The sequence below is a fragment of the Prionailurus bengalensis genome, chromosome E4, assembly GCF_016509475.1.
Source record: "Prionailurus bengalensis isolate Pbe53 chromosome E4, Fcat_Pben_1.1_paternal_pri, whole genome shotgun sequence".
Taxonomy (NCBI): domain Eukaryota; kingdom Metazoa; phylum Chordata; class Mammalia; order Carnivora; family Felidae; genus Prionailurus; species Prionailurus bengalensis.
Window position 1 is genome coordinate 59,659,254 of NC_057360.1, and position 125,313 is coordinate 59,784,566.

General features: G+C 49.2%; 1 protein-coding gene across 1 annotated transcript; it reads right to left on the reverse strand.

Annotated features, from left to right (window-relative positions):
• Positions 1-35,203: 35,203 nt before the first annotated feature.
• UCK2 (uridine-cytidine kinase 2) lies at positions 35,204-115,291 on the reverse strand. The gene is made up of 7 exons (XM_043567823.1): positions 114,919-115,291; positions 53,243-53,402; positions 52,357-52,453; positions 48,625-48,767; positions 42,696-42,793; positions 40,559-40,607; positions 35,204-38,905 (listed from the first exon to the last, which is right to left on the reverse strand). The coding sequence occupies exons 1-7, from the start codon at positions 115,015-115,017 to the stop codon at positions 38,766-38,768; spliced, it is 786 nt and encodes a 261-aa protein (XP_043423758.1). The 5' UTR covers positions 115,018-115,291; the 3' UTR covers positions 35,204-38,765.
• Between the last annotated feature and the right edge of the window lie 10,022 nt (positions 115,292-125,313).

The following is a 125,313-nucleotide window of genomic DNA, read 5'->3' on the forward strand; positions in this document are numbered from 1 at the left end:
TTCCTGTTTCCTGTGGTCCCAGAGCTGTGGAAATTTCAGCTCACCTGCAGGATTAAGGTAGGAGCTAGAGCTTACCAACATCTCAGAAGTCTTAGTGCCAGAGGAAGTGATATGGCTGGCAGCTGCCTCCTTCCCTGCATCCCATGGGCCATTCCAACTGGGAAGAGGCCCCAGAACCTCAGCTGCTCAGTATAAATAATGCTGAGGAACTTTGGTTAGGTGTGAGTCTTGGCCCTTCCAGGGAATATTTTTTTTTCAAGATATGAAGTTTATTGTCAAATTGGCTTCTATACAACACCCAGTGCTCATCCCAAAAGGTGCCCTCCTCAATACCCATCACCCACCCTCCGGGAATATTTAAATTTTAAAAGAAGAACATTTTTTACCCAGATGACTCTATAGTTGGTTGAATTGTGTGAATAATATTTTAACATTGGGAGGGGTGTGTATTTGTAGTTTCTCTTTCATCCTCCATGCGGCTGCCAAAGTCACTTCCCCCTACAGTACAAGAGGGTATAACCTTGGCTCCCATCTCTGGAAGTGTGCCAACCCTGTCCAGAAGTCACACATTGCTGCACACAGTGACTTGAAGAAAGAGGCCAGGCCCTTGAGCTATGACTGCACAACCTGATTGTCCTCTTTAGACCCCAAGGAGGCTCAACCCAACACCCAGGGATGCTGAGTTGTCCTAAACCAAGGAACTCTGCTTCTCAAAGCTCCAAGTTCCTGCCAGGACTATAGAGCTTTCTCTTTCCATTTTGATGACAACATCGAAATAAAGTACATCTCTTCCCATTTTCAAATGAAAACCTCCATTCAAGGAATTGAAAACTAGTGCCTCTCTAAGATAGAATGGACTGGCATGTCTACATTTTCCACATTTCTCTTGAAATGCCAGTGTCAGGGGCAAAAGGCATTTCACCAGCTGCCTCATATCTGCCTGAATCCATAGTTGGCAAGCCCAAACTGGCCTCTTCCCAGTTGCCAGTCACTTTGAAGCTTTTCAGTTTCCTTGGAGTGTTTTCTTTCCTCCCACCCTAAAAAAACACAATAACCACCTGCAAGCGGCCTGCATTCTGGCCCTTCTCCCATTTCTCCCATGCCCTCCAGCATGTAGCAGGTGTGAAGCTTGGATATGGTAAAGAGGAGATGGGAGGGACAGATAGGGCATGGGAAAGGGGAGGGGGAAAGAGGAGAAAGGGAGAGGAGGAATATCTGAGGAAGGGTCAAGAGGGTGCCAGTAGAAGACTCTGAATCCACAGACTGGTGGCACACAGCACCAGCTATGTCTTAGAAGCACAGGGTCATGAGAGAAGTTTCTCGGTCGTGGCCTGAAGCACCTGTTGCTGTACCATGAGGGCCAAGCTGTCGCCGGTTGTCTAAACTAATATTCCAGCCAAACAGCTGAGCACAGAGGAATGTGGTATTTCACTGTCCTGGAACCTTAGGAAATCTGCCCGCCAGGAGGGCTCCCATTTCCTCCTGACAAAATCTTGCCGGACACCCTGGAAGGATGGCCAGCGGTGCCTAGCAACCCCAGCAGTCACCATTCAGTACCTTGGACAGCTCCCTGCCAGCCCAGCAGCCCATCCCTTTCAGATTTCCACAAAACTAGGCAGTTTGCTTCTCTTGGAGTCCAGTCACATAAACAATAAAGACAAACAGACTTTAAAAAATAAATTTGGGGCCACCTAATCCATAGTCAGGGTTGGTTATTCTGCAGAACAAGTCTCTTTAAACATGGCTCCCACGTCCCCCTCGAGTTGCCCCGTTTATCATTTATGACAGATATTTATTAGCAGCAGAGCAGTAAACGGTGAGTGAACATCTGAAAACAGGGCCATAAAATCCTGTAAATCACAACATTGCACAGGCAGCCAGCAGCACTGGGACGACCCCTCCCTTCCTGGCTGTGGAAACCATGGCAGAACTCCATCTGTACTGGAGTCATTTACCCTGCTCAGGTGCTGTGTGGTATGATATGGATGGCCTTTTCCTAAGTAGACTCACTCTGTCCCCTCCTCACTTTGTTTGCAGAGCTCAGACTGTGTGTCAGATGCTGCACTCGGGGTCAGGACCTGAAAATGGTCCCAGCCCTCCAGGAGCTCATAATCCATTAGCAAGAGGCAAAGAGCCAACACCACAGTTGCATCCTTGGCTCTCAGAGGGACCCGGTCCCTGCTTCTTTCTGTCTCCTTTCAATCATCATGCCCCCTTTGTCAGCACAGGCAGCTGGGCCTACCGCTGCTGCTGCTTCTGGTCCCTCACGTTGCTCCAGGCTCAGTCTCTCACATGTCATGCTCCATGCTTCATGCACCCCGCCTCCCACGCTGCAGAACCCACTGGATCCCACTGAGCCGCTTGGCATGCACACTGGCTGACCCACACGCATCTTCTACAGGCAGGCAGGGAGGGAGGGCGTGCCTCTGGTTCCCACCACCATCGCCAAGTCATGGGATGTGGCTTCCCCAGCAGCCGCCCACAGGGGCAGGTAACACAGCCTGAGAATACAAGGGAATTAAGGCCCCATGAGGGAAACTTTGGCTGATCAGAGCAAGAAGACAGGAAGGAGACAGTGGATCAATTCTTCTCCTTCCCTCCTCCCAATAGACTACTACCAGACTCAGTATCTCTGTACAACCCCTCCAGAGGCTTCCCATTTGATGGATCAATACTAATGCTTCTCGGTTAAACTGTAGCCTGTTTAGTAACACTCTTCCTCCCATTTGTTGTCCCTTCTTCTTTGCACCATTTCTCTTCCCCCTCACTCTCACTTCCCTGGGGCTGCATGCCTGCGCCCCTATAAGCATTAGCTCATAAGTTTTGCCTCAGGCTCTGTTTCCTAGGGAACTCAGGCCAAGATCCTTCTCAGTCATAAATGACCAAAAATAACTTCCTGCCAACCTCCTAGCTGCCCTGTTCAGCCCATCTCCACAAAGCCTGCTTCAGATTTTGCCTCAGAGCCAGCTCCCTGCTACAGGGTGGAGAGGAAACCAGGAACCTTCCAAAAGGAGTCACAGTGGAAGGTGAGGGAAGTTTACTCTTTGATAAATAGAATAAGAGCCTTCATCAGCCTGGTAGGCCAGGCCCCTCATTGACTGAAAGAACTAGGTCTCAAACTAGGAAAGCTAGCTTATGGCTTATACACACACTGCTATCCCAAATTCTCAGGGAAGGTGATGGGATATGTGGGGGGAGAGAAGGCAGGGCAGCTATAAGGTTTCCTTCAATTTTGAGCACCATGAGAAGCGACTTCCCAGCTGGCCTATGACAAGGCATTGCTAGCATTAGTGGGTCCTTGAGACATACTTGGCATTTTACTGAAGATACAACAGTAAGACTGTTCCTGACTTTTAGGAGCTTACATTTCAGTAGAGTGCATCAGGTTTCAAAATTAGATATCCTTTGCATACACCCCCCCCCAAACCTTATCAAAACTGATTCAGACCCATAGACTCATCAAGCTCTTCTTGTGATAAGTGGCATGCTCTTTCAATACAGCTGTCTGAGATAACCCACGAAATGGCCTGTTGACTGAGGTAAGGTAAAAAGCCACATTTGCAATATGAACCCATTTTTAAAACATGTAGTCTGTGCTTACTACGTACCAGCCATCTAGAGGCTAAAAGATACCAAGATAAAGAAGACTGAGATCCTGACTTCAAAAAGCTTGTCTGTTCCAGGACACCAATATATTCAGTTTTAATATGATGTGCTATCGGGGTGCCTGGGTGGCTCAGTCGGTTAAGCGTCTTTTGGTTTCGGCTCAGGTCACGATCTCACAATTCGTGAGTTTTGAGCCCCGCATCGGGGTCTGCACTGATGGTGCAGAGCCTGCTTGGGATTTCTCTCTCCCTATCTCTCTCTGCCCCTCCCCAGCTCTCTCTCTCAAATAAATAAATAGATAGATAAATAAACATTTAAAAATTTTTAATAAAAATATGATGTGCCATCCTAATAGAAATGCATATTGGGAGTAAAAAGGAGAATATCTGGTCTAATCAGGAATGCTGAGCTAAGTCTTGAGGAATAATTAAGAGGTAGTCTGATAAGAGGTGATACAGGAAAAAAGGAATGGTATATGAAAGGGCTTGAAAGATTTAAACCATTCCAGGGTCTCCAAACATTGCTTCCAATGTTTCCCATTCAGAAGCCCCCTGCTGCAGCTGACAGTGCTATCGCTATCCTCCCATCAGTCATACCCTACCGTGACATAATCTGCCAAATCTCTTCGGCACACTGCTTACTTCTGGCCATTTCCCCCAAAGCTTTCATGCATATTTACTCTACTTGTACAAGGAACCGTGGATGTGTCAGACAGACACGTAAGAGGCTTCCCACATTCCCATCTGCAACAGTGGCTCCTTCAAGCAGTGATTGCCAGTCTTGGGTGGAGGGGCAGGTACAAGGCAGAGGACAAGATAAGAGATTAGAGCATGTGCCGCCTGAAAAAATAAATCCAAGGGGTTTACTAGGAAGGCCATAAACGACTTTCTGGGAGGATAGAAAAGTTCTATATCATGATAAGGATTTGGGTTACAGGGACGTATTTATCTGTCAAAGCAAACTGGTAAAATGTATGCATTTTGTTGTATATAAATGTTACAACTATAAAAGGATAATAAAACTGAGTGTAAGTTGAGGAGCAGGTAGAGGGATGGATGAAGCAAGGACAGCAATGGCAAAGTGTTGATCACTGTTGACACTGGGTAATGGAAACGTAGCATCTTATTTGCTATGTAAATGCCAAGACTACATTCTTTGTAAAGTGTGGCCACTGAAGTCTGTTCTGTTGGCTTAGGGCTGAGCTCCTGATTTGACCGAGATGTCCTTAAACACCTGAAGGGGGAAAAAAATGTAAAAAAAGAAAAATTGCATACTGACAGTGTGCTATTCCTTCAGGACTCAGCTGGGCATTTACAACTCTGCCTTAGCCTTCACTTCCTGTAGGATGAAACCTAAAAGTTAGCTTTGCAGCAGTGAAAACTTAGGGACTTCCCAGGTCTTTTCTGAGCGTGTGTCCAGCCCTGGGCATGTGTGTGACCTTCTACATGCCCCCGTAGACAGAGGTTTTTCAAAGCCCTTATTCTGTATCTCCTTCCCCAGTCTTTTCCTTTCTGGGATTTCCTCTCCATCTCTGCCTGCCCTGAATGTTATCTCCTGCGGTGGGTGGCTGCGGCTAGTATATTTGCCTTTAAGTGCTTTCAACAACCACCACCCAGGGAAGCCGCTTCAGCCCTGAGAAGGCAGGAGAAACAAAAATCACTCAGCCTCTCTTCAGGAAGGCACTAGACAGGTCAAATCATACACCCCAACCTTTTGAAAATAAGGTCTGCTTGCACCCTCTCACACGGGCTGCCCAGCTGAGGAGCGGGGGTTGGGAAATGGGTAACTTAACACAACACAGTGCTCTCTTCCCGAAATTCAGCAGCTTCTTTCTTCACTAAGCACTCCCCTGGCCATTATAAGTATTTTATTAGGGTTCCAGAGGTCTGAAAAAGTTGATTCTTGCAGCTTTTGTCTGCTTACTCATTGCTTTAGTCAAGAAAGTTTCTGAGTTCACGATCCTGTCCTTTTTAGTGACATCACTCCTGTTTATTCTATATATGTTTCAAATTTTCTATCATAAAAAGTTTTTGTTAAACCTGCAGGTAAATCTGATGGGTTATAACCACTTCCACTCATCCAAACTTTCAAAACTCACTACTTTCTTCTTCTTTTTTTTTAATGTTTATTTATTTTTGAAAGACAGATGGGGCGCCTGGGTGGCGCAGTCGGTTAAGCGTCCGACTTCAGCCAGGTCACGATCTCACGGTCCGTGAGTTCGAGCCCCGCATCGGGCTCTGGGCTGATGGCTCAGAGCCTGGAGCCTGTTTCCAATTCTGTGTCTCCCTCTCTCTCTGCCCCACCCCCGTTCATGGTCTGTCTCTCTCTGTCCCAAAAATAAATAAACGTTGAAAGACAGAGAGAGCACAAGCAGGGGAGGGGCAGAGAGAGAGGGAGACACAGAATCCGAAGTAGGCTCCAGGCTCCAAGCTGTCAGCACAGAGCCCGATGCGGGGCTCGAACCCACGAACCATGAGATCATGACCTGAGCCGAAGCTGGATGCTTAACTGACTGAGCCACTCAGGCGCCCCAAAACTCACTAATTTAAATGAATCCTGGCTTTCTCTTTTTTTGCTTTGAGCAACTTTAACTCACTGCCCCCCTGTGGTTGTTTGGGGTTACGCTGGTCATCACTGTCCCCACCCCCACCCCCTCCTGAGTCTCCAGGGGACCAGACACCCTGTGTCAGCCAGCTCTGTTAGTTCATCTACAGGAGAATCAGAAGGGATGAGGGGTTACACAGAGCACACTGACCAGGACTGACTGGTTGGGGCCACTTTTCTTCCCTCTCAATGCTGAGCATCCCAGATCCAGTGTCCCTCTTTCTTGTGTCTTTCTTGTGTCTCTCTTGTGAGACGCGGTACATGAGAGAAAAATGAGGAAATTGCTCTCCAATAAGCACATCTGCAACCCCAGGGACTATTCATTGGCAAACAGTGTTTAGCTTGGTTGCAATGTGGTTTTGGTTTTAATTGGTGCGGATGTTACTCCCACTACCCAGAATCTCCACCAGGCCTTTAAGAGCTAGGCACCGAAAGGATTAGGCATTTCTCCTCTTTTATTTTTTCTAAAGTTTATTTATTTTTTGAGAGAGACTGAGACAGAGCACAGGCCGGGGAGGAGCAGAGAGAGAGGGAGACACAGAATCCGAAACAGGCTTCAGGCTCCGAGCTGTCAGCACAGAGCCCGACGCGGGGCTCGAACTCACAAACCGCGAGATCATGACCTGAGCCAAAGCCGGACATTCAACCGACTGAGCCACCCAGGCATTTCTCCTCTTGAACACTCTCAGAAGAAATCTTTTCGGACAGCCACAAACACTGCTAAGCAGCTGAGTACTTCTGAAATGCTCTTTCTTTCTTTCTTTCTTTCTTTCTTTCTTTCTTTCTTTCTTTTTTTCTTTTTCATTGCACCATCATCGGAGCTGTTTCTGGCCACCTAGAGGGAACTCGGGAACAAACAGCTCTCCATGTGCTTGTTTCTCCTGAACGAGATGCACGCGGCACCTGGCAGCTGAGTGATTTGGGGAAAACAGCTTCTTGTCACACCTCCCCTCGCTCCACAGCCCAGGGAACCCTGAGGGATTTCAGAAATGGGGACACGGAGCTGGGCCTGGCCAGTTCTTACTTTTCACAGAACTCAGAGGAATGTGAGACACCGTCATCCTTTGCCTTTTGTACAGTTTCTTGGTTTCATCTCAGAACAAGATGGGAGTACGCTCCTTCTCGCTCATTAACTGATGTAGAACTCTACACGTCATGCTGTTCTGTGCCCCAAAGAAACTTCAGTGTCGCCCCATTGTTGGCAAATTAAATCCAACATCTTTTTGGGTCTCAAACAAGCTGAAACTGACCCGTTTTTCTAATTCTGTTTCATGTTGTGTAGCGCGTTGTGTTCCAGACAAAATCAAACATCATCCGTTTTCTTTTTTTTTTTTTTTTTTAATGTTTATTTATTTTTGAGACAGAGAGAGACAGGGTGTGAGCAGGGGAGGGGCAGAGAGAGACGGAGACACAGAATCCAAAGCAGGCTCCAGGCTCTGAGCTGTCAGCATAGAGCCTGACACGGGGCTCAAACCTGCGAACTATGAGATCATGACCTGAGCCGAAGTTGGAAGCTTAACTGACTGAGCCACCAGGCGCCCCACTGTGTTCACAGTTTCTACCAGTTAGGGAAGACAGTGGGGCTGCTTCTGCTACTGACATTATCTTCTACATACGAGGCACTCAAACCTGTCCTCGTGCATGAATAAATGTTAAAAGGAGAGTGAAAGAACATGCCAGTTGTTCCTCTTGGGTGCCGAACAGCCCCCAGGGAAAACTCAACCAAGATCTGCCTCCTCGCAGTAATCTATTTAGTGCCTCCAAAGCTGCTGAGTTTAGCTCCCCACCGAAGTCCTGCCCAGCCAGTGTAGTGCTCCTGGAATTGACTGATCAATGCCTAAGGGATTAGAAAAACTCCTTTCCAGATGCACTGCCTCTTCTCTTGCTAATTATCCTCTGTGTCTCCTGAACAAATTGCTCCCTAATCAGTAACTTCATCCTCTGCAGAGAGAAAGCCTGGCTCTAACTTAAGATGTCTGAACCCAGCTCTGTCCTCTCCCACCTCCCCAGGGACAAGTGGGCCGTCAACAGACCTGAGAATGGGGCCTCGGCACTAAGTGGGCCGGGCACACAGGAAGGAAGGCTGCAAGCACCCAGAGGGGCCTCTGAGCCAACCCAGCGCAGTGTTCCCCTGATGTACAGAGGGAAGGGGAAGATGGAGGCCAGAGGTGGAGGGGCGCTGGCCCACGGTCACGTGACTCCGTGAGGGTGGAAAAGGGACCAGCCCCCCTGGAGTCCGGCTTCTCAGGACCGTCCTTGCCATTCGCTATGCCAGCATTTTCCCAAACCTGCCTGGGTGCCAAACTCACCCAGTATCTTTGTTAAGAAGAAAGAATCACCAACACTTTGTTACCACCGAGTTATGGAGGATAAAGGGGGCAGGATGACAAGGGATGGAGGTTTCATGCTTAGGGGGCTGGAAAGGAAGAGGGTTTTAAACACAGAACGGGAAACCACAGGCGGATGCTGAATTGCAGAGGGGAGTGGAGGGGAGCTCAGTGTGGGTCACTTTGACAGCTGCCAACCACGCCTCGAGCTGGACACCGAAGGTGACACAGAAGGCCCACAAAGTGTTTTATGATCTAGTTGTTCAAAACTAGACTAGGGCCTGCCACAGCAGTGGCTCGGAGCAAAGCATTGCTGGTGTTTGGAGGAGAAGAAAGGAGCCTGCTTACTGAATGATTAGCCAAGGCTTCTTGGAGGAGGCAATGCTTGAGCTGGACCTTGAAGGACGAGCAGGTTGCACTGGGGCTTCCAGGAGCGAGGCGCTAAGGCAGCAGGCATCTGAGATTAGCCATCGCCAACTAGCGGTCAGGGAGACTTGAGAAAAACGTTAGAGTCGAAGAGTTAAGCAAACGCCGATTCTCTTGCATGGTCTCATCCCTCCCCTCCTCACGGTGCGCCTCACACAGCCCTGCATATCCCGCTCTCCCCACCCACGTTACCCAGCGCCTGCTCTTGACAAAGCCCCGCGGAGATCTGTCCTACCCTAGACAACTCCCGCATTCCCAACCTTCGTGGCGCTTCTCCCCAGGTCCCCTGGTAAACCAGACCCACTCCGTTTGCGATCACCTCCTGGCCTTTCCACACAACTGGCCAATGGAACTACCACCAACATGGCAATGACAGAGAACTCTCTCAATTTCCAATACTCCATATCCCAATAATAGCGTACTCAATATTCCAATAATAACTCGTTAACAGTTACCAGGGCTTACCATGTTCCAGGGTCTGTGCCAAACAAAGGACATATAGGATCTAATTTAGAACTCACAATTTAGTGCCTATTATAGATACTGTTATTATTGCCATTAATCAGAAGAATAAATCGGGTGCGGCAGGCCAAACAACGCCCCCATCAGAGATGTCCAAATCCTAATCCCAGGAACATATGGATATGCTACCATCCATGGCAAAAAGGACTTTGCGGATGTGATTAAGTATCTTGGGATGGGGCAATTATCCTGGATTCACTGAGGGGGCCCAGTGGAATCGTAGGGTCCTTACAAGAACGAGGTAGAAACATCCAAGTCAGGGAAGAAATGTGATGCTTGCCAAGGAACGCAAGCAGTCTCTAGAAGCTGAAAAGGCAAGGGATTTGATTCTCCTCCGACCACCGGAAGGAACGAAGCCCCACCAACGCCTTGATTTTAGCCCATCAGGCCCATTTCAGACTTCCGACCTCCAGACTGCAGTGATAAAAGATTTGCAAAGTTTTAATCTACTAAGTTTGTGCTGATTTGTTACAGCAGCCACGGAAAACGAATACACTGACTTCACACAACATTTGCACCAGAACAGAAATCTTTACTATCTTAACTCAGTGGTGTTTCTTCAAGCAGAGGAAGTTTGGTCAAGTCTGTCCGGCCAGTAGGGGAGATGTTTTCATCTGATGCCTTCTCCGTAGGGCGTGAGAGGGAGGGTGTTGTAAGGAAGGGCTGTTGGAAATTCATCGAAAAGGCAACAAAGTGTTCTGCTGGAGAGAATTTCCCAGGGTGGTTAACGCTGCACCGGGGAGGAGATTCTGCCCCGGGCACCCGAGGAGACCAGGCCAGAATGTACCACGCGGGGACCTCACCCCTCACAGGGCTTTCGAACCCTCTTACCGCCTTTGTATGGAACCAGCCTTTGTTCTCCGGGAGCCTGCTGTCAACCTGCCTAATTAGTATGGTGCAGTGATCAGAAACGGGAACCATAAAAGGAAAATTGCTGAGCGGCTGGCTGCTCATTAGAGAAGGGCTGTGCCGATCACTCCCCATTAACGAAAGAAAGGTGGGACTTGGTGTCACCTCTCGGCTCTCACAGCGCCTGGCTGCGTTCATTGGCCCGTAGGGGACTCTGGGCAGAAGATGCTGGAACGCTGCAAAAGCACTTTATTATACAAGAGTTGCTTTGCAACCAGCAAGACAAGGTAAAGTTACTCTGCTGCTGGGGGGAGTGGGCACCTGAGCATTTTGGTTTTTGGAAAATATAATCAGTTACTGGGGAAAAGAAGTAAAAACTACCCTATGACACGACGCGAGGTAAGTGACCCTTTATCTCTGTGGTTTCCCCACCAAACCCAGACCCCAATCTGATCATGAGAAAAACATCAGACACTGCCATCCCCGTGGCAGGTGAAAGTCTGGCTCACCGTCAGGGGTCCCTCTGAGCCAGGGGCCCCCGAAAACTGTGGCCTCAGGATCCAGCAGGCAGTCTGTCAAACTTCAGAAATAACCAAAGCAAAGAAGCACCCGGACGTGACCTCGGAGACATGACCTTGAGGAGGTGCTCCCTCTAGGTCAGTGTTTGCCAACCTCCAACTGCAGACAGGTCACCTGAGGACCTTGGCAAAGGCAGGTTCTGATTCAGGATATTTGGGGTGGGGCCTACCAAGTTCCGAGATGTTCTACCAAGTTCCTAGGTGAGGTCGATGTTACTGGGCCACTGGCCACATTTTCCGAAGCAAGGGGCTGGACCCCTAGTTCTCAAAAGGATGCTTTTTGCCTCATCGGGGACATTTGGCAATGTCTGGAGACACTCTGGGTTGTCACAATGGGGAGGTGCTATTGGCACCCAGTGGGGAGAGGCCCTGGGATGCTCTAAACACCCTACAATGCACAGAACAGCCTCCACAACAAAGAATTACCTGGCCCCAAATGTCTGTGGTGCTGATGTCGAGAGACCCTGGTCCACAGCAGCATGGTCCAGGGCAAGCTTAGTGTGCCCGAGAACCACGTGGAGGACTTGTCCAAACACAAACAGCTGGGCCCTCCCCCGAGTTTCTCAGTCAGCAAGTCCAGAGTGGGACCCGAGACTCTGCAACTGGAAGAAGTTCCCCAGGTGGTGTTGACACTGCTGGTCTCGGGAAGCACTTGGAGAACCACTGGTCCAAGGTCCTTGCAGCCATGACATGCCTTGCTCCCCCCTCGCCTCTCACAGGAGGCAACGACTCCTTATCTTCAACCCCCAATACCATCAAAACTTGCTGGTTCCCAGGTAGGAATTGGCACGATGCCCCGTGACAGCGTCAGATCTAACAGAAGGCAGAAGTAAGAGGGCGGGGCGGGGGGGAAGGGCACGTGGGTGGTTCAGTTAAGCATCTGACTCTTGATCTCGGCTCAGGTCATGGTCTGATGGGTCATGAGTTCAAGCCCCACGTCAGGCCCTGCGCTGACAGGGCAGAGACTGCTTGGGATTCTGTCTCTCCCTCTCTCTGCCCCTCCCCTGCTTATACTTGCGCTCTCTCTCTCTCTCTCTCTCTCTCTCTCTCTCTCTTTCTCTGTCAAAATAAATAAACTTAAAAAAAAAAAAAAGGTGGAGGAAGTCAACTCCATCATGAAGAGTATCCCTGATACATCTGGCCTTAGGTTTAGGTAGATCCACTTTTGAAAGAAACTAAGGACAGTCCTCCTAAGGCTCAAAACAAAGTATTGGGGGGGGCGCCTGGGTGGCGCAGTCGGTTAAGCGTCCGACTTCAGCCAGGTCACGATCTCGTGGTCCGTGAGTTCGAGCCCCGCGTCGGGCTCTGGGCTGATGGCTCAGAGCCTGGAGCCTGTTTCTGATTCTGTGTCTCCCTCTCTCTCTGCCCCTCCCCTGTTCATGCTCTGTCTCTCTCTGTCCCAAAAATAAATAAACGTTGAAAAAAAAAAAAGTATTGGGAGGGCAATCTACCCCTAATTTTACTGCTCCCTCCATTTTGTTCCCCACAAGTGGACCATGAAATATCAGAAACATGTACAGGGATTCGGCCAATGGGCAAAGTGGGCTATCCATTTAGGATAACATCTTGGGGGGCCCCTACAGGGGCACGTGGTGACCTTGGCTTACACTATGTAAAAGAGAATAACACGGACCTGTCATAGGGCTACATCCGAGGCGACAGGTTATGGATCTCCTTCTACGGGCCAGCACATTTTAAGCATTGGTGCTACAGCCATGAACAAAACAGACAGAAATCCCTGGCTGGCTGGCCCAGCGTAGGCCCTCAAAATTTTTTGTTGAATTTACTCAAGGAAAATGAATGGAAGTGCTAAGAGATCTATCAAACACGGCCTCCAATCCACACACAAAGTAAAGCTCCAACAGGCAAGGCGGGTAAAGCAGAGAAAATGGAGCCCAGTGAGGCCTTCTCCAGGATGATTTATTTTTAGCTCAGCATGGTACAGGGCTGCGGCTCTCTGAGCTTTAAATATTCAGGGTTTCATTATGACTATTTCATTACCCCGAGCAGCACATTGCAGGAGACAAAGTGGCTCAGTGTGACCAAGGCAGGAGGTGAGGCTGGCTAGTGTCTGAAGCCTGGTCTTGCTGGGACCTGCCGAGAGCTCCCGGGGGGCAGGGCCAGGTGTTGATCACCGGCACAATCATGCCTGTGCCAGGCACTGGCTGGGCACTGGGGACACAGCGGCACTCGGGGTGAGGGCTGAATGGCTCTGCAGTAGATGCTCAGAGCTGCCCCAGGACTGCCGAGAGCCACAACACTTTCTGGATGAAGTCTTCCAGAAGATGGCTGTGAGCTTCTGGCCGGCCAACAGAGCAGATTGGTCCGGAGTCCCTGCAGGCTCAACATCACGGGTTCAGTTGCTGGGGCCAGCAGCCCTAAGCCAACCCCTGTGCGTGTCTGCCTCGTCTCCTCCATCATGAGTCCCCTTTCACAGCTTTGTCTGGCCACGAGGCTGCTTCTTCCTGTCACCTCTTTCTCCTAAGGTAAGACTTCTCCCATGTTCTGGGCCTTTCCACCCACATGTTTCGATGCTTACCGAGCCTGTCCCCTCCCTGCTGTCAATAGCTAACTAGGTGTGGGGCACCTGGGTGGCTCAGTCGGTTAAGTGTCCGACTTCAGCTCAGATCATGATCCCACGGTTCATGAGTTCAAGCCCCATGTTGGGCTCTGTGCTGACAGCTCAGAGCCTGCTTGGGATCTCTCTCTCCCTCTCTCTCTTTGCCCCTCCCCCTGTGTGCACTTGCTCTCTCTCTCACAAAATAAATAAATAAACATTAAAAAAAAAAAAAAAAAAAAAAAAAACCTTAGCTAACTACATGTCATCAACTATCCCCAGGGCTGGGATTCAGTGGATGCCTCTTACCAGTGTAGCCCCTCCCTGCAACACTCTGGTCTATGGATCTTCTGGAGGGGGCACCTGAGCGGCTCAGTTGGTTAAGTGGCCAGCTCTTGATTTCAGGTCCGGTCATGGTCTCACAGTTTGTGAGTTCAAGCCCTGCATCAGCTCTGCCCTGACAGTGGGGAGCCTGCTTGGGATTCTCTGTCTCCCTCTCTCTCTGCCCCTCCCTGCTTGCACTCTATCTCAAAAATAGAATATAGATCTTCTGGAGACTATTTCTTAACTCAAGGAAACAACAAATGTGAAAAATTGCCACACCATGTAAAAAATGCAGGGGGAGTAAAGGCAAGGTATGGGGTCGGGGGGATGAAAACATGCATTTACCGCTGTGATGGCCTGCTAGGGTCACAGTGACCCTAAGAGATGAATATTACTGAGGCACATTTTTACAAGGGAAGAATCTGTGAATGAGAGACCTTAAGGAACTTTCTCGAGCCAGCAGAAAGCCCACTGGCATTTTCTGACTCTAAAACCGCAAGCCCGTCACCTCCCACAGGAGGAGGGGGACTCGTGCAGTGGACCAGGTCGTCCACGAGAAAGAAGCCTGGCCGGCGAAGGAATCCTGGGGTGGGGTAGCCTGGAGATGCGAGGCTTCCCCAACACCTGCCCTGAGCCCGCTTTTGCTCCTAGACCCCGCAGCCGTATCCCTTGGGGGTGGAGCTAGAAGCCATCAGAGGAAGCAGTGAAGCTGGGAGACAGGCGTTCTCTGCTGGGAACCACAGCCTGGATCCAGGGCGCGAAACACAGGGTCCAAACCAGCTCCGACTGGGACAGCTGGCCCTCTGGAGCACCCTTCCGCTACTAAGTCCTGGGGGCCGATCGAAGAAGGGTCCAGCCTCACGGCTGGCCGTGGCTGGAAATGTCAGCCCTCCTGGATCACAGTAACATCTTGACCCCCATCCTCATGTTGCTGCACTGGAGAAATGGACACGTAAGTCTGTGAGAGGCAAGCGGGGCCTTTCCTAGACCCCACAAAGTCTTTGACTCCCCAGGTGCTGTGCTTCTGCTCCTTATGCAAGACTTCCCACTAAGGTTGGCTCTCAGTGCTTTCCTGCTGGCGGTGGGAAGGGCTGGCTTCAGGGCCCCCTGCCTGTCTCTTTCCAGCCAGGCAGCTTAGCCTCAGCTGGGGCTCCAGCTAATGGGCTCCCTCTGCTCTTCCCCAGCTGGGACTGAAAGTCCCTAGTGCCCTTTCTGCTCCCTCCCCCTGACTCCGGCACCCTCCTCCGCCCCAAACTGGATTTCTAGGTCTCCAGGCCAGTGCCTTTGACGATGACGCCCCCAGCAGCACCGGAGCGGACCTGCTGGTCCTATCCTCCACCATCCCCTCCCCTGACACGTGGGATGGACCACATCTTGCCCACACATGCCCGTGGCCAAACGGAAAGGACCTCGGGCTCTGAGCTAGGTGGCTCGGCGGGGACTCCCAGCTCTGCCACTTGTTAAGTGTGTGGTCTTACTCAGGACATGCCGTCCCCAAGCCTTAGTTTACTCAGCTGAGAAAGGGAGAGGAAACTAATACCTGCCCTGTCTCACAGAGTTGCCGCGAAGGTCAAATAAGATCATGCATGTAGGGGGCAAATAAATAATGCCCCTCCTGGGTTCAGAACTAATTGAAAAAAAAAGAGACAAAGATGAAATGGTTTTGGGGCGCTTGGGAGGCTCAGTCGGTTGAGCAACTGACTCTTGATTTCGGCTCAGGTCGTGATCTCACGGTTTGTGATATCGAGCATTAGGTTCCGTGCTGACAGTGTAGAACCTGCCTGGGATTCTCTGTCTCCCTTTCTCTCTGTCCCTGCCCAGCTCGCTCACTCTCTCTCTCTCTCTCTCTCTCTCTCTCTCAAAATATATAAACATGTTTAAAAAGTGATGAAATAGGGTTTTTTTAAATCAAATTTATTGGAAGAGCTGAGTTGGAGAATACTGACTGAATTTATGGCCAAGGTGGGGGACCTACTATATCCCTAATTATGTCCCTCCTGAATGCAGATGTGAAGGCAGAAGTCATGTGTGAGTGGCACTCTGGGCCAAGGGACATACTGCCTATATCTCTGAGCATCATCAATCAGCCCTGAGGCAGGCGTGATTGGCATTAGTTACTGAAGAGAAGATGAAGGCTGAAAGAGATTCAGTAGCTTATCTAAGACCACACAGTAAGCAAGTCGCAGAGCTGGGATCTGAACCAAGTTATTGGTTCCAAAGCCCAGGCTTTTACTGCTAGCCCGGGAGAAACCAGGGCTCAACTAGCAGGTGACTTTACCGCCACAGGAGGCAGAAGCAAGGGACAACAACCTCAACCTAGGGGTGATGCTTCCACTTTTCAGGGTGATTCCACACGCATTATCTCCTTTCGCTCATTCACCTGTTCAATAAATATATACTGAACATGTCCGTGTGCTAGACAATCTATCTAGAAACCATACAAAGTCCTTACTCACAAAACTTACATTCTAGTGAAGAAACAGACACAAAAGAATTATCCACATAGAAGGAAAGGGAGGCAGGGGCGCCTGGGTGGCTCAGTCGGTCAAGCGTCCGACTCTTGATTTCGGCTCAGGTCATGAACTCGCAGTTCTTGAGTCGGAGCCCTGCATCAAGCTCTGTGCTGACAGTGCAGAGCCTGCTTGGGATTCTCTTTCTCCCACTCTCTGCCCCTACCCTACTCTCTCTCTCTTTCAAAATAAATAAATAAACTTGAAGAAGAAGAAGAAGAAGAAGAAGAAGAAGAAGAAGAAGAAGGGGAGGAGGAGGAGGAGGGGGAGGGGGAGGGGGAGGGGGAGGGGGAGGAGGAGGAGGAAGGTAGATGGAGACAGACCTAAATGTAATCTCAGTTTTAAAATGGAGCACCCGAGGGGGCTCAGTTGGTTAAGCATCCAACTTCATTCAGCTCAGGTCAGGATCTCACATTTCGTGAGTTCAAGCCCCACATTGGGCTCTGTGTTGACAGTGAGGAGCCTGCTTGGGATTCTCTCTCTCTCTCTCTCTCTCTCTCTCTCTCCCTCCCTCCCTCCCTCTTAAAAATTAATAAATAGACAGCTTTCAAAAATGAAATTAGGGCCCACCTGGGTGGCCCAGTCAGTTAAGTGTCCAACTCTTGATTTCAGCTCAGGTCAGGATATCACAGTTCGTGGGATTAAGCCCTACATCAGGCTCTGCGCTGTCAGCTTGGGATTCTCTCTCTTCCTCTCTCTCTTCCCCTCCCCCCCTCCTCTCAAAATAAATCAATAAACACTGGAAAAATGAAAGCGGGGCTGAAGACAGGCTGAGTCGTCAAGGATGACTGCCCTCAGCATCACATCCGTCAGAGACCCAAGTGAAGTCAGAAAATGTGACTCTTGGGGGAAGAGCACTCCAGGCAGAGGGAAGGGCCAACGCAAAGTTCCCAAGAAGGGAGCCATGCAGGGACCTAGCACTAGGAAGTAAGACATCATGGCTGAGAACCAGCAAGAAGGAGGGTGGTTGGAGGTGGGGTCTTAGAGCTGGAGACAGGGGGTGAGTCTTGGGACAGTCAGCCTTGTTGGTCACAGGACAACAAGATTTGAGGTTTTCTTCATAAGCGTGTCAAGAACTGGAGAATTATGGAACAAGTGAGTGGCTTGATTTGATTTATAGTCTTAGAATATGGCAGTGAATTGCAAGCAGGGGGGCCCGTCCAGTGAGGAAGCTACTAGCTTGTTGCATCTGACAGACAAGGGTGGCTGGAACCAGAAGGTAAGCAGCAGGCATGGCGAGAAGCGGCTGGTTCGGGATCTGTTTGGAAGGGAGTTAATAGGACTGCGATCCTAACAACCTGCCTGTGAAGACGGGGGCCGGGCGGGGTGGGGGTGGGAGGGCGTGAGGTCATCCCCAGAAACAAAAAAGGGAGCCCAGAGCCCCAGAACAGAAAGAGGAGGGTAAGTGCGCAGTGTGCGGGGTGACCAATCAGGAGGCCTGAACGTGCGCTGGAAGCAGCGCCCCCCGCCCCGACCCCGGCCAGGGACCCCCTGCGTTGGAGACAGCGGAACCCCTCAGCGTGTCCGGCGGGAGGCCCAGCACCGGCCACGAAACGCCCTTGGCTCCTCAGCCGCCCCCGTCAAGACGGCAGGCCAGAGGCACCATCTAACATCCGCTGCGCGGTTTGCACAGGACGTTTCCCCGTCGTGAAAACACAGCATGCGCCACTTTCATGCAAGACGGTGGGACAAAGGCACAACTCCGGGGGGAGGCACGTCAGAGCCCTCCCATCCAGGCGGCCAGGCCTTCCGTCCCCTTTCCACATGGGACGCTCCATTTCCATACACGTTCCCGACCGCCTGCTCCCCAGGGGCTTGCGGAGGTGCCAAGTGGGACGTTACAGGGTGCTGTGCTCTCAGTCTGGTGGCGGGAGACGGGTCGCGAGGCCCCCGGAGAAGCAGCGAGGACGAATCTAGGGTTGAGGAAAAGGGACGAGGAAAAGGTGTTCGGGGTGCACCCTGAACGAGGTCTGGTGACCGTGGGTAGGTGGGGACAATCGTGGGTGGGCAGGACAACGTGCGAACGGAGGCACGGGGTGTGAAGAAACCTGGCAGGGTAGCCCCGGGCGTGGGGGTCCGGTGTGGCCCCCGCGACAGCAGCCACAGCAGAGACAAGACTATCTGCTGAGCCACGCGCCAGGGGGGCCCCGGCGAAGACCTTGGAGGCATTTGCTCACGGAGTCCTCACAGCGCCTGGAGGCAGGGTGAGCGGACCGAGGCTCAGAGAGTTTAATGTTTACGCATTTATTTTGAGACAGACAAAGAGAGTGTGAGTGGGGAAGGGGCAGAGAGGGGGGAGGGGGAGACAGAGAGAGAGAGGGAGGGAGAGAGAGAGAGAGAGAGGGAGACAGAGAGACAGAGAGAGGGAGGGAGAGAGAGAGAGGGAGAGAGAGAGAAGGAGGGGGGAGAGAGAGAAGAAGAGAGAGAAAGGGAGAGGGAGAGAGAGGGAAAGAGAGAGAGAGAGAGAGAGAGGGAGACAGAGAGAGAGAGGGAGGGAGAAAGAGAGAGGGAGAGAGAGAGAGAGAGGGGGAGACAGAGAGACAGAGAGAGGGAGGGAGAGAGAAGGAGGGGGGAGAGAGAGAAGAAGAGAGAGAAAGGGAGAGGGAGAGAGAGAGGGAAAGAGAGAGAGGGAGAGGGAGGGAGAGAGGGGGAGACAGAGAGAGGGAGGGAGAGAGAGAGAGGGAGAGAGAGAGAAGGAGGGGGGAGAGAGAGAAGAAGAGAGAGAAAGGGAGAGGGAGGGAGAGAGAGAGGGGGAAAGAGAGACAGAGGGAGAGAGAGACACAGAGAGAGAGAGGGAGAGAGAGAGAAAGGGAGACAGGGAGAGGGAGACAGAGAGACAGAGAGAGGGAGGGAGAGAGAGAGGGAGAGAGGGGGGAGAGAGGAAAGAGAGAGAGAGAGAGAGAGAAGGAGGGGGGAGAGAGAGAAGAAGAGAGAGAAAGGGAGAGGGAGAGAGAGGGAAAGAGAGAGACAGGGAGAGAGAGAGGGAGACAGAGAGAGAGAGGGAGGGAGAAAGAGAGAGGGAGAGAGAGAGGGAGACAGAGAGACAGAGAGAGGGAGGGAGAGAGAGGGGGAAAGACAGAGAGAGAGGCAGAGAGGGAGGGAGAGAGAGAGAGGGAAAGGGAGACAGAGGGAGAGGGAGAGAGAGGGAGACGGAGAGACAGGGAGAGGGAGGGAGAGAGGGGGAGACAGAGAGAGGGAGGGAGAGAGAGAGAGGGAGACAGAGAGAGGGGGGAGAGAGAGGGAAAGAGAGACACAGAGAGAGAGGGAGAGAGAGAGAAAGGGAGACAGGGAGAGGGAGACAGAGAGACAGAGAGAGGGAGGGAGAGAGAGAGGGAGAGAGGGGGGAGAGAGGGAAAGAGAGAGAGAGAGAAGGAGGGGGGAGAGAGAGAAGAAGAGAGAGAAAGGGAGAGGGAGAGAGAGGGAAAGAGAGAGACAGGGAGAGAGAGAGGGAGACAGAGAGACAGAGACAGAGAGAGGGAGACAGAGAGACAGAGAGAGGGAGGGAGAGAGAGGGAAAGACAGAGAGAGAGGCAGAGAGGGAGGGAGAGAGAGAGAGGGAAAGGGAGAAAGAGGGAGAGAGAGGGAGAGGGAGGGAGAGAGGGGGAGACAGAGAGAGAGAGAGAGGGAGGGAGAGAATCCCAAGCTTGTTCCATGCTCAGCAATGCCCGATGCAGGGTTCGGACCCACAACCGTGCAATCGTGACCTGAGCCGGAATTAAAAGTCAGACGCTTAACTGAAGAGGCTCAGAGAGGTTAAGTCACTTGACCAAGACCACACAGTTAGTAAGATGAGAAATATAGATTTAAAAAATTTTTTTTTTTTACTGAAGCACAACAGAAATGACTGGAGACCCTAACCTTGCAGCGGGCGATTCTTACAAAGAGGATACACGTACCCGATTCAAGAAACTGAATCTTACCATTCTGAAGCCCCTCTCCTGCCCTCTTCCAGCCCTTCCCTTCCCTCCTCCACAAAGGTAAGCACTTTGGTCTATCCTGACTTCTGACCCCATAGATTTCTTTTTGGAGTTGAGATTTGCCCGCAGGTCTGTGAGAACCTGAGGCCAGGATTTTGAGCGGGCACAATAATACGTGGACGGACTTCCCAGTCTGGTTAGGTCTGCATACCATTGCCAGCATTGTTTTCCCGACCACATCCCGATTTGTGCAGTGCTCCTTGCTGTCTCCCTTGTGCCTAGCGGCAGACAGATGACCACTCTAAAGAGAGTCCCGGAAACCAGCGCGGGAGCCGCCAGCGTCCTGTCTAGAATAGTCCCTTCCTGCGCTCGGCGACATGGACACGCGCTAGACTGCAAGTCAGCACCTGAGGTGTCCCACTTCCCATCTTCAGAAAAATGTGATTTAAAGACAAGTGCGTCCTTTTGGAGAGTGTAAATCAATAGCCCTGAGCGGTGTCCTTGAATAGATTTAACCATATTCTCAAAGCTAAGGGTTTTAATTTGTGAGATGTGAAGAAAATTCTATAGTCATTGCAAAATAAAATACAAAGATTCCAGTCCTTCAGCTGGACAGTAAAACTCATGCCCCCACCTTCACCTCACACATACACACACACACACACACACACACACACACACACCATCTGCATTCTGGTACAAAGCAAATTAAAAAAAAAAAAAGCACAGGGGCATCAGGGTGGTTCAGTCAGCTGAGCGTCCAGCTCCCGATTTCAGCTCGGGTCATGATCTCATGGTTTGTGAGATCGAGCCGCTGACAGTGCAGAGCCTGCTTAAGATTCTCTCTCTCTCTCTCTCGCTGCCCCCTCCCCCTCTCACGCGCATGAGCTCATGATCTCGCTTGCTCAAAATAAATAAATTAACTTAAAAAAAAAAAAGCATGAACTTCGCGGAGAACACGACTGGATGGCTAGCTTGGGCTCTTCTAGAGTTCCAAGTAACACAAGCCCTACCCCGCCTGCTGCTTCCTTCGCCCCCAGGCTCATGCCGGCCAAGTCCTCACCGCACAGTCCTCTCGGCAAGTCTTAGTCCCCCTGCGTCCTGGCACTCGGGACAAGATCAGCCCCTGACCTTCTCGCGCAGCAGCCCTCACGGTCCTGCTCCCCTCACCTGCCAGTCCTGTCTCAAGTGCCGCGTGTGGGGAACAGTCGGAGGAAGCAGCACCCCCTCCCCTGCAGACTACTGGGGTCCAAGGAGCGGCCCCCGAAGGGCCGACTCAAACGCAGGTGTGAGTGCCACGGTCCCACGTGGGGACGCCGCGTGGGGACCGGAGGCGCAGGCCGGGAGGCAGAGGGAACGATCACCTGCCGGTTGGGTGAGCAGGTCAGGGTCGGTGGGGAGCAGGGCGCTTGCGAGGACACCCAGGTGGGGAGGGGGGGAAGGCGGGACTCCGCCTGTGAGGTGCTGGGACACAGGAGGGGTGCCAGGGAGCCAGGGAGAGCTTGCGTCTCGCGATCGGAAAGACACAGGTCAACTTCCGGCTTCCCCACGCACTGCTGACTTGACGTAGCTTACTTGACCTTTCCTAAACCTCGGTGCCTTTTACGTAAAATGAGGTAATATGATCCACCTCACGGAAGTCAAGGGACATTGAAAACTAACGTATTTCGGTGCCGGACACACAGCACCGGCCGCCTGTGAGGGTTGACAGAGGACAGGATGGGGGGGATGTTCAGTTCCGCCTCCTGGTGGAGTTGTGAGGCCCGGCGCTTTGGAGAACGAAGAGCGTACGGGAGATGGTGTAATTTGCCGGGTGTGTTCTGGCCGACGCACACTCACGCGCGCGCACACACATTCACACGTGGACGCACACTCACACACGTGCACGCTCACATGCACACCCACCTACACTCCACACTCACATAGACATACACATACACGCACACAGACTCACACACACACACATATACACACATGCACACGCACCCCTACACACATGCACATGCACACTCACACATACAGTCCTACATACACACATACACTCACACGTAGACTCACGCACACTCACACATGTGCACACTCACATGCACACTCACCTACACTCACACACGCACACATACACATACACGGACACAGACTCACATGCACACTCACACATATACACACATGCACACGCACACTCACGCATACTCACACCCATGCATACACACACTCACGTGGACTCACATGCACACTCACACACGTGCACGCTCACATGCACACCCACCTACACTCACATGCACATAGACTCACATGCACTCACACATATACACACATGCACACTCGTACCTACACACATACATGCACACACACATATACATACATGCATACTCATACATACACACATGCACACACATTCACGCATACTCACACTCATACATACACACATACACTCACGTGTGGACTCACATGCACACTCACACATGTGCACGCTCACATGCACACCCACCTACACTCACGCGCACAGACTCACGTGCACACTCACACATATACACATGCACACTCATGCACTCACACATGCACACGCACACATCTATACACAGACACCCTCATAGACTCACACATGCATTCTCATACATATGCACACTCGCTTGCACACTCACACACACATATGCACACATACACACAATCACACATGTACGCATGTACACTCACACATGCACATATATATTCACACATACACACTTAAACAGATACACATGCACACTCACACATACAGCACGCATATTCACACACACACACTTGCACATATATATACACACTCACAAATATACATACATGCACACTCACACATACCCACTCATACCTACTCACACCTATACATATACACACACTCACACACACGCAGAAGCTACCTCTGCCAGTCCTCCTCAGTGCTACAGCAGCACACAGAGGCAAGCGTGTATTAACCCCTTCTCCCTGTGCTCACACGCACAAAATGCAGCCAAGAGAAAAGTCTCCAGATCCAAGTACATCCAGAAGCCATGCTCTAGAATATTGATTAGTAAACTGGAGGATGTTGTTGCTGACTGAGTGATCCTTGCAAGAGTAAATAAATCTCTAACATAAAACTGATTAGAACCATCTCAGAGGAGATGCTCTTGTAAACCAGCCTTTCCTGCGGTGCTCACTCCCACCCCGGCAGTCCCCACGCACACTCACACGCACGTGCATGCACACACTCACGCCAAAATGTCTGCATGGAAATCTCACTTTAAGCTGAAGTTTTTTGTTTGTTTGTTTTTTAATTTTTTTTAACTTTTTTTTTATTTTGGAGACAGGGAGAGACAGAGCATGAACAGGGGAGGGGCAGAGAGAGGGAAACACAGAATCCGAAACAGGCTCCAGGCTCTGAGCTGTCAGCACAGAGCCTGACGCAGGGCTCGAACTCACGGACCGCAAGATCATGACCGGAGCCAAAGTCGGCCACTTAACCGACTGAGCCACCCAGGCGCCCCTAAGCTGAAGTTTTAAAAACATTCGTTGTGATCGAATTGACAGATTGTTTTTAAGATCCACTCCGGTGGCAGAAGGACCAGCAGGCTCCCAGGTGTTCCCTGGTGGGGCAGGAAGTTAAGCATGGTGACCTCTCTCCAGGCTGTCCTCCTCTCCCTTCCTCCCAGGGGCCCCACCAGCTGGAGGAGTCTCCCTCCCTCAAGAGTGAGCAGGGATGGGAAAGTCCCCACTAGCCAGTTGGCTCTTGTCACACTGGTCCTGAAAAGTGACTGTGGCTTTCTTGTTGGCAGCCTGTTTCAGGGCTTAGGGCAGCATCACACTGTACCCATCCAGCCCAACTCCACCCCGTGTCCTCTTCCTCAAGGGCCCTGCCTGGGGCCCCCTCCCTGGGGCCTGAGACAGGAGCACCTGCTGTGGGAACCACACCCCCTGTCTAGTGCCAGGCTAGACCCGCCCGTCGAGCATCAGTGCCTGATGCTAATCCCAGCACATCAACGACACACCTCCCCTCTCGGCTCTGAGGTTGGTCAGAACCAGCCCGACATACATCAACTGGTTATGAGTCTCCTCTTCTGGAAGAGTCATTCCAACCAACTCAATAAATGGCCACGATGGACCCAGCCTGCCCTCGAGAAACTTTAGGGAGATTTATGTGAACAATTATTTTAGTGCCCCCACTAATGAATTTTCAAAGCATTAACCTTTATGACTTCACTTAAATATGAGACAACCCTGTGAAGCTGTCGGGACCAACACTGTCACCCAAAAATAAGGCAACTGGGCTGAAGAAGTAGTCACTCCAGGGTTGCACAAGCAGCCACTTACAGAGCCAGGCCTAGGAGACCTCTAGTAGGAAAAGCTAATGAGAATACTAAGACGTGTTCACATGAAACAACCACAGAGGGCGTTGGATGGGCCAGAGCGGGTGACACAGGGATTGTAGCTTTGCTTCTTACTGACCAATCTGAGTTCTGCTGGGAAGGGGCCAATGGTTCCTTCTTCTTGAGACCCCCTAGATCCAGGAACTGGAATCATCCCCCTCTGTGGCTGCTCCATTCTCCTTCACATAAGTGCTGTGTCTATACATGAGGGGGCACCGGCCACGTATGAGGTCCCAGAGGGCAGGGAGGGCTTGGCGCAGTACCTGGCACAGAATGAATGGTCAATATGTTTGAACCGACTGTTCTCCAGCTGTCCTGAAGGTTAAAGCAGGACTCGACTGTGCTGTGGCTCACTGCTGCCATCTAGTGACCAGTTCTAAGAAACCAGACAGAGCTGTTTCCCCAGCCAATCAGCCGATCGGCCAACAGCGCAGGGCCACGCCTAGACAGCGATCCACCCTTCTTCTTGGTCAGGAACGATTCACACACAGATTTCCACGACACTCTAAAAACATACGTGTATCTCATGCTAGCACAGGGCCTGGCTCCAAAAAAAAAAAAAAAATTAAATAAGGAAATCAGCCAACTGTTAGGCATTGATTACATGGACAAGTGTATGTTATAGCACATTAAAATACAGGAAAAGCATACTTCACAATCCCTGACCTTAAAGAGCCTACAGTTTGATTTGGAGTAACAACACTCCGCAGCAAAGCAAAAATTTCCTGAAGCAAAAAATTTGAGAAAACCAGTGGCATGCTTTTATATTTATTTTTTTACCATGATGGAAACATTTTTACCATGATTTTTACCAGAAATTCCAGATGAAACATTTAAAAATCCTGCTTAGGGGCACCTGGCTGGCTCAGTCAGTAGAGAGTGCGACTCTTGGTCTCGGGGTCACGAGTTCGAACCCCACACTGGGTGCAGAGATTACTTAAAAATAAAATCTTTCTTAAAAATAAAAAAAATAATAATAAAGGTCCTGCTTAATGCATAGGGGAGCACATGAGAAAATGAAGACATTTTATAGGAGTCAAGAATAGGAATTGAAATATAAGGATAAGACACTGTAGAAAAGCAACAAGCAGGTTTTGTAACACGATGAAGTACTTTTTCTGAAAGCTAAAAATGAAGTCAACAAAATTAAAAACTCGATGGAAGGGTTTTAGATGGCAGGCTAAACATGGCTGAAGAGACAATAAGGGAACTGGAAATAGACCTCAGAAATAGCGAAAATGTAGCCTTGAGAAGCTAAAGATGTGAAAAATTTAAAAAAAGAGACTCAGAGGAGAGAATAAGCGTTCCTACATACATGTAACTGCATATCTGGAGGGAGAGAACAGAGATAAAGATGAGTGGTGAAAGGTACAGCTAGCAACAACATTAGAACTTGGAATTTAGAAAAATATATACTATTTACTAGGGCGCCTGGGTGACTCAGTTGGTTAAGTGACCGACAGGCTCAGATCATGATCTCGCGGTTTGTGAGTTCGAGCCCCACGTCGGGCTCTGTGCTGACAGCTCAGAGCCTGGAGCCTGCTTCGGATTCTGTGTCTCCCTCTCTCTCTCTGCCCCTCCCCTGCTCATGTTCTGTGTCTCTCTCTCAAAAATAAATGAACATTAAAAATTTTTTTAAAAATACTATTTACAATAGCATCAAAAATATGAAGTACATAAAGACAAATCTGATAAAAGATGTACAAGATCTGTAAACTGAAAATGATAAAACATTGCTGAGAGAAGTGAAAGAACACCAAAAAAAAAAAAAAAAAGAAAGAAAAAAATGGAGAGGTAGACTTTGTTCAGAGGTCAAAAGACACAACGTTGTGAAATGTCAGTTGTCCCCAGATAATCTATGGATTCGACAACATCCCAATTATAGCTCAGCAGAACTTTTTGTAGAAATTAACAAAGTGATTCTAAAATTTATACAGAAATGCAAATGACCTATAATAGCCAAAACTATTTTGAAAAGAACAAATTTAGAGGGTTAACACTACCTGATTTCAAGACTTATTATAGAGCCTCAGTAATCAAGACAATGTGCTATTGACCCCAAAATAGACAAAAAGACCAGTGGAACAGAGTCCAGAAACAGAGCCACAAATATGAACAGCTAATTTTTTTTAAGTTTTTATTTATTTATTTTGAGAGAGAGAGAGAGTGCACAAGCAGGGGAGGGGCAGAGAGAGAAGGAGAGAGAGAATCCCAAGAAGGTTCTGCACTGTCAGTACAGAGCCCAACACAGGGGTTGAATTCACGAACTGTGAGATCATGACCTGAGCTGAAATCAAGAGTTGGATGCTCAACTGACTGAGCCACCCAGGCGCCCTTTGATATTTTTACAAAGGTGCAAGCACCATTCAAAGAGGGGTGTCTTTTCAACACTGGTGCTGGAACAAGAGGAGATCACATGCAAAATAATGACCTTCTGTCTACAGCTCGCGCCATAAATAAAAATTAACTCAAAATGGATCACAGACCCCTGTGACCAGAGGTAGAGAAAGGAACGCTGCCTTCGTGGCTCCTGATGGTTCGAGGATGCTGCCCCAAAGCCATGGTCTCTGAGTGGCTGAGACAGGCTTTGACTCCTGTTTTCATTTGCCCTAATCTTCTTTCTGGCTGTGGACAGACCTCTTATCTTCCTCACCGACACTCGGCCTGAGTCAAAGTTGATCTTTTTTTTAAATGTTGATTTATTTTTGAAGGAGAGAGAGACAGAGCATGAACAGGGGAGGGGCAGAGAGCGAAGAAGACCCAGAATCCAAAGCAGGCTCCAGGCTCTGAGCCGTCAGCACAGAGCCCGACGTGGGGCTCGAACTCACAAACTGTGAGATCATGACCTGAGCCAAAGCCGGACGCTCAACCGACTGAGCCCCCGGGGGCGCCCCAAAGTTGATCATTTTTAAACACCACTTGGGCCTAGTTACACTTTGCACTGAAAATAAATAGCACACTTGATGTTTATATTAAGTTTTTACTGTTTCTCGTTCAGGTTCCATGCGTTCTTTCCCATCATGTAGCAAAGCATTAGGTTGAGGATGGCAGAGGTTACACTCTGATTTCGCAGATGGAGAGCCCGGCAGGACAAGTGCCGTGACTTTGCCAACCTCACTGGCAAGCGGGGCAGTTGAGGCCAGAGTGAGGTTGCCTCACTGACTGCGCCCATCCCGCACAGCCTGCCCGGCGCCGTGGCTCAGGCCCAGCTCACCAGGACACGTCTTAAAAGGGAACACTTCCGTCTACCTTAGTCACCAGGCGACTTGAAGGATTTGGATCTCAGCCAGGGGTTCTTAGTCTGAGGATTCAGGGCAGCATTTCCTTATGTTATGAATGCAGGCGACAAAGCACAGGAATATTAGCTGTAAGTGGGGGCGCCTGGGTGGCTCAGTCGGTTGGGCGTCCCACTTCGGCTCAGGTCATGATCTCGCAGTCCGTGAGTTCGAGCCCCCGCGTCGGGCTCTGGGCTGATGGCTCGGAGCCTGGAGCCTGTTTCAGATTCTGTGTCTCCCTCTCTCTCTCTGACCCTCCCCCGTTCATGCTCTGTCTCTCTCTGTCTCAAAAATAAATAAATGTTAAAAAAAAAAATTTTTTTTAAAGGAATATTAGCTGTAAGTGAACCTGTTTGCTGGCAGAAGTCACAGTTATTTTCAGAACACGTGCTCACTGTTACAGAATGTCACAGGATCGCTTGGGTTCATTAATGCTACCTAACTGTGGTAGTTCTTAGACTTGACCCTGGCTCATGTTATTTGACGGGTTAATAAAGAAGCACATGTCTTCCCACAACACATGCTTGTTTTTATATTTGGGTAACTGTTTTACTACAATTTATTTCCTTTGATGTTTTGGGGTGTTATTTCATGTATGTAAAAACATTATCCTGAGAGGGCATCCTTAGAAGGCACACTTGCTACAGGGGGCTAGGGACAACAAGAGATTAAAAACCCTAATCGGGGGCACCTGGGTGGCTTATTCGGTTAAGTGTCCGACTCTAGCTCAGGTCATGATTTGGTGGTGCACAGGTTCGAGCCCCATGTTGGGCTCTGTGCTGACAGCTCGGAGCCTGGAGACTGCTTCGGATTCTGTGTCTCCCTCTCTCTCTCTCTCTGCCCCTTCCCCACTTGCACTCTCTCTCTCTTTCTTTCAAAAATGAATATTTAAAAAGTTTATAAATAAATAAATAGATAAAATAAAATAAAATAAAACAAAATAAAACAAAACAAAACAAAATCAAATAACAAAAAACAAAACAAAATAACAAAACAAAATAAAATAAAACAAAACAAAACAAAATAAAATAAAACAAAATAAAATAAAATAAAATAAAACAAAACAAAACAAAATAAAACAAAATAAAATAAAATAAAACAAAACAAAACAAAATAAAACAAAACAAAACAAAATAAAACAAAATAAAATAAAATAAAACAAAACAAAATAAAACAAAATAAAACAAAACAAAATAAAAAAACAAAATAAAATAAAATAAAACAAAACAAAACAAAATAAAATAAAACAAAGCAAAATAACATAAGACAAAAGAAAACAAAATAAAATAAAACAAAACAAAATAACGTAAAACAAAACAAAATAAAATAAAACAAAACAAAGCAAAATAAAATAAAACAAAACAAAATAAAACAAAACAAAGCAAAATAAAATAAAACAAAACAAAATAAAACAAACAAAACAAAATAAAATAAAACAAAATAAAACAAAACAAAATAAAACAAAACAAAATAAAACAAAACAAAACAAAATAAAATAAAATAAAACAAAATAAAACAAAACAAAACAAAACAAAATCCCTAATCGAAAAAAGAGAGGTGTTTCATCAGCCTGGTACATCCTGGATGAGGGGGACGTCATCCTTAAGCGAGTGCCAGGCACGACGCAGGCGGTCCCACTGAAGATGCCCTGTGCCCACCCCCGATCTGTCGCACAACAGACTCTTCAGATGCAGAACCCGAGGACACCGTATCTGACACCTTCATTTTGATGCCACGACTGTCTGACACTCATTATTTTCAGGCCTTAAGAAGCACACCATTAAGTTTTCAGTCCTTTGGGTTTTCAATTTTTTTAAGTTTATTCATTGATTTTGAGAGAGAGACGGTGGGGGAGGAGCAGAGAGAGAAGGAAAGACAGAGAATCCCAAGCAGGCTCCAAACCGAGAGCAGAGAGCCCAATACAGGGCTCAAACCCACCAACCATGAGATCACGACCTGAACCGAAACCAAGAGTCACTTAACTGACTGAGCCACCCAGGCGCCCATCAGATCCATTTTAAATGACTCAATAATACCTATGCAGGTGTCTTTCCTTACTCTGTCCCAGAATCCAACTCTCATCACAGAGCCTGACACCAGGGGAGGCAGCGGGGGTGAGGAGAGGCCCAGAAAGGGGTGAGTCTCAGCCTGGGAGGCTCATAGCCCTGGGGCGGCTAAGGCTCTGAACCCCTTGGGTATATCTCCACATCAAAAAAGCCCATTTGGGTTTTGCTAAACCCTCCTCCGCCAATAGATGAGGTGAGCTTGGGGGCAAGGCTCTAGAAGTGCCTGTAGAGAATTCTAGTTTAGGAACCTTCCCTGAAGCCAGCCAGCCTCTCCCAGATGCCCTGAGCTCCAGAGAAGAAAGGGCCTTTCCAGAATTCAGTGTCACCTGTGCAGCCCAATTACCAAGAACACCACAGCCACCACTCACTGGGCACCTTATACCGCCGTGCACAGTCCTGCCTCTCTGCCCACACGTTGTCATTCAGTACTCTAGGCCAAGGAGGGGATTTCGCCCCTAGGATACAGCTGCCCAAGACCACCTAGCTGTTATGTGAAGGAGCCAACGCATGAAGCTAGGTCTGCTGACTGCAGAGTTGTTTGTCCCAAGAGGCTGTCTCTCCTTTTAGCGGAAGCTAGACCACGCGGAAATCATTAAGCAGAGGTGGAACCCCTTCCGCAAAATTCAGCTGACACCAACCAACTAAACCTAATTTTTAAAAGGTGTTCAAGGGGTGCCTGGGGGGCTCAGTCAGTTAAGCGTCTGGTTTCGGCTCAGGTCATGATCTCGCGGTTCATGAGTTCGAGCCCCGTGTCAGGCTCTGTACTGACAACTCAGAGCCTGGAGCCTGCTTCACATTCTGTGTCTCCCTCTCTCTCTCTCTCCGCCCCTCACCTGTTTGTGCTCGCGCGCTCTCTCTCTCTCTCTCTCTCTCTCTCTCTCTCTCTCAAAAAGGAATAAACATTAAACTTTTTTTTAAGAATTTTAAAAAATGGTAATAATAAAATAATAAATAAAAGGCATTCTATTCTCTCTCCTTTTTCTTCTGCCTTCTGCAAACCAAGTGAGTATTACTTAGGTCATTCTTCCTGCCAAAAAGAATCAATCCAAGAGCAGAGACCCACCGCAACTTTTGCCAACAACGCCTGCCCCTGGAGAAGCTCCAAGATGAGACCCAGGAGGAGGGAATTCTCTTTTTAAAGCCCTGATCGAGTCCACTGCAGACCTGGAGCCCACGTTGCTAGGATCTTGACCCAGTCACTCGGCCTCTGGGCCCTGGTTTCCTCGTGTGTAACATGAGGGGCTTGGATTCCCGGTTTCAAAGAAAACTCAGAATCCTCAAGGAAGAGCCTGCATGATTCTCGAGATGCCCTCTTGCCAACTTTAACCACATTTTTCTTTTCTCTGTTGAGACTTCAGGTAAGATGTCACAAAGGGCGCTGTGACCAAAACCTGCTTGAAGGTGACTCCTAAAAAACGTGCCCACCTCTGAGGACATCCTAAGGCACTTTCCCGGGGCACCATAGTTTAGCATCTCCTGGGGCGGGGTCTTGCAACCTAAGAGGGCAGTGCTGGATTTGAATGGCCTTAAGAGCAGACTCGCGCCTTCTTTCCAGTCCCCACACAGGCACAGAAGAGACTTGAACAGCACAGACGACGTTCCTGGACGAAACGGGCACCCGAGTACGATGAACACCACGGATCTGAATGGTCCATATGATTCAATACACGAGCCCCTCGGTTTCCAGCCCTGCCTGTGTGCCTGATTCACCTGGCAGTGTGTTACAAAGGATTTTTCTCCCTAGACCTACAGAATCAAAATTCTCAGGAATGGACCGCCCTTTTCAACACCCCCCCCCCCACTTTGACTGTAACGAGCAGCTTGGAGAACCACTTGCAACAGATTGTAGCGGGAGAGAAAAGGGGGCAGCTCCGATCGGCCCTAACGACCGCTCCTTTAAAGACTTTCCAGGAAGACACAAAAGCGAGATCACTTCAGCAGTCAGACTTCTGGGGGCGCTCTGATAACCCTCTTAAAACCACAGGAGCCAAGCAAACGACCTTAGCCCAGCCACTCCACGCCGCCCTCCGTCGGGATCTGCGTCCCACCGCTAGATGGCAGGCGGCGGCAGCTTTGGCTCAAATCCGTCCCCTCCTGGAAAGCGGAGCAGGACCGCATTCCTTACATACCTTGCGGGACTGCTAAAGCGCAGTGAAGGTGTCCTGAAGGCTGGGCAAGTCCGAAGTGACGATTACCGCCATGAAAGCCGGAAAGTTCAGGAACTGAAAAGAAAGTACAGGGCGCTGATGGGGAGGAATCCTGAAACATCCACAGGTGTTACTACCTGACATGAGAGGATCCCGGACTTTTCCGCATGAAACCCACCCAGACGCGTGGGATTTGTAGGCAGAGGCCACGCTGGCGTTCCCTGGCCCCGGGGGGCAGCCAGGACTCAACACACACTCACTGAACCCCAAGCCATTGCCATTCTGCAACGCGTCAGAGGAACCACTGATGTCGCCCAGACAAATCTCGGAACATCAGCTGGCCTGCAGGGTAATGGGTTGTGCGAAGCAGCTTCGAGTTCTCCTGCCCCCTCACCGCCAGTCATTTAATGGAGAACATATGTCTAGGTTTACTCCTAACTCAAGCTGTTTCATCTGGCTCTGTTATTTTAGGTACGTAGTTCATTGAAAGAAAATATTAAGTATATACACAGGCATAGCCGAAGATTCAACAAGTGGGTTGACTTCATTATAGATGTTAAGAAGTGATCTCTTAAAATTCAGCTTCGAAAACAGAAATCTTAAAGGGGCGCCTGGGTGGTTAAGCTGCTGACTCTTGGTTTCGTCTCAGGTCATGATCTCCTTGTTCGTGGGTTCGAGCCCCGCGTTGGGCTGTGTGCTGACAGCCGGAGCCTGCTTGGGGTTCTTCTTTCCCTCTCTCTGCCCCTCCCCCACTTGCGCTCGCTCTGAAAATAAACTTTAAAAAAAGAACAAATCCTAAAAGAAAGAAAAAAAAAACCCATATTCTACCATCAGAAGTTGGTTGAAATCCATCTCAAAGAGAATTTTCCCACCTCCCAGGTCCCCTTCTCCACCCCTCCCCACTCCTTAGAACCTTCAAGCAGTCCTAATAGGTTTATTTTCAACTGAGCCCATGAAGGGTTTAACTAAAGCTGCACCAGCCAAAGCGGTGTCTCCGAGCTGTGTGGGAGGAGGTTGGCTCTGTTGGCTCAGAGGATGTTGTGACAGAGGGTGGAGAAACAAAGCCAGTTTGCTAAGGGCTTCGGTGTTATTTAAAAGCACAGCAGTCTTGGGGTACCTGGGTGGCTCAGTAGGCTGAGTGTCCGACTTCCACTCAGGTCACGGTTGGTGGGTTCGAGCCCTGCGTCAGGCTCTGCACTGCCAGCTCAGGACCTGGATGGAGCCTGCTTTGGGTTCTGTCTCCCTCTCTCTGCCCCTCCTTCATTCACACTCTCTCTTAAATATAAGTAAACATTAAAAAAAAATTATTTAATAAAAAATACAAGTGCCAGTTATTTTACCAGCAAAAGGTGGATTTGTTTGGAAATAGCAAAGAACGGCAAGCCAAGATAAGCTACCTGTAGCAAAACCACAGGCAAGTGCCAGAACAGAGAGGTATGGTCTCTTATAGAAGAAAGGGGAAGTTGGGAAGGCTGTTACGAGCAAGCCCATTGGAGCAAACTGGGGGGGTGGGAAGTATAGTGGCCTCCCATTGGCTGGGCTGTTGCCGGCGGGAAAGGAGGTAAGCCTTTTTCCCTCCAGGGGGAGAGTCCAGTAGGATCTCCCTGCAAGGTCCTGTCTTCCGGTTGGATTTGCAATTGACAAGTGGTAAGGCCGTAGGGTGCGTATATACACCCCACCCACCCCTGCCAGACCTCCTGACTCCATTGTAGCCCATGTTTCCCTTTATTAATTTCACAGCACGTTAATGAGGGTGATTCAGTGTCTGGGAGGCAGGGGTGAAGGGATGGAATCCTAGAGGGCGCAGAGGTGGGGGGGGGGGGGCAGGGAGCCAAGAAGAACGCAAAGGCCAATTATCTTACAATCTTTGGTGGTGGGTGACCTAGTCATTTAAAAACAGGGAGCTATCGGGGCGCCTGGGTGGGCCAGTCGGTTAAGCGTCTGACTTCAGCGCAGGTCAGGATCTCACGGTCCGTGAGTTCGAGCCCCGCGTCGGGCTCTGGGCTAATGGCTCAGAGCCTGGAGCCTGCTTCCGATTCTGTGTCTCCCTCTCTCTTTGACCCTCCCCCATTCATGCTCTGTCTCTCTCTGTCTCAAAAATAAATAAACTTAAGAAAAAAAAATTTAAAAACAGGGAGCTATATGGGGAGCCTGGGTGTCTCAGTCGGTTGAGCGTCCGACTTCGACTCAGGTCATGATCTCGCGGTCCGTGAGTTCGAGCCCCCCATCAGGCTCTGTGCTGACAGCTGGAAGCCTGGGGCCTCCTTCGAATTCCAGGTCTCCCTCTCTCTGCCCGTCTGCCACTCGTGCTGTCTCTCTCTCTCTCTCTCTCTCTCTCTCTCTCTGTCAAAAATAAGTAAACATTAAAAAAATTTTAAAAGAACAAGGAGATATATGTAAAACCTTGACGCGAGCAGAGTTCCTCCCGGAAACATGCTTGTCAGCCAAAGCACTCGTGTATCAAAGCGAATTTCAAGAACCCTTGCCTCAGTTGTAATCATGTCACCCCCCCGTACTACTCGTATGGCAAGACATCCCTTGTTTATCAAGTTAAAATGTATTGGAAACATTGGCTCGCTTGCAGAACACTCCCAGAACAAGTTACTGGCAACTCAAGCTTTTACTGTATCTGCACTGGTTAATATGTATCAATAGCTGTATCGCTTAGAGTGCTCACACTCACACACACACACACACACACACCCCGAGAAGTTTCCCACATTGTTATAACAAACCTCCTCCACCACCACCCCCATCAAGTTCTCTACATTTGGAAGGTTGTTTGGAGTTTCAATGTGGGCGTGGAGGAAGGGGTGGCGAATGACCCAGGGCAGACCGCCAGTCAGGAGCTGCACTGACTGGGATACTCAGAAGCAGAACATCCCAGAGATCAGAAGCCTCCCAGAAAGCTTGGCCCTGGCTTTCGGGGACAGGGACAGGGACCAGGAGAAATGCCCAAGTGTACGTCTGTCCAGGATCCCAGGCCAGCTGCGGTCTGGGGTCCGGCCCAGGACTGCCGGGGACTGAGCGGCTTAGTGACGGCAGGCCGCGTGCCCTCCGCCACTGGCCTCAGTCACCGCTCCTCCTGCCCAAACCTCACAAAGGAGACAAGAATTGGCTCTTTTTCCATTCAGACTTTATTTACAGCAAAGTACATAGTATGTGGTCATTTTTGTTAACTACTAACAATAAAGGCAGGGCGGTAGAAAGAGAGGGAGGAAGACCAAGTATCTGAAAGAAAAAAAAAAAACAAACCCAAAACAAAAAATGCCTACGTCTTTGTTTAGCTACTCACCCTGTTCCTGAGGCAGGACCAGCTAGGCACTCGTGACCTCTAACTGCAGCAAGGAAGCTGATCTGAAGGCCAGCCACCTGGAGGCCCAGGAGGGCAGCATGGGGCCCAGAGACCAAAGATCAAAGAGCACTCTGAGCCCCAGACCGACTCCAGGCCTTTTCCCAACCTGCTGTCTCCCTTGTTTCACTGACACCAAGCCTGTTGCCCCCACCCCACCCTGAGACAGGGGAAAGGCAGCGTGAGACCGAAGTCCAGCCGGTCCTTCCCAGAAGCACAGCCCTGCGATCCCAAACCTGCTCTAGGCTACTGACCCCAGCACGGTCCCTTGGTGCTGGAGTCGCTGACAGGCAGGTGGGAGACTCCAGGGCAGAAACATTTCCCTGCAAGAATCCACTAGTTCCCTCCGCGGGCCTTCGGTGCCAGCACAGCTCAGGGGTGCTAAATCGGGGAAGCTGTACCAGGTCAGCAAAGGAGGGGCTCCACAAACCAACCGGGCTCCAGTCCCTGCTGGTTCCCACCTGCTCGGGAGAATACGCAAGCCTTCAGCCTGACCTGGTGACCTCATGAGAGACTGGCAACCCGCCCTGGGCCTGGGGACAAGCGTCCAGTGCTGAGCCCAGCAGGGGCGGGTGGGCAGCATCCGCGGCTGAGACCGGAGCGGGCTGTTGCGGGAACGATTGGTTCTGAAGGGTAAACAGGAGACCCTTCCCTGCACCCGCCCCCTGGCCTGTTCAGGGGCCCACCTCGAGGGCCTACCTTAGGCACTCCAAAGGACACCTGAGGTCCAAACACTTGCGTGTTCCTTACACAGACTCCAACCTCTCTGTCCCCACTGGCCTCCGGCTGCCCAAGGAAAAGAAACCCGGGTCAGCACAAGTTCTATTAGCGTGAAAGAGCAGGAGGTCAGGCCTTCCCATGACACGAAGCTTGGATGTGTGTTCCCTAAACACTTGGTCTGTGGATAATACCTGGGCAGGGGTGGGGAAAAGAAGCAAGCACCATTGGGCAGCTCTGAAGCCACGGGACTCCCGTGCACACATGACCAACATCATCCCCACCCTGCTTGTCGGTCCCTTCTCCCTGGGCTGCAGACAAGACCCACAGGACTCAGGTCACGGTCTCTGGCCTCATGATCCTACCCCTGACTCACCAGTGGAATCAGAGATCCCAGGGCTCTCAACACACCAAGTCCAGGATTTGCCAGATAGAAGGCTCAAGCTCAGATACTCAATTGACTAAATGCTGGGGTGGCCACACAGGGGCAGACTCCTCCCTCCCTTGCCCCAGTGCCCCCAGCCAAGCCACCAAGACCTGGTGACAGTTTTACCTGGAGGCAAGGCAGGCCTAGCACTGTTTCCCAGCGGAGACACTGGAGGCTTGGTCCCAACACCACAGGTAGATGAGGAAGCAGCTAAGAAAGTCAAGGCTCAGAGATGAGAAGAATCCATCTTCCAAGGCAGTGGGACAGACAGCCAAGGCACTAAATGGTTTGGCACCTGGGAGCTTCAAGTAAAGTTGAATGTGCTACCCACCGGAAGGCCAAGGCTCCCCCAGACAGGAGTGGGCTGCCCCTGGGCACAGAGAGGCCCCATCAAGGCACGAGGCCTTGGGTCCTCAGGATCCTAACCCAGGCCTGCCACCCACGCTTCATGTCAGAACTGTCGAAGGCATGACGAGAAAGATAATACGGACTCTGAGACATCCAGAACTGGCCTTCAACGTGGGCACCTCGGAGAGCCTTCCCCTGCTCCCTCCAGAGCCTGCTGCGGTCTCCTGGATGACTCAGGGGTGGCAAAGCTCTGCCAGGGAGGAGGTTTGACTCTCTTGAAACAGCAAAACAGCGTTAGAGTCCAATGGAACCCAGAAAGGGGGAATCAAATTGGACGGCGGTTTAAGTCTCGGGGGCAGTGCGGTGGTGGCGGGAGAGTGGCTGTGTCAGGGTTACCTGAACGGCTCCAATGGGCTAGGACAGCAATGGAGGGAGAGGGTTCCCCAAAACGTTTCGGGCCGTGGCCTCCCAAGCACTGAGAAGGTCGAGGAAGAAATGCAGGCCTCTGACTCATCTGCAGTTAAAAGCTGAGGCTTTAGGACTCTACACTCCTCAGTCTCGGTCTCACTTAGTCCCCCCCCACTTCCTGCCCCCCATCCAGCAAGGATCATCAGGGATCTGTACTTCTCCCAGAGAGGGAGCCCTCGGGAAAGGTGGAACTCTCTACCCACTAACTATGGCGACTGTCATGCTGCGAGTGACAATTCCTGCTGGAAAGTGCGTGCTGTCCTCATCCGGCAGCCAAGCCCCGCATCTCGTGAACAACCCCTGCAGGGCTGTCGCCACCCTGTGAGGGGCCACCAGGTGTCTTGCTGCTGGCAGAAGCCCTCCTCTGAAGCCCGAACTCAAGAGGCCACCTGTGCTCTGCAATCTGGGAAAAGGCCCAGGGAATCTAACCGTAGACGTCCCCGGGAGGCGGGAGGAACCAGTGTTTCCTCGGACGCTACCGTAGGTGCCTTGCTACTCTCTCCTCCCCATATTTTACCAGGAAATGATCCCATCAAATCCGTGTCAGGGAAGGAGAGAGAGGCGGCGCTGGCTTTCGGAGAGCCTGGGTGGCTAAGGAAGGAGGCCCTGAACTACCAGGCGGCCAGAGGTGGGGCATCGGGCAAGAAGAAAACACAGAAGACTTGTTTCTCTTCAGTGGGCCTCTTCCCTGAGTTTGATTTTTGAGCTGAGGTCTTGCCTAATTTCCACTCAAAAAAAAAAAATAAAAAAAGAAGGAGGGAAGAAGGGGGTATCTCTTGTCGACGTGTCACAGAGCTCCTGCTCTGGGAAGGTGGCACTGTGGCAGGGAGACAACCCAAGGCTCCCAACTCCACTGTCACTGAGTGGCACAGGCACTCAGAGCCACTCGAGCCTCCCACACCGAGGCCTGAGCCTGCCCCGCCTGGATCCATCACAAGGGCATCACAAGGGCAATCCCCACTGGACCCAGACTCCAGCTCGAGCCCCCACTAAAGTACAGGCCCTCCTGCAGAATACTTACAGCAAACAGCTTTACAGTATTTGTACATTTACACAAAAATAGATCCTTTTATATATATATATATCTGTATTTATAACTGGTTACACGTTGGATTCATAATTAGGCATCACCAGTAGTAGTTGGCACAGTTTGTCATTTAAGCTCAGGGTCAAATTCGGTTTCATTGCGCCGCTCCAAAGCACAAAAAGAAACAAGAACAGAGAAAGAAAAACCAAAGGCATGTGACCTCCATGGTGTTTTCTTAAATACAGCAATGTCATAGGAAACCACGTGTACAGATGAACACCGCCTCCTGATCCCTCCTCCTGTCTCTTGAAGGTAGGGGCTGGGTCGGGGGGGAGACAGGGGTCAATGCGGCCGGCTGCTGGACTCCGAGGACTGCCGCTTGCGTGACGGGATGTAGCCGTTGAGATAGCCATTGGTCTGCCGTTTGGAGAGCCCTCCGTTCAGGATGTCCTGAATGTGCTGCACGATGAGGTTGATGGCCACTGTGGGGCAGAGGGTGGCAGCGTGAGGGACGCAGGGCAGAGAGGAGACAACCCTTCTAACAGGGAACCCACCAGCTCCCCATCCCGAAGAGGCTGAGCCCGCAGAAGGCGCTTTCCTCCAAAGGAAATGCAACATGGGACTCTCTTTTCTCCGCTTTAGAAATAAATTCTACGTCTCAAGCAAGTGATTAATGTGTCAGCGTCACCAAAACCGGAACAAGCATCAAGTGCTTTCTGAGACGATGCACAAGGAACAGGACAGCTCTTGTGCGGTCTTCTCCAGGTGGTAGAAAGCGAATGCAATCATGAGGAAACAAACCCAAACCAAGGGCCGTTCTACAAAACCACGGGGCCTTTCTCCTCAGAACTGCCGAAAGAGATTGCCCCCATGTTCACTTTCCAGAATGTGATGGGTGTTCTGCGGCTATGAATGAAAATGCCCTCCCGTTTAAGAAATACACAGTGACGGGTTGCCTGGGCGGCTCGGTCAGTTAAGCGTCCGACTTTGGCTCAGGTCATGATCTCACGGTTTGTGGGTTCAAGCCCCACCTCAGGCTCTGAGCCTCACAGCTCAGAGCCTGGAGTCTGCTTCAGATTCTGTGTTTCCTTCTCTCTCTACCCCTCCCCCACTTGCACTCTGTCGGTCTCTCTCAAAAATAAATGAACATTAAAAATACATTTTTTTTTTTAATTAAAATGTGGAACTTGAGAAACATAACAGAAGACCCTGGGGGAAGGGAAGAGGAAAAAACAGTCTGAAACAGAGAGGGAGGCAAACCATAAGAGACTCTTAAATTACAGTGAACAAACTGAAGGTTGATTGGGGGGGGGGGGGGAGGTAGTAAGGAAAATGGGTGATGGGCATTGAGGAGGGCACTTGTTGGGATGAGCACTGGGTGTTGTATGTAAGGGATGAATCACGGGAATCTACCCCCAAAACCAAGAGCACACTGTATACACTGTATGTTAGCTAACCTGACAATAAATATTACTAAAGAAAAAAAAAAACAAAAAAAAACAAAAAAAAAACCCACTGTGAAACAGTTATCGCTGTAATGGACTCCCAAATGGCTCAGCAAAAAAACAAAAACAAAAACAAAACTGTTTAAATGGGGGGAAAATTGAAATCAATGAAAAAGAGAATGAGAAGGCAGTCTTCTTACAGATCAACTGTGCCCCAGCCTGCCTCAGTCCAGAGCTACCCCTACTTCTTAGACCAATCCAAACCAACAGATAAACGATACCTGGATAGTCGGTCACTCTGAATTAAATTAAGGGACTGTGTTTTGGCTGAAGGGTGGCCTCCATGGGAGGCCTCTGTCATCGAGTGTCATCCCACTGTCATGGGAGTGACAGCAAGAGACAGTCTCCAGCCCTCTGGTTTCTACCAGAGAAGCACGAGTTGCCATTTGTCGCTGTGCACACACAGATACACACACACACACACACACACACACACACACGTATGCAAAGGGGCCTGTTCCCAAGGCCAGGCATGTAGGCAGAAATTTCTTTCTGGCTCCCAATAGCAGACCAGTGGTTCGGCCCTGTCCATGGAGCCTTGTCTGGTCACCACATCCTGTCCCAAAGTCTGATTGACAAAGGGTACAATAGAAGTGATGCCCTACGAGAGGACCCTCGACCAGCACTCACCTAGATTATCTGCACCTCTAGGAATGATCACATCAGCGTATTTCTTTGTCTGTGGAGAAAGATATTCACAATGCATTACAGGGGGGTTCCAGAGAAGCGGGCCCACGCCCCTGTCAATGTGAGGCTAAGGGGAAAGGGTCAGCCTTCCTACTACTGACCCCACACGGTGGCGTAATTATCTTCTAGTCCCTTTCTCTAAACTACATCAGCTTTCTCTTGATTTCTCATTACTAATATTTAATATAGTTTAAGCTTATGACCTACACAGAGAACGTGGTCTTTGAAACGAAACTCATAATTGCTTTCTCCCTACTAAGAAAAATATGAATTAGAAAAACCCAATTGAAAAGGGAAGCAGTTCACCTTGGACGTGTGGACACAGTCTGAGAGGTGACACCATTAACCCTAACACAAGGGTAAACCCCGGAAAAACAACCCCCACTGATGACCACTTTCACTGGCTCTGTTATCACACTTGGGGGCGGGGGGCGGGGGGAGTAAACCCACAATTCGAAGCATTCCCTTTTTTGTTTTTGTTTTTGCTTGTTTATTTTACTGAGATTTTGTGGACCAATTTACAAATAACTATGGCCTGGTGTATGACCCAAGTTTAGGTTAAGACCACATGACCATGACCTCAGACCATGGACATCTTTACTCCAGGCAGCTTCTACACAGATTCATGTGTGTCCAGCCCAAACCCAACCCGAAGGAGGCAATTTATCAGGTCCGAGCTCCTGGCTTACGTGGGAATGACCTGATCTTCTCTGAGCACAGAGTGGCCAGAAAAAGTAGAAACCACCCAGGAAACATGCAGAACTTTAAGCTCCATTACAACTAAGTTAAACAGCAGAAAATTGGCAGTCACCTCTAATTTATGTACAATCACAAGTTTACCATGGGTTATTTTTAAGTTGAAAAGAGCAGAAGTCCTCCGACAGATAGATGGATGGATAGAATTTCCTGGCTTCTCAGCCCCTTGTGCTCTCTACCCAGAAACCTGATCCTGTGACCCAATCCTCTCTGGGGGAACGAATAGGGCATCAGCGTTACTCAGGCTGACTCAGAAAGTCCACCTGTCCCCGATCTGAAACAAAAAGTCTTGTCTGCTTTGACGCAAAACCCCACTAACAGACTTAAAGGAACAGATAGTTGGAGATCCTATTTTTCCAGGAGAAAGAAAGAAGTTAATTACCAGGAGAAACAGAGAAATTCCCACACTCAGCCTCACTCTACACCTCTTCTCAATGCCCTCATATTCCACTCTCTCAAAAGAGATCACCCAAGATCAGACTAAGTCCCAACATCTCCCCACTCTGTCTTACAGCCTAATGATTAAATTGTTAGGGAGTTAGACCATGGGGAGGCCAACCCGGGGAAGACACATGACACAGGTGCAGGAGTCTCCTGAGTTAAACGTTTCTCCCTGTCAAACGACGTCATCTCTTGCGTTTTCCTCCACCACTAACCTCCCACCACTCCACACCTTTTGTCCCTGGTGGTCGCCTCTCAACATTCACCTGTCTGTCCTCAGGAAGCTGAGGGCTGATTCACTAATGCCTAAAAATTCCCCATATCTTCAACCTTCCTTCTCTGAAAGCCACCCCACCAGAGAGTTCCCAGCTGCCACAGGAGGAAAGATGAATCTATACTAGGGCAGAAGTATGGAAGCTTACATGGTGGGACACTTCCCATATGGGAACTTACACAGGGGCCAAAGACAAGCTCAAAGCGGGGGCTCGATGTCGTGGCAGAAGAGATTCAGAAGGAAGTATCTGGTAGCTGAGCCCTCCCTGCACCAACACGGCAACCATCATAGACCTTTTGAAGATCCAGATGGCCGAGTCTGTGCTGAGACATGACGCACCCTCACACCTTGAGGCCACCAAGCAACGAGAGCAGAGCTTGCTGGAATCAGACAGCGGGACCCTGAAGGACCACTCTGACAGCTCCTGGGGAACACAGTGGTAGCACACAGAGCCCCAAAGGCTGCCCTTTCGTGGGACTTCGGGATAGAGGATCACTCAGAGAGGAATGGGATTCAGGCTGGGGGCTCCGTCAACTTATGTAGCTTTACTGGTACAATCAGGTTTTACATTCTAAATTCAACAAAAAACAAACCAAGAACGCAACTCACTGGCAAGCAGAATTCCTCAAAGGCAGGCTTGACGAACGTAATGTACTGAGATAAAATCTGCTCAAGGTCCCTCCCTCTTTCGCTGATGTCCCTTAATACTATAAGAAAAGGAAAAACAAGAATCAAGAAAATGGTGCACGAGCCAACACATGTCTGCCCTTCAGGAGGCAGACCCAGCTCACACGGACTCCACGATTGATCTGGATGATTCACAGCCCGGATTCCCGAGAGACTTGACCAAGAGCAGGTCGGCAGCAGCTTCAAGAAAAACAAGTTACATTTTTATTGCTATCGTCACACGTGGCTATGACCAAAGGCCGTCCAGCCTAAGCCAACAGTCTTCGTGTTTCAAGCAGCGTTGGACCCGAATAAAATTTTAGTGTGAACGACATAAAAAGCAGGACAGTCCTACAGAGCTCGTAACAGGAAGTAGATGGGGCCCCAAGAGGTGGCAGGACTCCCCAGCAAAGGAGCCCCGTGCACACCTTGAGCCGTCCCCTCACACTTACTTACCTGTGCACAGGCCACTGACCTACTGATGTACCACCTTACACACCCGGCTCCCCCCACCTTCCAGCCCCCCAAGGGTGGAGGGCAGGCAGAGTGTCCAGCTGCTGGGTCGGCCATTCCTGCTAACCTCCAGCATAGAGGTTTGCCAAGAGAAAACCACTTAGTGAAAGATGAGAAAAGCATGGTTTTAGAGATGGTGTGGCCACCCAGAGGGACTCATCATCGCCTACCTTCTTCCTCTCGGGCAGTGTTAGCCAGGGGCTTTCGTCAAACACCTTTATTATTTTAACAGAGTCTGTTGTCAAAAAAACAGAAAAAGGTCTGGGGCGCCTGCGTGGCCCAGTGGGTTAAGCGTCCAACTTCGGCTCAGGTCATGATCTCACAGTTCATGGGTTCGAGCCCCACATCGGGCTCTGTGCTGACAGCTCAGCACCTGGACCCGGCTTCAGATTCTGTGTCTCCCTCTCTCTCTCTGCCCCTCCCCCAACTTGTGCTCTGTCTCTCTGTGTCTCAAAAATAAATAAACATTTTAAAAAGTGAAAACAAAACAAAGCAGAAAAAGGTCTGACCCCCTGAGGGACTGGAATCTTAGTTTTCCGCTCCATCGCTAACCACCCTGATCCTCAGTTTCCCCCAAAGTCAGCAGTGAGAGTTTGGAAGGAGAATCTCGCGGTGAAAACGGCCCCGCCCTACAGGTGCCATCTTAAATCTTAGCCCCCCCAGTTCCTCCATCTTCCACCCCCACCCCAAGGCGGGGTCCTACCATCAACAACCATCTGCAGAGGCCCCTCGACTCAACTATTTCTCAAGTTACAGACACAGCAAGGGATGAAACTCACTGCAAACAAACCAGGGAACACTTGTGAGTGACCTTCTGGAAAGCCACGTCTCCAGATAATTCTGTGCTTCCGCGCACCCCGCACACAGGCACGCACTGGGCAAGGGCGGTCGTGGTTAGGATTCGGGCTGGCATGACGTCCGTGAGATTAGATGGCTAGAACACGGTCTCGAAGACCACGCTCCAGAGAGTCACGTGATACCGCAACCACCACTTGACCTTTCCACCAGCTCCGCAACTTACAAGGACGTTTTCCCGCCTGAGCCCTGGTCACAAGATGGCTGGTTGGCCGCTAATGCGTCACCACTTGCCTCAGAGCCCCTCCTGGTCGCCCACTGCCCCCCCGGGACTCCCCAGCCAGGAAGTGGTGCTCCCGGGGAATTTTGACTCGGGGCCCGGCAGCTCGGCCACGAAGAAGGCCCAAGGGCGGCCACGTGGCTCACCCCCACAGGCCTCGAGAGCCCTGGCACGCCAGCTAACGATCTCCCCTCGGCCAAAACACACAGGCGGCGTGGCCTCCAATTCTTCACGTCTCCAGGTAAAGTACAAAGAATAAAGGAAGCCGGAGCAAAGGGTTATCAGAGCTGGGGAAAAAACAAACACACGCCCGCACTTGGGCAGCTTTTACTTGAAAGCCCTGCAAAAGCCCGATGTGGGTTTGTTTCCCATGCAAAGCGTCACACAAGTGCTGACGGCTTTAAGCAGCCTGGGAACCGCTGTCCTGCCCCACCTCCCCCCCAAACGTGCACACACGGGCACACGGGCTCTCCCGTAGCTGTGCCACGGCCCTGGGCCCCGGCCTGCAGCTCCCTTGTAACCGGCAGACCACAGAGCTTCACCCGCAGCGTCACCGAGTGAGGGCCAGGGAGAAAGCGGATGGAGCAGGAGAGTCACGGGGAGCCAGCTCTGCGGCCCAGAGCTGCCTCCCCGTCCACCATCTAGAGCAATGCAGGCAAAACTGCCCTACACTTGAATCCTGACCCCACTCTTACCTCTCTGTGACCTTAGACAAGTTATTCAACCTTTCTGCACCTCATTTTCCTGAACTGGAAAACAGAGACAGTGATACGCAGAGACTTTCTCAAAGTCATCACTTAGGAACACAGGGAGAGGTACACGTGGGAAGACACAGCGGAGAAGGGAGCAACAGGGAAGACGGAGAGGAGCCCTCCTACAGTTTCTGCCCTGGAAAAGGAAACAGGAAATGGGTGAGGATGTTGCCCAGACATGGGGAATGTGCAAATTCAAAAGGCATCACCCACCTCCGCTCTCGGAGAAGCTTCCACCGCGTTATCGCCTTCAACAGCCCGAGACCCCTCCCTGAGCCCAGACAACACTGCGCGGAACTGCCCTGCTCCTCGGGCGAAGTCAGGAAACGGGGCCAAGCCAAGCACTGAGTCACAACAAGGTCTTGGCACAGACCGGAAACTGCAGGGACTCCAAACCAGCTCCTTGATGATCGCTCTGACCTCGGCACATTCGCTTGGCCAGGAAAGACCCTTTCAGAGGAGGGGGGTAAAGAGCAGGAAACTCACTACACGTCCGCCCACCTTCCCCGCCTGGGGCTTCCACGGCAGCCTTTCCAAAGTGCTCCTTCTTGTCAGCCAAAGCCAAGAACGAAATTCAGAAGGCCCCAGGATAAATACAATTCCTTGGTGGTTAAGCCAATTCACTTTAAAAATTAGTCAAGGGGCACCTGGGTGGCTCATTTGGCTGAGCGTCCGACTTCGGCTCAGGTCATGATCTCACGGTTCATGGGTTCAGGCCCCACATTGGGCCCTGTGCCGACAGCTCAGAGCCCGGAGCCTGCTTCGCATTCTGTGACTTCCTCTCTCTCTGCCCCTCCCCTGCTTGTGCTCTGTCTCTCTCAAAAATAAACATTAAAAAAAAATTTTGTTTTAATTAGTTGAGGAGATGTGTTACTCTAGCAATAGAAGAGACTGACCGTCCACCAGAGCCCTGATGCTATGGGAACCGGACATAGAGAATTATGGCAGGAGAGAGAGTAGGTGTCAGGGGACCTTGGACCCCTGCCTCAGTTCTTCCCTGTCCCCGAGTTCAAGGGTGGGTGGGAGTCAATAACACACACAGAGGGAAGGTGAAGGCTGGAAGAAGCCAATTCCCCAAAGTACAAGGGGTTCCCATGGGATGGAGGGAGGTCTTTCCAAGGCTGCGTGGACCAAAGGCAAATCCCCCCTCCCACGGGAAGGTCAACTTTGATCATAAGGGTCACCGGCCCAGAAAGTATGACACACAGAAGGGTGAAACTGCGGCACCAACTCAAGTCTCCAGGAATGTTCTTATGCCCAGCAGCTGCTCCTGACTAACCCACCCTCTCCCTTACCCCACACCCTCCCATCCCCCAAAGCACATGCCAGGCATGGTTTTGGTCCTATGTGGACAGAGTTTGTAGAAACAGCATGTGGAAAGGCCCTGAAAGTCCACCAGGAGAATAACTCTCCAGCGGGTGACCTGAGAAGATGGAAGGCATAGGAGAGAAAGTGGAAGCCTCCCTGCAGGGGTCATTGAACCGACCCAGAGAAACCCCACAGGAGGCCACCATCCTCACTGTCACAGAAGGATCCCAGCACCAGAGACCAAGGGAGAATTTTCTGTGTCATCGGCGCCATGATGATCTGTTTGAATTAAAGGCCAAGGTCGTCTGATTTCCAAGGGCGCTGAATTCTCTATTCCCAAATCTTGGTCCTCATCCCCTGTGCCACACCTCACACATCCTGCTCCCTCAAGCATAACTTCAGCCCCCAAATGATGGTATCAGCCTCGCATCCCAGCTCGTGAGAATGTGACCGCTCACAGGTTCCGACTAGTCCCGCCGGGAAAACTCAGGAAAACAGAACACCTACCCCATCTATCAAAGCGGACTTCCGATCTAACCCAGCAATTGTTACCAACTAATGCGCCACCGGCATTCTACCCACGTTACCTCTGATCATCACAACCCAGGGGTCCTGATCTTGACATGATCGACCACTGGGGTGATTCCGATTTATGCGGGACAAAGAAGTTAATGCGTAACCTGCCCGAGGTCACACGTCTACGAAATGGTGAGATCAGGATTTAAGTCCAGTTCCTCTGATTCCAATTTCTTCCCCTGGAGCATCATACTGCTTCCCTGATTTGGCAGACTGATGGGGACATCCAGCAGGTCACCCAAGGCAAGGCCTGGCTTTGGGGACTGAGGTGATAAACCAGGCCCTGGGACAGCTGTGTGATGGACCGTCAGCCTCAGGCCTCGATTATCTACTAAAAAAGACCACGGAACTTCTTACCTGGCCAGAGTCCTGACCCAAAAAACAGGCTTGCCTCCCTCATAAAGAAACCCAAGCCTGGGAGGTTACAGGAGTCACAAGGGCCACCAAAGTCACAAAGGTAGCTGGAGGCTATGGGGCTAGAATACGGGCCTCCTAGTCTCCTTTTATCCATCATGGAGTTCTACCCCTCCCCCACCCCACCTGGGAGTGGAAGTGTAACAACAACTCACTTAGTAGAGTGTAGACACTACTACTTGGGAGGGCAAAACTCATTTCCCTGGATTCGGCTGGTTTCACTTATAGTTCTTGCCGTGAGAGGACCGATGGAGATAAACTCCAAGTTGGTTTTGTGAACCGAGAAGAGAAAATGTCACAGGCTCTGAGGTCAGAAGGCTCTGGGTTGGAGCTTACAAAACTCCAAAGTGCCCAGGATTTGCTCTGTGACTAGGAGCCAGCCACCTTGTCACTTCCTACGTCATGTTCCTCTTCCACACGATGCGGACTCGAAGCCTTCCTCGCCCCCACCCGCCGCCCCCATGGGGGGTGTCCTTTCCTAACTCTGCTGGTACCTTCTCACCCCTCCCAAAGCCCCCCCAGCCCCCCCCTCCCCACCCCTGCTCAAAACCCCTTGGTACCTCCCCCTCCTCTGCCGGGAAGCAAATCAGAAGCCACAGTCCCCACAATCCGCATCAAGCAATTTCTAGTGTCTCTAGAAATGAATGCACGAGCCCCGTGTGTCTATATTTGCACCATGTGACTTCTTGGGTTGTCTCGTGATCACTCTACCACACCCTGCATGAAGCTTCCCAATCCCTCTGGTGGAGGCAAGGGCTCTCCTCTCCACCGAAGGGCAGTTCTGTGTCCTTGGGACCCCCCGGCATGGGGACTCGCACAGGCACACTCCCAAATAGCCCTGCAGAGGAACTGACCGACCGACTTTGCTCCACAGCCGGCCAGACAGAATGACAAAACCTCCACAGAGCTTTCTGGAAAATCAAGGGCTAGAGAAGCAGCCTGGTGCCACAGGCACAGGGCACTCCTGCACCTACACCTCCTACAGTTAGCTCCGGTGTAGATTGCGATGCCTGTGGGAAAACCAGTAAGAACCGGGCATTTAACCAAACCTTTTTCCAGCGAAACCAGCCTCTCGTTTCACCTCCGTGACCTCACGAGCCTTCCGTTATCCGAAACAGTGACTAATCCCTTCTCAGAGGTCACCAAATGTTTGGGCAGCAGGATGCCCTGGAGCTGACCGGACTCGGCTGGGCTGGGCCACCCACGCGGCCACTGGGGGCTTTCTAGAACGCACCTCTGCGGGAGAGCCGCGTGTCGGCATCTGTGTCCACGAAAAGCTTCATCTGGAACAGGTCTCGTACCTCCTGGGAGTAGAAGGCCAGGATCCCTTCAAAGAGCACCACGTCTGCGGGGTAGACAGTGACCGTCTCCTCCTTCCTGCAAAACACAGAGCGCATGACGGGCCGAACCGGGCAGGGTGGGCGACGGGGCAGGAACAGCATCTGTCTGGGAGTCTGGGGTCCTACAGCAGGACCCCAGCAGGACCGAAAGGGGGTAGAGCTAACACAGCCTGGCAGAGCCCTCGGACCACCACTGAAGACCCACCAAAGGGCCAGCAGCACCGGGGCAAAGGTCCCCTTTGACCAGTTCTTCTGGGCTCCGGCCATAAAGCAGAAACCGAAGCCCGTCATCCCTCTCCTTGGAATAAACAGCCTGCTGTTTGTTGAACGCACAACAGAGACAGACAGAAGCAGATGCGAATTCTTCTTTTCTCCGGAGGCGTCTGGGGGAATGCTCTCGTGCACGGGCATTTATGGAACCTAACCCATTTATGGAACCTAACCCGGAGCTTTCACAAACAGAACCTCACAGTTTTCTCCCAACAACCCTACCCCTTCCCCACTGTCCTGAGGCAACTGGAGAGGAGAGGAAGGGCCGGCAGGGAGGGAGGCGAAAGGAAGTTGTAAAGAGAAGAGAGGGGAGGAAGCATCTCCAGGGAAGGAAAGACTCCCGAGCTCTGTGGAGTCGGCCCCTACAGCTAGCAGAAGCGCCGTGGCGTGGCGTGGCGTGGCATGGTGTGGCCGTGGCCGTGGCTGTGGCCGTGGCCGTGGGTCAGGGCCTGTGGGGTCCAGGGCTGCAGGGCGCTGCTCCCTCCCCCTCATCACTGATGCAGGGGTCCTGCATCACCACCTACCCCACAGGGCTGGGTAGCCCAAGGCAGATATTAGCAAATAGCGGGCTTTTCAAAAGCAAGGAGGGCGGGGCGGGTTCTGTTGCCAAATGCGCTAAAGGGAGGCTGTGGGCTGAGTTGCACCTTGCCTGCATTTTCAGAGCATTCTTACCATCTGACTCTGTCCTAACCACCCTTCGCTGCACTGTCACCTACTGCCTCTTGCTCCAAAGTCACTGAAAGGGAAGTCCTGATTACCACCGCAAGGTTTACTCCTCACGCGGGCATCGGTGAATAAAACCGAATAAAGCATTATTTTTTAAGTTCCTTAAGACAATACGTCCATCGGGGCGCCTGGGTGGCTCAGTCCGTTAAGCGTCTGGCTCTTGGTTTCGGCTCAGGTCATGACCTCACAGTTGGTGAGATCGAGCCCCGAGACGGGCTCCATGCTGACTGTGCGAAGCCTGCTGGGGATTCTCTCTCTCCCTCTCTCTCTGCCCCTCCTCCGCTCATGCTCACTGGCTCGCACGCTCTCTCTCAAAATAAATAAATAAATAAAACTAAAAACAAAACCAAAAAAAGCCAATAGGGGCGCCTGGGTGGCTCAGTCGGTTAAGCGTCCAGCTCTTGGTTTCAGCTCAGGTCATGACCTCACAGTTTCAAGGGTTCGAGCCCCGCATCGTGCTCTGCACTGGCGGTGTGGAGCCTGCTTGGGAATCTCCATCTTCCTCTGCCCCTCCCCCATTCACATCATCTCCGTCTCTCTCAAAATCAATAAACTTTATATAAAAGAGAAAGGACAAGAGGTTTATCTGTGCAAACACAGGGAAGCCAGCAGCTACCAACCCAAGAGGATGCACTGAACTTCCCTCCCATAAACACTCCTCGATTCCTTCTTAGCTTAGACCCTTGGGTTCCTGTCTAATTTCCAAGGCAGGCACTGTTAGAACAATGCCAAAGTGGCAGAATGTAGGGTGTAAATGACAGCAATAAAGGACCAGGTGAGTAAGGTCAGAAGATATTCTCTTAGAACAGTGATAGAACTCTAGATTTTTGTTTTGTTTTGGTTTTTTTGAGAGAGAGAGAGAGAGAGAAAGAGAGAAAACACAAGATGGGGGGAACGGGCAGAGAGAGAATCTTAAGCAGGCTCTGCGCTTAGTGTGGACCTAGGTGCCGGGCTTAATCCCACGACCCTAGGATCATGACCTGAGCCGAAATCAAGAGGCAGACACTCAACTGGGGACTAAGTCACCAGGCGCCTCAGGATGGGCTTTTAATTATAGAAACATTTGGCCATCAACAGATGAATGTACAGATGTGATTTATACATACAACGGAATATTACTCAGCCATCAAAAAGAATGAAATCTTGCCATTTGCAGCAACATGGATTGAACTAGAGTGTATTGTGTTGAGCGAAATTAGAGAAAGACAAAAAAAATGTTTTCACTCATATGTGGAATTTAAGATAAAAAACAGAGAACATAAGGGAAAGGAAGCAAAAATATAAAAACAGAGAGGGAGACAAACCATAACAGACTCTTAAATACACAGAACCAACTAAGGGTTGCTGGCGGGGTGCTGAGTGGGGGATGGGCTAAATGGGGAAGGGGCATTAAGAAGGGCACTTGTTGGGATGAGCACCAAGTGTTATCTGTAAGTGATGAATCACTGGGTTCTACTCCTGAAATCATTATTGCACTATATGGTAACGAACTTGGGCTTAAATTTTTAAAAATAAAATAAACTACATTAAACCAAACAAAATTATAGAAATATGTGGTAGTAAAAGATGAAATCTAATTTCCCATTTAAAAAAAAAAAAAAAAAAACTCCACCCAAGGGGCACTCAGTCAGTTAAGCACCTGACTTTGGCTCAGGTCATGATCTCGTGGTTCATGGGTTCAAGCCCCGCGTCAGGCTCTGTGCTGACAGCTCGGAGCCTAGAGCCTGCTTCAGATTCTGCGTCTCCGTCTCTCTCAGTCCCTCCCCTGCTCATGCTCTCTCTCTCTCTCTCTCTCTCTCTCAAAAATGAATAAATGTTAAAAAATAAATAAATAAATAAATAATTCCACTGGAGAGAACGAAGTCAAGGAATCAAGAAGAAGGCGGAATGATAACCGGGTGGGAGAAGCCTTCAAAACAGCAAAGGGCTGAAAACAACACTTACTGAGCGATTTGTAGCCCAGAATATGGAGCGACTACGTGCGGTTGATATACCAGTCAGAAGTTTAGCGTCTGCCTGGGAAGTCCTGAGTGAGCAGAGTCCCTGGAGGCTCGAAGGAATTTGGGGGGGTGGGGGGGGTCTGGCCAGGAGCCCCCTGCGACCACGCAGAGGGAAGGAAGACAGGACGGAGGTCAAGCCACACTCCTCCATTCCTAGTCAGGAGCACAAACACAGAGCCGCGGAAGGGACAGGACTGAGAAGCTCTCCCGAGAGTTCAGTGTCCCATCTCTGGTGACCTCAGCGCCCTCACACCTCTCTGCACGGTCCAACTCAAAGTAAACCAGGAGAGAAGAAAGAAGAGTTTCCTTTGTTCTTCTTCCTGTGTCCTCTGCCCAGCCCCTTTACATCTTATTCCAGGAACAACAGCTCAGGGATGTGAATCAGGACAAATACGTAGTCCCTCACCTGAGCCCAAATTCGTGAACTTGTCCCTTCAGAGTTAGCAAATCGTGATGAGCAGACGGTCCCAGGAAGCGCTGGGTAAAGTCCCCAAGCAGTGGCCACCCACGCACATGCTAACAGGCTGCAGTGGGTACCACACAGGGGAGGACCCTGGCTGCAACTCTGGACAAACGGGAATGCTCGGGGAACTACAAGGAACAACGCCCAGCCCAGAGCAGGTCACTTACCGGGAATGAGAGACAAAATCATACACGGGAATCTGTACTGTTTTCCCTTCAGTGATTTCTTTGAGTGTTTTGAAGATGAGTTCATTGTCAAAGGCATCTGAAGGAAACCAAACTGTTAAAATGTTTCTCGATTTTAAAACGATTTCTCCTATAATCTTACACATGTAGTTCATGTATGTATATCACACCCTAGAGGAGCATATGCACCCACCCCAAAAAGCCAGATCTCTACCCAAAGCAGAAGGCAAACTCTCCGTGACTCAAAACAGAACACATGAGTGAGTTCTGAGACCCTGCTTTTCTTCTACCTTTCTATCCCACCCTTGGCTTCAGACCTCACTCTCCTCCAAGTTCAGCTGCTGCCTTGGGCACTGGCATAAGTTAACCTGGAAAGCATACTTGCGACACGGGGAGGCAACAGGTTTTGATTCCATTGGTTACAAGGACCCAAACCAGTTAAAGGGCAATGTGCTGATCTGGGACCATCAGGGCAAAAATCACTCCGTCAGACATCCTGGACCCTCCTTAGTCCTTTCTGCCAGTGAGTTTCACACCATGCCACGCACACGTGTGTGCAGGTGGGGAGGAGGGTGTGACACAGGCTTCAGGTCAGAGGAGGCAGATGTGTTTGTGCTAGCCTGTGTCTGGCCAACCTCAAATAACAGACTCCTATGGAGTCACCCTCGTTCAGATGCAGATTCAATCAGTATTTACAAAGTCATGCAATATGTGATGTGTTTCAAAATGGCTTCTTTAATATGAGCCCCACCATAACCCCGCAAGGTATTTAGTAATCCTCCCTTTTACAGGTGGAAGCAGGTTCCAAGAGGTTAAACAACTCCCTCAGTGAACCAGCACACAAACACACCTTCAACTCCTGACTCACCCGGGTGATCAAAATTGAACTGGCCCTTCAAGGCTTTGGCCTTCTGCTCCGAAGTGAGGACACGGTAGAAGCTATCCTGGCTCAGGATAACCACCTGCTTCTGGCGACAGTCCACCTCATTCTGTCCCAGGAGCTGCACAATCTTAGCACAAACGGAAGACTGGAGGAGAGAACAGAACACCAAGGATTAAAGAGGAGTGCAGAGTCACTAACTCATGAACATGCCCTAAGCAAGGCCTTCTGGAAGGAAAACTCCAAAGGCTACCATCTTGTATGATGGATTAGAAGGTTAAAAGAGAGAGACAGCCTGCTGAGAGGGAAGTTTGGAGGTCCCAGAGTCTCTTCCTCCCTTTCCTAAATGTGAGCAGTAAGGGAGATGATTCATTTTCAGAAATACCAAAAAAAAAAGCTGTGCTGTGTAGTTAACGGTAGGTTTACAACCTATTGGAAATATGTACGAATCCCGCCAACAATGGGTATCCAACCCTTAGACACTTCACTTCCTGGTTCTTCTTTTTTTTTTTTTTTTTCCACGTTTTATTTATTTTTGGGACAGAGAGACAGAGCATGAACGGGGGAGGGGCAGAGAGAGAGGGAGACACAGAATCGGAAACAGGCTCCAGGCTCTGAGCCATCAGCCCAGAGCCCGACGCGGGGCTCGAACTCACGGACCGCGAGATCGTGACCTGGCTGAAGTCGGACGCTTAACCGACTGCGCCACCCAGGCGCCCCCCTGGTTCTTCTTTCCCTCTCTGTTTGCGGACTTATTTTCACAGGCCATACAATGAGCATGCGCCAAAGAACAAAGGGAGGAGGGGCTGAAAGTCTCTGGGTCACCACAGGGAATGTACATTGTTACAATCAGACAACTTCTTGCCTTACGTGGGCATAGGGGACTTCCGGGTCAGTTGTAACCTCTGTAGTACTCAGCCAATGAGGAACCAGGGGAGGGACTTGCCTCTGTAGTACTCAGCCAATGAGGAACCAAGGGAGGGACTTACACGCTAGGAGATAAACTGTCTGCTGTAACTGCTTGTCCATCATCAGACACCTGCTCTTGCAAAACAATGATTGAAGCCTCGCTTCACTGAGTCTCCACGTCCCTCCTTTGATTGGGTCGGTGGGCTCATTTCTCACGCTAAACACAGCTTACTACTCTCAGGTGTCTTCAGGGACAGCAGCAGAGAGGAGGGCAGTCATTTCTACCTCCTCTTCTGTAAAGTCTTTTCTAAAGCCACTAATAAAAACGAACGCAAATTTATTTATGCCTGCTCGTGCCCTGGCATAGATACACTAGCAGAAAGTGGAAAGAGAGCACACTGATGATGCGCAACGGGCCTCATGAAGTGATGGCACGTCCATGTAGAATCAAAACCGCAACCAGATAACGTGGCCAGTTAGCAGTAGGGCCAAGGTCACGGCTTTCAGCCCACTGCGTGGGTTACTCTTGCTCTAGTGCATTGCCGTGGACTTGTTCACACTCACGGTGGAGGCTTCTTCACAGATGTTTGCCACTACTTACGGACTGGAATGACATGGGACACAAAACATCACCAACACCTAAAACACTGGGGTATCCCAGCTCAGAATGGGGGAGCCAGAAGGAACTCAAACCTACATGCTTTGTGTTGTGTGGCTTGCAAGACACAAATCTACCTGTGACATTGTCACAGGTAATAAGAGACATGGATTTAGTCCTCCTATTTCTGGCCAAGAGTTCCTAAAACCCCTGCATTTCCTCAGGGAAGAGCAGCAGGCGACAAGTGTCTATGTTATGTTAATGAGGTAGCCTTTGGAAAGCACCAAAGGAGAGGGGCTGGTTGCCAGGGGGACCAAGCACGTGATTAGCAGGTTAGAACTTTCACTCCCACCACCCTGACCTCCAGGGAGAGGAGAGCAGAGAGGAGAGGGGCTGGAGGCTCAGTCAATGGCCAACACCAAGGACAGAATCAGTCATGCCTATGTAATGAAACTCCATACAAACCCGAGTGGATGGGGTTTGGTGAGCTTCCTGCTTGGTGAACACGTGCAAGTGCGGGGACAGTGGCACACTCAGAGAGCACTGAAGCTGCACTCTCGTTCCACACCTCGCCCTGTGCAAGCATCTCCGCCACCTGGCTGTTCCTGAGTGACATCCTTTTATAACAGACTGGTAACTCTGGAAGTAAAATGTCTGGGTTCTGTGAGCTGCTCTAGCAAATTAATCAAACCCAAGGAGGGGGCCGGTGGAACCTTCGATCCATGGCCAGTCAGCCAGGAGCACAGGGGACAACCTGGGCTGCCCACTGATGCCTGAAGTCAGGGCAGAGGGGGTGGAGGGCGGTCTTGCAGGGCTGAGCCCTTAACCTGCGGGACATGATGCTATCTCCAGGTAGACAGTGTCGGAATTACTGAGGTGAGGGGGCGCCTGGGGTGGGGGGGGCTCGGCTGATTAAAGATCCGACTCTCAATTTCAGGTCAGGTCCTGGTCTCACGGTTCGTGAGTTTGAGCCCCAAGTCAGGCTCTGCATTGACAGTGCTGAACCTGCTTGGGATTCTCTATGTCCCGCTCTCTGCCCCTCCCCTGCTCCCAAACTCTCTCTCTCTCTCTTAAAATAAACATTTTAAAAAATTTTAAAAAGACTTATTGAGGTGAATTCTCAGATACCCTGCTGGTGTCCCAGAATTGCTTATTGATGTGGGGAAGCCCCTCCCCCACACACAATGGGATTGGAATTGGGTATAGAACCTAATATCTACCTTTTCCCCTCCAATAATATACACACTTCATAAAGAGAAAAGCGTAAGAACAAGCACTTTCCAAAGAATGAGGCAGTAAAGGACAGTATTTACCAAAGAGCTCATTTCTTTTTTTCCCATTTTATACAGAGATTAATTTAAAGGTAAGAATGTCGGGGCGCCTGGGTGGCTCAGTCGGTTGAGCGTCCGACTTCGGTTCAGGTCCTGATCTCACGGCTGGTGGGTTCCAGCCCCACGTCGGGCTCTGTGCTGACAGCTCAGAGCCAGGAGCCTGCTCCGGATTCTGTGTCTCCCTCTCTCTCTGCCCCTCCTCTGTTCACACCCTGTCTCTCTCTTTCTCTCAAAAATAAACATTAAAAAATTAAAATAAAAATAAGAATGTCTACATTACCAAAAAAGCCTGCAAGCCATAGCCACGCCCCCTTCTGGAGTTGGCTGACCTAATTACAAGAGGTGGAAAATAGTGGCATAAAGATTTCTTGGGTTCGGTCTTGGGAGCTTCACTAATGAACCTGTTTTACCAACTGGCTTTAACAAGGTAAAACAGGAAACTATAAAAAGTTACATTTCTCACAAGCTGTGCATTTGATTCGTACAAGCATAAGGAGAACCGGCCATTCCTGTTGCCCTAGTCAATCCACGTGAAACTGTTTTGCACAATATTTCCTGTTGGACAAATTGTAACACACAACCAAATAAGGATCTTTAGGGGCGCCTGGGTGGCTCAGTCGGTTAAGCCTCTGACTTCAGCTCAGGTCATGATCTCGCAGTTTGTGGGTTCGAGCCCCGTGTCGGGCTCTGTGCTGACGGCTCAGACCCTGGAGCCTGCTTCACATTCAGTGTCTCCCTCTCTCTCCACCCCTCCCCTGCTTGTGCTCTGTCTCTCTCTCTCTCCAAAATAAATATTTTTTAAAAATTAAAAAAACATAAGGATCTTTGAGAGAACAATATTTTGATCATTCTTAATTATTTGAGAACTACTTTACTTTTCTGACAACTCTGCACATTAATGGAAAAGCATTTAAAATAGGATTTGTGGAACAGGAGCTATGTCGGCAAAAAGAAAAAATCATAGAAAGGTAAAACTTGCACATGACTTAAGCTAGATTCAAAAATGAAAACATCATGAGAATCAAAGGCTCTAAACAATTATAAACTATATGTTTTTACACAGGTATGAGCCCATAATTTCCTTTCCCTAACTTCCATCTGGTTCTTTTTTTATTTTTTTTTTTAATTTTTTTTTTCAACGTTTATTTATTTTTGGGACAGAGAGAGACAGAGCATGAACGGGGGAGGGGCAGAGACAGAGGGAGACACAGAATTGGAAACAGGCTCCAGGCTCTGAGCCATCAGCCCAGAGCCTGACGTGGGGCTCGAACTCCCGGACCGCGAGATCGTGACCTGGCTGAAGTCGGACGCTTAACGGACTGCGCCACCCAGGCGCCCCGTTCCATCTGGTTCTTACATCCTAAGGCTAAGGGGGGCCCGGGCAGGGGGGGGGGGGTGGTAAAACCTACACCTACACCTTTTATTAGTAGATAGAATTACTTTTGCAAGTCCAAAGGACAAAAATGAAAAGAGGGATTCATGGGACCAGCTATATTTAACATATCTGGTGATTCAAACCATGGTATTTTTTATTTATAGTTAAAACCCACTACATGTTTTTTAAAATACAGAGAGTAATCTCTCTTCTACCAAAAAAAGTATATATAAAGAAGTTACATTGCCTAATTTTACAGGTAAACAGTCATTTCCCTTCACCCAGGTACAACCTAGAACAAATGGATGTAACCCCAATCAAATCAGGTTAATGGGCACCTCTGGAAAGCCAGTGTTTACAACGACTTCTCAGCAAGGATAAAATATGGCTGTTTTGGTGCACAGCTACATGTCGTAGGCTCCATGCTCTTTCACGGACCTGTTTGGCGACCCTGCTTGCTACAAATATGCCACCACCACTGCCTATAACTGGTTTATTTAAGTCACATCCTAGGCCCAGTGCTCCATCACAATCACCTCTGTAAGTCACAAGTGCCATCCTTCACGGACATGGAAAGCTGGCGAGAAGACTTGCCCACAGTCCTGGTTCTTTTCTTCCCCTCAACCTAAAAGGTAGTCAGAAGTCCCAAGGCAGAAATCCTCAACACCACTGCATGCACCAGCACAGAAACACTTGCCTCTAGGTCAATCTAGATTTTCCTAGGACAGTAAAACCTTGGTTTGCGAGTGTAATTCATCTGGAAACATGCTTGTAATCCAAAGCACTGGTAATTATCAAAGCGAATTTCAAGAACCCTTGGCTCAGTGGGGATCACGTGGCATTCGGCATCGTGCACTACTCCTACCGCAAGACGTCGCTTGTTCATCAGATTAAAACTGATGAGAAATGTCGAGACGCCGGTGTGGCTCAGTCAGTGAAGCGTCGGACTCTTGATTTCGGCTCGTGTCACGATCTCACAGTCCCGGAGTTCGAGCCCTACATGGGGCTGTGCACGGACAATGTGGAGACTGCTTGGGATTCTCTCTCTGCCCCTCCCCTGTTTGCTCTCGCTCTCTCTCTCTCTCTCTCTCTCTCTCTCAATGAATGAAAAAACATTGTAAAAAGATTATTAGAAATGTTTGCTTGAGGGGCACCTGGGTGGCTCAGTCGGTTAAGCGTCCGACTTCAGCTCAGGTCACGATCTCACGGTCTGTGAGTTCGAGCCCCGCGTCGGGCTCTGGGCTGATGGCCCAGAGCCTGGAGCCTGGTTCCGATTCTGTGTCTCCCTCTCTCTCTGCTCCTCCCCCATTCATGCTCTGTCTCTGTCTCAAAAATAAATAAATGTTAAGAAAAAAAAATTTAGTAAAAAGAAATGTTTGCTTGACTTGCAGAACACTCACAGAACAAGTTACTCACAACCCTAGGTTTTACTGTATTTTCTTCCTTGTGGAACTTACTTAAAATGGCCCTTAGAGGGGCACCTGGGTGGCTCAGTCAGTTAAGGTCCGCCTTCGGCTCAGGTCATGATCTCACAGTTCATGAGTTTGAGCTCCGCGTCGGGCTCTGTGCTGACAGCTCAGAGCCTGGAGCCTGCTTCGGGTTCTGTGTCTCTTCTGTCTGTCCTGTGCCTCCCCTGCTCATGCTGTCTCTCTCTCAAAAATAAATAAACATTTTTTTTAAACGGCCCCTAAAAAACCTAGGCAGCTGTTGAATCAGGGGCAGCAGGTACACAGGAGTTCCTTCCAGTTTTCCTCTACTTGTGGATGGCTTTGAATTTGCGCACAGAGGCTCCACTTTGCCAGGAGTGAGTGGTCTTTGCCTTATCTAAGGTCCTCTTCTTATATCTCTTTCATTTTAACACCCCTTTCCCCTAACCCTGCCTTCTTCGACAGGACGAAATGAATTGCGAGGTGTCTCATTCCCTCAAGAAAAGAAATAGTTCATTAATGATGAGCGTTGGAGACGGTCGTGAGCTTACAGAAAGCTAAAGGTGGGCGAGGACGCAACGGCGGGCTAACATTTAAAAAAGCATTACAGTCACAGAAAGACAGATACTGCAGGATCCCATTTATAGGAGGTTTCTAGAGTAGTCAAATTCACAGAAACGAAGCAGAATAGAGGCCGCGGGAGGGGGGGGGGGGCTGGGGGGAGGGGGAACTGGGGAGTTAGTTGTTCAGTGGATATAGTTTCACTTTTACATGAGGAAAATTTCTGGAGATTCGTTGCCCAGAGATGGGACTACACCGGATACTAATATGGCTAAGGCGGTAAATTTTATGAAACAGGTGTATTACCACAATCATTATGCGCAATCATCATTATTAATTATAACAAGAGCAAAACGGGCTGTTTCTTCTTTACTGGTACTAGGCTCAGTATCTGGAAACCATCTCATTTACTTATTACAACCCTAGGTGATAGAAATTATTATCACATGCACTCCACCGACGTGAAGATGCGTGGGAAACAAAGAAGGAAGTGGCAGCCAAAATTAAATTTTCTTATAATCTGCAAGCCAGCCACTGACAAATACTTGAGACAGGCAGAGTGTAACATTCCTCCAGGATCTCTCAACTGTCTTAATGTTAATGCTTTGCTAGAGGAAGAAACCGCCTTAGCTTGACAACTGCTAGGCCCCCAGGATCCAGGGAATCTTCTTTAGCATATGAAAGTCCTTCTGGAAACTTCCCTCGCCTTTACCTCCCCCCGCAGATCCCAAGTATAGAATCAGTCACTGCTCACAATCCTGGGACAGCTCTTCCTGCCCACGGGTCCTGTCCCTGTGTTTTAATAAAACCACCTTTTTGCACCAAAGACATCTTCAAGAATTCTTTCTTGGACATTGGCTCCAAACCCCAACATTCTCTACATCAACAGGTTACATGACTTGCCCAGGGCATGGGTAGTGGAGTCAGGATGCAATCAGCCCAGCCGGTCTAACCCAGAGCTCACCCTCTTATTGGCTGGCACCCTCTCAGGCAAACAGACTTTGCCCACGGGAGCCAGAGCGGAGCTTAATTTTCCATGGTCTCTCCAGATTCAGTGCAATGTATCCAGAATATATTTGGTTCTTGCCACTTCTAGCATATTATTTTAAAGGTGAATAAGCTAGCCAGCTAGTGGGTTGCTGTCTGAATACAAAGTGAAGGTCAACATGAGGTTATCTTTAGAAAAGGGGGTGGGGGGGGAATATATATTTGTTTACATAATAATCGGTAAAGGGGATGTACAATTTCTTCACTTGAATGGCATTTTGAAGACCTCATTCCCTTTAATTCCATTACAACAAGATGTTGATATCTTATCTCTTTTTTTAATCTAATGAGGAACCTGAAGCTTACAGAATCCATCAAGCTAAATGCCTTGCTCAAGGTCACAGAGCTGCATCTCAAATCTCAGGTCTTCTAACTTCAAATGCCCAATTCTTTTCACTCTTCCAGAACAAAAGCCCCGACACTCTCCATAAACGTACGTACTTACCTTCGGAGAACAGTGATGGGGGCAGGGAACTCGTTAGAAATAGAGGACGGTTCTGTCCCGCTGCGTCATTAAAGTCCACATAATGGTAAATTTCATAGAATTTCAGATTAACTAAAGGCAGGCAAGTGATATATGTATTGAAAAGAAGCCGAAAGTACATACACACATGCACAGGTAGAGTGCATGATTTAGTGCGAGATTTAGAACCTAAACTTGGGAGTCTGTTCAAAACAATCTAGCTGTTTAGAAGCCAGAAACTAGGAGAGCCCCAAAGGCTGTGTAATTCTGAGAGCAGGCCAACGCTGGACCTGCTGATCCGGCCAGTTCACCAGATGTGAACAGTGTGCTCGACTCTTAGAGAGACAGACTTCCCATTCGGGAAGCCCCGGGAGCAAGCAGGCAACACGCCCTTCCAGCCGGCCGGTTCCAGCTGAGAGGCCACAGGTTCCTTGTACTTACTACCATAGGAAGGATTATTTCTCTAAAAAAGGATTCTTGCGGAGAGAGTGGCTCAGACAGCCCAGACACCAACTGCTATTTCTAGCGTGCGTGTGTGTTCAACACACATACACACATCTAATTCTTCAGGTCTTCTGTCCAGTTCCGACGCTGCCGAATAAGTAAAAGAAACAAACCAAACAGGACGGCTGAACGCTGGGTCGCTTCTTTGCCAAGAACTCTCCATCTCAGCCCTTAGCTGCTGGGAAGGTGGACAGAGACGAGCCAGAAAGCTCAGAGTAACGTTAACTCAGCACCGAGGAGTTCGTGAGTTTCTGATTTAGATCTTTGTGCGTGTGTGTGTGTGTGTGTGTGTGGTGATGATGGAGGGGGTGGTAGTAATTATATTATGGCTAGCAGAACCCATGTGTAATGCGTGGGTACTGGGGCCATCCAGGACACCAAGACTGGATGTGTCTTCATGCTGGGTGGGTCCCCGGAGGAATGGGCCAGTATTTCGCACGGGCAACTTTACGGAACACAAAGGGACAGGCTGCCTGCCCTGCATTTAGGAATCCCACCAAGGTGCCTGTCCCACTCTCGGTAAGCTGCTTCAGAATCGTACAGAGGGCTGCTGAGATGGAGAAAAGCCTAGTAACCACCCGAGCCAGGGCTTAAAAGAGCCAGCCAGCTCCAGGAGAAGCGAGTGGACTCCTCATGTCGCAGCCTTAAGAATGGGATGTGGACGTCAGTTAACAACCTGCTTCGAACCTGCCACCACTATTAGCTAATCGAGCAAGAAGGCCAGATGCTTATTAGCCTCTTCGAGCAGGGGGACCCCCTCTGGCTCCTTCCCTTGGGGACTGTTCGCAGGTCACCCCAGTTACTCTTGCTGGCAGCCTTCTGTCACTACCATGAACTCAGAAATACACTGCTAACTTACATGGTGTCCAGCACGGCCCTCAGACATGACCTCACTCCTTTGGGGGCAGGGGTTTCTCCCCCCACAGTGCTGAAGCTCTAATTTATGGGCATGAGGAAACCAAAACGCCAGTGGTTTGGCCTGGATAAGATAAAACACATCTCAGGGGCGCCTGGGTGGCTCAGTCGGTTGAGCGTCTGACTTTAGCTCAGGTCATGATCTCACAGCTCGTGAGTTCGAGCCCCACATCAGGCTCTGTGCTGACAGCTCAGAGCCTGGAGGCTGCTTCGGATTCTGTGTCTCCCTCTCTCTCTGCCCCTTCCCTGCTCACGCTCCGTCTCTCTCTCTGTCTCTCAAAAATGAATAAACGTTAAAAAAATTTTCTTTTAAAGGTAAAACACGGCTCATACATGCTGATTTGACTCCCAGCCCGACCGCATGGTATCAACAGGGAGGGGTTTCTCAACGCTCCCTGGTAATATCCGTAAGGCCATCCAGTCTTGGGGTCCTGGATGGCCCCAGTACCCATGCATTACAAGTGGGTTCTCCTAGCTAGAATACAGTGACTACCACCTCTCTATCACCCCCCAACACACACACACACACACACACACCAGAAACTCACTGAATTGCTATGTAATAAAAAGGTCTTAGATACAAAAAAGTAGCCACAGGTCAATCCAACGTACAACCCCTGGAGCACAGAGATCACCTGTGACTCAGCGTTTACTCCCTGAGTCTGGCAGGACTTTGGGGGGGGCAGGGGGAGGGGGTGCTCACTCAAATGTGTATCACGGTTACCACAGAAAATCTCTGAATTTATCGAGCAGACCTCTTCTTCCTTCAGAGCTGGAGTTTCTAAAAGCATAACATGCCCTGCTCATTCTTTGCACCAGCCTCAATTCTGTCCTAAAGGACATAACGCACTCTGGCACAGACCAGCTAGCTGCGCACCCAAATCTCAGTCCCTGAGTTTTAGCTGGACACGTGGCCCTGATTCCCAGCAGCTTCCCTCGCGGCTCTTGGGTGATTGTGCTAAGTTTGAACCAATTCAATGAGCAGAAGTGTGAAGCAGGAGCTTCCTGGAATCTCCTTTAAAGCATCAGGGTCCCTCTTGACTCTCCTTCCTGTTGGCTGGAATGAAGACTGGACAGCTGGAGCATAAGCAGCCACTTTGTAGCACTGAGGCCACACCGACTAAAGGTAGTGGATCAGCTAAATAAAGGAGTCCCAGACTCAAATGGCAGAACTGAGAGAGGATGGGAGATCAATCATCTTGTTTAAACCCTGTCGTTTATGGCTTTCTGTCATCTCCAACTGAAATGACCCTAATACTGACGTCCACCCCCACATACCCAGTATACCTCAGTGTAAATGTTCTCCAGAGAGCTGGGGTAATCCTCCCATCCTGGGCCACGAGGCTGCCTTATTCATCACAGGAGCCACAAACATCTCATCACCCAAGTCCATGTGAGTTTTAAAAGGTGGAGTGAGGACCACTTGCCTGACCAATGTGCCCAGACCACTGGGCACCTCTCTGCCACCTGCCAGCCTCTATGTGTCTGCCCTGACGTGTCAGGGCAGAACTCAACATCTCCCCACTTTTCAGTACTTGTTTGTGCTGCAGGCTGAGCTATCCACAGAGGAAGCAGTACCCAGGAGGCGGAAACCCAAATTATAAACAGTACCAGGTAAGAAATTCTCCACAATAGAAGCTCTCAGTTTTAATTCCCGACCCTTCCGCTGGGGCTGCAAAGGTCGTTTAGCCTAGAAAAAAACCCAGGTATTCGACTGCGTGAGAAAAATTCTGGTTGATCAACAGTCACCAAAATAAACATGTTCCCAAGACCTTTCGGTGCCCTGTCCATCTCATTAAGCCCCATTCCTAGGAAAGACTCGTTTTAAGGACTCACCTCTGGGTTCATAAAATTACATGTTTGGCCCTGCTCTCCTGAAGTCACGAGCTCTTACTGACAAAGCCCATCGATGAGCACTTACTAACCGCTTAAATGCTTTAGAATCAACTGGGGGAGGGAAGCCCTTCAGCTGACACTTAACAGCTGCACAAAACGCACCCAATGCAACTGTTCTAAGGACTTTATAGATACTCCCTTATTTAATCTTCAAACCAGCCTTAGAAGGCCGGTGTTCTCATTACCACCATTTACCTAGCAGCCGATGGGCACAGGGTAGGCAGGTTACACAACCAGCCTAAGATCAAACAGCTAGGAAGCAGCTGAGACGGTCCTCAGGCTTCAAACTCAGGCAGGCTGGCCTCAGGATACACGCTCTTAACCAGAACACATACTGCCTTGCCTTGCCTTGCCTTGCCTTGCCTTGCCTTGCCTTGCCTTGCCACACCAGAGGCGGAATCCTTCTCTGTTCCCAAGGGCCACAATGACCTTACCCACGCAGGTATAGCACCAACAAAAATCACAATAAACAAGAGCTGCCAGGAACACGATGCTCTCAGCAAGGCTCTGCAATTTAGTCCCTGCGGGCTCTGTAAAGCACAGGCTTCCTTAGAAGTTCGTTTTTCTAGGGCGTCTGGGTGGCTCAGTCGTTTGACTGTCCAACTTTGGGTCAGGTCATGATCTCACGGGTCAGGAGTTCGAGCCCTGCGTTGGGCTCTCTGCTGTAGGCGCAGAGCCTGCTTTGAACCCTCTGTCCCCCCTCCTTGCCCTTCCCCTGCTCATACACGCTCTCTCAATAAATAAATAAAACATTAAAAAAAAAAAGAGGTTAATTTTTCTGATAAATATTTTACTAGGAAGAGGGCAAGACAAATCACCTCTGATCCCCTACGATTCATTCTTTGGGAGAAAATGGTATTTAAGTACAAGCCAATGGAGGCCAGACTGGTGCTCTGCGAAAAAGGTGAGCCCATACAGATGTTTTCGGGCAGAAGTGAGCAAGGTCTTTAAACCCTCACCACATGACGGGGCGCCTGGGTGGCTCAGGTGGCTGAGCGTCCAACTTCGGCTCAGGTCACGATCTTGTTTTCACGAGTTCGGGCCCCGCGTCGGGCTCTGTGCTGACAGCTGGAGCCCAGAGCCTGCTTCGGGTTCTGTGTCTCCCTCTCTCTGTGCCCCTGCTCCTCCCCTGCTCGTGCTCTGTCTGTCTCTCTTTCAAAAACAGAATGGAAACGTTAAGGGAAAAAAAAAAAAAAGAGTTGTGAACTATGAAATTAATCCAAGTTAAAAAAAAAAAAAAAACCTTCTTAACAAATAAAACCTTGCCACATGAAAACAGGTGCATGCACGCTGGCGTGTTATGAGCTGGCAAACCCCTGATTCAGAATCAGTATAGAGAAAGGGTCATAAATTCCTACCCTCTTACCGGGTACCAAACTCACAGTGAGATCAGTGAGGGTTACAGGAATAGGAGTGTGTGCGTGGAAAAGAGAATCCAGACTGGAGCGCACACCAGGGCTACAACCATGTAAGAAGCACAGGTAAACGTGACGAGGGAAATCTGGAAGGCAAATTGGTCAAAACTGAAAATTCCCGTGGTTCTTGGACATCCTTTTAAAGGAAAAAAGCGAGGGGGAGGGGCGCCCATACTCCTCACATACAGCCAAGTGCTAGTTTTCTCCACAGCCTGCTTAACAGCTGCCTCCAAACAAAGGGCAAACAGCAGGCAAGATAGGACTGTGCTTGTAACTCAAGCGGCAACCAGGCCTCACAACTGGATTAAAATGATTCAGTACAAAACAATGACGGATTTCAGCCTCCTCTGGCTGATTCTGAGCCTGAATATGGAATTTGCGGATGTGTCTTTGCATCCCCCACAGGGTAAGTACAAAAGGCACCAACACACACACACACGCGCATGCGCGCACACACACACAGTCTCTTGAAAGTATCTAGGATTACTCTAGCTTTGATGACTGTTGCTTATGAAGCCCTCTTGGAAAGGTGGGAGCAAAGAGGAAGCGTGCTGGCCGCTCAATTCTTCCCGCCCCGTGCGTGCAAGATTGAATCTATTTCCTTCCCCTTTCACTTGCGGGTCAAGACCCAGCAAACCAAGCCCCTTGTCTTAGGAAAACGTCCAAACGACATCTTTGGACGAGGCAACCCCACAGCCACCCACCTGCTGCAGTCTGGCTTACTGAGCGAGAATAATACTGCCCATCACAGAAATTATGACCCAGGACTCAAATTCCTCCTGAGGGACAGACACAGAAAGTTGACTCTCCCCCCGTTTAAAAAAAAAAAAATGAATAGGATAAAGGAGAGCACAGTATGCCAGTTGGATCCTCTGCTGAATCTTTCCAAATGGAAGGCCACACGTGGGTAAACATTCAATGAGGACTTAACAGTCCAACTCGGCTCTGTTGTACCAACTATATTTGGGTTAACCCTTCCTTTCCAGCAGTCCTTATCCACGCTGTGGAAAACCAGAAGTCAAAGAATCGGGTTATCAAAAGTTTTGGGGTTTTGTTTTTAAATTCCTCTTTAGGTCTCCTCCGGCACCCATGCCTCACCAGGGAAAGGAAACCGAAAACATGTGCCAAGCACCCACTTCCCTTCCTTTTTGAAAGTCTCTTTTAGTGTCTTTGAAAACTCAGTATTTATTCTTCAAACCATTGAAGAAAGGGGTTCAAATCTCTGTTCGACTCAATTCCTTCAAGGTATCCCTTCTAGATTTTGATGGATTCATCCCCCCCCCTCCCCCCGGGGCTCTCAAAACTCCTCTGGACTCAAAAAATAGAAACTACACAGGCCATGTTACTCTACAAAGGACGATAAGTCTACCACGGTGAAAGTCACCATAAATTGTCAGGGCTAATCTGCTACGGGCAAGTAAGAGGAGTTAAAGAAAACATCCTTTGAAGACAATGATTTTCTTTTACTAATTTGTGGAACGAAAGCTACTATCAGTAAATACGGGCCAAGCTTCTTTTTTACAGCCACACAAATATGTCCAGTGGATCTGACAAGGGCACGAAATGCAATTCCATGGAGGAAGGGGAGCCTTTTCAAGAAATGGTGCTGGAACAAGGACATCCACAGACTGACATATCAACCTTGACCTAAACTTCACAGCTTGTATGAAAATGAACTCAAAATGGACCACGGGCTTATGTAAAGCAAAAATCTATACAATTTATTAAGAGCGAAACACAGGAAGAAGTCTTCAGGATCTAGTGCTTAACACAGTGTTCAAAGGCTTGACGCAAAAAGCATGATGCATATAAAGGGAAGTTGATAAACTGAATCTCATCAAAAATAAAATGTACTCGGGGCGCCTGGGTGGCACAGTCGGTGAAGCGTCCGACTTCAGCCAGGTCACGATCTCGCGGTCCGGGAGTTCGAGCCCCGCGTCGGGCTCTGGGCTGATGGCTCAGAGCCTGGAGCCTGTTTCCGATTCTGTGTCTCCCTCTCTCTCTGCCCCTCCCCCGTTCATGCTCTGTCTCTCTCTGTCCCAAAAATAAATAAACGTTGGAAAAAAAAAAATTAAAAATAAAATAAAATAAAATAAATAAAATATACTCTGTAGAAACATGCTCACTTAGAATGAAACAACAAGCTACAGATGGGGGAAAAAATAATTGTAACACACATGTCCAACAAGGGATTAGTATCTAGAATACATAAAGGATTCTCAAAACTCAACAGTAAGAAAACAATACAATCAGAACATGGGCAAAAGACATGAAGAGGCTTTTCACCCATGAAGAGGGTACACAGATGGCAAATAAACACATGAAAAGATGCTCGACATCATTAGCCATCAGGGAAATATAACTGAAAATCAGGACTACCTATCAGAATAGCTAAAAGAAAAAAAAAAAAAACGGCAACATCAAATACTGGTGACGATGGAGAGAAAATAGATCAGTCATACACTGCTGGTAGAAATGTAAATAGTTGATCTACTCGAGAAAACAATTTAGCACTTCCTTTTTATTTTTTAATTATTTTACATTTTTAAAGTCATCTCTACACCCAACGTTGGGGTTGAACCGATGATCCCAAGATCAAGAGTCATCTGTTCTACCGAATGAGCCACCTGGACACCCCCAACGATTTGGCACTTTCTTAAAAAACTAAACATACAACTACCGTAAGTTCCTGCAAATTGCACTCACGAGCATTTATCCCAAAGAAATGAAAACGTGCTCACCCTGGAACATGTACACAAATGTTCATAGAAGCTTTATTCGTAACAGCCAAAACAGGAAACCACTCAAATGTTCTTCAAGGGGTAAATGGCAAATTGTGGTACCTCCATGCCATGGACCACTACTTAGCAATGAAAAGGGACAAACTACTACCTGTATGAATTTCCAGATAATTCTGCTAAGGAAAAACAAAGCAAACCCAAAACATTACATCCTGTATGATTCCATTTATAGAACATTCTAGAAATGACGATTGTGGAAATGAAGAACAGGTAGGTGGTTGGCAGGGATGGGGGGGTGGAATGGTAACACAGAGAGGGCAGGGGTGGCAACCAATGCATGGCATGAGGCAGTGACCTCAAAGTGATGACAATGTTCTGTATCTTCTCTGTATCAGTATCCATATCCTGGCCCTATCCTGGCTGTGTTTTGCAAGACATTACCATTGGGGGAACTGAGTAAATGGTGCGTGGGATCCCTCTGTATCACTTACTACAACTGTACGTGAATTGACAATGACCTCAAAAACAAAAAGATGACCATGCATCTTCTGCAATGTCTTTTTTTTAACACCAGAAATTCAAGCTCTCACCTTTCAAAATTCTTTTTTCCTCACAAACCCCAAATAATTAATTGGTGTGGAGCAATTGTATTCTCTGTGTGGGACAGACATGAGTTTGAGGGGGATAGGGGGAGAACAGACTGTTGTGGGTTGAACCGTGGCTCCAAAAAAGATACAACTATGTCCCCACCTTCAGAACCTGAGAATGTGACCTTATGTGGAATAAAGGTCTTTGCAGATGTAACTAAGGTTAAGGGGCTCAAGATAAGATCATCCTGGATCAGGATGGGCACTGAACCCAAGGACAAGTGTCTTTACAAGAAACAGAAAAGGAGGGGCGCCTGGGTAGCTCAGTCAGCTAAGCGTTCAACTTCAGGTCATGATATCACAGCTCATGAGCTCTAGCCCTGCATGGGGCTCTCTGCTGAGCCCGTTTCCCTTTCTCTCTGCCCACCCCCCTCATGCTCTCTCTCTCAAAATAAATAGACATTGAAAGAAAGAAAGAAAGAAAGAAAGAAAGAAAGAAAGAAAGAAACAAACAAACAAACAAACAAACAAACAAACAAACAAACAGAAAAGGAGAAAACAGAGACACACGACAGAGTGCAATGTGAAGACAGGGGTAGAAATTGGAGGGAGGTATCTATAAGCCAATGAGGTCCACCAGCAGCCAGGAGGAAAGCAGAGAACAAACAGATCTGCCTTCAGACCCTCCAGAAGAAAGCAATACTGACAAACCCCTAGATCTGGGGCTTGTGGCCCCCAGAACTGTACGAGAGGAAGTTATGCCACCAAGTCTGTGGTTCTTTGTTACTGCAGCCCAAGGAAACTAATGCACCTGTCACTGTTTGGTGGGCTCAACTTCTCACTTCTTTTTTAAAGTACGTACCTATCAGTCAATACTTTATTTCGTGTTTTGTTTTGTTTTGTTTCAATAATTACTTTAAGTAATCTCTAGACCCAACATGGGGCTCTAACTCACAACCTCAAGATCAAGAGTCACATGCTCTTACCAACTGAGCCGGCCAGGTGCTCCTTCTCTCTCCTTTTTAAAAAAAAAAAATCTAACATTTATTTATTTTTGAGAGAGAGAGAGAGAGAGAGAGAATGAACACAAGCAGGGGAGGTGCAGAGAGAGAGGGAGACACAGAATCCGAAACAGGCTCCAGGCTCTGAGCTGTCAGCACAGAGCCTGATGCAGGGCCTGAACCCACAGACCGCGAGATCATGACCTGAGCTGAAGTCAGATGCTCAACCGACTGAGCCACCCAGGCGCCCCTCTCCTTTTTTAATCACAGAGGATCTGAGCCCCTTCAACTTTTTTTTTTAATATTTTAACATTATTTATTTATTTTGAGAGACACAGAGACAGTGTGAGTAGGGGAGGGGCAGAGAGAGACGGAGAATCCCAAGCAGGCTCTGCACTATCAGCGCAGAGCCAGATGTGGGACTCGAACTCACGCAACCATGAGATCATGACCTGAGCTGAAACCCAGAGTCAGACGCTAACTGACTGAGCCACTCAGGAGCCCCTCTCAACTCCTATTTTTATATATTCCTAGACCCAATTTTTTCTTCTTCCAGAGGATATATGCCATAAGGACGTTCATTTCACTTTATACTCTTTTCCTACGGAATTTTTCCTGGCGTCTGCTCTAACAGTAAACTATTGCTCGCTGGCATTTTCAGGTGTCTACTTCATCCAATAGCCTGGTTAATGATTACCCCGCATGCTGAAGCTCCTGGGTGTTTCAGTCGGTTGAGCGCCCAACTCCGGATTTCGGCTCAGGTCGCGATCTCACAGTTGTGGGGTCTGGGATCGAGTCCCGTGTCACTTAAGATTCTTTCTCTCCATCTCCTTCTGCCCCCCACCCCCAAGACACACGCTCTCTCCAAAAAAAAAAAAAAAAAAAATTAAAAAACAAGAAAGAAAGAAAAAAAACTAAAACTGCACAGCACTGGACTGAATCTGCAGTTGACCTGGTGACAAAGAAGTTGCTTCTAGGTCCAGCCATGTGCTTTAGGGGCTTTAAAATGAAAACAATTAGGGGCGCCTGGGTGGCTCAGTCCGTTAAGCGTCTGACTTCAGCTCAGGTAATGATCTCGTGGTTCGTGAGTTCAAGCCCCGTGTCGGGCCCTGTGCTGGCTCGGAGCCTGGAGCCTGTTTCCGATTCTGTGTCTCCTCCTCTCTCTGCCCCTCCCATGCTCATGCTCTGTCTCTCTGTCTCTCAATAATATATAAACGTTAAAAAAAAAATTTTTTTTAATAAATAATAAATAAAATTAAAACAATTATTAGGCTGCAGATATGTAAAAGTGTCATTCAAGAGAACTTTTGCATTTTGATAGAAATGCCCATAAGCTTCTGAGCAAGACAGATTTTTTTTTTTTTTTAACGTTTATTCATTATTGAAAGAGAGAGACACAGCATGAACAGGGGAGGGGCAGAGAGAAAGGGAGACACAGAATCGGAAGCAGGCTCCAGGCTCTGAGCCGTCAGCCCAGAGCCCGACGCGGGGCTCGAACTCACGGACCGCGAGATCGTGACCTGAGCTGAAGTCGGACGCTCAACCGACTGAGCCACCCAGGCGCCCCAAGACAGATTTTTTAAGAAGATAGACCAAAGCTACCCACTCACCACATAGTTCTAAAAGGCGAAAAAAGCTACCCACTTACCACATAGTTCTAAAAGGCGAAAAGTGGGTCCTCCGGAGACAGGTTGGGCAGGACCTGGCTTGATTCCTGATGTTACCACAGCCCCACCAGTCACCCCTCAAGCAACTCAACCTCTCCGTCTGTTAAAAGCCTTCGTAGCAGTGAAGACTGGTGTCCCCTCCACAAAAGGGTGCTGGGTGCTAACGGCCTGATACACACCAGTCAGTGGCTAACAGAATACGTGTTCTATAAAAATTATTCTGTTCCCTAAGACCCCTCAAATTTTCACTGCTATAGATATCTCTTGGAAACAGCCTATCAAGAAGCTTTCATTGTGTAATTCAGTTGAAGACTTTGTGTTTCATGCCCATATGCTTGATTTTCTTCATATCTATCAAAACGATATTCTCTAGCTCAGGATTCTATAATTCGTCCAATCTTGGTGATCTAAAACCTGAACTGAGGGGCTCCTGGGTGGCTCAGTCGGTTGACGTCCGACTTCAGCTCAGGTCATGATCTCGTGGTCCGTGAGTTCGAGGCCCGCGTCGGGCTCTGTGCTGGCAGCTCAGAGCCTGGGGCCTGCTTCGGATTCTGTGTCTCCCTCTCTCTCTGCTACTCCCCAGCTCATGCTCTGTCTCTCTCTCCTTCAAAAATAAATTTTAGGGGCGCCTGGGTGGCGCAGTCGGTTAAGCGTCCGACTTCAGCCAGGTCACGATCTCGCGGTCTGTGAGTTCGAGCCCCGCGTCAGGCTCTGGGCTGATGGCTCGGAGCCTGGAGCCTGTTTCCGATTCTGTGTCTCCCTCTCTCTCTGCCCCTCCCCCATTCATGCTCTGTCTCTCTCTGTACCAAAAATAAATAAACGTTGAAAAATTTAAAAAAAAAAATTTTTTTAATTTATAAATAAATAAATAAATAAATAAATAAATAAATAAATAAATATAAATAAAACCTGAACTGAAATTCTGGTTTGTTTTTTTTTTGTAAACATTTATTCAGTTTTGAAAGACCCAGTGTGAGTGGGGCAGGGGCAGAGAGAGAGAGAGAGAGAGAGAGAGACGGAATCCGAAGCAGGCTCCAGGCTCTGAGCTGTCAGCACAGAGCCCGACACAGGGCTCGAACTCACGGACCACAAGATCATGACCTGAGCCAAAGTCAGATGCTTAACCACCTTGTACCCCTTTTCTGTCTTTTTTTTGTTTTTAAAGTTCTCCCCCCTAGTTTTTCCATTTACTTTTCTTTTCAAGGTGGTCAGGTTTTTTCCTTCTTTTCGGGTTTTCAGAGATAGTATCTCCATCACGGTACAAAATTTAAAAGGCATAAAATAGCACAGAGCACAAAGTCGGCCTCCTTTCTACCCTGTGTCCCAACTGCCGAATTCCTGACTACCTCCTGGCAGCCACTGTTTTTCCCTTTTGTGCACATCCTTTCAGAGGTGGTCCCTGAATCTAAAATCCTGCACGTGGCAGCGTCTGGGTCGCTCAGTCAGTGAAGCGTCCGGCTCTCGGCTTCGGCTCAGGTCATGATCTCGTGGTTCGTGAGTTCAAGCCCCGCACTGGGCTCTGCGCTGACAGCAGGAGGCCTCCTGCTTGGGATTCACCCTTTCCCTCTCTCTCTGCCCCTCCTCTGCTTGCTTGCTCTCTCTCTCTCTCTTTCCAAATAAATTTTTAAAAACTTTTAAAAATGTTTTAATAAAATCCTACGGGTGTATGAACTGTTCAAACCCTAACACAATGCCGTCTGCCCCTTCATTCACTTGTGCATTTAAGAACACCTCCTTTTTAAGAGCCTCACAGCATTCATACAGCAGCTGGTATTCCACTGATGGACATTTAAATGGTGCTTAGCTTTTTCTAAAACAAGCTTTATGTGTGGGCACTGGTATGTGTCAGTAGGATAAATTTCCAGTAGTGCATTTGCGAGGGCAAAGAATCTGCATTTTCTGAATTTCCATACATAAGCCCAGATAGCCCCCGCCCACTCCCCCACCATCAATGATTTACATGTATCTATTTCCTCATTTTTTTTTTTTTTTTTTTTTTTTTGGGACAGAGAGAGACAGAGCATGAACGGGGAAGGGGCAGAGGGAGAGGGAGACACAGAATCGGAAACAGGCTCCAGGCTCCGAGCCATCAGCCCAGAGCCCGACGCGGGGCTCGAACTCACGGACCGCGAGATCGTGACCTGGCTGAAGTCGGACGCTTAACCGACTGCGCCACCCAGGCGCCCCTCCTCATATTTTTTTAATGTTTATTCATTTTTTAGAGAGACAGAGAGACGGAGGCAAGTGGGGGAGGGGCAGGGAGAAGGGGAGACCCAGAATCCCAAGCACGCTCCACACTGCCCGTGTGGAGCTCAACGTGGGGCTCGAACCCCCGAACCCACAGATCATGACGTGAGCCACCTGGGCGCCCCGATGTTTCCTGAAGAAAAATTTTGTTTGTGTAGACTGATAAATTTGTGTCTTTATCATGTTATAGCTAGAAAGGACTTCCTCACACAAAAATTTACAATAAAATTTCTGCTACGATTTCTCCTCCTCAGTGACCCTCACACGCTTTCTTTGCCTCCAACGGCCGAGATCCCTCCTGGACCAAAGCAGGGCCACAGGGGGCCACGGGGGCGCCAGGCCGGCAGTCTCCTGCCAGACACCCAGGGACACGGATGACAAGCAACTGGAAAGGAAATGAGGTCTAGCGCTGTGGGTTGTAAGGAACTTCCTGCGCGCACACAAACAGCTACAGAAAAGTCTGCGACGGTGTCCTCTGGAATTCCTCCGGAAGGGGACACTGGCTGCAGGCCCACAGCTGCATACACGGTGAGGGCCCCGGCCTGTGGCGCCCCTTTTAGAGCAGGAATCAGAAGCAAGTTTGGAGCTCGTTGCAGACGAAGGCCACTTGTGAAAGTTATCTCTCTTTAAAACCCAAGGTGTGTTTTTCCCACCCCATGCAGGATATTCTGTTAAGAGTATCAAATCCTGGGGTGCCTGAAGGGCTCAGTAGGTTGAGCGACCAACTTCACTCAGGTCATGATCTCCCTCCCGGTCTATGAGTTCAAGCCCTGAGTCAGGCTCTGTGCTGACAGCTCAGAGCCTGGAGCCTGCTTGGGATTCTGTGTCTCCCTCTCTCTCTCTGCCCCTCCCCTGTTCATGCTCTAACTCTGTCTCAAAAATAAATAAAAACATTAAAATAAAAAAAAAGTAACCTAAGGAATGGGAGAAAACATTGGCAAATCTCCTCTGATAAGGGATTGGTACCCAGAATATATAAAAGAACTCCTACAACTCAACGTCAACAAACCAATTTAAAAATTGACAAAAGACTTGAACACCTGTTTTGCCCAAGAAGATATACAAACAGCCAATGAGTACATGAAAAAGACATTCGACATCACTAATCATTAGGGAAACGCAAATCAAAACCACAATGAGATCCCTCCTCACACCCACTTAGGATGGTTATTATCAGAAGAAAAAAGCCCAGAAAATAATAAGGGTCAGTGAGGGTGTGGACAAACCGGAAGCCTGTGCACCAATGGAGGAAATGTAAAATGGTGCAGCCATTGCGGAAAACAGTATGGCGGCTTTGCAAAGCATTGAACTGAGCCAACAATTCCAGTTGAAGGTATACACCCCAAAGAAGCGAAGCAGGAATAGATACTTGTATACTTGTGTTCACAGCAGCATGTGTCCCAAGAGCCAAAAGATGGAAGCAACCCAAGTGTCTACTAACAGATGAATACATAAACAAAATGTGGTATATACATACAAAGGAATATCTATTCACCCTTCAAAAAGAACAAAGTTTGGAGCTCCTGGGTGGCTCAGTCGGTTAAGCATCCGACTTCAGTTCAGGTCATGATCTCACAGTTTGTGGGCTTAAACCCCGTGTCGCGCTCTGTGCTGACAGCTCAGAGCCTGGAGCCTGCTTCCGATTCTGTGTCTCCCTCTCTCTCTGCCCCTCCCCTACTCACACTGTCTGTCTGTCTGTCTGTCTCTCTTTCTCTGTCAACAATAAACATTTTTTAAAAAGGTTCCAATGGTAACTTTCTTATGCGTATTTACCACAATTAAAAACTATTTGTATTAATACTCTCTTCTCTGCCACTAAATCTAAGACAAGGATCTCACCTCATTACTCTTTGCACACCTATCCCAGTACCAATGATTCAATAAAAGTATTCTGAACCCAACTCACACTTTTCAGGCAGAGTCTCGAAAACCAAGATGTTCTCCAGGTTCAGGTTCAGATTCAGATTCAGAGGACAGAGACATAGCACCTAACCCCACAACAGGGGCGGGAGGTAGGGGAGGAGGGAAAGCCCTGATCATATAACCTTCTGGTCAGTTACAGAGATCAATTCCCTCATTAACAAACAATTTTAAAAAATCAACAGCCTGTATGACTAGTTACCAACTTCAAACCACACTCTTAAGGGGTGCTTACTTCCTAGTATGTGAAAAGTACCAGAACATACTTTAATCTCCCAGAGTTAACTTCCTTTTCCAGGGACACTTAAAAGATTGCTCCCTGCAGGTGCCTTCTGTTCCCAGACCTTCTTTTCTTCCTGTCCCCGCTGCCCACATTGGCCAGCCACTCCTTTTCCAGCCACACACCAAATAAGCGTTGAAGAAACAGGTTAGTGAAGGAGAGCTGGATCTTTCTGCTAAGTATGTGGAGGCAGGAAGCTTGGTCGCACCTTTACAGAACCACGACTTCTGTCCCTACTGAGGGCAGCAAAGTCTGATTGTGGGTATTCTGTAATTAGCTATTACGGCCGGGATTATGCTAGTTAACCACGCCCTTTCCTTCTCCCAGTGTTCTCATGGGGTCCTTGGCTACCATCAGAAGTGTGCTCATCAGATCACTTTTACTATGTTCTCACGGTAGGCACTGAAGAGATTCCTGCAGAAATGGCATGGAGAGCCAGTGGCTCTCTTTTTTCTGTGGGAGAGGTTTAAAAAGGCAATAGAATATAGGCCTATCTTTTTATATGAGAAACATAAAGAACATATAAATGAGGCTGAGAAAGAACTCCAAGCCCCCACCCCCACAAAACGGGAGAAAATGTAAACAGCAGTTCTAGTGTTTATGCCTGTGGGGCCAGGGTGGGGTGGGGGGTCTTCCTGTGCATGGCCACCCCCAACAGCCGGCTGCATCTGCGACCCAGCTGTCCTGGGAAGCCACTCGCAGTGCTACCAACAGTGAGCACGAAGAGATCTGCCCACCAGGCATGAGTATGAAAAATGTTCATCCTTCTAACCGATAATTCAACTTTTAGGAGTCTATCCTAAGGGAATAAATTAAAGCGGAACAAAACGTCCATCATCGCAAAACCCTTGATGTCAACAATGAGAGGGGTGGGATTTGTGAGATAAATCTTAGTACAGTGGGTTAAGCACCTGCCTCTTGGTTTCGGCTCAAGTCATGATCTCACAGTTCATGGGTTCGAGCCCCACATCGGGCTCTGCACTGACAGCTACAGAGCCTGCTTTAGATTCTCTGTCTCCCTCTCTCTCTCTCTGCCCTTCCCCTGCTATCTCTCTCTCTCAAAAATAAATAAATAAACATTTTTTAAATTTTTTTTTATAAGGTTTTTTTTTTTTCCAACTTTTATTTATTTTTGGGACAGAGAGAGACAGAGCATGAATGGGGGAGGGGCAGAGAGAGAGGGAGACACAGAATCCAAAGCGGGCTCCAGGCTCTGAGCCATCAGCCCAGAGCCTGACGCGGGGCTCGAACTCATGGACTGCGAGATCGTGACCTGGCTGAAGTTGGACGCTTAACCGACTGCGCCACCCAGGCGCCCCTAAACATTTAAAAAATAAAATAAAATAGGGGGGCCTGAGTGGCTCAGTCGGTTAAGCGTCCAACTTCGGCTCAGGTCATTATGTTGCGGTATGTGAGTTCGAGCCCCGTGTCGGGCTCTGGGTTGATGGCTCAGAGCCTGGAGCCTGCTTCGGATTCTGTGTCTCCCTCTCTCTCTCTGCCCCTCCCCCTCTCACACTCTGTCTCTCAAAAAATGTTAAATAAACATTTTTAAAAATTAAAAAGTAAAATAAAAAATAAAATAAATCTTGGCACACATAAAATGCTACCTAGTCCAATTTACACAGAATATTCATTAATATGTTAGGGAAAATGCTCAGGACCCAATAACTTTAAAAAATTATGATATAAAACTATTTTTTTTCTCAGTCTTGTCCAAAAACCAAATAAGTTTCATGGCTGTATGCATATTAAAGTTCAAAAAGAAACAGAACGGTTTCAACAAAGGATAGGTCTTTTTTCTTCTTTATGCTATTCTAATTATTTTTTTTTTATAAAGTGTATTTATTTTGAGGGAGACAGAAACAGCACAAGTGGGGGAGGGGCAGAGAGAGAAAGGAAGAGAGAGAATCCCAAGCAGGCTCCGAGCTGTCAGCACAGAACTCAACACAGGGTTCGACCCCACTGTGAGATCATGACCTGAGCTGAAACCAAGAGTCAGACACTTAACCAAATGAGCCACCCGGCGCCCCATTCTAATTATTTTTTAAATTTTTTTTCAACATTTATTTATTTTTGGGACAGAGAGAGACAGAGCATGAACGGGGGAGGGGCAGAGAGAGAGGGAGACACAGAATCGGAAACAGGCTCCAGGCTCTGAGCCATCAGCCCAGAGCCTGACGCGGGGCTCGAACCCACTGACCGCGAGATCGTGACCTGGCTGAAGTCGGACGCTTCACCGACTGCGCCACCCAGGCGCCCCCTAATTATTTTTTATACACCAAATGGCATGGCTCAAGCCAAAAGAGGTCCAACCCAAAACCCCATACACGAGATGCTGATACTCAAACAAATAATAAAATGACACTTGTGTCTGAAATGTCATCTAAAAAAAAAAAAAAAAAATCAGACTGTTTACAATCCTTAAACCGGACTTCTGAGAGGAAAAGCTGTGGTCTCAGGTGAGGTTTCCCCTCTATTATCACTAGGATACATAGTGCTTGGGTGGAGATGGGAAAAATTCTGTGGTTTCCTACTCTCATTTGGCACCCCAACTCTGACCTCTACGGATGCCAAAGAATGTACAAAAACAGGTGGATCCAGGACCAGGATATGAGAGGCCACTTACCTGGCTACTGGAAAAATCAAGGCAGGAAATGCTAAAACACAAATGACTTTGGAGTGCCTGGGAGCCTCAGTTGGTTAGTGTCTGACTCTAGGTTTCATGGTTCAGGAGTTCAAGTCCCACATTGGGCTCTACGTGGATAGTGTAAAGCCTGCTTGGGATCTCTCTCTCTCTCTCTCTCTCCCCCTCCCATGCTCGCTCTCTCCCTCTCTCAAAATAAATAAAACAAAAACAATTTAAAAAATAATGACTTTTCATTTTTTTTAATGTTTATTTATTTTTTAGAGAGAGAGACACAGCATGAGTGGGAGAGGGGCAGAGAGAGAAGGAAACACAGAATCCGAAGCAGGCTCCAGGCTTCGAGCTGTCAGCACAGAGCCCAGTGTGGGGATCGAACCCGCGAACCATAAGATCATGGCCTGAGCTGAAGTTGGACACTTAACCAACTGAGCCACCCAAGAGGCCCAATAGATGACTTTTTAGAACACAAGCAACGAACGTGACTGTCATATTTAACAAATGTGTAATGTAACTGACATATATCACATATACTTTCTATAGACATTTTGGAGAAACAAAACCTTTACCACAAACCAAAGCAGTCTGTAATCCAGCAGCCAGGAAAACTAGATGACCTCACGTCTCCGCGACTAATATTCTGCATTTCTAGAACACCCTGTTCGAGGTTATTCAGGTTCAGCCATATCAAGGTCAATTCCAAAACCAATTTCAAGCATGCTTTTTTAGCATCTGGTTCCAGGGACGACTCCCCTTTAACTCATGGAAGGCCCTGGCTTGAAAAGAAGGTTTCTTTCTTTACAAAATACCCTACGAGCAGTCCCTCACTTACAGACACACCGTCCTCGGAAAGTTCACTGGCTGTGCAAAAGCAGGAACACGTTTTTCCGTGCAAATGAGTAACAATTAGGATCCCAGGATGGCTTAAGTTTTTTAAGTTTTATTTTATTTTGAGAGACACAGAGACCGTGCAAGTGCGGGAGGGGCAGAGAGAGAATCCCAAGCAGGCTCCCAGCCATCAGTGCAGAGCCCAGTGTGGAGCTCGAACTCACGAACCGGGAGATCATGACCTGAGCCGAAACCAGGAGTCGGACGCTTCACCGGGCACCCAGGTGTCCCCCCCACAACATAGCTTCTGATGTCAATTTGACCCATGATGCTGACAAAATACAGATAATGTGTCTACAAAATAGAGAAAACAGTGCCACTGCAATTCTAAAACGAGCAAAAAAAGAAAACCAGTACAAGTGGGTACATGCTGGAGCTTGAGGGTACAGGAAGACTGAGGTTTCTGAAGCTTTCTTCTTCATGCTACTCACCAAAACTGGCCAACATGGCTTGTTCAACACACAACCAGCACACCTCCTCCATGCCTCTCTCCCCACCCCCCACCTATCTGCGTGTCCCCAGAGGTGAGCCCTCAAGCGCATCGCACCTCTCAGGGTCTTAGGGTCAATGTGCAAAGCAGACCTCTGCACACCCAGTGCCAGGCACAGGAAAAGGCAGTGCCCCCTGATGGACACCCTTGGAACCGTGCATTTTCCTATGCTGGAGCCCAGAGGCTCGCATAGAATTCCATGTTTCCTACGTTCCAGATGGGGCTGGGGCAGCTGAGAACCAGACAGTAAGAACCATCTCTCAAAGTAGCCAAATGCCTAACAAGGTCCCTAATTTAATTTTTTTAATGTTTGTTTATTTTTGAGAGAGAGACACAGACAGAGGACGAGCAGGGAGGTGCGGAGGGAGAGGCAGACACAGAATCTGAATCAGGCTCCAGGCTCCGAGCTGTCAGCACAGAGCCCGACGCGGGGCTCGAACCCACGAACTGTGAGGTCACGACCTGATCATGATGCTTAACCACTTGAGCCACCCAGGTGTCCCGCAAGGTCCCTAATTTAAATAAAGCTCTGTTTATTGCTGCCTGTGGAGACTGCTCAATTACGGTTACGTTTATTTTTACACACAGATCTAACAAACTTCTCTTCCAGGTTTCAAATGAAAGGGGCAGTAACAATCGTTAGTGCCTCTGGATGACACTATTTTATTCTCAATTAAAGTTTCAGTATCTGGGGGCGCCTGGGTGGCGCAGTCGGTTAAGCGTCCGACTTCAGCCAGGTCACGATCTCACGGTCCGTGAGTTTGAGCCCCGCGTCGGGCTCTGGGCTGATGGCTCAGAGCCTGGAGCCTGCTTCCGATTCTGTGTCTCCCTCTCTCTGCCCCTCCCCCGTTCATGCTCTGTCTCTCTCTGTCCCAAAAATAAATAAATGTTGAAAAAAAAAAAAAAAAAGTTTCAGTATCTGGTCGAGGCCACTCAGCAACATTAAGACCTGTGACCTGTGAGACCCCACCTGGGTGGCGCCTATCAGTGGAGGCAAAGTCCCAGCCAACAGCCAGCAACCACGTGACTGAACTATTAAGGCAGTAAAAAAAAAAAAAAAAAAAAAGCTGACCTAAGTCTCAGACTGTAGCTGTTCCATTCACAAACTGCTCCTCACGGACACCAAGGGTCCCTGGAATCCTTTTCAATCATCTGTCTCTAAAACGAGGCCTTCCAGGGGGTCAGGACGTAAAGGAGGCTTATCTGAAACATGTGGCTTGAGGTCCAGGGGGATGGGGGGGGGGGGGAGTGGTTTACTCTGGGGACCTCGTGGTCAGAAGACAGCCCCAGGGACATTTTCTGATATGGACGCTACCTTAGCAAGGGCAAGTTCACTCTTCCCGAGACGTAGCAGGACATTCCAGAGCAGGTGAAGGGCTTAGCTTCGTGGGATTTCTTCTCTGACACCACTCAGGAGGGAGCAGCAATGGACAGAAAGAGACTGCAGGAGGGCACAGGGCAGGGGACTCTAATGTCTCATTCAGGTATTACTTTACTAAAGGATGTCTGTCAAGGCTGACGGAGTAAGTAGGACTTTCCTTCCAATCAGCAACGACCTTCAAGGGGCAGTCACTAGAGAATAAAGAGTGATGAGGGCCTCAACCCCGCTCCTTCTGTTCCCCAAGGGCCACCCGGTAATTATCGGTTTACTGAAAACGTAACACAACTTACTGACATTATAAAAGCGGGATCATGAAATTCGTATTACGCCCCCGGAGGCAGGCTAGCATGATGAAGAGAAATTAGGCTCGAGTTACACACATGTGCGTTTGCATCCAGATGTGGCTAGGCGACCTTGAGCCAAGGAGTTAACCTCCTTTGGTCTAAGTTTCTTCATAAGATGGCCAGGTAGGGGACACCTAGCTTACAGGTACATAGGAAATGGTCAATAAACCATAGCTCATCCGCTTTTACTGCCTGTTGTTGACACAAATTCTATTTGGGAATTTCATTTTCACTTTTAATCCAGTTGATCCAGTCAACGGGGTGCTGTTTAGGTCTGAAGTGCAGGGGAGGGCTCAGAGATGGGACCTGACTCTCCCTGATGGGAGGAGAGACGACTGACTGACTGAGAGCTGGGACACATGTAACATGGATGGCAATAAGAGACCACAGCAGGGGCGCCTAGGTGGTTCAGTCAGTGAAGCGTCCGACTTCAGCTCAGGTCATGAGCTCACGGTTCGGGAGTTTGAGCCCCGTGTCAGGCTCTGTGCTGACAGCTCGGAGCCTGGAGCCAGCTTCAGATTCTGGGTCTCCCTCTCTCTCTGCCCCTCCCCTGCTCACACTCTGTCTCTCTCTTTTTTCTCAAAAATAAATAAACATTAAAAAAAATGTTTTAACAAAGCAGACCTTTTAATTGACTAATTAACATAAAACAGCACCAGGTCCCACAGTAACCTTTGTTGCTTTGAACACAGATGGAATGCCTAGGTCACCCTTACCTCATTGGTCGCTCATCTGTTCTTACAGAAGAGTCCCTGGCTTGGCCTCTGTGAACAACTTCTCTGGGAAGGGGAGGGGAGGGAGGGGAGGGAAGGGGGAGAGAAGGGGAGGGAAGGGGAGAGGAGGGAAGGGAGGGGAGAGGAGGGAAGGAAGGGGAGGGAGGGAAGGAAGGGGAGGGAGGGAAGGGGAGAGAAAGGATGGGAAGGAGAGGGGAGGGAAGGGAAGAGAACAGAAGGGAGGGAAGGGGAGAGAAGGGGAGAGAAGGGGAAGAAAGGGGAGGGGAGAGGAGGGAAGGGAAGGAGAGGGGAGGGGAGGGGAGGGGAAGAGAAGGGGAGGGGAGGGAGGAAAAAGAAGGGGAGAGAAGGGGAGAAGGGGAGGGGAGGAACATTCCTACAGCACAGGTGCAAAGTCTCTGTCCGGAAAGCTCCCTCCTGCATACAGGTGGTCCTCTCCTGGGCTGAGGGCCGAGCACCAGGCAGGGAGTCAGCCCGGGAACTGCTGACTCGGCAGGTCCTGTGACATGTCCAGACACTTCTGCTGCAAAGCCTCATATCACCTTCTCGGACTTGGCCAGTCTCCCCAGGGACAAGTCCCCAGACCTATCAGAGCAGCTGGCTGCTTGTCTGTTCATCCGTCCGCAAAATCGAGCTAATATAGGCAAGGCTGCCGGCCAAGGGGGCAGACAGGGAACCACAGTCACTTGCTGCGTGACACCCAAGGCAGTAGCAGACTGCAGGAAGAACTGGATGGACCCACGTGCAAATCCTGGCCTGCACCCGTCACTGGCTGAGCAACCTTGAGCAGGTTACTTAGCCTCTCTGAGCCTCCATTCCATCCCCTGAAACAGAAGGCCAAATGCCTAACACCTCGGGGCACAAGCGAATGGGCACGTGTTGATCTGTATGTGCATCTTGCAAAGTGGCTCAACGTTCCATAAATGCTGGTGGTGCCTCACACACAAACCCGGATAGATCTATCCCAACTCGAGAGTTTTTGTAACCATCTGGAAGAACCGACCACTTTTCTCCAGTCCTCCTATACCACGCTCACCTCCCTCGCTTCCTCACAGTGCTCATTCTAGACGCCAAGACCCTGGGAGTTCCTCTGGACCACCCTCTCAATCCCTCCAGCCGAGGCGGAGGGAAAGCGCTCCCGGGAGACAGGGCTGGCCTGGCGGTGGCCCCTAACCCTTTACTGCCGAGGCCAACAGGGACTGCCTAAGGCAGAAGCTAAGAGGTGGACTGGAGAAAGGAAGCTGGGGGCGGGTGGGGGGGACAGAATGACAGTCAGATGACGGCCAGGGCAGCAGGTGAGGGACACGTGGTGCCGCAGCAGGGCATCATTCAAACACCTCGGCTGGGCACACGGGCCTGTCGCGCTGACCCTGCCTCTCACCCCTGCTACCAACCGGCTGGGACCACGTGCTACTCTCCCCAGCTCTCCGGTTCCGCCCGGAACGTCCCCACCGCCTCCCCAGCCTGGCTACCTCCTGCTCATCCCTCCGACCCCCAGTTCAGGCATCACCGCAGTCACCTGCCTGCCTTCTCCAGCTACTCACCCCTGCAATTCTGTCTCCGGCCGGGCGTTCCCGACATGCACTGCACTACGAGTCACGCCAAGTTTACTCAACTGCCCAGCCACCGCTCCTATCCTTTATCTGTCCTCCCCTGTGGCCTTCCTCGTCTCAGTGCACCAAGTCCTAGGGATGTAACGGGCACTCTGGGTTTGCCAGATCACTTAGTGACGCGGGTGGTACCTCGGACCGCAGTTTGCCTACTGTTCCGAAGGAGCCTCATTAGCTCATCAGCTTCGTAGCCAGGGGGCTCCGAGAGAACAGGGGCCAAGTGCCAAGTGTGCTTAAGAAAGACACTGTCATTCCCGACCTTGGTTCTACGGTGTATTCAAGGACGGGAGACGAACAAGACCACCTACTTCCCATGACTGTGGTTGACCTCGGGATCCCTGAGAAAGCAGGTGTGACAGAGAGGTCTGGTAACCACTAGCTCTGAGTCCAAATGCTTTCCCAAGCCCCGAAAATGTCCCGTCTGCGGAGAATGAAGCCATGACACGTGTATGACTGGCTTCTGAGTCTCGTCTGCATCAACACAGGACCAAACGTTAAAAAGAAAGCCCCAGAGCCTCTGAGGGATGTATTCAGTATACATACATCCTTAATTCTCAGGCTCCGAATACTGGTCCCCGCTGACACCTGCGACTGCTGAAGGAGTGACATTTGACTCCGGGAGTTGTTTCCGATTGATTTATCTATTAAAGCCTTCCGGCTCCCACCAGAGGAGGCCAAAGCTGGAGTTTGGAAGGTTAACGGTTAAGTCGCCAGCGGGCCGACTGAAGACAAGCAAGCTGATACATGTCACAACTCCTCGTTTGCTCACTGAAGTCATTCCAAGTCTCTTTCCCTAAGAGACACCCCCTCTGGCCAGCTGCAAGATAAATAAATACACACAAGAATGTCAACTAAGAAATTAACGCTAAGACTTGTGGGTGGAGTGGTTGAAAAGAAGAAGATTTGTTTCCAAGTCTTTAAATCAGCTCATTACAAGTTATTTAAGGGGGGAAAAATACATAAAAACAACCAACAAAACTCACCTGATACCTAAACTGTCCAGTATTAGGGATACAACAGGCACTTAATATTTGCGGAATAGCTGAATGCATTAAACATAAGGTGCCTACTACGTCAGTGGACCCCAATCAGCTTAGGAGAAACCAGGTTTCAAACGGGAGATTGAGAAGTGGCTTTGTCACCTGCTAGCTGTGTGAGCATGCCTTAAAACGCTTCATTCTGAAGCCTTGGTTTTATCACCTACTGTAAGTGGAAATGGCTACACATGTTAGAGAATATGAAACACACTGTTTGGAACATGTCACATATTGTAACATATTGTTTAGAACACGAAAGGCACAATACCCTCCGTAGGTCACACAGACACCGCTTTCCGAGGGATCCTTCTTTCCCGGTCACCACATTCTCATACCAGGGCGCCCGGGTGGCTCAGTCTGTTAAGTGTCTGACTTGGGATCAGGTCATGGGTCATCTCAAGGTTTGCAAGTTCAAGCCCCACATCAGGCTTGCTGCCATCCCGCCTGTCAGCACAGAGCCCGTTCCAATCCTCTGTCCCCCTCTCTGTCTGCACTTCCCCTGTTGGTTCTTTCTCTCCCTCCCTTTCTCTCTCTCTCTCTCTCTCTCTCGCAAAATAAATAAATAAGCTTAAAAACTAAAATAAACTGAAAAGGCCATTTTCGTACCTATTTTCACATTTCACGCTCTCAACACCCAGGTGCCGCAGACACCTTCTTGCGCTTTCCAGAAAGGATCAGAGATCGTGGAGGTGAGACCACTTACACTAGGGCACACCCAGAGTCTGAGCGGGAACGGACGCACGGTGTGCCGACCCCTCTACCGTGACTCCTGCCGGTGCCCCGTGCCGGCCGGGACAAGGACACGGCGTCCCCCCTCCCCGGGCTAGCTCTGGGACGCCGCGCGGGCCCTCCACCCTCACCTCTGCACCCACCAGCTGTCCCGGAAGCCCCCATGTTCTACGTCACAGGTGGCTCCTGCTTCTGCACACGACGGGCTTTCAGCACGCGCCCCAAAGCAAGGTCCAAACAGCACGGGTCCTACTGCCCCGCGTGTTCCGACATCGACACGAAGTTCAGCTGACAGAGGCGACGTGGGCCCCAGTCAGGGCAGAGGCTTGCCATGGAAGATGCAGGGAGTGGGAAGGGTCTGAACGGGTAAGTGACAGCACCTAGGCACGGCGGGGTCTGGGTCTGTTGAACCGTGTTCTGAAACAAGACGCCAAGGATGTAGGTCTGCTGCTGTATATGAGAGCCTGATGTGGGGACATCTCGGCTGCAAAATACATGGAGATTTGGACAAGGACTAGAAATAGGCATTTGTGGAAGGAATTCAGGAAGCCTGACTCATGGCAACCAACCTTCACACGGTACGGTCTACTGCTTCCGGAAAGAAGTCCTAAGGAGCGCTAAGCTGGACCCTGCCAGTTACAATCTACGTCATTCCAGAGATAAAGAACGTCCTTTTCATGTGTCTTACAAACGCCCATCCAACCAAGGGAGAACAGTTCAAAACAGGCTCCACACATTCCGCACCGCTTCCTGGAAAAAATGGCAATCCCCATCATCCCCAGAGCGATACTCTACAGATTCTGTCCTCTTTTCAGTGTCCATGTGTTCAAGGTATTTCGCCAATTATTAGTAACACCTGTTAAAAAGAAAACCGCAGGCCCAGAACGGTGTCACTTGGGCCAGGCCAAGCCACCGAACCACGCTGAAGGCCTAACCTAACCACAGTTGCAGCCTTCTCCAGAAATGGAGTCTTAACCTGGCAGTCGGGAATTTTCTGGTAAGTGCCAACGAGGGAATGTGTCTCATGCGCCCTCTCCACCCCCCAAAGGAAGCTGAAGTCACCCACCTAATAAGACCCCCAGTCCTGCTCCTAAAAGAAGGTGACCTTGCCTGGAGCCATATTTTCTTTTGTCTTGCTAATAACTCCATTGCCTTCCCTCCTTCCTATGAAACCCTTCCATTTGGGGATGCCTGGGTGGCTCAGGCAGGTAAGCATCTGACTTTGGCTCAGGTCATGATCTCATGGTTTGTGGGTTCGAGCCCCGCATCAGGCTCTGTGCTGACCGCTCAGAGCCTGGAGCCTGCTTCAGATTCTGTGTCTCCCTCTCTCTCTGCCCCTCCCCCACCTGTGCACACATACCCTCTCTCTCAAAAATAAATATACATTAAAAAAAAAAAAAACCTCCCATTTTGTGTACTACTCCTTGGAACTCCCCTCGACTTGCTAGAAGGGAGGCAGCCTGATTCACGAATCACGTAATAAAGCCACGGAGATCTTCAGACTCACTCGGTTAAACTCTTGTTCTTTAACACACCTTCGGAAGAGAACTTATCTAACTTTTCACACCCAGTTAAAATCTTAATTATGTTCTCCCTTTTTCGTTTAGGTTTGTGTATTTTTTTTTCAACTTTTTTTTTTTTTTTTTTTTTTTTGGGACAGAGAGAGACAGAGCATGAACGGGGGAGGGGCAGAGAGAGAGGGAGACACAGAATCGGAAACAGGCTCCAGGCTCTGAGCCATCAGCCCAGAGCCCCGACGCGGGGCTCGAACTCACGGACCGCGAGATCGTGACCTGGCTGAAGTCGGACGCTTAACCGACTGCGCCACCCAGGCGCCCCTAGGTTTGTGTATTTTTGAGAGAGAGAGAGAGAGAGAGAGAGAGAGAGAGTGTGTATGAGCAGGGGAGGGGCAGAAAGAGAGAGAGGGAGACCCAGAATCTGAAGCAGGCTCCAGGCTCTGAGCCATTGGTACAGAACCTGACGTGGGGCTTGAACTCACAAACCTCAAGATCGTGACCTGAGCCAAAGTTGACACTTAACCGACCGAGCCACCCCGGCGCCCCTTTAATTATGTTCTCTTAAAGTAGGGTTTAGTACGCGTCGGGGACCTGCAGGAAAAACAGAAGCACAGAGGAAAGAGTTTGAGAACTGGAGTAAAGAAAATAAGGTATTATTTACAGGCTAGGAAAGATGTGGTGTAGTAAAAGCTAAATGGAGAGCTGCTTCAGCGTGAAAGGCAGAACCAAAATCAACATAAACATAGGGAAGGACAGATTTCTTTTTTAATCTAAAGAGATTCAAAAAATACACTAAATTAAAAACAAAAAAAAGACCGAGGCTCCTGGCTGACTGAGTGCGACTCTTGATCTTGGAGTTATGGGTTCAAGGCCCACATTGGATGTAGAGATTGCTTAAAAATAAAATCTTTAAGGGGCGCCTGGGTGGCTCAGTCAGTTAAGCATCCGACTCTTGATCTCGGCTCAGGTCTGATCTTGCGGTTCTGTGGGTTCGAGCCCCACATCGGGCTCTGCACTGGTGGTGTGGAGCCTGCTTGGGATTCTGCCCCCCACCCCGCAAGTACACAACTGCCCCAGTCAGGTTAGCAATGGGGACTCACACTACCTGTCGGTTCTCGTATTCTTCCAGTGACCAGGTCCTGGAGAGAAACCAGAGAAGCCAGAGCTTACCTTCCCCATAGCAAGCTGCATGGAATCACCTGAATACAGTTAATGAACATCCTGACCGGACCGCAGCTGTTCCCCAGCCCCTAGCTGGTGCGGAGGCCGAGCCCAGTCTTTTTGTGTGCGAGGGCACAGGTGCTCAAGCCTGCCATTGCCCGCCAAGGCAAAACCATTCCAGAATCCACTGCCTCCCAGCTCTCCCTGGGGGCCAAAATGAAGGCGGAAGGGAAAGGGGCCTTCGCTTTCTCACACTTCCCCAGAGACCACGGGACCCGGCTGGGCAGGCTCGTGGAGGTTCGGAACCCAAGATTCTGAGACTGTTGAGGAAGAAACTTTAAAAGATGAAACCTCTATGTTCAAGTTAACTAAGTACCACCACTCCCATAAACAGACATTCCCAAAGCCCCGTTTACACAGAGCCTTGGGCTCCTGTACTGATGAAGAAGAGCTCCCAGGAAGGTAACTCGCTCGTCCCCGGGTGTGAAATACTCCAGACGGAGACACAGGGCGTGGAGGGAAGGAGGAAAAGCTTCCATGACATCACTCGGACGTAAGCCTGGTAAACACCACGTAACTGTTCTGGGACGTGGAGAGATCTCAGGTTCCCTGCCCTTCCTAGCATTTCTGGGCCGCCCTCGTCACATCGCTTACCTGCTAATCCAGTCAATCTCTCTGAGTCATGGGTGCTTGTTAATCACGCTTACTTTATACAGAAGATGACCAAGCTGCAGACGCGGATGGCTCTAGTAACTATTCAACAAAACCTGGCAGAGGCTGGATGGATGTGTGGGGTTTAGACACCACGCCAAGAATAGAAAGGGAAGAAAAAGTACCTGGAGCAAGGAAACTCTCCGTGGGGCGCCCGGGTGGCTCAGTCGGTTAAGCGACCGACTCTCGGTTTCAGCTTAGGTCACGATCTCACGGGTTCGTGAGTTCGAGCCCCACATCGGCCTCTGCCCTGAGGGTGCAGAGCCTGCTTGGGATTCCCTCTGTCCCTCTCTCTCTGCCCCTCCTTCCCTCTCTCTCTCTCTCAAAATAAATAAACTCGAAAGAAAGAAGGAAAGAAAGAAAGGAAGGAAGGAGTCAACAAAAAAACTCTGCTACTAATCCCAAGGGACACTTCCTGTCTAAAACTAGCTTTTCCAGTTTTCGCAAAAGATTCCAGATTCCCTCACCACCACCGCCCTATATAAACTGGCCCCGAACACCCAACACAAAATTTTAGAGCCAAAGACGGGGAAAGGAACTATTTTTACGCCCAAAGTTAACCTCATTTTCCTCTTATCACTTTGTTTAAAACTATATACAATTAGTCCCCGGGCATTGGCTTTCTCCTCTCCCTTCTGCACCACCCACCCCGCCGCTCTGCCCGGCCCCTTTTCCTCGAAATCTCCGCGGCCAGAAAGTCCCAGACCACGTTCACTCCAGCACTAACTACCACGTGAGTGCCGGCAGTGTGGCTCCAGAGAGAAACTCTGCTTGGTTCCGGGTGCCCCCCACTTCCTCCCGGAGCCAAAACCCACCGGTTTGCCAGGCACTGCGTAGGCACAAGGCTTCGCCTCTCCTTGGGACTCTCAGGGCAGGCCACCCGACCTCCTCCACTGGGCTCATGGGTAAAGCACACAGAAGAGCCAAACCTTCATTCTCTTTTTCTTACCCTCTGCCCCTCCCCCACTCTGGCAAACCGCACCAAGTAAAAGTAAATCAATATTGACATTCCAACGGTGAGAATCTGCCCGGCCCTTCTGCTGAGGGCACTTTTAAGATTCTGTCCTTCCCTATTATTCTGACTGACTTGTCATAACTGCATTCACCTGCCTTTTCCCACACGGGGCTTATTTTGTTCCATATCGGACGAGACAGTCCCATCACTGCGCCTTCCTATGACCCACCGTGTGGCTAAGGCTTTCTAGCCTCAGCTGACATCAGCCTAAGGGTAAGGACGTGAGGGGCAGCTGGTATCGAGACCTAAGGCTCATGCGTTTCTTTTTTGCATTTTTTAAAATTTTTAGACAGAGAGAAAGAGGGCACACGAGTGGGGGGAGGGGTTTGGTGGGGGGGAGAGAAAGAGGGAGAAAGAATCTCAAGCAGGCTTTACACTCAGTGCGGAGCCTGATGTGGGGCTTGATCCTAACCACCCTGGGATCATGACCTGAGTGCAAATCCAGACTCAGGCACTCAACAGACTGAGCCACCAGGTGCCCCAAGGACCACCCATGTCTACTCCAAACTCCCCATCTATTTAAACTGCAATGTTTCTTCTAGAAGTTTAACTCCTACCAATTCTTCTTTCTTAAAAATTAAAAAGAGGGGCGCCTGGGTGGCGCAGTCGGTTAAGCGTCCGACTTCAGCCAGGTCACGATCTCGCGGTCCGTGAATTCGAGCCCCGCGTCGGGCTCTGGGCTGATGGCTCAGAGCCTGGAGCCTGTTTCCGATTCTGTGTCTCCCTCTCTCTCTGCCCCTCCCCCGTTCATGCTCTGTCTCTCTCTGTCCCAAAAATAAATAAACGTTGAAAAAAAAATTAAAAAAAAATTAAAAATAAATGAATAAATTAAAGATATATTTTTTAATGTTTATTTATTTATTTTAATGTTTATTTATTTTTGAGAGAGAGAGAGACAGAGTGTGCAGGGGAGGGGCAGAGAGAGAGGGAGACACAGAACCCGAAGCAGGCTCCAGGCTGAGCTGTCAGCACAGAGCCCAACTCGGGGCTTGAACCCACAAACCACAAGATCATGACCCGAGCTGAAGTCAACACCCAACCAAATGAGCCACCCGGGTTCTGCTAACTCCTACCAATTCTTTATAAGATTCTAGAATGGTTATCCAAATGAATGAGGTGAAACAAAACATCAAAGGAGAAAAATGGGCAGGTCACAAAATAAGCCTAAAAAGACAGCAGCCACATGGCAAACTTTAACTTCACTCATAAGTAAAGGCAAATCAACAATTTCCCATTCTATTTTTCTTCCATTCAGAACTGCAGTTCAAATGTTTGATAAGGCCCAGCAATCCCACACTCGATTCCATGACTCAACTGTGAACGACGTTTATATGATGATAATAATGTAAAACAGTAAATGCCACTCTAACTGAACTTGATACAATTATAATAGAAGAAGAGACATGTGGGGAAGGGGAAAGTGCCAGTTAAAACCTAATGACCTACAATAGGAAGTCAATAAGGAATGCCGACATTGAGAGGGGGAAATCAGAATAATACCGTATAAATGTGATTTTTTGAAATATGGAGACAAAAGTAGAAAAGAACAAAAGGGCTGAATGTGGCTGTCTCTGGGGCACCTGCGTGGCTCAGCGGGTTAAGCATCTGACTCTTGGTTTCAGCTCAGATCATAATCTCACAGTTCTGTGAGTTCAAGCCCCACATCGGGCTCTGCACTGACAGTGTAGAGCCTGCTTGAGATTTCTCTCTCCTTGTCTCTCTCGGCCCCTCCCCAGCTCTCCCTCTCTCTCAATCAATCAATCAATCAATCAAACACTTAAAAATTAGAAAAAAAGAGGGGCGCCTGGGTGGCGCAGTCGGTTAAGCGTCCGACTTCAGCCAGGTCACGATCTCGTGGTCCGTGAGTTCGAGCCCCGCGTCGGGCTCTGGGCTGATGGCTCAGAGCCTGGAGCCTGTTTCCGTTTCTGTGTCTCCCTCTCTCTCTGCCCCTCCCCCGTTCGTGCTCTGTCTCTCTCTGTCCCAAAAATAAATAAACGTTGAAAAAAAAAATTTTAATAAAAAAAGAAAAAAAAAAAGAAAAAAAGAAACAAAGTGGCTGTCTCTGAAAAAAATGGGCTGGGATGAAGGAGGGGGCCTGCAGGTTCTGGCTACAGACCTCACAGCAGGTGTAATAGTCCTAACTGTCCTCATCACCTTCATCTTCGTAAGAACTAACACTTATTGGCTGTTTCCCATTTACCGGACAGCATTTCAGTTGCCTTCTCTGTACTACTTCATGAAATCCTTACAACCTCTGAGAGGCAGGCACTATTTTGTACCCATCTTACAGATGAGGAAAATGAGGCACGGAGCAAATGACCTGCCCAAGGGTAGAGCTGAGGCAATATTCTCTTTTTATACTGTATACTTTGGTAAACTTCTCCCAAAGTAATAATACGCAGGTTAGGTTTTTAATCGCGTACTTGCACGTAAGCAGCAGCATTTGGAAATAAGAATGGCCAGGGGCGCCGGGGTAGCTCAGTTAAGAATCCGACTTCAGCTCAGGTCATGATCTCACGTTGAGTTCGAGCCCTGCCTCGGGCTCCTGCTGACAGTGTGAAGCCTGCCTGGGATTCTCTCTCTCCCTGTCTCTGCCCCACCCCTACCCCCCAAACAAATACATAAGCGACGACAAACAAAAGGAAATAAGTACGGCCAATTACCCATGAGGGTGAGAACAATTTCCAGTGTACATGACAGAAGGCTCAGATGGGGCCAAAAGCAAGCATAATGGTGTTGCTGCACCAGAAGGTGACTATTTAAATTGAATAGGTGCCCCCTGTAACAGGCTGAGCCCATAAGTCCACTATTAGCAAGAACCCCTGTGCCTTCATGAAGAAAAGTCCAAACTGCCCTCTCTGGGACAGGACAAAAAGAGATCTAATCTCTCAGTCAAACCAGCTTCCAGGACTCTTGCAGCCTGAGACTGAGAGTGTGTTAATATTTACCTCAAAGAGGGCTCTCTGCTCTTTGATGTCTCACGCTCACTTCCAGGATGGAATGCTGTCCCAGCAAAATGTGCACTCTTGACAAAATTCTGCACACATTTTTAAGAGATTGATGGCCCTTCTGAAGCCCATCCGTGGACCCCAGGCTTATCTAAGGAGCCCTGCCCTGCAGGAAAACCCTGCGAGCCCACTGGAGGGGAAGAGAAGGAAAGACAAGACTTCGCCACCTTCCAAATATTACTATAAAATATCGCCCCAAAATTTAATCAGTCTTTTTTCTCATCAGCCCAATTACGGGAACCAGGAAAAGACCAGTCCGTAACCAGGGTGCTCAAAACTCCAAATAAGGCATATGCTTAGAATTCAGTGACACGAACTTTCTTTACGGGGATGATGTCTAGCAGTAAAAAGCGACTGCAGAGACATGGCAGCAGCCGTCTGCAAGAGCATCCCTGTCCTCAGGATCCTGCTGATGCGGCTGCCATACTTCCCAGGGCTCAAGGACACCGACATTTAGCTCATATAAACCAGGACTTCAGATCCTGTTCATTGTTGCAAAGTTAAGATAATGTCACACCCTGGGGTGATGGGTGGCTCAGTCGGTTGAGTGTCGGATGCTTGATTTCAGCTCCGGTCAGGATCCTGGCCGTGTGGGATCAAGCCCCGTGTTGGGCTCCACAACGAGCTTGGCACTGAGCATGAAGCCTGCTTAAGATTCTCTCTCTCCTTCTGCCCCTCCCCTGCTAAGACAAAAAATAGGTAAGGTCCTACCTCAAGGGACATGGCCCCCAGGGAGTCGTGGAGAAAAGAAAAATATGTTTCCCAAAGGAGCAACATTTATGTAAGAGGCACTACATCTATGTATCAGTGCATGTCTGTAACTGAAAAGAAAGAGCTTTTGGTTGGGGAAAACAAGCAGGTTGTAGCAAGGATCAGTGACGCAAGTTTATGCACACGCTCAGTAGAGCAGCGCGGACTCCAGCGATGTGGCTGGAGTCTAAATTCCAGCCCCACGGCTTAGTACTGTCGGCATCTGGGACAGTTCCTTCGCTTCTCTAGGCTGCGATTTCCTCATCTGGACACTGGACAGATTTTGAAAGGAAATGGATAATAGACACACATACAGGGGCACCTGGGTGGCTCAGTCGGTTAAGCATCCAATTTATGCTCAGGTTATGATCTCGTGGTTCATGGGTTGAAGCCCCACGTCGGGCTCTGTGCTGACAGCTTGGAGCCTGGAGCCTGCTTCGGATTCTGTGTCTCCCTCTCTCTCTGCCCCTCCCCTGCTCACACTCTGTCTCGCTCTCTCAAAAATAGATAAACATTAAAACACACACACACACACGTATAAAGATGGCATTAAATGATAACAAGAAAATAAAATAAGGCAGTGGAATGCAGAGGGGCTCCACCAGTATTATGTCAGTGTTTTGCAAGAGCATGTATCCGTCTGGAAAACATGGTAAAGCATGATAAAAGTTATTTTTAATACATTAAAAATCTGTGCCACCCCTCAAAACACCTCAATTCAAACATTTGCCGAGAGCTCAATAGCAATGTGGTTGTTGATATAAACGCAGGGTCCATTTAAAGCTGGCTTTTCCACACTTAATTTACAAGAACCGTGCACATGACCTAACAGTTTTTAATCTCACAAGGTCAAAGTTTTCTGCCCTGGTCCTGTGTTCCAAAGCAACAGTGACCGTCTACCATCCCTCCGGCCATGCCTACCCCCTTCACCATCCACACACCTACACACTCCCCGGGCCCAACTCACAGGGCAGGAAGGACAGAGGGCAAACTGTTCCCGATGTAAACAAGTGTGCCTCCTGCACGAACACTTCTCACCAACACTAGCCTAACGTTCAGCTCTGTGCAGAGCAACCACCATGGAGATGGGGAGCATTATCAGCCCGGAACTATACATGTGAGGTTAACTTTTCAGATCTCAAATTCAGATGAAAGAAACCAAAGAAGCCAGATGACAGGGCGCCCGGGTGGCTCAGTCGGTTAAGCATCTGACTTCAGCTCAGGTCATCATCTCGCGGTTTGTGGGTTCGAGCCCCGCGTCGGGCTCTGTGCTGACGGCTCAGAGCCTGGAGGCTGCTTCAGGTTCTGTGTCTCCCTCTCTCTCTGCCCCTCCCCTGCTCACGCTGTGCCTCAGTCTCTCAAAAATAAATACATGTTAATAAATAAATAAATAAATAAATAAATAAATAAATAGGCCAGATGAACCCCACATGTAACCCAATCCCACACTCGTAGCAAGAAAAATACCTCCTTTACACTCCCTCCAGTATCTTTGAGCACCTATGATTTTCTTCTTTTTTTTTTAAAGTATTTTTATTTTGAGAGGGAAAGAATATGAATGGGAGAAGGGTGGGGGGGGGAGAGAAAGAGAGAAAGAGAGAGACAGAGAGAGACAGAGAGAGAGAGAAAGAGAATCCCAAGCAGGCTCTGCACTGTCGGCACAGAGCCTGGTTTGGGGCTTGAGCTCACAAACCGTGAGATCATGACCTGAGCCGAAGTCAAGAGCTGGAGGCTCAACCAGCTGAGCCACCCCGGTGCCCCGGCACCTGTGATCTTCTAAGCACCCTGGGTACAGAGAGAAATCACTGCTCTTAAAACCCACAGTCTACGGGAAAGACAGGCAGTGGACAGCAACACGGGGTGCTGGAGGGAGGAAGACATAGGACAGAAGCCTCAGTTCAGACTGCAGGGGACTGACAGACACTTCCTCGGGCTTTGAAGTGACCAGACAAAAGACGAGGTGACAACATGGGGAGCAGAAGCAGCAACACGTCCAGAGGAATGGAAGTGAGTGCTCTGAGATCTGGGAACAGGAAGGAGCAGACAATGAGTTTGGGAAGGGACAGGATGGCATATGGAGGGCGGCAGGAAGGAAGGCTGGAGGGACTACGCTGGCCGGCTCCGGGGGGAGGCAGTGCTGACGACAAGCCTGAAGGTGAAAGGAGAACCACCAAAGAATGTTAGGGGAGCGACAGACTTGATCACAGCCGCATTTTTCCCCCTAAAAGATTGCTCCAACAGCAATGTGGAGAATGTTTTGGAAAAGGTCCAGATGGGCAGCTGGGAAACCGGCCACTGGAGAGTTATCCAGGCAAGAAATGATGGATGCAGGGAGGAGAAGGTAACTTCAGGACAAAGTAAAACTGATCGGACCCTCCGGGGGGCCGGCTGGATGAGCGAGGACACGGGAGCGCTACCTGGACCGTGGCAGAGGTGACGCGGGGTTTCTGTCCCGTGCCTTCGTGTGCACAGAAAACACAGAAGTGCAGGTCTGTGGCTGGCACCAAGTGAGGTCGCCTCTTACTGCTGAATGAATGGGGAAGGAGCCCAGGAAAGGACTCAGGACAGGAAATAACCTGGGAGTCACTGCCAAACAGAGGATACAGAGACAGAGAGGGCGAGGACCACGGGTCCAAGCAGGGGGTCCTGAGGCAGGACGCATTCACGGGTAGAAAGGAACCCAGGCAGTTGGCTGAGAAAGAATAGCGAGAGAGGTGGGAAGCCAGCCAAGGGCAGTGAAACGAGGTTCCCCGGAAGAAATGGTCCTTGTCAAATGTTACAGAAAAGCAAGATAAAGGATCAGTAGCTTTAAGAGGACTTGGGGACTACGGGTGACTTTGGCAAGAAGAGCTTAACCCTAGCCCGTTAACACGTTCCAACTCCTTTTGACCTCTGACAGCATTTACTGACTCCCCCCACTTACATGCCACTTGTCACGCCTTCAATAATCGGCATGAAGTCCTTTCTCTGCACAAGGCTAAGGATGCAAAGGTGGACGGCCTGCGTTCCAGGGTCCTGGAATCCAGAAATCGGAGATCCGCCAGCCGACCACAATAGAGGAGCGTGAATGCTACAGGAAAGTAAAGGATGGGAAAGCAAACTGGTGCAGCCGCTCTGGTAAACAGTGTGGAGGTTCCTCAAAAAATTAAAAATAGATCTACCCTATATCCAGCAATAGCACTGCTAGGAATTTACCCAAGGGATGCAGGAGTGCTGATGCATAGGGGCACTTGTACCCCAATGTTTATAGCAGCACTTTCAACAGTAGCCAAATTATGGAAGGAGCCTAAATGTCCATCAACTGATGAATGGAAAAGAAATTGTGGTTTATATACACAATGGAATACTACCTGGCAATGAGAAAGAATGAAATATGGCCTTTTGTAGCAACGTGGATGGAACTGGAGAGTGTTATGCTAAGTGAAATAAGCCATACAGAGAAAGACAGATACCATATGTTTTCACTCTTATGTGGATCCTAAGAAACTTACCAGAAGACCATGGGGGAGGGGAAGGAAAAAAATAAATAAAGAGAGAGGGAGAGAGCCAAACCATAAGAGACTCTTAAAAACTGAGAACAAAATGGGGCGCCTGGGTGGCTCAGTCAGTTAAGCCGCTGACTTCGGCTCAGGTCATGATCTCACGGTCCGTGAGTTCGAGCCCCGCGCCGAGCTCTGTGCTGACAGCTCAGAGCCTGGAGCCTGTTTCGGATTCTGTGTCTCCCTCTCTCTGACCCTCCCCCATTCATGCTTTGTCTCTCTGTCTCAAAAATAAATAAACATTAAAAAAAAATTTTTTTTTAAAAACTGAGAACAAACTGAGGGTTGATGGGGGGTGGGAGGGAGAGGAGGGTGGGTGACGGGCATTGAGGAGGGCACCTGTTGGGATGAGCACTGGGTGTTGTATGGAAACCAATTTGACAATAAATTTCATATTAAAAAAAAAAAAAAGGAAAGAAAAGGAAAGGAAATTTCGTTTGGTCTGGCAGGCATTTATTAAAGGACTATGCGAGGCACTGGGTTAGCAGAGATGAGTCAGACCTAGACGTGTCAGCTCCGTGAGGTCAAGGGCTTTTCCTAACGCACTCCTACGTTCCCAGCACCTGCCGGAGTGCCTGGCACTTTGTAAGGAACCAGCGAGCATTTGCTGGATGAAGGAAATGAACGGAAGACGTGACCTGCTCTCTCGGGGGTAGACAAGGGTACATGCTTTGGGAGACGGTTGTGATCTGGATCTGAGGAGCGGTAGGATTTTGCTAGACACACGAGGGCTGAAATGTTTTTGACGACGTATCTTCTACGCAAGACCAAGTTCCCAGAGCCACACAAGTCTTGGTAACCCGCCAGCTATACAACATGCCTTGTCTCTACTAAAGTCATCAAATCGCTGACGGAAGAGGTAGGGAGGCTGACAATGTGCTGGTCGCATGCTGCTCCTTGACTCGGTGGGGATCTCCACGGGTGGGTCCACTGAGCCATACAAAACGTGTACACTTTCCCACGGGTTCTTCTCTTTTTTGTCGTTACTTTTTCTTAATGTTTACTTTTGAGAGGGAGACGGAGCGTGAGCAGGGGAGGGGCAGAGAGAGAGGGAGACACAGCATCCGAAGCAGGCTCCAGGCTCCGAGCTGTCAGCACAGAGCCCGATGGGGGGCTCGAACTCACGAACCGTGAGGTCATGACCTGAGCCCAAGTCGGATGCTTAACTGACTGAGCCACCCAGAGGCCCCCCACGGGTTCTATTTTTAAATAGAAGGGTTTTTTTTTTCTTAAGTTTATTAATTTATTTTGAGAGAGAGAGAGATCATGAGTGGGTGAGGGGCAGAGAGAGAGAGAGAATCCCAAGCAGGCTCCACACTGTCATTCCAGAACCCGACGCGGGGCTCAAACTCACAAACCGTGAGATCATGACCTGAGCGGAAACCAAGAGTCGGTCGCTTAAACCGACGGGGCCACCCAGGCGCCCCAATTAGAAGGGTTTTTAAAAGGAATGTCAGTAAGCTGCTTTTTCTTCCCCTGTAACCACCCATTGTGAGACAAGTCCGCCCAAATCTTTTCAAGAAGAGGTCGAACTTGACAACGGCAGGAAAGGACCACTGAGGCCTGCGGCAACGAAAGAACAGGATGACTGAAAGGTGGCCTGCGGGAGGGAGTGGCCAGCATCTGACCCTTTGGGGAACCTGATCCGCAGGGAAGCAAATCACATCACATCACATCAGTAAATGGAAATCAAACTGGCCCCATCGCCATCCGTGCCACCACACCTGGACACATCGGGCTCACACGTCCAGGAAGCTGGGCTGGTTGGAAGTGGGCAGACAGCAGCACAGGGCACGAGTCACGGGTTCCGGCCGCTGCAGAAACGCCACCACGGATAACCCCCCCTGCGTGCATTTTCTCCTCACATCCTACCAGCAATCCTCCAAAGCAGACATAACCTGCTCTTCCCAGATGTACAAACGGGTTCAGAAGACACAGATGAGGAGTGGTCGAGCTGGGATGTTAACACGAGCATGGCTGTGTCTGTTGCACCCCACGAAGCTGTCTGGCCTTGCAGCGGGAAAGCACTTTCCAGAAGAAACCAGGGAGCTGCGCTCCAATCCTTGCTTGAAGAAGAGACCTCATAAAGCCTCGAGTCTATCAACCATAAAGACTTTAATCCCCACTAAGACCTGTAAAAGGAGCCTCAGGGCAGGCCTGGGATTTAAGTCTTCTTAGAGGACACATCCAGAAATGTCCAGAAATGTCCAGAAATGTCTAGAAATGCAAGCTTTTCCACCTCAAGCATGACCTCTCCTGATCATAGCTTCTAGAGACCAAAGGGCCATCCCGCGTGCACTCAGCTCTGTGTCCTTCAAAGTCAGCCAAGGAAAGCACCCCCTGCTTGCCTTTTCTTCCAGAAGAGGCCTCTCTTGCTTAAAGAGAGTATTCACTGAGAGTATTCAAGAGTATTCACCGCCTCTCAGTGTTCAATACTATGTGTCAAATACTATTCTGTTCATTCTGTTTTCAAATATTTACCCTCTCTACCAAGGAAGCAGAGAAAAATAAAGCCAGTGACTAGTCAAAATAGTATGTTTTGCCTCAGTAGAAAAATCAACAGGTCCTCAGGAGATATGCCTCACCCTAAACAGCAGGGCCCTTGGCCAATCTCCTCACCAAATTCAACTCACGGAGAAAGTTTCTCAGACGACCAATATGCCACACAATAGAAACACGCCCTAGGGACACCTGGGTGGCTCAGTCAGTTAAGCCTCCAACTTCGGCTCAGGTCATCACCAAGGCTCATGAGTTCGGGCTCCACGTTGGGCTGTGTGCTGACAGCTCGGAGCCTGGAGCCTGCTTCGGATTCTGTGGTTCCCTCTCTCTCTGCCCCTCCCCTGTTTGCACTCTGTCTCTCTCTCTCTCTCAAAAATAAACCTTAAGAGGGGCGCCTGGGTGGCGCAGTCGGTTAAGCGTCCGACTTCAGCCAGGTCACGATCTCGCGGTCCGTGAGTTCGAGCCCCGCGTTGGGCTCTGGGCTGATGGCTCGGAGCCTGGAGCCTGTTTCTGATTCTGTGTCTCCCTCTCTCTCTGCCCCTCCCCCGTTCATGCTCTGTCTCTCTCTGTCTCAAAAATAAATAAACGTTGAAAAAAAAAAAAAAAAAAAACCTTAAGAAAAAAAAAGAAACACCTCAGAAACCCCCACAGAGACAAAGGACAGTCATTCCATAGCTGCTTCAATAAATGTCCACTGATTCCTAGGCACCTGTCATCAGAGATGCCAACCCACGAGCCACACAAATGAGGCAGGGCCACCCCTAGCCCCCTGGATATATGCCCTGGGTTCTGAGTTCTATTCCTGCTCAGAACTACTTCTCATGACCAATCCTATCATGAATTTACCTCAGCAGTAAAGACCATAACTAGTCCAGTCTACAGGGTTTGTGGTTCTTTTATCAAAAAAAGAAAACGTTTTAAATACAGGCATCTCATGGGGCACCTGGGTGGCTCAGCCAGTTAAACCTCTGACTTTAGCTCAGGTCACGATCTCACAGCTCTTAAGTTCGAGCCCCACGTCGGGCTCCCTGCTGTCAGCGCAGAGCCTGCTTTGGATCCTTGTCCCACTCTCTCTCTCTCTCTCTCTCTCTCTGCCCCTCCCCCACTGGTTCTGTCGTGCTCTCTCTCAAAGAAATAAGTAGACTTAAAACATTAAAAAAGTATCTATAAGCATCTCAGATCTTAACACTGCTGTTGTACAGCAGAAACTAAAGTTTATAATACATATAATTATATAGCATCTGTGTTGATGAAAGAACATCCATAATCCCAAAGGGACGACAGCTTTGGAAGGCGGCTGTGCCGTGTCAACTCTCTACGTCTCGACAAGGATGCATCGGGTTCCCTACAAGCCACACTAAACTCAGAAGCCAAAAGGCTGCCATGCTCTCACCCAAAGCTCTGCTCAGCACTTTCCTGGCTCCAATCCAAGCTACAAAAGGCCGGTTATTCAGACTAACGCAGGCTGCCCAAAGCCAAGACAGCTTTTCTCCGAAGACGATGGCTCGGTCTCCCCCTAAGATAGGGAAGATAACCACTTTGGCTTCAAAGAGCTACTCTTCCAGCATTTCTCGAGTTAAAGTAAAGACCCAGTTCACATCCACAAGCATCGACTCAAACAAAATAAGGTGTCATTCCTAATAAGAATCTGACAAGATGTGAAGGTTACCCTCCAGCTGATTTGGTATTTTTAAAAAATGCACCATTGAGGCCGCCTCGGTGGCTCAGTTGCTTAAGAGTCTTGACTGTTGGCTTCGGTTCAGGTCAGGATCTCACGGTTCGGGAGTTTGAGCCCCTTCGAGCCCCAGGTCTGCTCCACGTCGCTGGTGCAGAGCCAGCTTGAGAGTCTCTCTCTGCCCCTCCCCCACTCTATCTCAAAGCAAATAGACTTTAAATTTAAAAAAAAAAAAAAAATTCAAAATCAGGCCCCTGGGCGGCTCAGCCGATTTAGCGTCCAACCCTTGGTTTCGGCTCAGGTCACGATCTCACGGTTTGTGGGTTCGAGCCCCGCGTCCTGCTCTGCGCTGATAACGTGAAGCCAGCTTGGGATTCTCTCTCTCTCCCTCCGTCCCTCTCCCCCACTCTGTCTCTCAAAATAAAGTTTAAAACAATAAATAAAAATGCACCCGTAAACAGGCACCTAAGCCACCTAGCCTGTACCCCTACACTGAGCTCTGTGACGGACAAGGTACTAGTCATCATCCTACCCAGGTAAAGGGACCTCACAAGGAAGGACAAATGTGAACAGCCAAGGAACAACTATCCACATCTCCCAGCAAAAGCCAAAGCAACCAGGTTTAAATGCTGAAAACTAGTATTAGACGAGGCAACCTAGCAAACACGTAACGAATTCTTCAACCATTTATCCAAAAAGTACAGTAAAACCTTGGATTATAACTTGCTCTGGGAGTGTTCCCCAAGGCAAGCAATCATTTTTTTTAATTTTTTTTTTCAACGTTTATTTTATTATTTTTTGGGGGACAGAGAGAGACAGAGCATGAACGGGGGAGGGGCAGAGAGAGAGGGAGACACAGAATCGGAAACAGGCTCCAGGCTCTGAGCCGTCAGCCCAGAGCCCGACGCGGGGCTCGAACTCACGGACTGTGAGATCGTGACCTGGCTGAAGTCGGATGCTTAACCGACTGCGCCACCCAGGCGCCCCGACAAGCAATCATTTCTACCAAAGTTTAACTTGAGAAACAAGCGGGGTCTTGTCATTTGTGACGCCGAACATCACATGATCACCGCTGAGCCAGTGGTTCTTGAAATTCGCCTTGATAGATGAGTGCTTTGGATGCCAAGCATGCTTCTGGAACGAACTATGCTCGCCAACCAAGGTTTTTCTGTAACTGAGTGCCTACAGGGTGCAGTTTTAAACAACGGGACCATGAGGAGGTGAGAGAGCTAACCACGCTGATATCTGAGAGAAGTGCTACCCTGGCAGAAAGAACAGCCAATGCAGAGCCCATCTTGGGGACTTGCGGGTCTCTGCAAGGACTGTGGCTTCTACTGCGAGTAAAATGGGAAGCTACTTCGGGGTTCTAAGCAGAGCAGGGAAATTATCATCCAGCCTTCTACTTGGACGGGATCACTGGCCGCCACGAGAACGGAATGCACAAGGACAGAGGCCGGACAGGGAGAGGGGCTAGGATACTACTGCAATGGCCCAACCCCAAGATGTTGGTGGCTTGGACCCGGAGGGAAGCGGTGGAGGTGCACAGGGGCAGACTGAGGACACGCTTTAATGGTAGGGCCAACAAGATTTCTTAACGGACTGGGTGCAAATGAAAGATGGTAGTCCAGAATGACTCCACGGTTTAGGTCAGAGCAACCACAAGGAGGAAGGCTGTCATCAGCTGAGATGCAGAAGAGCTGCAGGCTGAACCCATGTGAGGGGAAGATCGGGAGTTAAACGTTGGCCATACTGAGGTTCCTGTTGAGATCCCAAGCGAAAATGTCAAGGATTGTGAAAAAGAGGCCCTTAATATTTGCCTATTCAACAAATATGTATGGAGAACCTACCTAGACTGGTTTTAGTTTTAGCCCGTGTGTGAGCCTCAGGCGACAGTGAGGAGAAACAGTCTCTGAGACAGCAGTGGAGAGAGGAAGACAGACTTAAATGAGCAAGGGCAACACAGAATGGGGGACATCCTATGACTGATGCTTTAGCAACACAGAGGAGGGACACTCAATCATGCCTGAGAGGACTTCCCAAGAAAGACCATGACAGGACGCCTACAGAAAGATGAGCAGGGGTTAGCCAGGTAAGGAAGAGGAACGTACCGGGAGGGAGGGATGCTAGGAAAAGCAACAACATCTATGAGAGCAAGATACAGGGTCACAGGATCTACGGGAAACCCAGTTAATACCCAGTTGAAGTGAATGTTGGCAAGTGGCAGGGAATACCAGTTTCTCAGGACTCCCCCCCACCCCAGAAGGTCACAAATGCCAACCACATTATGCAGGTGTGGGTGGGAGAAGTACTTGGTAAGTGTGACCAGTTGTGAGAGAACAATTCAAGAACACTCGAGGCTAGCTACAGAATTGAAAGATGTTAAGGGATGAAAGGAGAGCCTTTCCTGTAGATGAAAATCCAGATACCCAGTAAGCAACTGGCAAAGCTGGGCTGGAACCCACAATCCCTAAATTAGTGGCCAAACAAAGGGGCAACATGAAATACGAGTGCCGATACCGAAAAATGAATGGTCTGATGATTGGGTAATAAGTCCTTTTACAAGTCTGAAGGTCTCCAGTTTTCTGTCTTTGACAAAATTAAAGGAGGGGAGTGGCAAGCTGGTTGACTCATAAAACTACACTGGATTCTGGGGCGCCTGGGTGGCGCAGTCGGCTGAGCGTGCGACTTCAGCTCAGGTCATGATCTCACCGTCTGTGAGTTCGAGCCCCGCATCGGGCTCTGTGCTGACGGCTCAGAGCCTGGAGCCTGTTTCAGATTCTGGGTCTCTCTCTCTCTCTCTCTCTCTCTCTCTCTGTCAAAAATGCATAAACATAAAAAAAATTTTTTTAACTACATTGGATTCTGACACATACTTTGGAATGTAAAAACTGAGCGACCTTGATAGAACAAAAGCCTTTCCATTCCCATCTAGTTATGTCAACAGCACTTCTCAAAGTTTCTATCGATACAGGAGAAAAAATCTTATTGTAGCCTTAAACAGTAATAACCCACCCCGATACAGGCTATAACCATCGAGTTGCTTTCCAACAAAATTCTACCTTTTTCGCTTAAGTATGTATCAAAGTGGGTATCTACTTGTTCTGATTAACTTATGACAATAACCACAGTAACATAATCTGAAAGAAATTAATGCTGAGGCTTCTAAGAATAGAAAAAACCTTCCAGTGTGCACATACATTTTGTCGCATAAGAATGACAGAATAATCGGGGCGCCTGGGTGGCTCAGTGGGTTGAGTGTCCAACTTCGGCTCAAGTCATGATCTCACCGCTTGTGAGTTCGAACCCCGCGTCGGGCTCTGTGCCGATGGCTCAGAGCCCGGAGCCTGCTTCCGATTCTGTGTTTCCGTCTGTCTCTGCCCCTCCCCCATGTGTGCATACGCACACACGTGCACTCTCTCTCAAAAATAAACGTTAAAAAAGATGATAGAATGATCAATAAAAGATTTAAGAATAAAAATAGATGAAATTAAGTTAACATTTTGTGGGAAAAGTGGAACTGAAATAATTTCAAGGAGAAAAAAGAAAAAAATGAAGCTTTCTGACTCGAATATGAGCTTATTCATCTATATTTTTAATGGATGACAATAGGCCAAATTACTCCAGTATTTAGAAGCCCACTAGATACACTTTAAAGAACGAAACAATTATTATTTCAGAATGTCAATATTTATAACATCAGAAATTTTAGAATGTCACTATTTACAATACATCAGAAATACATCCTTTGCTACTCTTTACTCATGATGAAAGAAAACTGGTGTCAAAAAATAAGCACTGGGAGGAGAGCCTGGGTGGTTCAGTCGGTGAAGGAGCCGACTCCTGATTTTGGCTTACGTCAGAATCTCGAGGTTCATGAGATCGAGCTCCACATCGGGCTCTGTGCTGACAGTATGGAGCCTGCTTGGGATTCTCTCTCTGCCCCTCCCCTGCTCACGCTCTCTCGCTCTCTCTCTCTATTTCTCAAAAGAAATAAATAAATTTAAAAATATATAGATGCAATGGGATAAAGAATTCTCCAAAGCTTCTCATAGCAGTTAAGGATGCAAACATGTTTGAAGACCAGAGTCCCAATCACAAGTCAGGGCTCTTAGCATTGCATGCTACAAGCTCTCTCTCTATAGCCTGAGACCCACCAACCCGCACAAGGCAGACAGGGCTCACCCTCCACTGTGGGGGAAGGAGGCATTCCTGACGACACCTGCAGAACCCGCGGCTTCCTAGAGGACAGGCAGGGGGTGTGTGTTGAGACAGGACAGAATGGCCCTTCAGCTAAGGTGGGGAAAGGCCAACATTTCAGACAAGATGGCATACTCACACGCTGATTAAAGCACTAAAGCAGCACAACCCTACTTCACCTGCACACATAAAACTCTTATGCTTCTACCGCATCTTATACAAGTCCTAGGATACCGTTTCTACAAGTCACACAAAGGGCATGTGGCAGAACCTTCTATGAGGTGGGGGACCACATGGGGCAGGAATAAAACTGCAGGCCACCTGCTCCACAGGGTACTCAAGGTTACTACAGGAAGTATCGGGAGGTTCAGAGACACTCTAGACACTTCTCCTGCGGTTTCATAGGCTGTGACCATGCAGAAATAACTACTTTTTTTCTTACACTATGGAAAGACCATTTTTAATAGCCAGGTAACAAAGCAAACTGATTTTTTTTTTTTTTTTGCCTTACTGTCTCCTATCATCATTCAAAATTCTCAAAGCATGCGTGATCCATTTTAGAACCAATGCCCCTGTCCCCCCCCTCCCCCCATGTAATCCAATTACTGCTTAGGAGAGGCCCAAAGGTTCAATGCTTTCTAGGATTCTTCAGACTTTTCAGGTTATTATGTTAAGTAGCCTATTGATGGTAATTTTTTTATTGTAACTACTTTGGCTTTCTCTGTATGAACTTTCATGTTCGCTTAACTCTTGCATGCATGTGACCTGAACACCCATTAGTTTGGTTTGTTTTTGGTTTTGTTTTTGTTTTTGTTTTTTTTTGGAGAGAGAGGGAGAGAGTGAGCCTGCACATGGGCAGGGGAGGGGCAGAGGGGAAGGGAGAGGGACAGAGAAGGAGAGAGAACGAATCCCAAGCAGGGTCCTGCTGGCAGCTCAACACAGGGCTGGATGGCCACTGAGCCACCCAAGTGCCCCACTGATTAGTTACTTTCTGTCAACACCTGACAGCTGTTACACCTTTTCTCTGATCTTTTAGACACTCCTGTCTTATCATTTTCATGTGATCTTTGCAGTTACTTGTTCATTTAGAAATCCTGCTCTTTCAAAAATAAACTTGGACTTGTTTTATGTAGGATTGAAGGCAAAGAAATACATCTATTAAAAGTAAACGATCCAATTATCTGGTAAAGAGATTCGAAAATGTTTCCACTGTTAAGCAACACTGTTGCCAAAAACTATGTGTGCACCTGTAAACAGAAACTTGTAAGAACTTGTAAAACACTCCAGGTAAGGATTTTCAGTGGAGTTTGAATTCAACTAGTTAATGAAGCACCTTGGTTTGCAAAAACAGCTGATGCACAAAGGTGAAAATTTTCTCTTTGGGTTTTGGGGGAGGGGACTATTGTGATTTGGTAAACACTGCCAACGGGGACTTTCTTGTTCTTGGATCTTTGAAGGAGATAACTTTTTCAAATAGGATGGTCTTTTAATCAGCATTCAAAAGACTAAACTTAGAACCAAACCTTCATTCAGCCTTGTAGTCACCAAGACTAATATCACCAAGATCATCCAACATCCATGAGTCACCACGTGTGAAACAAGATTTTTAAAAATAAAACACTCTTTAGTCACAAATAAAAAATATCTTAGTAAAATCAAAAGGTTTTATACCTTTAAAGAAACCATCGTTTTGGGGCGCCTGGGTGGCTCAGTCGGTTAAGCACTCAACTTTGGCTCAGGTCATGATCTCACAGTTCATGGGTTCTAGCCATGTGTCGGGCTCTGTGCTGACAGCTCAGAGCCTGGAGCCTGCCTCAGATTCTGTGTCTCCCTTTCTCTCTGCCCCTCCCCTGCTCATGCTCTGTCTCTCTCTCTCTCTCTCTCTCTCTCTCCCCCAAAAATAAACATTTAAAAAAATGAAAAATAAAGAAACCATCATTTTAACTCTTTATATCATTTTTGTTTTATAGCTCTTATTTTTGTGTTTTATAGAGATTATGTTCATGTAATTCATATATACATATACACGATACATCATGAAAAAGAGATGGTCAAATGCTTTAGTAAGCTGGCTTACTGATAAAAGTGATTTGATATTAATTAAAATTAAAAAAAAAAAAATAGGGGCGCCTGGGTGGCTCAGTCGGTGAAGCCTCCAACTTCGGCTCAGGTCATGATCTCACGGTTTGTGGGTTCAAGCCCCGCGTCAGGCTCTGTGCTGACAGCTCATAGCCCAGAGCCTGCTTCAGATTCCATGTCTCCCTCTCTCTCTGCCCCTCCTCTGCTCGCACTCCGTCTCTCTCTCTCGAAAATAAATAAAATGTTAAAAAAAAGTAAAGAATAAAAATTAAAATTAAATAAAAAATGAATAAAATAAAATAAATTTTTAAATAGTGGTTTAATGGACACGAAAACACACCTGAATGCGTGCGCACACACACACACACACACACACACACACACACACACACAGGGTACCCCCTCCAAGCTTTTCCACTGGCTTAAAACACGGAGACCCACACCTAAAAGACCTCAGAGATCTTGAATAGTCCAACAGCACCGTCTCAGACCCCACCAGCAACAAAGACCAGGTCCTCAACAGGGAAACTTCCCAACACAATCTGTCCCCAGCACAGAACTTTGTGAAAGCAACACCCAACAAAGAAACAAGGACATCAGGCAAAAGATCTCAGCAAGGGCCACCGAGCCAGCCGGAGTCAGGTGACCACAGAGAGTGTGCATCAGAAGCCACACTTCAAAGACATTCAAGCAAGGAAGGGAAAGGCAGGCAGCTGACCACACAGGCACAGCTGGGGCAACGGGCAGGCGGCACGAGAGGAACACACAGGAGCCCTCAAGACCTGCTAGGTCTCCTTTCCTCTACCGGGCTCCGTGGTGGGCGCTGGCACAACCAACAACGTCAGCGGGCAGAGGGAAAGCCAGGGGTGGGGTGCAGCCTGTGTGGCTGCAACACAGAGAGCAAAGGGGAGAGGGGCAGGAGGCCAGCAGAGCCACATTGCGCCAGGCGTTCGTTGATGGCCACGGCAGCAGTTTGGGGCGGCACAACGCACACAGTGCCAGCTCTGAGAAAGCCAGTGGGACCAACCCAGTCCCCGGAATTCTGGGAGAACCTAACAGAAGGGAGGGTGCGGAGTGAGCGGCCCAGTGGGAGGGGCACAGGCGCTGAAGGGTCCAGGAACAGGGTGATGGAATCAAGGGGATGCAGGCCCCACGGCACATTCCAGATGCTCCAAAAGCAGATGAGTCATGGTCGAGCTAAGGGGAGGTGACAGCCCAGACCTCTGAGGGCACTGCCGTTTGCCCTCTTGGTCTGTGTTACTCACACACAGTCAGACCAACCTCCTTGCTGCTTACGAAGATAGCTCAGAACAGACACGGATCTAGGAAAGGGAAAATCCGGACTCCGATCCAAGCTGTATCCCTTACTAGCCACCGTCAGTCAAGTCAAAAACTCTCCTAACCTCATGTCTTCCCTTGTTTCCCATCAACAGGGAAGACAGCCGCCTGCCTGACTTCAAATGGAGAGCAAATCAAATGCTTTACAGATGAACTGGCTTGGGCGGGGGCGGGGCACCAGGCTGGCTCAGCCGGTGCAGCACTCGACCTCGGCTCGTAGGTTTCAGCCCCACGTTCGCAGTAGAGGTTACTTTAAGAAATGAGGGGGCGCCTGGGTGGCGCAGTCGGTTAAGCGTCCCACTTCAGCCAGGTCACGATCTCGCGGTCCGTGAGTTCGAGCCCCGCGTCGGGCTCTGGGCTGACGGCTCGGAGCCTGGAGCCTGTTTCCGATTCTGTGTCTCCCTCTCTCTCTGCCCCTCCCCCATTCATGCTCTGTCTCTCTCTGTCCCAAAAATTAAAAAAAAAAAAAAAAAACACGTTGAAAAAAAAAAGAAATGAATTAAATCTTAAAAAAACAAAACAAGAAAAAGAGAATCTGGCTTCATTGTAAAAGTGGTTTAAGCAACATTCAACTGCAAAATACTGATAGACTTTCTCTCACATATCCTCACATCCCAACTTCTCCTCGAAAGCACTTAATACAGGGGTGGCTGGGTGGCTCAATCCGTGGCGCGTCTGACCTCGGCTCAGGCAGGTCATGATCTCACCGTTCGCCAGTTCGAGCCCCACATCGGGCTCTCCGCTGTCCCCCTCTCTCTCTGCCCCTTCCCCCACTTACGTGAATGTGCTCTCTCTCTCTCTCTCAAAAATAAACAAACAACAAAAGAAGCACTTAATACGGTATTCTGCAAAATGACCTTCATTCAACAAATACTTATTTAGTGCATACTAAATAAATGCTAGGCTCTGGTTAAGCAATACCAATGCATTAGGGTTCAGGGGGCTTTTTTTAGAGTTTGGTCGTTACAACATGCATCACAGAGGTAAACGTGGTTTCAACTGTGGCTCCAGATCCTAATTCAAATAGTCTTATGAATCAAATAACAAAGGATAATTACAAGTCTTGGTCTGCGTAACGCAGCTCAATGAACACCTAACACCACACAGCAGCACCGTACTAAACACTGACGGGGACGTGAAGGCCCAACTACTCGAGATGCTCTCACAGAACTTCTAGTGCAGTGGGGGAGGCAGTCAACAAGCAGTCAACAAACAGCCAGCCGCCAAGGCAAAATGTTGGTAAGACTATGGAAGCTCGGGAGACAAAAAAAAAACCAATTCTGATTAAGGAAATGAATAACAAAGTCCCCTGGAGGAAGTTATTTACAGAACTGAAGGCTTAAAAGGATTAGAGGCCATTCCAGAGAAGATCCTAAGCAAAAGTTTAAGTGAAAGAGGTTCCGTGCGTGTGTCTGTCTGTGCACGTGGCTGGGGGAGAAGAGGGGAAAAAGAGACAGTCTGGGACCACATTAGGGGATCTGCACTAGGCTGAAATATTTGACCAGTAGTCTGGGCAACGGAGAGTAGTCCACGATTTCCAAAAAGGAGAGTGACATAATCAGAGCTATAGGCAAAGAAGCCCACTCTGATGGCGGCCATTGAGAAGCGACTTTAATTGGTCAAGGAAGAAACCACCGAAAAAAGACAGAATGGCATCTACGGTCAGGGACATATATGTGGGCAGAGAAGTTGAGGCTTTTTTTTTTTTTTTCCCCCTCTTCCTGTGTGACTTCTTGCTCATCTAGACCTGTCCTTTCGGAGGAAAGCAGGAGAATCTGGGTAACATAGGTCAGAATAACCTCCTCAACCCACCACAATTTTACCGTGAGTCTTTAACAATGACTCACCACGTCAGCCTGGCAAAGCTTACTCGCAAGTTCTGATTCGTCGTCATTTATAAAACAAACTAAAAAGTGTGATAGATGGAACTACAATCATTTTTTTTTTTTTTTTTTTGCCTTGTACAACCAAAATAACTTAGTCTGAGACACAATTTTTGTACTTGGGGCGGCCACAACAGAGACAAATCTGAGCCCTCAAGAGAAGCTGAACAGGGAGTTGATGTTTCTTATAAAGGAGGGGTGCAGGAGGGGGGAACAACCAAGACCTACAGGGCTGGGCCAAGAGTACAGAGCAATCTGCATTTCTATTTCCCTTTGGAAACCAGTCCACGGCCATTTCCCCGCAGCCCCTTTCCAAGGCGAAGGTTGTAAACATGTGTTTCCCACCCCACCCCACCCCACCCCCACCTTAGTCTTACTCTTCGTCCTCAGTCAATTCTTTCTTAACGAGGCAACAGCGGGGATCAACCAGCATCAGTCCAGAACTGGGTCTGCCGCTAAGTACATCACATGGATACATTTTTCTATTCTAGAAGTGATGAGACTAAGTGTTGGGCTCCAGGGACTGGACTCTGAGGTTCCTCCTGGCTCTAAACTGTCATTTTTGATGATGTTCTGAGACCCTTTGCCTTTCCCAAATCCTTTTAACAGACACATAATAAATACCCGAGGAAGCGGAGGGCCAATCTTGCTTCCAGATCCTCTTGCACAACTATGTGCAGATTTCAGACTTCCAAAGGAGGTCCAGCCTGTTGGTGCTGCACATCCTCTAAAAAAAATACTCTGAATTTCTTTCAGGAAAGGCACTAAGGCCTGGAATAAGAGAATCAAGATATAATCCCAGCAAACGAACTACTATATGGAATTACAGAAGTTCAGTGCTCCTTTGGGCTTTTTAAAATAACGGGTGCCTGGGTGGCTCAGTGGTTAAGCATCCGACTTCGACTCAGGTCATGATCTCGCGGTTTGTGAGTTCGAGCCCCATGGGCTCTGTGCTGAGCCTGCTTCGGATTCTGTGTCCCCCTCTCTCTCTCTCTCTCTGCCCCTCCCCTGCTCATGCTCTGTCTCTTTTTGTCTCTCAATAATAAATGGGTGTTAAAAAAAATCTTTAAATAACAAAACAATGATATAATATTCTTAAACAATGACACAGTATTTATTAATGCCCAAGATGTACAATATGCTTTACACTGTTTCCTTTTTTTTCCCCTTCCAGTGTGACTTCTTGTTCTCTCTAGACCTGTCCTTTCAGAGGAAATACAAGAACCTGGTTTTGAAGACTCCTTCTTCGGAGTTGCTAAAATCTTCCTCCTCCATGAGAACCCCAGGAGCCGGGTTGACTACTAGTTCCCATTGGACACATTACAGAAGTATCACGACTGGGGCGCCTGGGTGGCTCAGTGGGTTAAATGGCCAACTTCAGCTCAGCTCATTATCTCGCGGTCTGTGAGTTCGGGCCCCGCGTCCGGCTCTGTGCTGACAGCTCGGAGCTCGGAGCCTGGAGCCTACTTCTGTTTCTGTGTCTCGCTCTCTCTCTGCCTCTCCCCCATTCGCGCTCTGTCTCTGCCTTTCAAAAATGAATAAATGTGGGGCGCCTGGGTGGCGCAGTCGGTTAAGCGTCCCACTTCAGCCAGGTCACGATCTCGCGGTCCGTGAGTTCGAGCCCCGCGTCAGACTCTGGGCTGATGGCTCAGAGCCTGGAGCTTGTTTCCGATTCTGTGTCTCCCTCTCTCTCTGCCCCTCCCCCGTTCATGCTCTGTCTCTCTCCGTCCCAAAAATAAATAAATGTTGAAAAAAAAATTAAAAAAAAAATGAATAGATGTTAAACAAAATTAAAAAAAAAAAAAAAGTAACACGACTTACGGGGAGTATCAATTGAGACCAGGTGACGACCGATGGACACAAAAATAAGGAGAATGGAGTTATTTCACCGCCCAGGGTCTGCTTCCACGTTTGGAGTGACGATATCATTTAGATGATTACCAAGGACATGGTTTCTAAATGCCACACTCATCTGCCAGTTTAAGTCTCCCTCCTCCCAGGAGGACTGAACCTCAGGTTAATGATTGGGGCGAGCTACGTGCCAGAAATGTGCTATATAGGAAGGAGCGCTGGGAATGCAGCCATCAACAACAAAAAGGCCCCATGCAACAGGCGTAGGCTACACAAAAGAGGGGGGCACGAATAATCCTAAAAGAACAGGGAAACCTTCCTGAAAGGGCCTGGCCTCTACCTTTGCTTCAGCAACAGCGCTGGCAGAGAACATTTAGCAGCCTGAAAACGCATTCGGCCGGGGGGCAAATGCCACATCCACTTTGGGGACCTCAAAGCTGCCCGATTCCTCGCCCTGGGAGCGAGAGACAAGATGAACTCCATCAATAAAGAAGTTTCCCAGCGCCAGCTGCCGGGTCTGGGCCCCCGCGGGGACCCGGAGGGGAAAACGTGGAGCCAAAATGGAGGAGGGGCTCGGGAGGAGTCGGCTGGGGCGCGAGAGCCTCGGGTCTCCCTCCTCATGGCGCCAACCAGCCTCCCCGCTCCGCTCTCCCCGGCCCTGGGAGGCAGCATCCCACCTCGCCAAACGCGGCGCGCACAGCCCACGGCTCGCAGGCTCGCCAGGAGGAGCCCATGCTCCCAATGCAATGGGAGCTTGCTAAACGCCGAGGAAACAAGTACCCACATCTTAAATGCAGTAAAGGGGAGCGAAGAAAGAAACATCTGCGAGGTCTCCACCCTTCTCCACCTGCAGGAAAGGCCCGGGGTAAAGCTAAAAAAGCATTTCTCTCGTTTTTTCTTGCTTGGCTGATAAAACAAAGACGGGCTCCTGAGGGGGGTCGGACGCCCCTGGGACTGACCCCCTTCCGTGCGCCCACGACGCTAAAGCCCCTGCAACCGAGGAGCACGCGCGGAGCCGGAACAACTTTCTCATTGAAACCGGCCACGTTTCTGCTCCTAGCCATACGGAAGCCCGTATTGTCATTTGGTCCATGTCACCGCACCTAGTTGGCGCTCAGGATTTTCCCCCCAAGAAACCCCCGCAGTCCCCAGCCCGACACGAGCTCCCTTCCCCGGGACGCCGCCTCGCGCGTTCCCGCAGCCCTCCAGGTCGGGCTTCCCGGCTCGCCCCGCCCTCGCGGCCCGCGCTGCGCCGCGGGGCGAGTTCCCCCACCCCACCCCCCACCCAGGCGGGGCTTGGGGGAGGGGGCGCGTCGGGGGCTCCCCGGCGACCCCGCTTAAAGCCCTCTCCCCCGGCCCCCCACCGTCGGACTCGCAAAACAATAAGCCTCCGCTTTCTCTGCCCGTTCCCCCTAGGAGCCCGGCCACGAGTTACCGCAGCCGAGAAAAAGAGCGAGCGGGCGCGCGCCAGCCCTGCGACCCGTGGCCGGCGTACCCCGGGGGACCGCGATGACCGGAATCCCCGCCCGCAGTCCGCGCAGAGGCGGGGGTGGGGAGGGGGGGGAGACACTGGGCGCTGGAGCGCGGCCAGGAGCGGAGGCGCGCGGGCCACGCGGTGGCTGCAGCAACTGACACGGCCCGCGGCCGCGCCACATGCGCCGCCGCCCGGCCCGGGCCCGGGAGCGCGGCGCCGCGACCCCCCGTACCTTGCCGCTGGCCGTGCCCCCGCTGACGCCGATCAGGAAGGGCTCGCCGCCGTTGGGCTGCTGGTGGTTCTGCAGGGTCTGCTCGCTGTCCCCGGCCATGGCTGGCGCCGCCCCTCCTCCCGCTGCTGCCGACGGACGCACGCTCCCCGCCCGCGCCCGCGTCGGGCTCCCCCGCTCCCCGCAGCCGCGGCTGGGGCGCTGCCCGGGTCCCTGCGAGCCGCGCGGAGCTCGGCCGTGGGGCTGCCTTTCCCGGAGGCGCCGAGAGCCTGCCTCTGCCCGCAGCGGCCGGCTCGGTTTACAGCCCAGGCGGAGGTCAGCGTGATGCTGCTGCTCCAATCCGGGCGGGCAGCGCGCTGCTATTCGCCGAGGCGGAGGCGGCGAGGCGGCCAGCCCCAGCCTCCGCCCCTCCCGGGCCCCGCCGCCGCCGCCGCCGCCGCCCGAGGTCTCCCGGAGAGGTGTGAGGCCGGCCCTCCTCCCCCCGCCCCGCTGCCCGGTTAACCCTTTCCCCGACGACCTCCGGCGGACCGAGGGACAGGACACACGCGCCCGGCGCTTTCATGGGGTGTGCTCCGTCTATTTCAAAGGGGGGCGAAGAGCTACAAGGGCAGATCGGGTAATGGGGGGACTGGCAACGCCCCGGGCTTGGGAAGCAAAATCCCAACGAGCACGGGAGGTTAAGAGGAAGCGAAGACTGGGGACAAAACCGAAGAGACTTTTAAATATGGAGAACAAACGGAGGGTTACTGGAGGGGTTGTGGGAGGGGGGATGGGCTACTTGGGGAAGGGGCATTAAGGACTCCACTCCTGAAATCCTTGTTGGACCCTATCCTAATTTGGAGGTAAATTTTAAAAATAAAATAAAATAAAAAGATGAAGCAAAGAGTTAATGTCGTTTGCCCATTATTCAGGCTAAAAACTTGTGTTTTCCCCAGATGAAAAAATTTCCCCCTCCCGTTTGCCAAAATATGTCAGCGGCTAGCTCTAAATATTTCTTCTCTTGGAAACACCATCCTCCTTAGTAAGAGACTCCCGAGAGTCTTTCTCCCCAGAGAAGGGTAATCGGACGGGGTTAAATGAAGGGCACCCTCCCTCCAAAATGCAAGGCCCTTCCAAACCAGTCTGAAATCACAAATACTGAGGTTCCTGCGGAGTTAGGATTTATGAAAACATTAGAATAGTAATGAATGTCATTTTGACCAGTTAATACTTTTCAGTGAGCTGGGTTTTCAGAGGTGGGCAATTAGTCACTTGATTAGAAAGGGAGTATTTTCTGGTGATTCACAGCCGCCCCCACCTCTGGAGGCAGATTTCTGCATTCACACCTAGTTCCATGAGCAGGTCACATAATCTCCCTGTGCCTCAGTGTCCTCATCTGTTATATGGGAATAATAATGACAACTCCGCCCTGGGATTGTTGTACTCAGTGAATTGTTGTATTTAAAGTTCTTAGAATAGCAGCTGGCACAGTCTAGGCCCCACGTAAGGGTTGGGAGAGGGCCCTACAAGGCTGAAGCCTGAAAGGGAACTTTTGTTGCGGTGCAGCGGGGGAGCGGTAGGACTCCTCCAGTAGCTTCCAACCCATGAGCTGATGGGCTCCCACAGTCCAAAAGACAGCTTAAGTCGATAGCATTCGTTTCAAACTTCATAAAGTACCTCAACTCCGGAATTACTTCGAGAAAATTTGCTAGAGAAAATTAAGCGTATTAGAAAGCACAAATGGTCTTTTTTCGCTTTTGAAATATTCATGTCACCATCCAAAACCAAACTCCCACAGACGCTCCCACAGGAGACTAACATGGAGGAAGTAGGCTACCTGGGTAGGTAGAGGCAGGCCTTTAGGAGAGGTTGGCAGGAAGGAGCCTGCCTTACCACGTGGCCGTGGGGCGGGTGGGTTTTAGCTGATTCAGGAGTCGGCCTCGTGGCCCCAAAGGCTTTTCTCCACTAAGGAGATCTCACAGTCTTCAAAGACTTTTGCAGAGTTCTTTATAGCCCAAGATGAAGCCCAATGGGACTTGGAAAACCTGACGGACCCAGGGCTAAGGGGATATTAGGTAACTAGGGAAAGAAGAGGGCGAAAGAATGTTACATCCTCTATGAATTTTCCCCAAATCTCCACCTTCCTTATTTCATTGTTTCAGTTACTTTCGGGGGGCGGAGGGCAGACAGAGAAGGGAACAGAGGATCTGAAGCGGGCTCTGCACTGACAGCACAGAGCCCCATGCGGGGCTCGAACCCACAAACTGTGAGATCGTGACCTGAAACAAAGGCAGACGCTCAACCGACTGAGCCACCCAGTCGCTGCCCCCGCCCACTTTCCTTATTTCTATAGCCTTTTTTTCCCATGATATTTCCTTACAAAAATTTCGACACATAGAGTTTAAATGGTTTTTTTTAATTTTTTTTTTAACGTTTATTTATTTTTGAGACAGAGAGAGACAGAGCATGAACAGGAGAGGGTCAGAGAGAGGGAGACACAGAATCGGAAACAGGCTCCAGGCTCTGAGCTGTCAGCACAGAGCCCGACGCGGGGCTTGAACTCACGGACTGCGAGATCATGACCTGAGCCAAAGTCGGCCGCTCAACCGACTGAGCCCCCAGGCGCCCCAAGAGTTTAAATGTTTTAAACACTGACGGAACCACCATCTAGACTCCACCACGAACATTGCACTACACTTGCTCTATCACACTAGCCATGTGCCCATCCCTCTAGCCAGCACATTTTTATTGTTGCACTTGGGTTGCCTTTACCTTGTTAGTTTGCCTTTACACTTACTGCAAAATGATTTGTACATTTGTACATTGCTTTTTTTTTTTTTCTTTTAATTGCTATATCCCTAGCACCTAAAACAGTTTCTGGCACCTGTAGGACCTTAATAAATATTTGTTGAATAAAGGAAGAAACACCACATCTCATTTCTACATTCCCAAGGCCCACTGGGCAGAATGACAGGCAGGTAAGAAGCACTCGATACATGTTGAATGTATTGAATCAACAAATGAAGAATGCGGAGGAGGTAAAAGTACCAAGGAGTAAACTTCTCTCCCACCGTTTTGGAATGAAAGGTGGTGTTCCCTCGATGGTATTTACACGGTTCCCAGTCTTATTTCCAAATGTTTTCTTTTCCTGGCATTCCAAGCAACTGTCTACATGTAGCCTCGTATGTGCATCTATTAACTAGTCCAACCAACTCATTGATTGAGCTAATTCATTACACTTATCTGCACCTTGTCTAAAGGTTTTATTTGGGGGGCGGGGGCGCCTGGGTGGCTCAGTCGGTTAAGCATCCAACTCTTGATTTCAGCTCAGGCCATGATCTCACAGTTCATGAGTTCAAGCCCCTCATGGGGTATTGCGCTGAGAGCGTGGAGCCTGCTTGGGATTCTCTCTCCCCCTCTCTGGTGCTCCCCTGCTCATGGAAAAAAAAAGAGAGAGATTTTATTTTTGTATGTGATTTCTACCTTCAACGTGGGACTCGAACACACAACCCTAAGAGCAAAAGCCACATGCTATACCAAACCGGCCAGGCGCCCCTGCTGTACCTTGTTTCATAATTTGACTTCCGTGCATACGTGAATATACATGAAAGTGCTCTGAAAAAAAAACAAAAGCTGTCTATATAAAGGTAAGGCCTAATTAGCAAGGACATCCAGCTGCACTCTGCTCTCCCATTTTCACTCTCTTCTTTCCCTAGGGCTGCCTTACCTCCACATAAGGAAGTCACCCAAGTCCATTTACATTAAGAGTATTCTCAGCACCGGTGACCTCGACAAGGACTTTGTATCTCTGCTCTCTATAAAGCAAGGCAGGCTGTCCGTGCCATTCCCTATGCTGTGTCATCCTCCCTCAGGAGCCCGGTCACCAAATCCCACAGCTAGGGATGTTCAAATCATGTTTGAGTCTACTGTAGCAATTCCACTGCAGATTCTGAGCTAAGTGATTTCCAACCTTCCTCCTTCCCCTCGCACTAAAGGGAAAAAAAAAAAAAATCGAACATGTTCAATAAAATCCGGAGTTAGAACAGATTCAAGGAAATCCATTTTTCTCGGTATCTGTGATAATTTTACTTTCTGTACAGATTTCAGTCTGATCAAGTTCTGGCCTAGTTAACATACGGGGACAAAGTCAGCATGAGTGTGCAATTGCAGCTGTGGCCAAGGAACAAAAGGAGACACGGCCGTTCCCAGTCCTCTGTCTGCCTGCCTGCTCTCTAAGTAGCTGTAGTTCTGAACTAGACAAGGAACGCTACATGTTGTCTCCATCTGGAAAGTTCTACTTCTAGGTGCTTCACAAACCATGGAAACTATCACATTTCCAAACCAGGAAAAAAAAAAAAATGTCAACAGACTTTAGCCTGTCTCTGAAACATTTTGGTGGCCCGTGTGGCCTTTTATCATCAGCAATTGCTTGGACAGATCATAAGCACTGTTCTGAAATGCTGGCCAGATGATATTAAAGCTCCTTACGTCTAGCTCTATGATGTTAATCACATTCTCAGATACTGTTGGCAGTGTGTTATACAGCATAGTCCCAAACCCCAGCATCCGCAGCATCAGGGAAGGCAAAAGCTTGGGCCCCATCCCAGAAGTGAAGAATCCAGGGGTGCCTGGGTGGCTCAGTTGGTTAAGCGTCTGATTCTAGGTTTTGGCTCAGGTCATGATCTCACAACTGGGGAGTTCAAGACCCACATCAGGCTCTGCGCTGACAGTGTGGAGCCTGCTTGGGATTCTCTGACTCCCTCTCTCTCCTCCCCTCTCCACTCTCAAAAATAAATAAATAAACATTTTAAAAAAAAGAATCCAAAACTCTGTGGGTGGAGCCCATTAATCTGTGTTTGATAAGCCCTCCAGGTGTCTCCAGAACCCACCCACCAAAGTTTGAGAATTACTGATCTGGGGAAAGAAGGCAATGGACTCCAGTTGGAAAAGCAAGGTTTACATCCTTGCTTTGCTACTACTTTGTAAGCTATGGCAAGTTACTTAACTTCTATGGACTTCAGGTTCTTCACCTGTTAAATGATACGTGGTTTGTAGGATGGTTGTGACAATAAAGACTATATACCGGCATGTAGTAGTTGTTAAATAAATACCATTTCCCTCCCCTTCAATCACAGCTCTTATTACAGAAGTCCCACCACTTAGGGATTAGGAGTTCCAGAGATAAGAATTCCTAATCCCCCAGGTCCCTTTAAGGTAAAACTTAAAATATCTAGAACAGGCAAACGGGCAGAGACAGAAAGGAGATTGGTGGTTGCCTACAGCCGGGGAGGTTAGAAAGCAAACAGGGAGTGGCTGCTGAAGGAGTACCGGATTCCTTCTTCTTTCTTTCTTCATTTTAAATAGGCTCCCGGCCCAAATGAGGCTTGAACTCAAGACCCTGAGATCGAGTCAAATGCTCTTACCGACAGAGCCACCCAGGCATCTCCAGGATTTCTTTTTAGATAAATGTTCTAAAATCGACTGTCTTGATGGCTGCACAGCTTTGAAAATCGTAAGAACCACTGAACTTGTTCTTACCTTCATGAATTGTATGCAGATTATATCTCAATAAAGCCGTTTCAAAAACCAGGTTTCAACAAGCAGGCTAGGAGAAGAAGGAGATTTTTAGGAATTGGGGACAGAAATGGGCAAAGGCACGGAGAGACTGTGAATTAAGAAGAAGGTGTCAAAAGACTTTGTAACCTATAAAATGTTACATAAATGCAAATGTTGTTAATGTTGTTTAACTGAACATATTGACTTTTGTGCATACAGCTTTACCCCACAAAGACAGTTGTCACACCAGGGCTTTTATATTTCAGCTGGCCCAACTACAGAAATCCCATATGTCCTAAGAAGCCTTCCCAGACTTTGAAAAGATTAACATATAGATTTTCACTCTATAGAGATTTTCTGATTTTCTCTCCTGTCCCCAACCAGGATATATTTTCCAGCATGATTGTATGAAAGTAAGACTGGGGTATAACCAGAAGTTTAGTCGTCTCTCCCAGAACTTACTGGCTCCCAATATGAGCAAGCTCCTGGCAACTTCATTTTGTTCACTCTCCGTGTTCTAAGCCTTTTTTTTAAAAGTTTATTTATTTTGAGGGGGGAGGGGCAGAGAGAGAGAGAGAGAGAGAGAGAGAATCCCAAGCAGGCTCCACACTGTCAGTGCAGAGCCTGACTCAGGGCTCCAACTCAGGAACCAGGAGATCATGACCCAAGCCAAAATCAAGAGTTGGATGCATAACCGACTGAGCCGCCCAGGCGCCCCCTAAAACATTTAGCTTCATTTTGTTCACAGGGCTTTTCCCAGACCTGCGTCTGACCCTTCGCTTCTTTTCCTGTCTCCAGACTAAATTCCTGCTCTCCCACTTTTCTGCAATGACTTCCCTCACTTCCCCCAGTCAGCTCTGGGCCATCTTCTCTGCAAACAACCTACTCGTCCCCCCTCCTTCACTCCGGGGCTAATGCCCTTTCCATCACACCGTAAGCGATGCACTGTAGTTGGTGATGTACAGGGGTGGGACTAGGGGTTGAGAGAGGAGCCCCCTAGGGTGCAAGATGTAAGGGGGCTCCGACTGTCAGACGGAGCGAGTGCACGTGTAGGGTGAGCCTTGAAAAGGAGCCCCTCCTTATGCGTTGACCCTAAGCGCCTTCCTTGCTTCATCCCGGTCCCAGCCCAGGTGACTGTCGAGAAGAGAAGGAGACGATTGGTATAGCTGATGGCAACTGCCTCAGAGGAGTACCTACATTTAGTCTGGTGGCCAAGGATGGCAAGTTTGACTGTCCTTGAGATCCTGGGCCGAAGTGCCAACCGGAGGCCAAATGAGATTGGCAGGTCCAGCCGATTAGTCTTAGCTCAGGGTTCAAGTGGTATTTTCCTATAAAGTTATTTTGGTATGTCAAAGTGAACTTTCCCTGGGTCATTAGGAGAGGAAATTAGTTCAGTTCTGCTTTGTAATGAAATTACAGCCGTTCCTGGTGGGAAGGAGGCTTCGGGCTTAAAGGGAGGAAGGGCTAGTGTTTCAGAAATATTTTTAGTCACAGACTAAAAAAAAACTAACAACAGCAATGGATTCCCCAGGAAGACACGTGCCCACACATGCACACAAGGAGAATTTTGAGTATAATTTACTCAGGCCTTACATAACCCCCGTTATCAGTCTGGTGGCCAGGAGATGAAGTCGGGGTGAGGGCAGCCTCAGAGGAGAGCATCTCAGAAGTGTTAGCTCTTCTTAGGGAGTATGGGCCACCTCTGTGAGTACGGAGGGTACAGGGGTCCAGTGGCTACATAGGCCACTGTGTAGATCCTCGGGCTCTAACATTCCCAACCCTCCTCATCTGCTGGGCAGTAGATGAGCCAGACCCCAATACCCCATCTGACCACCAATTTCGTGGACCACTTTTGATACCATTTGTGCTCATCCGGGCCCTCGACGAAGCACATCCCACTAGGAGTAAATGTACAATCATTAGGGGAAATGGCTGCGGGAGGAAATAGAAGGGGCTGGAAAAGCCTGAGAGAGAGGTCGTTTGGACTGCAGCACGGGCCTGAGCCTGAGTATGGCAGAGGTACAGAGACAAAGAACGTTGGGCAGAAGCATCCTAGACTACCATGCAGACGAAGAAAGGCTCAGCCAAGCTGTCGTGAGTCCTTAAGTCAAAGTTGTTAGCGACCAGAGGAACCCCATAACTTCTAGGAACGGACCTGCCTTCGTATTCCGATGACACGCAGCCACCGGCTGGGACTAGCCTGGGGGGGGAAGCGTGGCCGGGGAGCAAATGCAACAACATATTTCAGGGCACATTAGCCAGCGTCGATTATGTTCTTTGTAGGTAGAGATCTTCGAGGACTTCTCCCGACCACCACATACCGAGAGCGAAGTATGGAAATATCCAACTTGAATTGTTGAATTATCTATTGGGGAATGAATTCAAAGATCCAGCCAGTTCTCAAGACTCCCCTGTCTTTTGCCTTTCCCTGGACTCCCAGGTCTCGGAGGTCCCCTCCACCCATGTGTAGTATCCTACTTAGCCAAAAATGTGTGAGGAGCTCCTCCCAGCCCTTGTGGGCGTCTCTCACTTCCAGGATCCCCCAGTTAGATTGCCGACTGCTTCGCCGCGGGTTCTGAACCAGAACCTCTCATCCTCAAGCAAGAATCTCCCCTATCTGTGCCTCACTAAGTCCACACTCACTGCTGGCCGAGGGCGTGGGGCTTTGCCCCCTGCACCAAATGGGCTCTGACACCTCTTGCAAAACCGAAAACTTCCCAGTGAAATAAAACACAGTGAAATAAGATTCTGGGCTCTGACACTTTCACCAGTGAATTCTACCAAACATTCAAGGGAGAGTTAATACCAAGATTACACAGACTCTTCCAGACAGGAGAAAAAGATGGAACACTGCACAACTCATCATTTTATGAGAGCAGCACAGCTTTACCACTAACATCTGGCAACGTATTACCAAAAAAATGGAAAATTAGGGGCCCCTGGGGGGCTCAGTCAGTTAAGCATCCGACTCTTGATTTTGCTCAGGTCATGATTTCACGGTCGTGAAACAGAGCACAGCATCAACCTCTGTGCTGTTAGCACAGAGCCTGCTTGGGACTCTCTCTCTCCCTCTCTCTCTCTCTCTCTCTCTCTCTCTCTGCACCCCCCCCAATTTAAATAAACTTTAAGGGGCGCCTGGGTGGCCCAGTCGGTTAAGTGTCCGACTTCAGCCAGGTCACGATCTTGCGGTCCGTGAGTTCGAGCCCCATGTCAGGCTCTGGGCTGATGGCTCAGAGCCTGGAGCCTGTTTCCGATTCTGTGTCTCCCTCTCTCTCTGCCCCTCCCCCGTTCATGCTCTGTCTCTCTCTGTCCCAAAAATAAATAAACGTTGAAAAAAAAATGTAAATAAACTTTAATAGAAAAAAATTGGAAAATTAAGGGCCAGCGTCTCTGATGAGCACATGTAAAAATCCTGAACACAATTTAACAAACCCAAACCTAGTACTATATCACAGCCCGTCTTATTTATTTAAAAAAGAAAAACGAACTAAAATTAAGGTAATATTTGAAAAATCTATGCTTTAAATAATGTAGATCTGGCTCAAAAACAATGATTGTATCTTTAGATATGGATAAATCTCGCGATGAAAAGAACTGTTTCTTGAACACTCCAAAGCAGTTTCCCAAAACATAGGCCTTGGAACTTTGGTTTGGGGAGGGGGAAAAAAAGATACTGGGAGTGAACAAGTTTGGAAAAACCTGTGCACTGCTCTGCTCCCCTTTCACTTCCTGGAGAGAGTCACGATGTCCCTGAGTGCTTTCAACACCCTGAAAAATACTGCAATTAAGAAACATGTTTGTTTGTTTGAACCTGTGTTTTACCAAAGTTACCAAACCACAGAACCCTTTTTTCTCATTTGCCTATTAGCAAGGGGCAGAACCGATGTTCTGTGGAATTCACCCTAAGAAATGCTTCTCTAGGGGCACCCGGGTGGCCCAGTTGTTTAAGGGTCCAACTCTTGGTTTCAGCTCAGGTCATGATCTCATGGTTCCTGGGCTTGAGCCCCGTGTTGGGCTCTGCACTGACAGCGAGGAGCCTGCTTGGGATTTTTCTCTCCCTCTCTGTGCCCCTCCCCAGCTGGTTCTCTCTCTCTTTCAACAAATAAAAAAGTAAACATTAAAAAAAAAAAATGCTTCTCTATAGTGACTGAGTGTCAAAACAACAGATCATCTTACAAGGAATTAAACAGTATCCTGCTACCTTGGAGGAGGTCCTAAGAGACCTATTTACATGGAGAATAATATTTATTGACTTTAGCTTTATATTAGATAGATGTCTCATGTATAATATTCAGCTAGTAATAATTTATTATAATTGTTCTCTGGCTTAAAAAGTTGTAGATATTTAGTATAAAAAACAATGAGGGAATTTTTTTTAATGTAACGTTTATTTTATTTAGTTTTTATGTTTAAAAATTCTGTAATGTGTTTTTATTCATTTTTGAGAGACAGAGAGTGAGCGGGGGGAGGGGCAGACCGAGAGGGAGACACAGAATCCGAAGCAGGCTCCAGGCTCTGAGCTGTCAGCACAGAGCCCGACGTGGGGTATGAACCCACGGACCACGAGATCATGACCTGAGCTGAAGTCAGACACTCAACCAACTGAGCTACCCAACCACCCCTATTTTATTTTTGAGAGACAGAGAGAGAGCACGAGCGGGAGAAGGGCAGAGAGAGGGAGACACAGAATGTGAAGCAGGCTCCTGGCTCTGAGCTGTCAGCACAGAGCCTGTCGCAGGGCTCGAATCCAAGAACCGTGAGATCATGACCTGAGCTGAAGTTGGACGTTGAACCGACTGAGCCACTCAGGTGCCCCTCAGGAATTTTTTATGCAGAATGTGAACATCCTCTCTAATCCTCTCC

Bases quoted from the DNA above. Each gene is read 5' to 3' on its own strand.
- UCK2 (XM_043567823.1), bottom strand. From the start codon at position 115,017: ATGGCCGGGGACAGCGAGCAGACCCTGCAGAACCACCAGCAGCCCAAC. The intron at 52,454-53,242 runs GTGAGTCAGGAG...GGTTTCCTTCAG, and splicing joins GTTCAATTTTGATCACCCGG to ATGCCTTTGACAATGAACTC. The intron at 42,794-48,624 runs GTGCGTTCTAGA...CTTTTCTTATAG, and splicing joins CACGCGGCTCTCCCGCAGAG to TATTAAGGGACATCAGCGAA.